Source organism: Lycium barbarum, unplaced genomic scaffold (assembly GCF_019175385.1).
Source record: "Lycium barbarum isolate Lr01 unplaced genomic scaffold, ASM1917538v2 unchr_scaffold_07, whole genome shotgun sequence".
Lineage (NCBI taxonomy): Eukaryota > Viridiplantae > Streptophyta > Magnoliopsida > Solanales > Solanaceae > Lycium > Lycium barbarum.
In genome coordinates, this window is record NW_026843404.1 from 253,401 (window position 1) to 397,579 (window position 144,179).

The window sequence follows — 144,179 nt, forward strand, 5'->3', positions numbered from 1 at the left end:
TTCACAAATTTATTTTCTCCGTGCACTTTTACTTGTTCACTTATGACTTTTCACGTTCTTTTTGAATATTTATTCTCTTCTCATGTTATGTAGTTCAATTTTAATTCTCCTACACAATTTTATTTTCTTCGTGCACTTTTACTTGTTCACTTTTGACTTTTCACGTTCTTTAAGAATTAATAAATCTCACGTGCATATATGTCATAGTACTGAATGTTTATTACACGTATGCACTTTAATTTTAATTCTCCGACACATATTTATTTCCTCCGTGCACTTTTACTTGTTCACTTTTGACTTTTCACATTTTTGCTGAATATTTATTCTCTTCTCATGTATACATGTATGCACTTCAATTTTAATTCTCCGAAACATATTTATTTCCTCCGTGCACTTTTACTTGTTCACTTTTGACTTTTCACGTTTTTACTGAATATTTATTCTCTTCTCATGTATACATGTATGCACTTCAATTTTAATTCTCCGATACATATTTATTTCCTCCGTGCACTTTTACTTGTTCACTTTTGACTTTTCACATTTTTTAAAAATTAATAAATGAAGTACTCCCCCCATCTCATATTACTTGGCCACATTACTTGACTTTTCACGTTCTTTAAGAAATAATAAATGAAGTACTCCCTTTATCCCATATTACTTAGTCACATTAAACATCCAAGGTGGATGAACACAACAACAATAAGTTGTACAAAAAGCAATTGAAATTGTACGCTAAGCAGAGACTAACATTTGTACATTTCAGAAGTTGAACATTAATTCTACCTCTTGTGTGTTTACTTTTTAAGTCCCCATGGGTCCGCAGTGTCTTAATTGTCCTTTCATTTTGTAACACCTCGTAGCTTCGGGCGAAAGTTTTGACTCATAAGATGATAATATAATGGAACTAATATGAGGGGTATAGGAAGTGTTTTGAAAACCAATTAAGTCATAAGAAATGTCTTTGGGCAAAGAAAAGTGGGAAGCCACTCTACATGGCATGTTTGCATGTGAGTTTATAGAAGGTCATACTTCCAACGACCATAACCCCTTTAGTAATTGATAATTTGGGAAAACTTCCTTGATGAAAGTTGTAGCCCTTTGAAATATCTTTCTAACGGAATATTATGGGTCTTGAACGGAGCTATGCACAAAAAGTTATGGCCATTTTACGACAAACTGTTCGGCAGAATATCACCCTCTGTCACACTTTGCGGCTCAAGATGCGGCCCGCAAACACGACATGCGGCCCCGCAGTTCCGCCGCAAAGTGTGCCAGAGAGATTTTGTCCAGAATTTTCTGGACTACTTTAAATAAGACCCAACTCGACCAAAATCATATTTTTCATCATTTTTGGTCAAGAAAACCTCTAAAATACTCTCTAACATTCATCCACAAGAAAATTCAAGGGAAATCCATAATCAATAGCACCAAATCCATGAACCCAAGTGTATGAAACCTAGCCAAAGTTCATCTAATTCAAGAAAACCCAAGGAAGTGAAGTACGATTTTGGTGCTAGAGGAGTAACTCCACTCAAGACTTGTTCAACCACTATCTAAGGTAAGTTTCATGACTTTGTCATGATGATTAAAGTGTTGATGAGTTCTTGGTAAAATAGTAAAAGGGTTTGATAAAGAGAATTATATGAACTATGCTAGGGTTTTTGGATTGTTGACTTGGGATTGTTGTATTCATATGGGTGATGAAGAATGATGTTAATTACATCTAATTAAGATTGTAGAATCACCTAGAAGTAATAGAATGAGAATTGGGTGAAGAAATCACCATTAATGGAGACTGTGGAGCTTTATGCCCACTAAGTGTTTGATAAAATGCTTAGATGACCAAAGCATGGATATTATTGCTAATATAGAATCCCTTTGACTTGTATTGATATAGATCAAAGTTGAAAGGGTTGACGAACACTGTATTACGCTCAAAGGCTGGAATTAAGGTATGTGAGGCTAACTATCTACGTTAGGGAATATTCATGATTCTCCCTACGCCTCATTCTTCATACTTGTCCGCAATTTGACTCAGAATACAGTTTAGCCCTAGTTTCATGATATGATATAGAACTGTTATTTTTCTAGGGTTGCAGTTACAGAATTCGTTCATGGTTGTCACTTTGAACATCATGAACTCAGCACGTAATCTTTATAGACTTATGCATTGTTATCACATGAGTCTCAGTCAGTGTATAACCAGTTATTTGCATAAGTCCTATAATCAGAAACAGTTATCATGCTATCAGCTATAGCCAGTCTCAGTCTTGTAAATTGTTAATGTTGAACACCTGTATCTGTATTTTTGGGCCCTAGGCCACAGTTTATGCATACGTATTGCTTGGGCCAGAGGCCACAGTTTTTGTGCACATTATTTAGGCCACAGTTATATTTACAGTTTTACAGGTGATTCTTCATCCGGAACAGGGAGTACTTCAGCTTCTTGCTTTCCTGTTTAGTTCAGTTTCAGTTTCAGTTCTAGTATTTTATTGCTTCAGTTGATTTACATACCAGTACAATTCAAATGTACTGATGTTATATCCCGCATTTTCGCATATTCGGAAAATCTGAAATAATTTTGACTTGTAAGAAATAAGGCCATAAATTGATTTCTATTTAATATGTGTGTGTTGACTGTGAAATGTTGATGTGGAAATATCGAGGAAGGCTAAGGGCAAAATTGAAATTTCAGAAATTAGTTTCGGGAATTACGAGATAAGCCCCTAAATGAAATGGGCTAGAAAGAAAGAAAAATGGGGCAAAGGCCCAAAAGTTATAGGGGTGGCCGACCAACTCAATTGGCCCAAGCCCTTATGGAAATTAGTCTAAGTAAATAAAAAAAAGGGGAAGGGCCAAGAAACTTCTACACAATTCACCATTCAAGAAATCAATTGAGAGAGACAAAAAGAAAAAGAAAAAAAAAAGGGCCATTTGGCCGTGAGAAAGAAAAAAAAATTGGAGCTTAAATCTTTAGCCCAAAAATTCACCCCTTGTTGAATTAATACTAAGCTCAAGGTCCTCTTCCATGTGATACCAATTTGGAAGCAAAAGAGTACTTTTTTTACAAAGTGAAGAATTTGGAAAGGGTAAGATTCTACTCTTTTTAGCTTGGGAGAATTTTATATATATGTTGTAGTATGTGGGAATGCATGTAGAGTATGAAAATCTTGTGTTATGGGTATGTGGGTGTGTGGCCGAAAATGGGTGGATGGAGAGAAATGATTAAAATTTATTTATTATGTTAATTGGGTTGTAATGGCTTTTTTTTTATGCAAATGGAAGAATTCTAGTTTAAGTTGGCATAAAAATTGTTGTTAAGTTGTTATGGGAAATTTTGCGATTTTATTGTAAATTTATGTAATTATGGAAATGGAGTGTAAGGTGTAAATTGTGGTTGTTGTTGATGAAATGGGAAGATGAAAAAAAACATGTGTTGTGAATGTTGTGTCAAAGGTTGGAGATTTCGGATGAATTCTATTCTTGGTGGATTTTTGTATACTTTGTAAAATGGTATGAAATGCGTTGGGAATGATTTTGAATGATCTTGAATTGGTAATGAATGTGTATGTGTCGATATTGGCTTGAAAAATTCGTAGTTGAATTGAATGTCGATGAATTATGTTGAAAGGAAGGTTACTAGTGTTGAAATGCATTTTAAATGGTTTTGATGTTATTGGTTTGGTTGTTGGTATTGTTGGTATGGTTGTTGATGAATTTGGCCGAGTTTAATTCTCGGGGATGTTGAATTTACAGGGGAGGTGCTGTCGAAATTTCGGTAGACAAATACTAATTAGAATTAAAAATTCTAAGTACTAGTAGCTAATTTTTGGAAATTGATAATATTATTGTAGATATTGGAGAGCCCGAGACTTGAGTCGGGATTTGTTTGGCAAGTGATCGAGATTTGGTAGTGAGCGATCGAGGTATGTAAAGCTTATCGTTCTCCCTTTTTGGCATGACCCTTATGAAAAAAATGAATGACATATATGTGTGCTCCAAAGAAATATTCTACTCTTAGAGCCACTAGGATGGCCTATGTTTTTTTGATTTCCACGAACTATTCCATATGACTTGTCACATACTTATGATGTTTGATATATTAGTCGGTACGTTTCCGGATATGGTTTGAAAAATATTTGATATGGCCTAAGTTTGAATATGTAAATTCTAGAGATGTGCATATGATTTTAAGGCTCCGTTCGATTCACTCCATAACGTTATTTGAAAGTTCCTTAATGTGAATAATACTAAATTTTCAGGAAATGACCTATGAAGTGTTTTTCGAAAGTTTTGTAAATTTACAGGCTCGCATCTTTTGTATACTAATTCTGATAGACTCGACACTTACTTTGAGCTTTCTGATATCAATATAAATATATGTATTTATTTGTCGAGTCTTGGAATTTAATTGTGTATATGCATATGGTTTCCGCACTACTCCGCTCGTCCCTACTACTATGATGTCGTTTGCCGGATCCCGGGCCGGTTTGTGATCGTGCGCACTATGTGATATTTGGCAGTATGATGTGTTACGGTTCCCGAGACCTCTCCATAGGGCCGGGTACCGCTTATATATGGCGTTATGATGTGATATGGCATACAGTGTGTTCGGATGATGATCTGTTCTGATGATATGATATGTTCAGAGATTTGTACGGGGATTTGAAACTTCCTGGAGTATGATGTGTTGTGGCGCCAGCGTCGGAGTGGCGACCACGTTCCTGAGCCTTATGCATGATTTTTATTTGCATAATATGTATATATACTTTCTGTACAGATTTTAATATAACCGTTCTGTATCCATACTCTGTATTCCCCACTCTGGTTATGATTCGGTTTTTTGTATTTCATGCTTTGCATACTCAGTACATATTTCGTACTGACTTTCTTCGGGGGCTGCGTTTCATGCCCGCGGGTGCAGACGTTCGTTTTGGTGATCCTCCAGTATAGGATATATACTCTGCCACTTGGATTACTCCTTTTGATTCGGAGCTCATACTTTTGGTACATATCTTCTGCTAATACATATTCTGTATTTATATGACTATTTGGGTACGGCGGGGCCCTGTCCCGTCATATGTTCTGTTATGTTTTGTAGAGGCCTGTAGTCATATATGTGGGTCATGGGTCATGTTTGTTCGTTTGTGATTATGAGTTGCGTCTTAGTGCGGCCCCGTTTACTATTATGGCCAAAACAACCCATTTGATATATATATATATATATATATATATATATATATATATATATATATATATATATATATGTGCATATTTTTGCGATGTCTATTCCGCCAGCCTACTGGATTGATATGATGTTTACGTACGGGCGACCGCTTAAGATGATAATTATTTTCAGTATCTGGTTACAGTAACGTGCGTTCAGTTTGAATGAAATTTTGATATGTTGATCTGGTACGTAAGTCCGTTTGGGTGTTCAAATAGGGCACCAGTCGCGGCCCACGGTGCTGGGTCGTGACAACTGATGTCCCTTTTTATTGCTTGGCGGCCTGCATCTCACGATGCAGGTAACGATACAGCTCTATCTCACGATGCTGACAACTGATGGCGGCCTGCATCTCACGCATCAGCTACTGGTGAGCCCCACATTTCTTCGGGGCGTTGTCAGCTATCCAGTTATTTCAGTTTATAAATAGCTCTATCATTCAGTTCTCTTAGAGGCTTCATAGACACAGTTCAGACAGTCAGATATTTATTATGTTAGCCTTGTTGGCAGTTGTTCAATCGTTTTGGTTTAGCCATGTTGGCTACTGTCAGATATATTTCAGATTGTCTAAGTATTTCCGCATTATGATTTCAGTCAGACCTTTAATATATCATCATGTGTTTAGTTGTTTCCACATTTAGTTACGTTTTGATATCTCATGTTGATTCAGTCAGCCAGTTGGTTCGCTCGGTCACATGAAGTCAGGCACCGAGTGCCGTGTTACGCCCAAGCCCAGGTTCGGGGCGTGACACATTTCCTTCATTTGGCATATACTCCCTCTGTCTCAATTTAAGCGTCTACGTTTGACTAGACATGTAGTTAAGAAATAAAGATAAATGTCACGTCCCGAACCATGGCCTGGACATAACACGACACTCGGTGCCTGACTGCATGTGACCGAGCGAACCACATGGCTTGGTGAATCATCATGATATATAACATAAACGGAATATAACGTGAATGCATGATGAGCCTTTATAAAACATAATAAGTCATAATACTTAATAAAATACTTGCTTAAACATGAGTGCGGAAATAACATGAATGAGCCAAAATGGCTATACGACTCCAAATGTCTGACATGACATAACTGACTTGTCTAGTCTATGAAACCTTGGTAAGAGGCGTTCCCTTTGTGGAAACAAAAGGCTTGAGGTCGTGGGTTCGATACCCATAGCTCTGCAGAGTGAAGATGGCATAGTTGTGCGATCCGTCTGCGACCCAAGTCATACAATGCCCAAGTATGTCAAGCATGGATGTCATGGAGGGGGGGCTGTCCAGGGTCATCCTGGGGTCTTCAACCCGGTCCTGGGTCATCCAGGCGGGGCTCTCACAAGTCTGACCGGAAAACATACTTACTGGGACAAGGCCCCCAGCATACCTTAGATGCATAACTAATCATAAAATAAAAGTTGACTAAACCTCGAATCAGATGGGGCTCACCAATAAGCTGATACGAATGCTGTCCTACTGAGCAGATGTGTCGTCCTGTATATCAGTACCTGCATCGTGAAATGCAGGCCCCCGGGCAATAAAAGGGGACGTCAGCACATTGAATGCACTGGTATGTAAAGCAACTGAATGAAATAACATGGGACATGAAATAACGTGATAAGAACTGAAACTGAAAACCTGGACATGAACATGAGCATGAGCATGAGCATGAGTATATAAACATGAAGTTGAAACTCAAACTGAATACTGAAACTGAACATAAACATGAGTACTGTAAGCATGAAATAATCTGTAATACCGACATGAACCACCACGGGGAGAAACGTGGAGTGTGATCTCTGCCCGACCAGCGAAGCCATCTCGTACCTTGCCGGGGCACGAGACATGAACATGACATGAATGGATCCAAAATCTCTCAATGGGGAAAATATGAAGGAATCGTCCTAACTGGGCGGAGCGATCCTTATCCTATGTTGGCATATGTAGTTTCAGGCTATCTGAGCCTTCTCGGTATTAATACAACTCCCGAACATGAAAATAACTGAAAACATGGTTTCTGAATCTTGACATGAACATGGGTACATGAAGACATGACAATAAATACATATATAAAAGCTTTTCATGAAAATAAGCATAATATCTCATATCTTGTGTTATAGAACCCATGGGATGCAAGTTATGGGTTTTTCATAGATTACGGACTGAGTCTCAAATACCAAAACAGTAAGTTAAGACTAATCAAACGGAATTGTAACTGACCATATAATATACATCATGGTTCAACTGTCTAGGGTTTAGCATGAATATACCTAGAATCCTAAAACTTGGGGTGTAATCATGAAATACTGAAATATGGGGAAGAACAAGGATGTTCCCACACGTGGATAGCGCCTACATACCTTGACTTCCTGCTTTTGAGCGTATCACAATGTCCTTCAATCCCTTCAACTTTAATCTATAGCAATACAGGTCATAGGGATTTTATATTAGCAACAATATCCATGCTTTGATCATCTAAGCATTTTATCAAACACTTGGTGGGCATGAAGCTCCACAACCTTCATTAATGGTGTTTTCATCTCCCAACCCCCACTCTATTACTTCTAGCTGATTCTACAATCTCAATTAGGTGTAATTAACATCATTCTTCATCACCCACATGAATACAACAATCCCAAGTCAACAATCCAAAAACTCTAGCATAGTTCATATAATTCTCTTATCAAACCCATTTACTATTCTTCTAAGAATTCATCAATTCACAACTATAAATGATTAGAGAGTAGAAACATTACCTTTTTGAAGTCCAACCCTCTTGAATTCGGGTTCTAGGATTTTTCACATCCAACTATAATGTTCCAATCACAACTCTATGGATTTTAAGGGTTTACTCAAGTTAGAAAAGGATTAGGGACTTGGATTCAACCTAGAATCATGATAAAAACTTACCTTGGAAGATCTTGAGGTTTGGGACTTGTTACCTATGAGTTTAGAGAGAATTTTCGTGAATGGGTGTTGGGAAAATAAACCCCAAACCCCAAACCCCAAATATAACAAAAAAATGCGTAAACCTGACTTTTGACCCGAAATTGACCTGTTTCGCGATGGTTCCGCGATGCGGGTGCATCGCGCAACATTCTGCAGCTAAAAACTCAGAGTTGCGCGATCGGTCCGAGAAGCGACGGGTAAAATAGGCGTAACTTCTTGTACACAACTCTGTTCAAGACCCATAATATACCGTTGGAAAGCTATTTCAAAGGTCTACAACTTTCATCAAGGAAGTTTTCCCAAATTTCAAATTAATAGAGGGGTTATGGTCATTGTAAGTAAGACCTTTTATAAACTCACTTGCAAACATGCCCCGTAGAGTGGCTTCCAACTTTTCTTTGCCCAAAGACATTTCTTATGACTTAATTGGTTTTCAAAACACTTCCTATAACCCTCATATTGGTTCGATTGTATTATTATCTTATGAGTCAAAATTTCGCCCGAAACTACGAGGTGTTACAATATCTCCCCCTTGGGATCATTCGTCCTCGAATAATGGGTCATGGTTAAGAATATGGCTGGACATGGCTTGACTACATCAATGTGAAAGAAACATGACATGAAACATGGAGACTGAACTAACATGACATGGTTACATGGAAACGTGAATACTGAGACATGAACATGGGCATTGGATAGCTGACATGAGCGTGGAACATGAGACATAACATGACATGGGGCATGGAAACTGACATGACATAGTTTCATGAAAACATCAGTGCCCAAACATGAGACATGAATAGCGAATACATGAACTTAAACGTGAAATGTGAGACATGAATACATAAGGGACATTATAACTCTTCTCCAAAATGTCATTAAGCCATCATTAATTCGATACTCGTAATTCTTGCCCGACACATAACATATACCTTGCTTTCCTTAACAACTTTCGTCTCCTACCTCAAATGTCTTTGAAATCTCATTTAGAATCATTAAATATTACTTCTTACTCGTCAACATGTCGTATACGTCATACCCTTCGTGGGTCTATTCGCGGTACGCTAACGGGGAAATTTCCAAGGTGTAACAATAAACTTTCAAATCTTGTAGTTCTAAATTAAAAATGTGTATAATATAATAAAAAAATCCTTTGAATCTTGTGATTATAAACTTGACATGTAGGATATTTGAATTGTCAATTTACTAAATATAAAAAGAAGCGGACATAATCAAAATAAGTTTTTTTTTTTTTTAATTTTTAACAACAAACACCGAAGTGGACGAACACAACAACAACAAGTTGTACGAAAAGCAACTGAAATTGTACTCTAAGCTGGGACTAACATTTGTACATTTCAGAACTTGAACATTAATTTTATCTCTTCTGTGTTTACTTTTTAAGTCCCTACATGCCCCAGTGTCTCAATTGTCCTTTCATTTCCTTCATTTGACATATACTCACTCTGTCTCAATTTAAGTGTCTACGTTTGACCAGACACGAAGTTTAAGAAATAAAGATATATTTTTGAATCTTGTGGTTCTAAATTACAAATGTATATAATATAATAAAATATCCTTTGAATCTTATGATTATAAACTTGACATGTAGGATATTTGAATTGTCAACTTACTAAATATAAAAAGAGGCGGACATAAGCAAAATAAAATAAATTTTAACAACAATTGAGAAATTAAGGGAAAAAATAAGAGGAAAAGAAAAAAAAATATGGAGACTCACTGAGGAGAATCGCAGTATACTTTGCAAAATATACAAACCATAAAGACTAACTAAATTGAGTAATTAAATTAATCATGTTGGATCCTGTGCATTGCACGGGCATAGTTTGCTAGTAAATTGATAAATATTTGACGGGACTAACTGCAGGTCAACGTAATGTAAAGGATTAAAATTGTTCAATGCATACTTAAGGGATTATTTTGAATCTCCCTCCAACAAAAGGGGTCATTTTTGGCAATTTAGATCTTAAATTACTTTACTACTATATAGAAACGTGAGTTTCTATAAAGTAGCAAAGCTTGGCCGTCAGTCCTCCACAAAATAGCAAAGCTTGGTCGTCAGTCCTCCACAAAAAAAAAAAAAAAAGGGCCCCAATCTTCTTTAATAGTAGAAAAATTATTAAAAAAATTAATAGTAGAAAAAATGTTTTTTAAAAAAAGGTGGGCCCCAAGCTTTTATAATAGTAGAGATTAAAAAATAAATTTAAGGTGGGGTCTACTATTCTATAATAGTAGAGACTAAAAAAAAAATTAAGGTAGTGTTCACGTGAAGAATTAGGAGACAATTGCAAAAATAAAAATAAAAAATTAAGGTGGGTCCATGTGAAGAAGTAGGAGATAATTTGCTAGGAAAAAATTAAGGTGGGATTCACGTGAAGAAGTTAAAGACAATTGCAACAGAAAAAAAAGATATTTAAATAATGATAATAAGTTCAGAAAATGGTAAAGATACGCTTAGAGAAATGTAAAGAAGAGAAGCTTGGGAAAAAAGAAAATAACGATTTAAATCGAATACAAAAATTGCTAAAGAAGTCATAAAACCAAAACATTTAAAACTTATACCTTTGGGTATAAGTTTAGATACATACGTCTCACACCAATAATGAGGAATAACATCAAGAAGACGAAATATAAACGATCTTAAAAATAATTAAGGTGGGACTCACTCTTCTATAATAATAGAATTTTTTTTAAAAAATAAATAAATTGGGGCCACTTTTCTATAATAGTACAATTAAAAAGAATAAATTTAAAGGTGGGCCCCCCTCTTTCATAATAGTAGAGATAAAAAGAAAAAGTGAAATCCATATGAAGAATCCACATGTGTGCTGTGGGTCCTACAAAAACTTTCTCCCTATTTTTTAGGCTCATTGTCACTTATGCCCTTATTTTGTGTTGCTGTTTAATTTTTGTCCCTAAAAAAAATTGTGGGGTATAAATTTATATTTCTGCATCATAGTATCTCACAAGTTATGTTTCGCACTATTAAAAACTTATGGCCCTTACGCATTAGATTTAGCAAAAATAACAGCCCATGTCTATTTGGAAAAAATATTTACCTGAAATGACTCATATTTTTAATATTACCCAAAACAACCCTTTTATACATTATTATACATTTTTATATAAGATCGACACATTATGTACAATAAGTGTATAATGTTGTATATCGTGTGTATAAACACTATTGTAAAAGAAGCTGGTTATACATATGTAAATTAAAAATATAACTACGTGGATATAATATTTTATGCTGGATTGTATATTATTGAAATTATTCCAAAAATTAATTGCTAAAGGCAAAAATTAAATACCAGCCCATTTGAAGCACAATTCGTGCAATTTCTTCCATTTTTTAGTTTTTAATTTGTAATAGACAAATTCCCTTTTTTAAAACTAAATTATATAAAAACATGAGTTGAAGAAGTGGATCATCAACCAAGGGCAGTCAAGGGCAATTTGGTCAAAGCACTTGCCATTTTCATTAGTTAAAAGTCGAACCTTACTGTAATTTAGTATTAAATATATTCGTATTTTTTCAATTTTGCTCCTATTCATAAAAATTGCATCACAACAGATGATGTCATCTCAAGTGGCAAATATTAATTATGTTTTTGGCCATGTGTCACTTTTACACTCCTTTTACTTTTCACTATTTTATCATGCTCACATAATTCCACTTAATAAACAAATAACATTTGTGTATACTTAAAATATTTATATTTTAAAATAACAGAGAATTTAATTACTTTTTCATTTTTATTCTTACTCTAATAAATGTAAAAAGAGATTAATATCGTAAAAGAAAAAATAATATTAAACGGAGATCAAATAATAAATAAGATAAATTAGTCAAATTATAATTCTAATTGACGTTTCCTTAAAAAACCGTGCAAAAGATAACATGACAAGCAAAATGAGCTAAACCAAGAATATTCACCAAAAATTAAAAAATAGTAGTTCTTCATTTAAATAGAAAATTAAATTTCTACTTTGTTTCGTTTTAAACATGTAAAATTAATTTAATAATTTGAATTACAATTATCCAAATTAAAATTTGATAAAAAATAATAAGTATTGTTTAGATCCAATCTACATACATTAACAATATAATATTTTACACCTTTAAAATAATCAAATTAAAATTCAAAGTATCAACTGATACTTAAATATTGCTATTGTTTTGTCTCAAAGAGAGAAAAATAGTTTCCTTTTCAACAAGTCCTCTTTTAAAAAATATTAATAAATTTTTGTAAACTTTGTATTCATAACAAACACTAATATAATAAAATTTTGTTTTTTTTATATAATATTATATAAATCGTAGTTTGAACATAATATATATATATATATAGTGCAAATTTATATATTTTTATTAGCAATATAAAATATACATATATTATTACTATCCAAACACAACTGCATACATATATATATATATATATATATATATATATATATATATATAACTATAATTTACCTGTGCCCAGCGCGGGCATTAGCCGTCAAGTAAGAAGAGGAAAACACACAGGTGCAAAGTTGGTTCACCAATATGAAAATCAAAAATATCATCTTCCTTTTGTTCAATTTGCGTCTCACTTTTGGCTGACTGAGCCTGAATTTCCAGGTTTTCTTCATTAACCTTCCAATTTTACTTTATGTAGATTTGTTTTTTTTTTTTTAATCAGATTGCTATATGCTCTGAAGTGATTAATGACTCCGTCATTGTGTGAGGATATTACTATGCAATGGAGACTCTATTTACAGTATCTTTTTGGAGTAAGATTTTGTGCCCTATGAATAATTCAATTTTTGGAGTAAACAATGCTTAAAAGCTTCCTTGTCATAAAATCTTACTTTAGGGGCTAACTTACAAAAGAAAAGACTGAAGACTTATAGTATCATGTCAAGGAATTAATACAATCTGGTTAATTTCAAATTTAGAGTTGGGTTATGGATGATGTACTCTTGAGTTCAGGTCTTGGGATCTTGTTAGTGATTTAAAGCTGTCAGAAAACGACGAGATGGTACACAGGCAAGGAGAGTGTGGTCTGAGTTCCCAAAAGTAGGATCACCCCCTTTTACGCCAACAGCGCTACGTGTACTGCCTTCCTTACCATCACATGTTTTGAATTTAAGCATAACCGAAAATCCCTGTGATGGTTGTAGGTAATCATCGTATAGAATGGAACATGCCATACCTTCAAAAACAATACAAAAAGCAAATCCCCAGAAGTTGTCTGTGTACCAATTATTGGGAAGGGTCAGAGTAACATCGTGCCCCAACTTCTTATTTGTAAACCACTTGGGAATCTCCCATCCAGGGATACAAATACTGATATCATTACTTAGCACGTTTAATCCCTGCTACATAAAAGGAATGCAATGTTATTTTCCAGCCATTGAGCACATTCTTAAGGGAAATGTGAGTTCATGGGCATATATAAACCCTTAAGAGTCGTTTGGTTGCTGGTTAGGAAGGGAGTTATTCATATAATAACTAATACTATGTTTGGTAGCTTTTTAGTTGCTATGTATAGAATTCTGCACACCAAGTATGGTGTTTGGTTATCATTTAACAATCCCGCATAAATAAAACGTGTATAAGTTATGAATCAATTTTTATATAATTTATAAGGGATAGAAGATGGAGTAACTAATATATGTATTAGTAATACATGAATAACTAAACCCTGCATAATTGATTCCTGGATAACTAATCCCTACATTACTAATACCTGCATAACTCTAACCAGCAAACAAACGACCCCTTAATTCTTTGTATATTTACAAACACATAATAATTAAGGGGCCATGGTTGCTGGTTAGGAAGTTAATTATTCATGTATTAAAATCAGCATAATTAGTAACATGTTTGGTAGCACTTTAGTTGTTATGTATAAAATTCAACGCACCAACTACCGTGTTCGGTTATCATCTTACAATCCCGCATAACTAAACACCTTTAAGTTATGAGTCAATTTATATATAACTTTGTGCAGGGTAGAAGAGGAGTAACTAATACATGAATATCTAAATCCTTCATAACTAAACCCAGCATAACAAATCCTGCATAACTAATCTTTACATTATTAATACTTGTATAACTCTAACTAAACCAGCAACCAAACGACCCCCAAGTATTTCCTTACTAATACTTGCATAACTTTAACTAAACCAGCAACCAAACGACCCTAAGTATTTCCTCCGTTCTAGTTTATGGGCGGGGAAGAAAAAAAAAACTTTATGTGGCATCACTTCCTTTTTAGCTTGTTCCAAATGAAAAACAATGACAGTTTTAAATTTGGAAACAATTAAAAAACCCAATAAATAGGTACACACATACACATATATATATTCCTGTACTTGATAATTTTAGAGATGTATGTAGGAGGACATCGTAAAGAGTTACTATTATTTACCTTGAGCATGTTACTCCATAGAGCATCAACCAAGGAAGCATCATGAATTTGATGACATTCGCTAAGTGAAAGTCGGCGCAATGTTGGATATTTTGCTAATTGATTGATACTCTTCAAAGATGTACATTCATCCGCATGCACCTCTTCTATAGCTCGAGGAAGCTCTGGGAAGTGCTCAAGCCTACTACAACCAACCAATTGAAGGACCTTTAGTCGAGTGAGTCCACTGATGCTTGCAGCTGAGATATTGGTAAAAGTGTTACCACCAAGATTCAATTCCATCAAAGATGGTAAGAATCCAAGATTACATAGGATGCCTCCGTCTGAAATGCTGCAGCCACCTATATCCAGCATTGTCAATGAACAAAGACCCGATAAATTAGAGAAAGCTAGACCCATATCGTTCTGAAATGCCAAAGCATTACATCGACGTAGAGTTAAGTGCTTAAGGTTCTTTAGATGGGAAATGGTGGACGGCATCATGTCGATGGGTGTGTCATCACAATGGAGCCCCTCCAAACCTACTAAAAACCCCAAATCATCTGGTAAATTTTTGAGTTTTGAGCACTTGGACACGTTAAGTATTTTAAGACATTTCAACCTAACAATACTATTTGGAAGACTCTCAAGATGCTTGCATGAGCTTAGATTTATCACATTAACTCCTGATAGTTTCTCAACTGATGTGGGTACTTCACTCAACGCAGTCGCTTCCAAATATAGTTCCGATAAACAATTCATTTCCTCTTCTATTTCTGGGAATATTTTTAGCTTTGAGCAGCCTGATAGAATAAGAACCTCAAGATTTTCCAATCCAATACTCTTTGGTAGGGTCTTTAAATTGATGCAATTCTTCAAATTGAGCAACAATAGCTTTTTCAGATCTCCAACAGAAAAATTGATTTCTACCAAACTTGTGCACTCTTCAAGAATCAACCTTTCAAGATTAGGGGTACCCGAAAAATCTGGAGTCCTTATTAGCTTATGTGAATGGCTAAGGTTAATGTACTTCAATTTTCCCATAATCTGTCACACGAAACAAAAACCAAAAGACAAAAGAACCAAGAAAGCCTTAAATTAGTACTAATTTGAACAAATATAAACCAATCTATCAGAAAAACAAAGAGTAAGTTAATATAAACCTTGGAGCCTTTCCAAAGCTGTATGATGCGACTATTTTTCAACTTCAAACTAACGAGTCGTTCTCCCTGAAAGTCAATTGGCAGACTTTTTGAAGCATATCCGTGCCAAGAAAGCCAGTTCAACTCACTAGGAAGAATAACAGGACCCTGAGAAACATATGCATTCTTGATTTTGAGAAACCTCAGTCTGGTCATCTGCATGAAGGCCGTGACACTAACATTCACTTCTTTGGTGTTAGTGAAGTTCAATGACGTCCCTTCGATCTTATCTGTGCCCTAATTAGTAAGCATAAAGTTGGAGCAAAAAGGAGAAAACGTAAGGCAATTGATACATATAAAGCTACCGGCCATAATATTGCTTGCACTAATTAATTAGGTAGGAAATAATGCATATTTTTGCAAATACTTACCAAAATTCTTTCAAGTGCTTGAGAAATATCTGTGTACGTCTTAGTGGAGTTCAGAGATATGCCTTCAACCTTTTCTGTGCCCTAATTAGCAACAATGAAGGTGGATATATAAATGATATATATAAAGCTACAACATATATTAACATTAGGAAGTCATACTTTACATACCATATTTCTTGCAAGTACATGAGAAATATCTTCGGACATCCATAGCCTGCTATACTCTCTTGGGTAATCAAAAGCTTCTCGACGAACAATGTGCCAGCCCATTTCTTGTATCAATTGGTGCATAAAAATCCTACCTTCTGAAATAGTAATTAAAGATTTCTCCATGAGAACTTTCACACCAATAACTGGGATAAAATTAAAACTCTTAAGTATTCTAGTCACTGAATCTTTCTTTTTCCCCGTAAAGAAGCACGCAATGTCTAAGAATATCTTTTGCTCGTTACTGTTGAGTCCAGTGAAACTTGGTTCGAGTTTCCTCAAAATTTCATCTTCCGGGATTTGTTTCAATCGTTCCACTTCACTTGTCCATTCTGCCAAATCTCTTCCATACAAGAAACTGCCTAGGACTTTCAGAGCCAAGGGGAGTCCAGCAGCATACTTTATCACTTGAGCTGATAGATCCTCAAATTTCTTGGTAGGATGGTTCTGCTTGAAAGCATACTGTTTAAAGAGTTGTAAACTTTCATCTTCATGTAATGTTCTCATTTTGTACATCTTTTCTACATCATGCTTAACAAGCAAGTGTTTGTCTTTAGTTGTTATGATGATTCTACTTCCGGGACCAAACCATTCACGCTTTCCAGCTAAAACATCTAAATGATCTATGTGATTAACATCATCAAGAACGAGAAGAACCTTTTTGTACCGCAGCCTATGTTTTTGCATTTTAACTCCGTCAAATAAATTGTTGATCCTTAGGTCTTTTATGACAAGGATCTCAGAAAGAAGTATCTCTTGCAATCGCTCTAGGCCTTGTTTTGCTGAACGGTCTCTAACCTCATGAAGAAAACATGCACCCTCAAATTGACCTGAATTATTATCATAGATAAGTCTCGCTAGAGTTGTCTTTCCCACTCCGCTCATTCCCCATATTCCAACGAAGCGAACTCCACCAGACCCAACGCCAAGCATTTTATACACTTTCTGCATTTGTGACTCCATTCCAACAAGATTTTTAGCATTGCTTGCATGTCTCTGACCACCCAATTTAGCCATTATATCTTCCACAATTTGCTTTATGAATCTTGCTTCATGCCTGAACACCACAAAAAATGTCTTAAAGTTCTGTTTAGTGGCATGGTAAAATCTTCATATATCTAAAATATTGTTGTCTTTATGATATAGTTGTTTAAAAACAGTTCTCAAATATTACGAGAACTCCTTTTAATGAACTTCTGATTTACTGGAAGCTGTTAAGACGGTACTGATGCTAGTCCCTTATGTAGTATAATTTATTTCCTGTAATTTTTCCACCACCGGACAGAGCCATAGCCAAGATCATGGCAACATATAGAGGGATAACTGCTATCAAGACAACATAAAGATCATCCCAACTTATCATTTTTTTGACACAAATTTAACAGGAACAGTTTTGCTTTGGCTTTAGACAAATCAATAATGGTGATTTGTTGGGAAATAGGAAAGGGAAAAATGAGAAGAAGAAGAAGAAGAAAGCTGTTATTTTACTGTACTATACTGACTAAAGGGACATATGTGTAGTGCTGACTCTCTGTTCTGTTTCGGCTGCAAATCAGAGGGCTAAAAAGGACTGGGAAAGTGTGTTTTTGGTCATGAAAGAAGAATTAGAGAGTGAAGTTACATGAGAATGTAATGTAGACTTATATATAGGCAAGAGTGAGTGTGGAGAACCAACAAGGATTCTGGTATTCCCCTAGGGGAAAGGCCATCCTTTTCCACTATTTCATTGATTTGTTTGGAAACTTCATCTTGGTGATCCTCTCCTCTAGGACCAATGGCTTCAACTAAGCTTTCTGCTACTTCATCTTCCTCTTGGTTCATAGGTTGTTGGTTGTTATTACAAGGTTTTTCCACTAGCACATTCTATAGCTAAGGTCCCCTACTGAGTAAATGTAGTGATCCAAATTTTGACTCTTTTGATTCTCCACTTTGACTATTTTCTTCTTTTCATTCTTTTGTGTCTTTCAGTTTTGTTCCTAGAATCCTTGAGATCCTCTTTCTTCTTTTCCAACACCTTCTCAGTAGAATTCTCAGCACTGTTTTTATCTGCTTGACCAAAAATTGCCAACTGTTGTATTTTGATTTCCAGCTTCAGTATCTTTATTATCAGCGGAGTTCATCCTTTCCAGAATGTTCTAATTTTTGCAGGGTTTGCTATATTTTAGCTACTTCAAAATCTACCGTTTGAACAAATCCTTGTAAAGGAGAGTTTTCATCTTCTAGGCCACAATCCATACAGTCTCGGGGATGGGTTTAAGTAAATGGATACCTTGACATACTTGATGAGTCCTATTCTTTGTTGCTGAATCAAGCTCCAACGGAGTGCCAACTGTGCTTAGAATTTACCTTAGATAGTACTCCCTCCGTCCCATTTTTATGTGAAGGTGTTACTGTTTGGGATTTGTACTACAGTTTTCTCAAACTTTTTTTAATTATTTTCAATCATTAGCTATGTAGATTTGGACTATTTTTTATTTAATTTTCAAACATGTAAATTTTATTTTAATTTTTTTGAACAGTAATTTTATTTTAAAATATTTAAAAAATGTATATGTAAATCCATAGTCAAAATTAAGTGTTGTACTCCGAACCTCTTCACATAAATTGAACGGGAGAGTATCTCATGTATGTAGATGAAAAGGTAGTTTTGGAAGGAGAAACCGAACTGGAGCTACAGGAACATCCTCCTCCGACGACCATTTCTGAAATCACATTTAATTTGTAAACCTTTGATCTAGTCACCCTTATGAACCACTGTGTGTAGTTCTTCTTGCTGTCACAACTTGCTGTTCATGGCGATTGGGAATCGTAGTTGAACTCTGTGGAGCAGCTAATGTGTTAGCATATGTCGATTGTGGGAATTTTGATAGTGGTCTGACAGTTCCATCAGGTAGAGCGTCATCAATATGCACAGAAGACAGAAGAGAGGGATATATTTGCGTTACAGAGAAACGGACCACGAATTTAATGGTACTTATAACGGATTATAAAACCAAATGTCCCTAGTGCAGTGGCCCTTGTGATGCAAAATTGAAACAAACCAAGAATTTAGAGAGTAATTGAAGAATTATGACAATGAGATTAGTTTCATGATTCTTACGCATTGGCGGTATTTGGCAAATCCCAGCCAGGTATACTAGCTGCTTCCTCCAGTGCGGCCCTCCACTTTTGCACCTTGCTATCCTTTAAACGGCCTTCATGATTGCTAAATGCTTCTCCATAGCTGGTTTTTTGTTTCCTCACTGTTAATGCATCTACATCATAGAAGACTGGAAGCACAATTTGTCCTTTCACATTCTTGCATTCCATGATCTTCACTACTTCATCTAAACACCATGTTGAATTAGCATAGTTTTTGGAGAATACGATCAAAGCTATGCGTGACTCTTCGATTGCTCTGATAAGATCTGGTCCAATGGACTTGCCTTTCTCTAATTTCTCATCATCTTTGAAGGTATAAATACCCTTTTGTTGCAGAGCAACATAGAGATGGTCAACAAATGTTTTGCGTACATCTTCACCTCTAAAACTCAAGAAAACATCGTAACTACACCGAAAAGTACGATCAGGGGAAGTAGAGGAAGAAGAAGAGCTCCTCTGCATCATTTATGTTGGCTATAGATGGCTGTTCTTGCTTCAAACAAGAAGCTGGAGAAGAGGAAAGCTACTTTAGGCTAGCTAGCTCTCATCACATTGATGCTACCTATGACTGTACTCAGCACTCTGATTAATAATTCCTGTTTATGTGTCTTTTACTACTATATAATTTAGTATTATATATGCACGACAAAAGCTGTGGTGTGTCATAATGCTCAATATACTAATTGAAATTATTTTAGATAAGTCATCTTCCAGGAAATTTTAGTGTGTTGAGGAAAAAAACATCTGAGTAAGTCCGTCAAGGCAACCAGAAAGAAATGTTTTTTTAAAAGCAAGTAGCATGAACTAGAACATGACGACAACTGTTTGAGTGCATTAATTTTTTCTGACTGCTTTATTGGGCATAGACAAGGCAACCAATGAAAGCCTTTTTTTTTCATAAAATATTCTTTCACAGTACTTAATTTTGTAGTAATAATTTGAGCCCCCAATTTTCGTTTGGATTATTACCACAATTTTTCTGAGTTTTCAAATTTGGTTTTGTGTTCTCTGTTTTGTCAAGCAATTAAGTCAGTTTAACTTTTAAAATGTTATGTTTGGATATCAATTAGCCCCGGTTGCAACCGTATAAATATTGTAAAACATTTTGCCATTGACTAACTAGTGATTTATTGGTGTCTATGATTGAAAATGTGTTGACCATTTATTAATTATCTACAAATTAGCACGATTTGAGATCGAAATAACAGAGGAATAGCGAATGTCTGTAAACTATAATAAAATTGGGTTTCCTTATTTGTGTTTACGATTCGTTTGGGTAAAATTTTGCTAGAGCATATCTTTACCTCTAAAACTCAAGAAAACATTATAAATCCAACGAAAATTATGGGAAGAATAATCATGTTAGAAAAAGTTGAAAAAAATTAGTGAAACTTTTAGAATTTTCTCTTATATACTAATCACTAGTTGCACGAGGCCCGTGCTAAGCCCGGGCCCAAACTCATGATCTAAAAATAACAAAATTTAATTATAAAAATATAAATTATTTGTATCACATTTTTCTATTGTATAATTAATTTAATTTAACAGCACATTAATCGTGTCTTATTGGTAATTATTAAAGTTTCTTAGTCATAATTGAATAATTTTAAAGAACAAATTATTTATGAGGAAGTTTTGAAGGAGAATTAGCAAATACAAAATGACACAATATTCAATATTCACTAAAGAAGCAAAATTTTGGAGGTTTAAAACAAATAAAGTGTGTGTTTGGTATGGAGAAGAATATTTATCAAATTTTTTATTTTTATTTTTTCATATTGGGTTGGTCAAAATTATTTAAAAACATTTTCTCTAGGAGAAGCAGATTCCACAAATGAAATTCCACATTCATTGTGTCTTCCCCGCCCCTCCAATACACCTCATTTTTAGTACCGCCACCCCCGTAGCCCCCATCCCCACCATCCACCGAACCCCAAGCCCCAATCCCACATCCCATAGTACTTGTTTAGATTATATATAAATGATTTTAAAATAATATTTTTTGCTTACGTACCAATACAAGAAAATAAGTAAGAATACACTTATTTTTGATGAAAAATAGTTTTAACATAATATTTTCCTTCATAAACACATCCAAAGAAAAGAATTGGGGTACTAAGTAGTAAGATCTAATAAATGCTCTAATTGAAATGAAACAGTGACTCCAAAGTTGCAAAATTTTTAGGAAAATATGTAATAACAAATAATGTAAAAGATATTCCCTTGATTGTTTTTTACTTGTCTCTCGTTGACTCCTTGATTGTTTTTTACTTGTCTCTCGTTGACTCAACACTTCTCTTAAGAAATTATTTATTAGGAGTAAAATATAATAATTACCCTTATTAATTATGCTTTGAAAATTTAAGTTTGATTATTAATACTCTATATAGTTACTTAATGATAAGGGTAATATAGGAAGAATTAATAAAACTTTCATGATTTGTTAAAATAAACAAGTAAAAAATACTCCTCTGTTTCAGTTTATATGAACCTTTTACTATTTGGAGAGTCTACGAGATACTTTTTTGATCACGTTTTTCTTACATTTTTTCTAAATTATTTGAATTATAAAGTATCATGACTTATAATATTTTTTATATAGTTTCTAAATATATAAAGTATATTTTTACCAACTTAAAAAATCTATGTCAAAATTTACGATCAAAGTTATAAAATTTGATCTCCCGTATTCCGAAAAAGTTCACATAAATTGAAACGAAAAGAGTATATTCTTAGACATCCACGAAAGAAAAAAAAAAGACATGTGATCCAATTAGAGAGACCCAAGTGTGCATGGCTATGAAAGAAAGCAAAAGTAAGCAGCCACATGGTGCAGCATCACAGGCCAAAGCATAATGTGAGGACTACAAAAAGTCCCACATTTGCTCTTACATATAATACTAGTTATCGCAGGCCCGGGATTAAACTCAAAATGTAAAAGCCTCTATTTTTATCGCACTTTTTTTAGTAGACCTTTCTGGGCCATCTAATTTCTCCACATACCACATTAAAATTGTCAGAAGCAACTATTTTTGCGAAGCACAATCTAATTCAAGCCTAAAAGTAGATTATATTTACATTGCATTTTGCAACAAGCAGTTTAGATTATAGTTACAGGACTCCCAAGTTGTGCTACTTGACAAAAACACATTTTCACAGTGGACAAAACTAAGGCTAAAAGCTATAAGCATGGATAGTCCTCTATATTTTAACTGTTGATCCCTGACCATCTGGGTCATTAAAAGTTTGGTATGTACAAGCCACCAAAAGACCTATGTACAAACTCGCCACAGTCATAGTGAACTGTAAATAGAAATAAGGGATATGTGATTAGTATCAAACGTAGATAGGTAAAATAGAACAAACATGTTAGAGCTTTCAATAGAAATAAAAAGGTTATAGAACAACAACTTTTAGCGTATTTAAAGGTGTATTTAGCTAGTCACATAAGAATTTACCTCTCTTGTTTCATGGAGCAAAAAATCTAAAATGTAAGGTAAATAACATGTTGCAAGTTGCAACAGAGAAATTTATATTAATAATGTAAAATTCTCTCCGAGAACAAAGTATCTGAGTTAAATCCATGTGATATTTTTATTCAATATAGAAAATATTGTTTTTACCAATATAAGCAATCCCAATAGCCTGTACAGTGGATACCAAGCTGCCTTTATAAATACGTACTATCCAGAACCACAGGTTATAAATTTGATTCTATGCAATGTTAACGTTACAGTTACATTGTTTCTCTGTTGCTGTAGTTGAAATCTAAGCTAGTGTAGAAACAAGGTTAAGGTACATGGACTAAAGCACAGGTGTGACTGAACTCACTATCTTTGGCATGGACATGTAATACACAGACACACTGCTATGATGTAATATCCTAGATCAGCATTTGATAAGGTGAATATTAATCTACAATACTTCGTCCGTCTTAGTTTATGTGGTATGTTTGGAATTTCCCACAAACAAAACCATTTGTCTCAAAACCATATATACAACAAAGTTAGAATTCCCAATGTTTACTTTGACTCTTTTGGTTTTTTTTTTTTTGGGAAAGTGTGAGCAAAAAGATGGATTCTTTATTTTCACCACACATAGCCATCCTGTTATACCCCGCATTTTCAGAGCATGAGAGTGACACGCGCTTCCTCAAAATTGACAATCATGTTGTTGCCACATAATTTAAACTCACGTTGATAATGTTGTATTCCGTACTTTTGTACGTCGGATTATTCATAAGCTGAGGTGGGGCCCACACGTCGAGATTTTTTTTAGGACACATGACAAGTTATATGAAGCACATATGTGAAGTTGAACACAACTCAAGAAGGACCCTTGAGCCGAATCAAAGTGGAAGTCCTCCAAACAAATATTTTTAAGTAACGTTTTCGGGTGATCTGAATTCGAGGGGCAAAAACGGTATCATAAGTTTGGAATTTGGAAGAATACCAAGAAATAGAAGTTGTATATAATTGAATTAGCTTTCCAACCATAGGTCATTGGTCCACAGGTGACGTCGGAATAAGGAGATATGGATGTTTTAAGGAAGAAAGGTCAGTGGGCTAGGCCCATTACCCATGTCTTTATAAGTGCAAATTTCGGCCTTCCTCCTCATTTTAAGACAAGGAACGTCCAGAAAATTCTGGGGAGAGAGAGAGAAAGAGTTTTGGAGAATAAAAACCAATTTTGATCGAAATCTGAGCCCCGAATCCCGAAGCCCATGAAGGGAAAAGTGTTGTACGCTGCGTTGTCTTCAATTTGAGCTAAAAATCAACCAAGGAGAAGAGTGATAACGTGGTGGCTGCATGCTTAAGGTATGAAAAAGGTTCCTTTTCATTGTTAACGAGTTTATTTAGAGTTTCGACGGATTAGCACGGAGAGAATAGCCCGATAAATTCGTTTGTTGGTGTTGTGAATTATGGAATGAAACTTGAAGAAAATTTTGGATGATAATAAATGTATTTAACTTGTAAAATGTGGAGGATGTTGTTATTAATGTTATTGGTATTAATTTCAGCTTCTTTACGGAAATAAAATTATTAAATAGTTATACCACAAATTGGTTGGTGGAGGAATTTAGGAAACAGTGTGCGGGCTGTTTTATGACATACATTGGTATTGGAAATGATGTTAATACTATTGGTATTGTTGTTGATGTTGTTGGTTGCTGAATTGGAATTCGGGCTAGGCAGATAAACAGGGGAGATGCTGCCCATTTTTGGCAGAATATAAAATAGTATAATTTGAAATATGGTACAAATGTGCGATGACAGAGTCTAACGTCAGTATGAATCCTTTTAAATGTAGACTTACAAGCTTGGACGAATAAGCGTAGCTTATAGGCGGTCGAACAGGTATGTAAGGCTTACCCTTTCTTTCTTTTGACATGATCTTTGTGAAACGAACAGACGATATGTATATGATTCCAAAGGAACTCCCATTCTTAGAGCCACTAGGATGGCCAACGTTCTTGATTTCCATAAGCTGTCCCATATGATTTTGATGCGTACTTATGATGTCCGAAGTTCAGTTGATATGTTTCCGAATGGCATTCGAGAGATAATTGATGTGATCAATATTTTGGTTTTCAAATGATAGCACGTTTGGTTATTCCATCGAGTCTTCGATACATTTTAATACGTACATATGGTTCTAAAGGCTCTGTCAGATGTGATCCATAACAATATTCGAAGGGTACCTAACATGATTATGGCTTTGGTTTTCCAAAAATGGCTTCTGAAACGCTTGTAGAAGGTTTTGTACTTCAAACGCTCATAACTTTTTTATACTAAGTCGGATTGACCCGAAACTTGTTTCTGAGCCTTCAGGGGTCGGTGAGTATACTTGTCCATCGAGTCTTAGAATTGATTTATATACATATGGTTCTCACTACTCCGCTCGTGCGTGCTACTATTATATCGTTCGCCGAGCCTCGGGCCGGTTATACCATTGTGTGCACTATGTTATACTCGCCACTAACATGTTATGTTATATATGGATCGGAGCCGACGCCTCGGCAATATTATATGGGGTTAAAGGGATCGAAGCCGACGCCTCGGCAACATGATATGTTCTATTTTCTGTACATATATGAACAAGAAATGTTTTTCAAATGAAGTATTACTATGGATATATGTATATAATATATGTATGGATCGGGCTGCACGTTCCGCAACAGTATAATATATATATGGATCGGGCTGCACGTTCTGCAGCAGTATAATATATGTATGGATCGGGCTGCACGTTCCGCAGCAGTATAATATATGTATGGATCGGGCTGCACGTTCTGCAGCAGTATAATATATATATGGATCGGGCTGCACGTTCCGCAGCAGTATAATATATATATGGATCGGGCAGCACGTTCCGCAGCAGTATAATATATATTTATGGATCGGGCCGAACGTTCCTCAGCACTAATATGTTATATATATGGATCGGGCCGAACGTTCCTCGGCATTAATATGTTATATATATATATATATATATATGGATCGGGCCGTACGTTCCTCGGCACTAATATGTTATGTATGGATCAGGCCGTACGTTCCTCGGCACTATCATATTACGTATGGATCGGTTATATGTATAGGTATATGGTGACATATGATGTCGGCACGTATGATCTGTGTTTGGAAAGTAAGTAATTTGGTACGCTGGATGTTTTACTCATTTTCGGTACTTTTTCTGACATATGACATCGGTAAGTATGATTTACGTTCGGAAAATAAGCACCTTGGTATTCTGGTTAATGTACTTACTTCTTGTACCGTTGTTCCGAATATGGTTCTGTTTTCTGTATTCCATGCCTTACATGCTTAGTACATATTCCGTACTGACCCCTTTTCAAAAGAGAATCAGATAGATCAAAAATCAAATATCTACATATAAGTGTGATGCAAATCTTGCTTAAATCTACATCTACATGATTACATATTTTGTTTGAATTGAGAATAACGATGAAAAGAATATTTTTGAAAGCTGTATTATGTATTTCATCTTTATTTGATTTAAAAGTCTAAGAAGACTATGTGTGCACTAAGGGTCTGGGGGTTCGCTTGGCCCTAAGTAAGGGTCGGGTGCCCATCACACCCTAGGGAGATTAGGGTGTGACACATCCATACATGTAAAATGTAAGAATAAGATGATAAACTATTCGTCTCAAAACCATATACACAACAAAGTTAGAACCCCTATCTTTACTTCGACCTTTTTGATCTTTTTTGTAAAGTGTGAGCAAAAAGATGGATTCTTTATTTTCACCACATATAGTCACCCATACATGTAAAATGTAAGAATCCAAAAAGGGGATAGAAGGGACAAAATGGGAGAGAAATAATGGAAATGCAGATACCACTACAAGAAAAAAGATAGTAGACTAACAAGACACAATTCAGTAAAAATTTATCAGCATTTTACTTTAATAGATCACTATTAAAACTAGCTATTGATTATAACATAGTCATATTTGTGCTTGACATTTTCCTATTGGTGAGAAGTATTTCTACTACATCATTCATCTAAAGTGAGGAATAGAGCACAGAAGCATATATGTGTACCTCATTGGTCTGCACAAGAATCCAACAAGGAGGTAAAAGGGGAAATATTTCTCACAAACAAATGGTGGTAGGGTAACAGGCCAATAAACAGATATTTTGCAATTGTTAGTGCCTATCGAGCCACCATTTTCTACACTTAAATACCTATAAAAATTCTGATCTGGAACCTCTTATTTATGCCCATGATGTACTAAGAAACTCCAGTAACTTGATATCTGATTTGATCAGCAGTTTTGACTGAGTAATGTTTAAGTTGTAGCGGTTAGCTATCAGATAGCCTTCTAAAACCAACCTTAATTAGTTTAACTGTTCGCAGAAGATGACTTCAACTATCATGTTATTGTATCTTTCACGTCGTTTGATGTTTCTATTTGTAACTGAGGCAAAGTGCTTATTTTGTTTTTCACGTTCCATAAAAACCAAACTCTATTGTTCCAACAGATGTTGTTCAAACTACTTTTCTTTCAGAAAAGAAAATTTTCAAACTATCCTCAAATCTTTAAGCGATATAGTGAATTTTGTTCCGTAAGCATAAAGAGCACACAAGTATAAATGTAAGTGGCATGATAGAAAGAAGAATAGTAGATACATCATAATATATGCACATACATGATATATAAATCTGTCATCAACGTGAACATTTACTCGGCGTAAAGAAGAGAAAATCATTGTTAAATTAAAAGCTTACATGTACAATGCTGACTCTTTATCTGGAACGCCTTTTTTTTTGTGCATCCAACAGCGAGAAACGATTATAGTCCTTGAAAAATAAAATGAAGTTAATTTAGTAGTCATTTAGGCAAATCTACAAACATAAACCATAGGATGATTTTTTGTCTATTTTTCAAGTACAAAGGCAAATATACTTCTATCTTAATAGAAATTCCCAAAAATAATCTAATTTTATTTTTTAAACCTGTCTAGAATATACTTGGATCACTGAATTCATACTAAAAAATAAAGCCATAATTATAACCTCATGTATCATATCAATGAATAATTCGAGATATTTAAATTAAAAATCCCAGTTAAATTTAATTATCGGGATTATATTGAAGGAACCAAACGGAGTTGGTAATTACCAAGGATTATTCATGGTTTTCCCTCAACCAAACGGGGTTGATAATTACCTAGGATTATTCATGATTTTTCCCTGAACCAAATGGGGTCGCTGATTAAACTTGACATAACCATCAAATGAATGCTTCACCTGAATAATAGGCAAAAGCTACAGCTAGTACACTTAAACCAATGTGAGTGCAAACATTAAATAAACCTGAAAAAATCAATAATGTACAAATCAAGTGAATGTTTCAGCATGCAATTTCAATTAGCATACCACCAACTCCAAAAAAAGTTGGCTTCACTGATAACAATGAGACTATAGATACTCCTGAGTTTGCTGCTACATCAACAGATCATATGCAAACAAAATTTTATTCTCAGCCTATGCCAAGAGCTATTACTACTACTACTGCTGCATCTTTAGCTGCAGCTACTGCAAACGGCAAACTTCCTAGGCAGCCCAGGATTAGCAAGCTCTACTGCAAACGGCAAACTTCCTAGGCAGCCTAGTTTCAAAATATTTTTTGGTAGAGGCTTGAGAGGCAATTCTCGAATTTGCGTGGGAATAAACATTACGAAATAGAAGAAGAGTCCATCTCTCAACCCAATACTGAACGGGAAGCTAATACTCCTATTAATATTCCTGTGGACCGATATTTTGATGCCTTGGAAGGGCCAGAACTTGACAAGCTTAGGGTATGTTTTTTCTGCTTTTATTTACTAATTTTGATTCACTGTGTTGAATTAAAAGATTATCTTTTTGATCTGTTACCATCTGATCATCAAAGTATTTAAAAAGTTCAGAGTACTTTCAGTCATTTCAAACACAGAGAAAAAAGATTTAAAAAAAAAAAAAATTGGTGACGTGATACCTATTTGATCTCTTAAGCTGATGTAAAGGTTCTTCCGCTGTGCTCCAATTGATTCTCCACTCTATAGTTATGGAATCAATTTACTTGGTTAACAATCTAGCCGATATCCAGGACCCGAACCTAATATTGGACATGTATTTAAGTAATTTTGTAGCTAAATAATGCTAATGTATTATACAAGGCAATGCAGAAAACAAAGATCCAGTCAAAGCTGATTATATTTCGCCATAGCCTGACTACTGCATAGGGAAAGGACAAATCAGCAAAGAGATGAAAGGAAGTCAACACTGCATTAAGAGTAGGAAATACTCCTATGCAAGAAAATATTATTTTCCTTATGAGCTATGTGCTCTCATAGCCAAATCCACATCCTCAAGATTTTGACTATGTTAAGCCTACAACAGATTTGTTCCCTTCCATCTCACGCCTGATTACCATCTGACCACATGCCAATTGATTTTCTTATTTGTGACTACTTTTTTTGGTATGTTTGTTTATCTAAAATAAGAACAAATATGTTTATCTAAAATAAGAACAAGTAATTAAAGAGTAAGCCTCAGGGGTGTTAATACAAAGAAGTTATGTGCCTAAATTGGAATTGATTTCACATTGTAAACTTTATTTCTTGTTGCAACTTTTCATTTCTATAGTGAATCAAGATAGTGAGTTGATATTGCATTTTTCCTCTACAGACCTCTGAGGAAAGTGTTCTTCCAGAGAACAAGACATGGCCATTTCTACTCCGTTACCATATTTCTTCGTTTGGTATTATTCTTGGCGTTAGCAGCCAAGCTATAATGTGGAAAGCCTTGGCCACTTATGCCTCGACCAAATTCGGCAACATAGGCATGGACGTAAACGTCGTGCTGTGCCTCATCTCTGCTGCACTGATGGTAACTTATACACTGAAGATCATTTTCTACTTTGAAACAGTTCGTAGAGAGTACTACCACCCGTATGTGAACCCAAAACAACACTTTTCCCTTCAATGACAGCAAGTATACTCAGTAATACCCATTTCACCTAATGCCTCCATAACCTCTTCACTCAAACCCAATTATCCATAATCAAACAACAAATGTGCGTAAAGCCTCTATAACCTCTTCACTCGAACCCAGACTTCATGGAACCCATATGTGAACCCGAAACCACACTTTTCCCTTCAATAACAGTAGGTATCCTAATACAATGAATCTCACTTGGTTCAGAAATACCCATTTCACCTAAAGCCTTCATAACCTCTTCACTCAAACTCAATTCTTCAAAACTCTTGATTTTCCCTTAAAGTTGTAATCTTTACTAAATGAGACACCAAACAATGCTGGTTTTTATGCCCCAAGAGACAAAATACGAAGCGGTAAAAACATCACTAAAAGAAAGATTATTAATAAGGACTATACTTATATGAAACGTAATTATGACTAACATAAATTATATTTCTTAATGTCCATGCTCAGTTAAACTTCTTTAAAAATAAAAAACAAATAAGATGAAACAATTTTTAACAATTCAAGGGTAAGGAGAGATGTATATAACAAATAACCAAACCGATTGCTACCGAACAAACCTCATCTTCCAAAAAATTTTAGTTTCCATAATAATTATCTAGTTCTTGCTTAAACACTGCATATACCCATCAGATATCAAGAAACACTCTAATTCGCAAGCGAAAGAAACACCAAATCTAACATTAAAACGTATTGGAAAACACAAACATATAACAGATGGCCAAGAAAACAAAATACAAACAGTAATTAGAGTTCATAGATCGTAAGTAAAATTGTAGAAACAAATTAAAATCATACCAGAGGTACAAGGAAACACCTCTGTTTCAGATTATGATGGGGGTTTATCTACTCTCTAAGGTTAATTTCGATCCTATTATCTGGAAACATTAATTATATTCCCCATATATGGAGAATCTCAACAGAAAGGACCAAAAATAAAATAGAATCAGAAGCTAAAACCCTTTAATTGATTAGAAGACATTAAAAAGGCGGAAGAGAAAGATTTTACCTGGCTTGAAACTGTGGAAGATGCTGGTAGGAAACAAATGGAAATCCATGGAGGGTTTAAGAAGGTTGAGACCGACATTATTTTTGGTGAATCATCAGCAAAGGGCACCAGCTGCAACACATCCATTGAAGGAAATAAGAAGTGAAATTACAAATGTAACCATAATTTATTTTTTCATTCACTCTTATATTAAGTAGTAATAATAGTAATGTTACTTCAAATTGAGCTTGTGGGCTCCTAAATTTTGGTGGCATTCACTGAATAAGACAAGGTGGTATAATAATTTACTAAACGACTGGCTAACATGAATGACCTATAATAAAAAAAAAAAAAAACATTAAATAATAACATTAAATTAGTGTTCCTGAGTAGATTCGCGTTTAGATTTATTGAACCGAATTATTAGTCCATCCTTTTTGACTCTTCTCGTCTCACGTCTTTTCTAATGATTTATTAATTAAAGGATTGTCATTACTTGAATTAATTAAAGTATGGTCTCTTAGTGTGGTACGGGAAAGTATGGTCTCTTAAGTTATTGAGAAAACAATTTCTTACGATTAGTCCCAATCCAAAAGAAAGAAAATGACTCTACAAAGATCTTCTATATTTTGTTTATCGATCTCATGAGTAGTATTTTACACATCTTTTATGAAAATGACCTTCAACTAAAAGGACTTCCGGAATTGATCGTGAAATCGATCTTCACGTTTATAACATCATTCGCATTCATTTTTAAAATCAATGAATACATATCTTCCCACATTCATATAAGCTTAAATGGTCGAGTCACTTGGCCATTCATATAGAAGACAGAACCCAACAGAGAAATATGCACTTCCAGTTAGTTGTTGCGAACTGCCACAAAAGAAAGAAAGTATGCGTGGCGACTTAGGTATAGTCGCCACTATATCGTTACTATTGGCGGGGACCTCACGGGTCGCAATAAAAGCTCAATCTTTTTGCACATGCGGCCACTACAAGGGTCGCCATGAAAGATTGCCGCAAAAAATCACTTTTAGTTGTGACTATAGCTGTACTTGTTCATATTCCCCTTTTTTCTCTCTTGATTATACTAAAACTACCCATTTAAGATGGTCCTCCTTCATTCTTTATGAACATGATCGATGCTGCCATTGTTGATTCATTGTGGAATCACATGCTCAAGGTAAATAACTCTTTAATTATATTCTGCACCAAAAGTAAAACAATAACGAAAGAAAATAGAAGGAATTCTTGTATATATGTAAATGTTTACGCAAGAATCATGGAAGTGATTAATGACTGACAAACAACTACATTCTTTTCATGGCACAGGGAGTATCCATGGTGGATGACGAGTTTAGCATATGCATCCCTGGATCTGAGATTCCTGAGTGGTTTACTTACAAGAGCATGAGTCCTTCAATGTCAGTGGTGTTACCTAAGAATTGGTACTCAAACAAATTCATGGGCATTGCTCTTTGTGTTGGGGGATGCATCTTCTGTACGAGAACGATATTAATGAAACGTTGGTGATGCAAAATAACACCTCTCAATCTCACTACTACAAACAGAGGTTTTTCGCACCGCATTCAGTGGGAAATTTGTACTATAAAACATGATTGTCCCACCTCATTCCCACCAAACAATCTCACTGGGAAAATGCATGGTGGGAAATAGGTTCCCATTGAAATGCTGGGAAACTTCCTAATTTTTCCGTGTGAAAAGACTACTATTTAAGTTTTTCCCAGCGACATTCGGTGGGAAATAGCCCCTGAACATTTTTTAGTGGGAAAATAGTTATTTTTTAGTAGAGTCTTCGATGACGCCAAGTATATGAAAAGGAGAAGACACGGGCATACAATGATTTCTAGGTTGACACCAGATAAACTAGGATATTCGGGCAAGGGTCTCATCATTTGGAGAAGGAAGTAAAGAAGATTTTAATGAAAGACTATTTTTTTTTATTTTTGCAAGAACAGATTGGGGCATTCCGAGAATCCTTTCACAAATAATCTTTCATCAGATTTTGATGTAAGATTATGTGGGAAAGGGTTCACTCGGAATGTAAAAGCTCGTCAATCTGTTAATATAATTCAGCATTTGTAGCAGGATCACGAAAGTTACTCTGATCAGCATCCTGCTCCTTGTTTAAGGGGTCGTTTCGCTGCTGGCTAGAGTTATACAAATATTAGTAACGCGGAGATTAGTTATGCACGAATTACTTTGCTCAGCATCTTGACTGACTGAGCTCTGTTTTAACGCCAATGAAGTCTGATGTAGGCTATGAGTCCACCAAACAGTATATGAGGGAAAATTCCTTGCTCAAGGAATTAAGACCTGCTACTTTATTCAATGATCAATAAACATACAAAATTGAAAAAATAATTAATAAAAATTAAAAATGTACTCGAAGAGGAAAGTAACAGAAAAGAGGAGGAAAACATAAAGTAGACGGGAGAAGATTTCTTGTGATACCAAAACTTATCAATTTGTAAGTAGAATGATAAAAGTTTTTTTTAATGATAATAGATACATGGTAAAGTAACAGAAAAGGAGAAGAAAATAAAAGGACAAACTTACAGAGATGGATTTCTTGGAGTATCAATCTGCCATAGCTGAGTGTCCAAAGCTCTGGTGGGAGAAGTGAAGATCAGAAAAGGATTTTCTAGAACAACGTAATACATATATATGAAATAGGTCAAGGGGCAAGATGGTTATTTAGAAAAGTTATCCCAAGATATATTAATACCGGTATTAGTTATACCAACTAAGAAAGGGAATAATATTATCCCAATTTATGGTATAACTAGTGTAGTAGCCCGCGCTTCGTGCGGTACAACCACAACATTAATATATAAGGGATATAATTGATATCATTATAAATTTACTCGAGATAGAATAGATTAAATTTTTTATGTATATGCATACAATAATTAATATTATATCAAATAAAAGTTATGATATCTTTTATTAGAAGTAGACTTAGGTGAACTGGGTTTTCATCGGCAGATCTTTTAAGAATAGATAAATGAAAAAGTATTTCGTATAAGTAAATTTTATAAACATTTGCTTACTTAAAAACTATTTTAGACTTCAGATCTAGATGGATCAACTTTAACATTTTGGTGTAATTTATTTCTGACACTTACTTTTATATTTTTCTCTATTTTTCATTCTAAACTAATAACAACAATAAAAGAAGAATGAAAGGGAAAAATAAAATCAAAACCGAATAAATATAATCCAAATTCACTAAATTAAATCGTAAGAATCTCTTCTATATTTATTACTATCCTTTTCCTTCTTCTTTTTTTTATATGTTTTTCATTTTTCCTTCTTAATTCTCCACATGCTCGTTTTTCAGAAAAATGTCAAATTCTTTTATGTGAAAGTGCTACCGTTATAAATGTACTCGAGATAAAATAGAATAAATTTCTTACGCATATGCATACAATAGAATAACTTATTTCAGCAAAATATATATACTATCAAATTAAAAGGCCTAAGTGTAAATAAAATGATTTTAGTTGTTCAAAGAGTGATAGTTTTTCGAAAAAAGAATTAATGTAAATTAAGGGGTAGAAATAAGCTGAGTTTACCGCCTTTCATTTCTACAACTCCACATTTTGTCTTCCTTCCTGCTATTTTCTTTGTTGACTCCTATCTTTGCATATTTAGAAAATAATTAAGAAAAGCAAAGATAGGAAATCGGATATCTTAAAGATAAAATTCTTCTTCAGCTTTTGTACATAAATTACTGCAAAAGAATACAACATATTAGGAATTTCCTTTGTAACTTTTTTGTGATTACAACATTACATCAAGAGCCTCAAGAACTGCCTTGTCTCTTCCGCCTTTCAACAATTTTTTACTCCTGCAGTTGATTTTTCGCAAGATAACGAAGCTCCTTGAGGTCTTCATCCTAAAAACGGACAAAAAAAAGAAAAAAAGAATTGGTACATGATATTAATTTCGATAAAGGGTAGAAGAAATCGAAACATATTTAATTTCATAGACTTTTGCTGGAGTAGTGAAACGAAAAAAATACAAACAATGTAAAATCGGCAAAAGCACAAAAATTTAACTGACAGATCAATAATAAAACAAATCAAACTAATATAAAACAAAACAACAATGTAAAAAAATCTAACAAAGAAAATAAATACTTAATAGTACTCCCTCAAATCGTTGGAAGAACAAAAGAATATAATACTACTCCATCATGCAATAATTTAATAGGATGAACAAACTGGAACCGGAAGATTGCTGCAATCTTCTTCTATCCAACTTAAATAGTAGACAGATTCTTATGCTCTATTCATTAAAAATTAAAAAAAACGTTACAAATGATCACTTTATTAGAGAAAGCAAAAGAAAATAAACGGCTGATATGACTTAATTAGGGGAAAATGGTAGATTGGACCTTATTAATGCAATTAAAATATGTGGACATTAAATACAGTAAATGTATGAAAACAATAAAAAAGGAAAAAAACCAGAGAAAACAGAATTTGGGGGACGTGGAGGTGTAATTAAGAGATTGTGGGATGTGATTTTTGGGAAGAAATTAAATGAGACTAACTGAGAAGAGAATCACTCTCTAATAGGAAGAAAAAAACAGCTGTGTATAGAAGGAAGGAAGAACTTAAGGAAAAGTAATTAATTGTAGTAATAATGAGGGGAGAGATGAATAAGGTATTTTTCATAGTTTTAGACCAAAAGAAGGGAAAAAATCTCAAAAAACTAAGAAAAAAGATAAATACTAATCCTGGCCTAAGAAAGGTGCACGTCACTCTCTTATTGCCCAGCTTTATTATATATATAGATTTTATACCAGTACTAATTAATAACTCAAACCAAACATGGTACTAATTTAACCCAAAAATTTAATACCAGCATATCCTACCTTATACCCTCTATCAAACGACCCCTAATATTACCGAAGCCCGTCCTTTCAATGAATTTCTGACTTCCTGGAAACTGTTGAGCCACTGATGTTGATTCTTTTTATTGCACTTTATTTCCAGTAACTTTTTGGAATGTGATGAGGCATACAGAGAGAAATCAAGGCTCAATTAATATTGCATTTTCTAATCCTGATTGATAGCATGAACTTTTATAAGGAGTATAGCCGCTGGTTATACTCATTTGTTCATATTTCCTTATTTTGAGAGTTTAAATGTGAACCAATTGTAAATAGAGGGAGTCCCTCTATGGATTCCTTTTTGTGAGCTTATATGATATTGGACGTTGGGTATATCCACTCCCTGTAAATGGTTTATGATTGATATTAATACAAGCCGTCTGTTGGATTTTAAGAAAATAAGAATGGAGATCTACTTTTAACTAGGAGAGATAATTCTAGTTAAAGTTAATGGGAAAAAGGTCGCACCAAGGGTGTGACCTAGTGGTCAATGAAGTGGGCTGAGAACCATAAGGTCTCAGGTTCAAATCCCAGACAAAAATCACTAGACGATTTCTTCCTATATGTCCTAGTCTTGGTGGACAGAGTTACATGGTATTTATTGCTAGTGGGAGGTGGCAGGTAGTTATCAATCAAAAAAAAAAAAAAAGGGAAAAGGGTCAAATTTTCCCTAGGAGGGGGAGCGAGAAGTGGTGGTGGAGTAGTAGTCCTCAAGTTCTATTTTTGAGAATGGATAGATTGTGATGGTGGTGATAGATTTAGAGGAATGAGAGATGGTGACTTGAAAATTGTTGATCGGATCTGGACTATTTCGCAAAGTCAAGGAGCAGATCTGAACCTTTTTCCTTACAAAAGATTAAATTATATCCACGCTTGAAAGGAATATGAAATCCAACATGGAGGGATATAACCAAATTTTTTGATTCCGAAGTCCAACCCAAATTAGCCCTGACCTCATGATCATCAAAGTCTAACGATACAAATATTTTGGTTAGAAAAAGTAGTAGTACATAATTACATTAAAGTTTGAATTCCATGATTTGTAGCATGGATCTAGTTCTAGCGGCCTCTGTGATGCAAAATAGAAACAAACCAAGTATATAGAGTAACTTACTGATATATCATGATACTTACACATTGGCAGTATTTGGCAAATACCAGCCAGATAAATTAGCTGCTTCCTCCAGTGCTGCCCCCCATTTCTGCACCTTGTCATCCTTGAAACAGCCTTCATGATTGCTAAATGCTTCTCTATAGCTGGTTTTTTGTTTCCTCACTGTTGATGGATCTACATTGTAGAAGACTGGCAGTATTTGGCAAATACCAGCCTTCATGCTGAATTAGCATAGTTTTTGGAGAATAAAATCAAAGCTAGGCGAGACTCTTCAACTGCTCTCACAAGGACTAGTGAAACGGACTTGCCTCTCTCTAATTTCTCATCATCTTTGAAGGTATGAATACCCTTTTGTTGCAGAGCAGTGTACAGATGGTCAACAATTTGTTGCAGAGCAGTGTACAGATGGTCAACAAAAGTTCTGCGTACATCTTCGCCTCTAAAACTCAAGAAAACGTCGTAACTCCATCGATTATTTTCTGGGGATGGCAGCAATGAGCTTTCCTGATTCATTTTTGTGGCTGAAAAACTAAATGATCAAACAAAAACTTGGCTATAATTGTGTTAATTCACCTGCAAGACAATGCTAGAGGACTCTGAATAATATGTAGACCTAGCAGCAACTTGTAATTTTTTATACAGACTGAAGACTTAGCATATGATAACGAATACTAGTGATAAAGAAGGTGACGCCATTATTATCATTATACACAGACAAATGCGTAATACAAAACTCAACATCTGAATTGAAAGGGCTAAAATTGACTTTAGAGCAACTGTTCTTCCAAGTGTTTGGTGAAAGTTGAGAAAGTCTGTGATGACCCAATAAAAAAAGTATATGTCATCGTCAAAACCATCAACAAATGAATCTGATAAGCAACTTCGCATGAATATATATTTTAAGCTTCCATTGATGGATACCTACTCTCTAATATTTTAAGCATCTATTGATAAGGATTTGCAGTACTATTTAATTTTGATATCACTAAGTCTGTAGTTGATAGATACCTTCTCTGTGACATGATTTTCTTAACAAAATGAAATTAGCGGACTAATAAAATGGTGTCATCAACAATATAGATAAATGAATAAATATCTCATCTATAGAATAGGACATGGTGGAAACGATTAAAAAGAGCACAATTTTCAGTTAAGACTATCAGCCTTGCATCTTGCTCGTCTTCTCCAGGTGGAGAAACTACACAGCTATGTGAGAAAGACAGCAGAGCTTGCAACCCAATTTTTTATATAATCCTGCCAGCAGATATAGACCATATAAGTACTGTATTTTTGGGGTTGCTATTCTTCTATTTGTCTCCGGATGCACTGCTTGAGTAGCACAAAATGACTTAAATTTTTTAACCTGTTTGTTTTTCATAAAGTGAATGGCACTTCAACTTGATTTTGGAAACACATAAGCTCAGAAATAACACTTTCAGAAAACTAAAATCACGTATTTATTCCTCATTTGTGTTAGCTATTTTCAGAATTATCTAGTTAATATTTTTCTTTAAGATGAGGTAAAAAAATTATTGACAATTGTGGAAATTTCGTGTATAAGCCGTATACCAAAAGAAGAGAACCTACACCAAAATATGGTTCTCAACAAAAGAGATCCAATCCTCTATACAAAGGGGGACCTCAAACGTATACCAAAACAAAACTAGAGACAAAAAACTACTTTGCATTTTTACAAAATCTAGTTCCACCCCTTCAAAAGCCTTTAAAATCAGCGACTTGGTGGGCTTTCACAGCCTAAGAAAGCTTTTGCTATTGATTCTTTTCCTCATGATATACTATTCTGGATCATTGATATCATTCTCGTACACAAGACGCACCCCCAAACCTTTGATCACTGTATTCTCATTAGAGGCACCAAATTCAAACTGAATCCAGTTATTAGGACTGTAAACTATATGCTCGAACGCCCACCAAAACGAATCAAACGACACATAGCCTAGAAAAGTGTGGCCTAAATCCAGATGATTTTCACTTCCCATTAAGCCGAAAGAACTGCTAATGTCGCTCAACGAACCATCATGGCTTGTGAACCTACACCGCATCACAGGTCCGTGGAGCGTTTTTAGGTAATTAGCACTACTTAAAATAAAAGGAGTTATCATATCAAAACCAGCACAAATAGCAAACCCCATGAATTTGTTTGTGTACCAATGTTTGGGCAGGGCCACTGAGATTGAAGTCCCCAAGTTCTTGTACGTAAACCACTCTGGGATCTCCACACCAGGGGTGTAAATACTAAATCTGCCACCCATCATGGATAGTTCCTGCACCATGCAAGGAATGTTATTTGCAGCTATTCACAGTGGCAAGATTCATATATGTGAACTTTGAGTGTACATGCATATATCATATATGTATGTTTATAAATTTATAGCCCCTCTAGTTACATAAAAGAATTCATTTTTGAGTTCCCACATCGGTTGTGAGATGGTATTTGGTCTTCTTATATAGTCTTGAGCTTGCATTTTGATACAACCTTAGGAGAATCACACCCCAAAAGCTAGCTATTGAGGTGGCAGAGCCCAAGGGTATATAAGGCCCACATCAGCTCCCCATTTAGCTCCCCATTTAACTGATGTGGGACTCAAGTCCCATTCCTTGCCATAATATCATAACAAACCACCATGTTCCGCATCCGTCGTCCTCCACGGTTGTGCGCTAGACATTACTAGCCCCGGGCTAACACTACCATACCGGCATCATCATTGGCACAACTGGCACGAAGGGCGGTGGGTGGCACTGATACCATTGATACAATCTTAGGAGAACCACACCCCAAAAGCTAGCTATTGAGGCGGGAGAGCCTAAGGCTATATAAGCCCCACATCAGCTCCCCATTTAACCGATGTGGGACTCAAGTCCCATTCCTTGCAATATTACCATACCACTTTTGGAGTTGAGTGGCCCAAGGTCCATTTCTTCATCATCTCGATTTTTTTCATGTCGGTAGAGTTGTGGCTTGGGAAAGTGTTTTCTTTTTTTAAATTAAAGCCATCCACCCATGCTTTCTCCTCCTGTGGTGCTGGGGTTTTGGCCTTGACCCCAACCTTGTTTATTAATAACCAAAAAAGTTAGTACAATAGCGAATCAAGTATTGGAATAGTTACAACTTACCTTGAGCATGTGCTTCCACAGCGAATCAAGTATGGAGGCATGACGTTTATCTTTTAGAAGTTGATGACATTTTCTGAGTGAAACCGTATGCAGCATTGGATATTTGATTAATTGATCAATGCTCTTCAAAGATGTGCATTCATCAGCATATAGCTTTTCTATACTTGGAGGAAGTTCTGGAAAACTCTCAAGCCTCCTACAACCAGCCAACGCAAGGACTTTAAGTCGCGTGAGACGACTGATACTTGTAGCTGGAATACTGGGAAAATTGTTGCCACCGAGATTCAATTCCACCAAAGATGGTAAAAACCCAAGATTACATAAAATGCCTCCGTTTGAAATGTTGCAGTCACTAAGATCCAGCTTGGTCAATGAACACAGACCCGATAAATTATGAAAATTTACACCCATAAACTTCTCGTGATGGCACTTTTCTTGAAGCCAAGGGAAGCTTGAACTAGTTACTTGTAAACCCAAAGCATTACATCCACGGAGAGATAAGTGCTTAAGGTTCTTTAGCAGAGAAACAGAGGAAGGAATTGTTCGGATGGCTGTGTCAGTGCAGTGGAGCTCCTCTAAACCAACTAAAAGTCCCAATTCATCTGGTAATTTTTTAAGTTTTGAGCATCCGGACACATCAAGTGTTTTTAGACATTTCAACCTAATAATACTTCTTGGGAGACTCTCAAGACGCTTGCAGTAGCTAAGATTTATCACACCAACTTCTGACAGGTTCTCAATTGATGCGGGCAGTTCACTCAAAGCGGCCGCACCCAAATACAGCTCTGCTAAACGATTCATTTTCCCTTCTATTTCTGGGAACGATTTGAGTTTAATGCAGCCTGATAGGATAAAAACCTCAAGCTTTTCCAATCGAATGCTCTCTGGTAGGGTCTTTAAATTTCTGCAGTTCTTCAGATTCAGCAAGACTAGCCTTCCAAGATCTCCAACAGAAAAATTGATTTCGACCAAACTTGTGCACTCTTCAAGAACCAGCCTCTCAAGATTAGGGGTACCTGAAAAATCTGGGGTCCTTAGTAGCTTCTGTGAATGGCTAAGGTTAATGTACTTCAATTTTCCTAGAACCTTGTAGGTATTCCAAAGTTGTATGATGCGGCTATTTTTCAGTTTCAAAGCAAGAAGCTGTTCTCCCTGAAAGCTAATTGGCAGGCTTTTTGAAGGATATCCATGCCAATCAAGCCACCTCAACTCATCAGGAAGAAAATCAGGACCCTGGCAAACATATGCATTCTTAAATTTGAGAAACCTTAGTCTGGTCATATGCATGAAAGCTGTGTGACTAACATTCACTTGTTCTTCACTAGTCAAGTTCAACGATATGCCTTCGATCTTTTCAGTGCCCTAATATGCAAGAATATTAAAGGTGTACGAGAGAATAAAAGCAAAAGAATATATCAAATCACATGCGTGCAAATACTTACCAAATTTCTTTCAAGTACTCGAGAAATATCTTCGCGCTTCCACAACCTACTAGATATTCTTGGATCATCGGAAGCTTCTCGACGAACAATGTGCCAGCCCATTTCTTGTATCAATTGGTGCATTAAGATTCGACCTTCCGAGATAGTAATCAGAGATTTCTCCATGAGAACTTTTATGCCAATGCCTGACCTAAAATTAAAACTCTCGAGTATTCTCATCACTGCTTTTTTCTTCTTCCCTGTGAAGAAACACGCAATATCTAAGAATATTTTTTTCTCCATATTGTTGAGCCTAGTGAAACTTCGTTCGAGTTTCTTCAAAATTTCATTTTCCGGGATCTGTCTCAACCATTCCACTTCACTTGTCCATTCAGCCAAATCTCTTCCATACAAGAAACTACCCAGGACTTTCAGAGCCAAGGGGAGTCCAGCAGTACGCTTTATCACTAGAGCTGAAAGATCTTCAAATTCCTTAGCAGGGTGGCTCTTCTTGAAAGCATACTGTTTAAAGAGCTGTAAACTTTCATGTTCACTTAATGTTCTCATTCTGTATATCTTTTCCACCTCATGCTTAACAAGCAAGTGTTTATCTCTGGTTGTTATGATGATTCTACTTCCGAGACCAAACCATTCACGCTTCCCAGCTAAAGCATCTAACTGATCTATGTGATAAACATCATCAAGAACAAGAAGAACCTTTTTACATTGTAGTCTCTGTTTTTGCAAATTATCTCCTTCATATAAATTGTTGATTCTTAGATCTTTTACGACAAGGATCTCCGAAAGAAGTATCTCTTGCAAGCGCTCTAGGCCCTGTTTTGAAGAACGGTCTCCAACTTCATGAAGAAAACATGAACCTTCAAATTGACTCCGAATATTATCATAAATGACTCTTGCTAGAGTTGTCTTCCCCACACCGCCCATTCCCAATATCCCGAGGAAGCGAACTTCATCAGAACCAACCTGAAGCATTTTATACACTTTTTGCATGTGTGACTCCATTCCAACAAGATCTTCAGCATTTCTTGCATGTGTCTGTACACCCAATTTAGTCATTATATCTTCCACAATTTGCTTTATGACTCTAGCTTCGTGCCTGCATATCACAAAGGATGCCTTCATTTATTAAAAAAATGCTTTTCTTTCGTCCTACAAGCATAAGTACTCTCTCAGACAAATATTTGCTTAAATTTCAGTTAAGTTGGATTTCCTCTCTCTCAACTTGATCTAAATGAAGTATAATTCCAAGCCGAACAAAATGTACAACATAGTGGTTTAAAACGAGTTCTTTAATATTACTGAAACTCGTCCTCTCCATGAAGCTGTTGAGACACTAATGTTAATTCTTTATATAGCACTTTATTTCCAGTATTCCGGTAAGCCATACAGAAAGAAATCATTTAAGTAACTATTGAATTAAGAACGGAAATCAACTTTTAACGAGGGGAGATAATTCTAGTTAAAGAAAAAGGGAAAAGGGTCGAATTTTGCTCTTGAACTTTGTGAAATGGTCCAGATTTTGCTTATGTTAAAAGTTGTGGTTAGATGTACCCTTGTCACTACCAAAATAGGCTATATTTGCTCTTACTGACTAAAGGCGGAAGCTTTCCAACACGTGTGCCTTTTTACTGATCTCCAATAAAAGAATGTCATTTAACTAAACTAACATTTTTAATAGATTGCAAAGCCAAGTCTCCCTAGTGTAGTGGCCCCAGGTGATGCATAATAGATACGAACCAAGAATTATGGCGATGAGATTGGTTCGATGATACTTACGCATTGGCAGTATTTGGCAAATCCCAGCCGGATAAATTAGCAGCTTCCTCCAGTGCTGCTCTCCATTTTTTCACCTTGTCCTCCTGGAAAAAAGCTTCATGATTTCTAAATGCTTCTCCATAGCTGGACTTTTGTTTCCTCACTGTTGATGCCTCTACATCGTAGAACACCGGAAGCACAATCTTCTGTTTGCTCACTGTTGATGCCTCTACATCGTAGAACGCCGGAAGCACAATTTGTCCTTTTTCTTGTTTGTTGTATTCCATGATCTTCAGCAATTCATCTAGACACCATGTTGAATGAGCATAGTTTTTGGAGAATACAATCAAAGCTATTCTTGACTCTTCGATTGCTCTAACAAGGTCAGGTGAAATGGACTTGCCTCTCTCTAGTTTCTCATCATCTTTGAAGGTATGAATACCCTTTTGTTGCAATGCAACGTAGAGATGGTCAACAAATGTTTTGCGTACATCTTCACCTCTAAAACTCAAGAAAACATCATAACTCCACCGAAATGTATGAGCAGAGGAACAATAAGAGGTCATTTTTTTTGTGAGCTCAGAAAGTAAGCTAAAAAACTATTCTTTCTTTAAACAAGAAGCTGAAGAAGAGGAAAGGAAGTGGGCTAGCTAGGGGCTGTATTTCACTATTATAAGTATATATGCACGATAGCCATAAAGCTGAATATATTAATTGAAAGTGCATACGAGTTATTGTAGAAAGCCATCTTCCAGGAAATTAACTACAAAACTGAGAAAGTCAAGTCAATTACAAATGGTTATTAAAAGCAAGCTGCACGAATTTTCACATGACAACAACCCTTTGAGTATATCAATTTTCTAACGAATTTTCACATGACAACAAGCTCATTTCACACATCAACATCCAATTTTTACCGGCCAAAAATGCTAAAAATTAGCGGCGGGGGGGAGGGAAACCTTAACTGAAAGGCGGATTGACCCATCTAGTGTTCCCAGTTAGTGGACATTTAGGGATGTTAGCTCTGTCTGTTCTTGGTGCTTCTATAATCTTGATTCACTCAAAAAGGCTTTTCAGACAAACTGACAAAAACACTAGTCTTTTTATCTTTGACTGACTGTAAGTTCAAAATAGTCCCTTAATAAGTATGCATTAAACAGTTTTACTCCTTTAAGTTTGTCGAAAATTAAGAATTTTAATCTCCATCAAATATAATGTTCTTTTTTTTTATTTGGCACCTCAACTAAGTATTATTCCTGTTGAAACCCTGAATTCGTCCTCGAGTGTGTCTATCAAAGCCCTTAAATCTGATTAATGAAGGTGGAGTAATATTTTAGACATAGGGAAAGCTATTTTTTAGGTCATGGATGTGTCGATTTCTGCTAGTTCTGCTCTTCTACTGCCAGCTTAATTAAGAGCTACTCTTTTCTCCCTCTCAATTGCTGCTAATCTAGCCAAAAGATGACATAATTAAATTAGAATATATATTAGCATATTGCTACATTAAAGATAAAATACTATGTAAGTCGAATTGTGTTTGATAGACACACCTGAGCACGACTTCAAGAACTCAATAGGAACAACACCTAGTTGAGATGCAAAAAAGAAAAAGGCAAGTTTAGGGGGCGGATATGCATTAAGCCAATATCTAATAAATATTATCGGTTAGATTGATGGCAACTATGGAAAAAGGAAGAAAATTAGCGACAACTCGTAATTAGAGGTACAATTTTTGTAATTTATGTTATTTCTGGTTAATTTCTAGAGGCTCAACTTTTTTAACGAGTAATTTCTGCTAGTATTTTTTTTATATTTTTTAGTCTTAGTGCAGTTTTTTATGTTGCATATTTTAGGATTTTGATGAGACTGTCTTCTGTTTATGGTTAAATCTTTTTCTTTCTACTAGTTCTATCAAATTTAACTAACATTATATTTAAGTAAATAATTGACGGAGACTAAAAGTCTTAACTTTGAACAAACTTAAAGTACCAAAACAATTCAATCCATACTAAGGGGGCTATTTTAAATCTATCCTAAAAATTAAGGGATCATTTTATCACTTTCTCTATTTAGAACCTTAAAAAAGAAGCAAAACAAAGCTGAAAATTTCAGCAAAGAAAAAAGACCCACTTTTGGCTTCCAAACACAGGTGCAATATGAAAATCAAAAACGTCATCTTGGTCTTCTTGGCTAACTGAGTGTGGCTCTCCAGGTTATCTTCATCACTCTTAAATTTTAATTTTGTTACATATTTTTAAGGATAATTCTATGCAGTGCAGACTCTATTTATAGTATCTTTTTGGAGTAAGGATTTTGTGACCTATCAATAATTCAATTGTACTGCAATACTTAAAATCTTCCTTGTGATAGAATCTTACTTTAGGGGTTGAAATTTCTAACTTACGAAAGAAAAGACTGAAGATTTTAGTATCATGTCAAGGAATTAATACAATCTAGTTAATTTGGGTTTTCAAAAGATGCACAATTTAGAGTTTGGTTATGAACGATGTACTCTGAGTTCAGGTCTTGGGATCTTGATAGTGATTTTTTCCAATGATTTGCTTAAAAGAATGACACGGACGAATAAGGAAATCGTGTCACATAAAATGGAACAAAGAAACCCGCAAGGGTGGCTCAGTTGGTTGAGCATGGAGGTTTCATAATGGAGGTCTCAGGTTCGAAACCCCTGCCTACGATAGCAGGGATTTGTCTTCTGGGTCGAGCTCGTCGCACAGGGCTTGCTTAGTGCGGGTTATCTCTCTTGTGTGGTTTGCGAGCTATTGCACAGGAGCTAGACCTGTGTGCACCCGAAGGGTAGCAGCTGCGGGTTCTCATGTCATCAAAAAACAAAAAACAAAAAATGGAACAAAGAAATGGGTTCTTCAAGACTCCTATATAACCATTATATTGGGTCATTGTGAGAGCCTGTTATACATGGATCATTCCGTATTGGCTTTTCTGAGGAATTTGGTGGATTTTTTTGTTACTATGGTTAATAATGCAATTTTACTAACAATAAAGACAGTTTACACATAAACCTCCCTTTTACAGGAACTTACTCATAAAATACACGGAAGTGGACTAATGCCTGACAAGGTCCCTAAAGTATGTTACTTCCTCCAAAAGGTTCTCTTGAAGTGAATCTCTCTACTCGCTCATGCTTAAACAATATCTTCCAAGTACACAAGACGCATCCCCCAAGCTTTGTTCTCGAATTTCCTTAGTCCCGTTGAATATGCCACAATTTCGATCCAGTCGTTGGGACGGTAATCCTCGTGATTGTAAGCTGTCAGAAAATGACGAGATGGTACACAGGCAAGGAGAGTGTGATCTGAATTCCGAATAGTAGTATCACCTCCTTTTATGCCAACAACGCTACGTGTACTGCCTTCCTTACCATCAAATGTTTTGAATTTAAGCATAACCGAAAATCCCTGTGATGGTTGTAGGTAACCATCATATAGAGCGCACCATTCCATACCTTCAAAAACAATACAAAAAGCAAATCCCCAGAAGCTCTCTGTGTACCAATTATTGGGAAGGGTCAGAGTAACATTGTCCCCCAACTTCTTATTTGTAAACCACTTGGGAATCTCCGATCCAGGGATACAAATACTGATATCATTACGTAGCACGTTTAGTCCCTGCTACATAAAAGGAGTACATTGTTATTTTCCAGCCATTGAACACATTCTTGAGGGAAATGTGAGTACATGGGTATATATAACCCCTTAAGAGTCGTTTGGTTGCTGGTTAGGAAAGGAGTTATTCATGTAATAAAACTAGCATAGCTAATACTATGTTAGGTAGCTTTTTAGTTGCTATATATAGAATTCAACACTCCAAGTATGGTTTTTGGTTATCATTTAACAATCCCACATAAATAAAACATGTGTAAGTTATGAGTCAATTTATGTATAATTTTATACAGGATAGAAGATGGAATAACTAATATATGTATTAGTAATGCATGAATAACTAAACCCTGCATAATTGATCCTGCATAACTAATCCCAACATAACTAATCTCTACATTACTAATACCTGCAAAACTCTAACCAACAAACAAACGACCCCTTAATTCTTTGGATGTATACAAATACATGATAATTAAAGGGCCATGGTTGTTGGTTAGGAAGTTAATTATTCATGTATTTAAATTAGCATAATTAGTACCATGTTTGGTTGCATTTTAGTTGTTATGTATAAAATTCAACGCACCAACTACGGTGTCTGGTTACCAATTTACAACCCGCATAACTAAACATCTTTAAGTTATGAGTCAATTTATATATAATTTTGTGCAGGGCAGAAGATGGAATAACCAATACATGAATATCTAAATCCTTCATAACTAAACTCAGCATAACAAATCCTGCATAACTAATCTCTACATTACTAATACTTGCATAACTTTAACTAAACCAGCAACCAAACGGCCTCTAAGTATTTCCTCCGTTCTATTTAATGTGGCATCACTTCCTTTTTAGCTCGTGCCAAATGAAAAAGAATGACATTTTTTAATTTGGAAACTATTAAAAACCCAATATATAGGTATACACACACACACACACACACACACACACACACACATATATATATATATATTCCTGTACTTCATAATTTTAGAGATGCATGTACGAGGACATCGTAAAGAGTTACTATTATTTACCTTCAGCATGTTACTCCATAGTGCATCAACCAAGGAAGCATCATGAAATTGATGACATTCGCTAAGTGAAAGTCGGCGCAGTGTTGGGTATTTTGCTAATTGATTGATACTCTTCAAAGATGTACATTCATCCGCATGCACCTCTTCTATAGCTCGAGGAAGCTCTGGGAAATGCTCAAGCTTACTACAACCAACCAACTGAAGGACCTTTAGTCGAGTGAGTCCACTGATGCTTGCGGCTGAGATATTGGTAAAAGTGTTACCACCAAGATTCAATTCCATCAAAGATGGTAAGAATCCAAGATTACATAGGATGCCTCCGTCTGAAATGATGCAGCCACCTATATCCAGCATTGTCAATGAACAAAGACCCGATAAATTAGAGAAAGCTAGACCCATATCGTTCTGAAATGCCAAAGCATTACATCGACGTAGAGTTAAGTGCTTAAGGTTCTTTAGATGGGAAATGGTGGACGGCATCATTTCGATGGGTGTGTCATCACAATGGAGCCCCTCCAAACCTACTAAAAACCCCAAATTATCTGGTAAATTTTTGAGTTTTGAGCACTTGGACACATTAAGTGTTTTAAGACATTTCAACCTAACAATACTCTTTGGAAGACTCTCAAGATGCTTGCATGAGCTTAGATTTATCACATTAACTCTTGATAGTTTCTCAACTGATGCGGGTACTTCACTCAACGCAGTCGCTTCCAAATATAGTTCCGATAAACGATTCATTTCCTCTTCTATTTCTGGGAATACTTTTAGCTTTGAGCAGCCTGATAGAATAAGAACCTCAAGATTTTCCAATACAATACTCTTTGGTAGGATCTTTAAATTGATGCAATTCTTCAAATTGAGCAACAATAGCTTTTTCAGATCTCCAACAGAAAAATTGATTTCTACCAAACTTGTGCACTCTTCAAGAATCAACCTTTCAAGATTAGGGGTACCCGAAAAATCTGGAGTCCTTATTAGCTTATGTGAATGGCTAAGGTTAATGTACTTCAGCTCTCCCATAACCTGTCATACGGAAAAAAAAAAAGAATCAAGAAAGCCTTAAATTAGTACTAATTTGAACAAATATAAACCAATCTATCAGAAAAGCAAAGAGTAAGTTAATATAAACCTTGGAGCCTTTCCAAAGTTGTATGATGCGGCTATTTTTCAACTTCAAACTAACAAGTCGTTCTCCCTGAAAGTTAATTGGCAGACTTTTTGAAGCATATCCGTGCCAAGAAAGCCAGTTCAACTCACCAGGAAGAATATCAGGACCCTGAGAAACATATGCATTCTTGATTTTGAGAAACCTCAGTCTGGTCATCTGCATGAAGGCCGTGACACTAACATTCACTTCTTTGACGTTAGTGAATTTCAATGACATCCCTTTGATCTTATCTGTGCCCTAATTAGCAAGCATAAAGTTGGAGCAAAAAGGAGAAAAAGTAAGGCAATTGATACGTATAAAGCTGCAGGCCATAATATTGCTTGCACTAATTAATTAGGTAGGAAACAATGCATATTTTTGCAAATACTTACCAAATTTCTTTCAAGTGCTTGAGAAATATCTGTGTACATCTTAGTCAAGTTCAGAGATATGCCTTCAATCTTTTCCGTGCCCTAATTAGCAGCAATGAAGGTGGACATATAAATGATATATATAAAGCTACAACATATATTAACAATAGGAAGTCATAGTTTACATACCATATTTCTTGCAAGTACGTGAGAAATATCTTCGGACATCCATAACCTGCTATATTCTCTTGGATAATCAAAAGCTTCTCGACGAACAATGTGCCAGCCCATTTCTTGTATCAATTGGTGCATAAAAATCCTACCTTCTGAAATAGTAATTAAAGATTTCTCCATGAGAACTTTCACACCAATAACTGGGATAAAATTAAAACTCTTAAGTATTCTAGTCACTGAATCTTTCTTTTTCCCCGTAAAGAAGCACGCAATGTCTAAGAATATCTTTTGCTCGTTACTGTTGAGTCCAGTGAAACTTGGTTCGAGTTTCCTCAAAATTTCATCTTCCGGGATTTGTTTCAATCGTTCCACTTCACTTGTCCATTCTGCCAAATCTCTTCCATACAAGAAACTGCCTAGGACTTTCAGAGCCAAGGGGAGTCCAGCAGTATACTTTATCACTTGAGCTGATAGATCCTCAAATTTCTTGGTAGGATGGTTCTTCTTGAAAGCATACTGTTTAAAGAGTTGTAAACTTTCATCTTCATGTAATGTTCTCATTTTGTACATCTTTTCTACATCATGCTTAACAAGCAAGTGTTTGTCTTTAGTTGTTATGATGATTCTACTTCCGGGACCAAACCATTCACGCTTTCCAGCTAAAACATCTAAATGATCTATGTGGTTAACATCATCAAGAACAAGAAGAACCTTTTTGTACCGCAGCCTATGTTTTTGCATGTTAACTCCGTCAAATAAATTGTTGATCCTTAGGTCTTTTATGACAAGGATCTCAGAAAGAAGTATCTCTTGCAATCGCTCTAGGCCTTGTTTTGCTGAACGGTCTCTAACCTCATGAAGAAAACATGCACCCTCAAATTGACCTGAATTATTATCATAGATAAGTCTCGCTAGAGTTGTCTTTCCCACTCCGCTCATTCCCCATATTCCAACGAAGCGAACTCCACCAGACCCAACGCCAAGCATTTTATACACTTTCTGCATTTGTGACTCCATTCCAACAAGATTTTTAGCATTGCTTGCATGTCTCTGACCACCCAATTCAGCCATGATATCTTCCACAATTTGTTCTATGAATCTTGCTTCATGCCTGAACACCACAAAGAATGTCTTAAAATTCTGTTTAGTGGCATAGTAAAATCTTCATTTATCTAAAATATTTTTGTCTTTAATATAGTTGTTTAAAAACAGTTCTCAAATATTACGAGAACTCATCCTTTTAATGAACTTCTGATTTCCTGGAAGCTGTTAAGACGGTACTGATGCTAGTTCTTTATGTAGTATGATTTATTTTCTGTAATTTTTCCACCACCGGACAGAGCCATAGCCAAGATCATGGCAACATATAGAGGGATAACTGCTATCAAGACAACATAAAGATCATGCCAACTTATCATTCTTTTGACACAAATTTAACAGAACAGTTTTGTTTTGGCTTTAGACAAATCAATAATGATGATTTGGGGGGAAATAGGAAAGGGAAAAATGAGAAGAAGAAGAAGAAGGCTGTTATTTTACTGTACTATACTGACTAAAGGGACATATGTGTAGTGCTGACTCTCTGTTCTGTTTCTGCTGCAAATCAGAGGGCTAAAAAGGGCTGGGACAGTGTGTTTTTGGTCATGAAAGAAGAATTAGAGCTGACTCTCTGTTCTGTTTCTGCTGCAAATCAGAGGGCTAAAAAGGGCTGGGACAGTGTGTTTTTGGTCATGAAAGAAGAATTAGATAAATGGAGAGAGTGAAGTTACATGAGACTTATATATAGGCAAGAGTGAGTGTGGAGAACCAACAAGAGTTCGGGTATTCCCCTAGGGGAAAGGCCATCCTTTTCCACTACTTCATTGATTTGTTTGGAAACTTCATCTTAGTGATTCTCTCCTCTAGGACCAATTGCTTCAACTAAGCTTTCTGCTACTTTATCTTCCTCTTGGTTCATAGGTTGTTAGTTGTTATTACAAGGTTTTTCCAGTAGCACATTCCACAGCTAATGTCCCCAACAGGGGCGGAGCCAGGATTTTCAGCAAGGGTGTTCATATTTTAGGACGGGGGATGTGTGAGGGAAAAAAAAAACAACGCATGAAAAACACAATGCCTCTAATGCAGAAATAAAAAAATTGTGCCACAGCTGGGATTCGAACTCGCGTCCTGAGCAAGAGTTTGCACACCCTTAGCCGCTGGACTATCCTTTGTTGCTATATCAAGGTTGTTCATTACTAGTATATATCCACAAAGTTCTATATTTGACATAGGCATCCGACAATTTTTTCCGACGAAGGGTGTTCATATGAACACCCTTGAGTAGCTGTGGCTCCGCCACTGGTCCCCAACTGAGTAAATGTGTTGATCCAAATTTTGGCTCTTTTGATCTTTGACTATTTTCTTCTTTTCATGCTTTTTTGTCTATCAGTTTGTTTCCTAGAATCCTTGAGATCCTCTTTCTTCTTTTCCAACACCTCCTCCTTGTCAAATTCATGCTTGTCACTGTCATATCTCCTTCTCAGTAGAATTCTCAGCACTGTTTTTATCTGCTTGATCAAAGTTGCCAACTGTTGTATTTTGATTTCTAGTTTCAGTATCTTTATTATCAGCGGAATTCATCCTTTCCAGAATGTTCTAATTTTTGCAGGGTTTGCTATATTTTAGGTACTTCAAAATTCACCTTTTGAACAAATCCTTGTAAAGGAGAGTTTTCATCTTCTAGGCCACAATCCATAGTCTCGGGGATGGGTTTAAGTAAATGGATATACCTTGACATACTTGATGAGTCCTATTCTTTGTTGCTGAATCAAGCTCCAACGATTGCCAACTGTGCTTAGGATTTGCCTTAGATAGTACTCCCTCCGTCCCATTTTTATGTGGAGGTGTTACTGTTTACTACAGTTTTCTCAAACTTTTTTTAATTATTTTAAATCATTAGCTATGTAGACTTGTACTATTTTTTATTTAGTTTTCAAACATGTAAATGTTATTTTAAAATATTTAAAAAATGTATTTGTAAATCCATAGTCAAAATTAAGTGTGTTGACCCTTGTACTCCGAACCCCGTCACATAAATTGGACGGAGGGAGTATCTCATGTATGTAGATGAAAAGGTAGTTTCGGAAGGAGAAACTGAACCGGAGCTACAGGAACATCCTCCTCCTCCAACCATTTCTGAAATCACATTTAATTTGTAATCCTTTGATCTAGTCACCCTTATGAACATCTGTGTGTAGTTCTCCTTGCCGTCACAACTTGCTGTTCATGGCCAATTTGCAGTTGAACTCTGTGGAACAGCTAATGTGTTAGCATATGTCGATTGTGGGAATTTCGACAGTGGTCTGACAGCTTCATCAGGTAGAGTGTGATCAATATGCGCAGAAGATAGAAGAGAGGGATATATTTCCATTACGGAGAAACGGACCAAGAATTTAGTGGTTATTATAATGGATTATAAAACCAAATCTCCCTAGTGCAGTGGCCCTTGTGATGCAAAATAGAAACAAACCAAGAATGTAGAGAGTAATTGAAGAATTATGACGATGAGATTGGTTTCATGATACTTACGCATTGGCGGTAGTTGGCAAATCCCAGCCCGGTATACTAGCTGCTTCCTCCAGTGCTTTGCTCCACTTTTGCACCTTGTTATCCTTGAAACGGCCTTCATGATTGCTAAATGCTTCTCCATAGCTGGTTTTTTGTTTCATCACTGTTAATGCATCTACATCATAGAAGACCGGAAGCACAATTTGCCCTTTCACATTCTTGCATTCCATGATCTTCACTACTTCATCTAAACACCATGTTGAATTAGCATAGTTTTTGGAGAATATGATCAAAGCTATGCGTGACTCTTCGATTGCTCTGATAAGATCTGGTCCAATGGACTTGCCTTTCTCTAATTTCTCATCGTCTTTGAAGGTGTAAATACCCTTTTGTTGCAGAGCAACATAGAGATGGTCAACAAATGTTTTGCGTACATCTTCACCTCTAAAACTCAAGAAAACATCGTAACTACACCGAAAAGTATGATCAGGGGAGGCAGAGGAAGGATAAGATCTCTTCTGCATCATTTATGTTGGCTATATATGGCTGTTGCTTCAAACAAGAAGCTGGAGAAGAGGAAAGCTACTTAATGCGAGCTACTCTATTACATTAATGCTAATTTATGACTACACTTAGTTGCAGAAGTGTCTTCGCAATTACTATAATTATATATATGCACGACAAAAGGGGTGTCATAATACTCAATATAGTAATTGAAATTATTGTACATAGTCATCTTCCATCAAAAAAAAAAAAAAAAAGCAGCTGAGGAAGTCCGTCAACGCAACCAGACAGAAATGCTTTTTTCTAAAGCAAGTAGCATGAATTAGAACATGACGACAACTCTTTGAGTGCATTAATTTTTTCTGACTACTTTATTCGGCAGACGACAGGGCAACCCATGAAAGTCTTTTTTTTTTTTTCATAAAATATTCTCTTATACTTAATCATATATATATATATAAAAAGCAGGCCAAAGGCCCGCTGTGACATGCCTCGTTGTTGAAATCTATTTATCCTTTTTGTCAATTTTTTGCCTTTTTAAGTTTTAAAAATGATTTAAAAAAAGTGTTATAAAGAAAATTGGAACAGTCATGCCCTTTCGGAAAGTCACGCCCTTGCAACCTGAATTTTTATTAGGTAATTAAATTAACCTACAGTGATAGAAAATGAAAACATTCCAATTCCCAAAAAAAAAAAAAAAAACTACAACGACAATCTCCGTACTGCGTGGCTTCGCTGCCCTGATATCTTGGAGGCTGTTTGTTTTGTTGCTAACGCCGACATCTCTCCGCGCAAACGCTTCGCTCGCGGTCTTGATTGGTAGACCACCATTTCTGCATATAGAGACTAGATGAGGCGATAGTTACAATAGACAAGGCGTCGTCGAAATCTAAAGCCTATGATTTTGTAACTTTCAAGCATGTTTATTCTATGAATCTTTCTTCCGAATGGAACCACTAGATTTGTAGATGCTGGGGTTTCTTGAGCATGAAGCAGAGCAAGGATAGGAGGCATCAACAACTACAACAGTTGCCATGATTTTGGTACTTCTACAATTTTCACTTAATCGTGGTTAGAATACTTAATTCCTTCTCTTTCTCCCAAATTTCTGTACTTCCAATAATACTTTGGAATACAATTTTTCGTCATTCTGACGGTCAATTGACCTGAAAAGTGTGTTGTTTTACTTTTTTTTTTTTACTCCTGCAGAGTTATTTTACTTTTTTTTAATATCATCTGATAGCTAATTTTAAAAGAGAGTGTCATCTCTGCAGGAGTAAGCATTATGGGAGATAACTTACAAATTTTTTAAAAGATTTTTTTAAGTCCGGGGAAACCCGCATCCGTTACCTTTCGGGTACGCATAAAAAGATTTTATTCGGCAAATATTTTGTACGGGTACGTATAAAAAGATTTTATTTGGCAAATATTGTCGTACAATTCTTTAGTTTTAATTATTATCATAGATTGGAGTTTACTTTTTGCCGTTCTTATCTTTGAATGTAAATGTAGGAATATGTATAAAATAGTAGAAAAGAACAATAACTCACTAATAACAAACTAATCCACAGAGAGAGAAGAGTTTTTAAGGAAAGAGATAACATACAACTAAAATTGTGTTATTACATAAATATCTGGAACCTAACATAGGGAAGGAATTAATTTTTATCATGCTTAGAACTTTATCTTAGTTAATTAAATGTCAGTAAATAATTTTAAACTATGACATGTCTCGCTTGGTAAGAGGCGATTCCCTCTGGGGAATGTAAAGGAGCCAGAGGTTCCGCGTTCGACCCCCCGTAGCGCTGCAGCGTGATGAGGGTTGGGGCGAAGGCCTTGGGCGGACGGGCTGTACCCTGGCAGAGACAATACCTGAGTATGTAGGACCCAGAGGGGATTCCTCACAAAAAAAGATGTTATATCCCGTATTTTTTTTTCGTCAGATTATTTGTAAGCTGAGGTGGGGCCCACACATCGAGATTTTTTTTGGACATCTGAAAAGTCATATGAATCACATATGTGAAGTTAAACACAACTCAAGAAGGACCCTTGGGCCAAATCAAAGTGGAAGTCCTCCAAACGAATATTTTTAAGAAAACGTTTTCGGGTGATTTGACTTCTAGGGGCAAAAACGGTATTATAAGTTTGGAATTTGGAAAATACCAAGAAATAGAAGTTGTAGATAATTGAATTAGCTTTCCAACCATAGGTCGTGGGTTCCCAGGTGACATCGGTACAAGGAGATATGGACGTTTTAAGGTCGAAAGGTCAGTGGGCTAGGCCCAACTCGGGATTAACCGAGTTGGCCCAAAAAAAATGAAGAGAAAAATCAGGCCCAATAGGGGACATCCGGCCATGGTCCATAAAAAGGACCCAAGCCCAAGTGAATTATCCATGTGATAATTAAATAAAAGGGACCATTTAATTGTCTTGAAACATATAGAAGTTTCAAGACAAATTGAGAAAGAGTGAACAAAAGAAACAAGAGCAAAAGAACTAAAGGCCATACGGCCATGGAGAAAAAAATTGACCCTTTGAAATTTTATCCCAAAAATTATTTTCTTGTGGTATTTCTACTAATTCAAGGGTCCTTTACAACTTGGTGTAATTATTTTGGAAGAAAGAACACTTGTTTCTTCAAGTTGACAACTTGGTCAAGTGAAAAAGATTGTAGAAAAAGGTAAGAATTAATCTCTTTTTATTATGTTATGAAGGTTGGTTTATGTTGTAGTATGTAGAAATGAGTAGAATTTATGGAAATATGGAAGTTTACAAAGTGGGTGTGCATATATGTAAGTGGACATATATGTATATTGTTGTATAAATAATATGAGTTGAATTTTATGTTGTATTCTAGTTGTGGTTATGGTGAAATTTATATTGGAAATGGAAGAAAATGGTTCAAGTTGGCATGGAAAATTATTGGGAATAGTTATAGGAAATTATATGATTTTAATGAAGTTTTTATGTAATTATAGAAGTGGAGCTTTAAATGTGAATTATTATGTTAGTTGGTGAATTTGAAAGGATAATAGTCCATATTGGCATGAAAGATTGGTTGTTAAGTGGTTATGAGAAGTTTTGTGATTTTATGGTAGATTTATGTAATTATGAAAATGAAATTATTAAGGTGCAAATTATGATTATGGTTGATGAAATTGGAAGATGGAAATATGTTATGAATATGTAGATTGAAGATTAGAAGTTTTGGATGGATTATGGTTTTGGTGGAAAGTTTGTATATTTTGTATATCTTGTGAATATTTGGTAGAAATGATACGAAATGCTTCCGAATTATATTGTAATGATCGTGATTAGTAATGAATGTAAAAACATTGAGATTGGTTTTGGAAATGTGAAGTTGGAATGAAAGCTATTGCATTATGTTGGAAAGAAGACTAGTTGTGTTATATTGTGTTTTGTAGTCATGGTTGTTGTCATTGTGTTGATAGTTTGGCCGGGTTGAATTCCCGGATTGTTGTTGATAAAAAAATTGGCTAAGTTGAATTTTGGGGATGGTGTATTTATAGGGGAGATGCTGCCCAAATTTTTGTAGACAAGTATTGGTTAAGATTGAAATCTTAAAGCCTTACAATTAACATTTGGTAATTGTGACCAAATTGTAGATTTTGGCGAACTTGAAACTTGATTTTGGAGACGTGTATGAATCGGAAAAGGTATGTAAGGCTTCACCCTTCCTTCTATGGCATGTCTTAAACATAATAAGTTGGATACGAGCCTCGGGGACAACTCTATTCTCCGAAATCCGCACCCAAAGTTTCCCCTTTTTCATTCAGTAGAATTGAATTAAATATTGTATGAAATGTTGAAAAATTGCCTAAACATCTAGAACTTGCACAAATAGGACCCGACTACCTTAAAACCCACACAAGTGACGTCATGAAATATAATGTACGTAAATTTGGTACGCCGCCTCATTTGACCCGAGGTAGGCCCATTGTTCCCGGATTTTCCCTATTGCTCCGTTTGACTTATTTTGGAGTAGAATCCAAAGGAAACTTTTGATCCTCGTTCCGATTATCAAACGATAAGTACTGTACCATTCTAATGGAAATATGTATATGTATATAAAATATGTATATGTATATAAGATATGTAAAAGTATATAAGACATGTATATGTATATAAGATATATATATATATATGTTTATAAAATATGTACATGATATACGTATATGTATACGATGAAAGATCCAGAGCGCTATAGACGCTGATATATGTACGTGATACACGTATATGTATATGATAAAAGATCCAGAGCGCTATAGTCGCTGATATACGTACATGATACCAGTATATGTATATGATAAAAGATTCAGAGCGCTATAGACGCTGATATATGTACATAATGTATGCATATGTATACGGGGAAGATGGGAATAAGGGCAGAGCGTTATACACGCATATCCACCTGATCAGTTGGCATTACATGACATGATATCGTCCCGGACGCGGGATGCCCGGACGCGGGATGTGTATTTATGGCTAAATGGATCGGCTGCCGACGCCTCGGCAATATGACATGTTCTATTTTTATATATATATGAACAAGAAAAGATTTTCAACGGAAAGCTAAGCTATGATATGATATGCTATGATACGCTATGCCATGATATGATACGCTACGACAAGCTATGCTATGATATGATAAGTTATGCTATGATATGACAAGTTACGCTATGGCATGATACACTATGACACACTATACTATGACATTGACATGATATAACACGACACGACATGACATGCTGTAGTAAGACATGACATGCTGTAGTAAGACATGACATTACACGATATAATATGCCATGATAAGACACGATAGGATACGACCTGATATGCCACGATAGGATACGATAGGGCACGATAGGACACGATACGACAAGATACGACATAATATAAGTTCTATTTTCTACGTTCATGGAGGGGAAACGTTTTTAAAAGGGAAAGACAAGTCATGCATGATAGCCGCCCAAGAAGGGGCCTTCCTATGTACAGGTTACTTTCTTGCCTCGTTATATGTCCTGTGACTCCATGATATTATTAATCGCACTCTATGTTACTTCTTGCATTGTCTTCCATGCCTTACATACTCGGTACACTATTCGTACTGACGTCCCTTCTTGTGGACGCTGCGTTTCATGCCGCGCAGGTCAGCAGACAGGTGGACTTAATCCTTAGGAGCTCTACCAGCGGTACTCTACAGTGCTCCAGTTGTTCCGGAGCCTCACTTCCGCGGTACTATTTTGTGTATGTATATTCGGGCACGGCAGTACCCGGCCCTTTCTATGTATAAGTGTACTATGTCTAGAGGCTCGTAGACAGATACGTACAGTCAGTCAGGTACAGATATATGTATAGTGTTTTGGCATGTTAATATTGTTGTACAAGGTAATAACGGAGTTTATTAGTTTATGTTCAAGGAAAAAAAAAATGGCTCGGTTTACACGGCTTGCTAAGAGGTACAGGTAATACGATAGATAAGGGGTGCTCGGTACAAGTATCGGGTACTTATCACGGCCCCTAGTCGGGTCGTGACAGTCTTGGGTTCGCACTTCTGTCTCCTTTCATTTGCTACAGTTGGTAGTTACTAAATTAAGGCATATGGTGAGATCGAGATGTCTAGTTTAAGATGCTATGTTTGGATTTGCTCTAGTAGCATGTGTTTAGAAGATACCAATTAGGATCGGTTGCTACTGTGTAAATAAATTTACATAAACAGCTACCTTTTAATAGCTTCTAACAATTTATAACTACTTTTTCTATATTTACAAATCGTAGCTAGTTTTTGTTGTATTCCGTTGTATTTCGCGTTTTTGAAATACAGGGAAATACACGGAAATACAGAGTTCGCATTTTTGAAATACACTGAAATACAAAATCTGGCAGAGTCAAAATAGACTGTATTTATGGAACAAATGTTATTCTTTCATTTTAAATAGTAAGTCAAATTAAATCAACCATGTATCACGCATAACTGTTAAAGTTCCATAACAACTCACGTTTCTCTCTCCAAAATTACTCCATTTCAAACTTTTAGAAATACTTCCAAATACAGAAAAATATACACTGGAATACAATGAAATATGGTTGATTGTTTAAGAAATATAAAATTGTAGTATGCGTATATGCAATGAAATACAATGAAATATATCAGAAATTGTTTCATAAATTAAAAATATATTGAAATATACTGAAACAGTACACTGAAATATACTGAAACGTTTTATCAAACACTTGATGAGCATGAAAATCCACAACTCTCATCGGAGGTGGAGTATGCGTTTAACCACCGGTGAACCACCGCTGCCGCTGCGGAGAAGAAGTGGCAGTGTTAGAAAAATGTCAATTTTCTTGGCCATTTGAACCCAACAAGCCATTTTCATTTTTCTCAGCAGATGATAGAGAAATATGTTCAATAAGAATTTTGAGTTTTGCTTCCTTCTCTAAGCTCCAACCATGTGGCCTGAGGGCCCCGGATGACTTATTGACAGGTAGTCATAACTGACTCATAATAAGATAAGAAAAATCAAAACTATTGTTTAGGACTGGGACAACAAGAAATAGCAAAGTTGTTTAAAGCCGATTAACCGAAGATGAATAATCACCAGACCTGTGGGCATTAAAATCCAATTATAGATCCAGAAACTTTTAGAAACTTCGCAATACCAATGGAAGAAAAATTGATAAAGCAATTGGAATTGGCTGTGCCGCAGCTGAAGGCGTCAATGGAAGTAGATCTCACAGATCGAGGGCAGCATTCGGAGGGTTCAGGCAAGGGAAGTAGATCCCACAGATCTGGGGGCAGGAGAGGGAACGGAGAGAGAGAAAGAGAAGGATAAGGGAGAAATAGATTTGAGAGGTGAGAGAAAACCAATTTAAAAGAGAAACTTGTGAAATACAGGACACTAGTTATGATGTGTAATTTAAGAAAATATTTTAGTTATGAACAATAAATAAAATAAAAGGTAGTTACTATTCATAAATAAGTCTTAGAAGTAGCTATCACAAGTAAATTTCCTAAATAAAACCTTTTGCCATTTACTAGTGATTTATAGATGCTTTTTCACTGAAAATGTGTTGACCATTTATTAATTATCTACAAATTAGCACAATTTGAGATCGAAATCACATAGGAATAGTAAGTGTTCACTATAATGGAATTAGATTTCACTATAATGGAATTAGATTCTATTTTTATAAAGATTATTCTGGCTCTCACCTCTAAAACTCAAAAGAAAAAATATCACAAAACCAACGAAAACTGTGGGAGGAATAATCATTTTTTTAGTGAAACTCATAGAACTTTCTTTTGTATATTATTATTCATGTTATTTTCAAATTGAGCTTGTGGGCTCCTAGACTTTGGTGGCATTCATTGACTGAGACAAGAACAGCTTTGGATGCTTATATCTATTAATATTTATACTTATTAAACGACTGATTACATGAATGACCGGTAATAAAAGACGACTAAAGTTAGTGTTTCTGAGTAGATTCGCAGTTAGATTTATTGAACCTGAATTATTGGTCCATCCTTTTTGGCTCTTGTCTTCTCAAGATTGTTTTCTAATGATAAATTAATTAAGGATTGGCATTACTTGAAGTTTTTCTTGTTATCACTTTCAGTCGCTGCTCTAAAATTTAAAACCCATAAAGTCAAAATTGGGACTTCGACTCCTATTATTAGTTGAATCATGTGTTATGAAAATTATCTCATAAACTTTTGCAGGTACATGTTTTTAGGCAATTCGATCTTGATCATTTTTGTGTTAATTAAATTATTGTCTCTTAAGTTACCGAGAGAATAATTTCCTATTACTAGTTACAATTTGAATGAAAAAAAAAAAAATAACTCTACAAAGATCTCCTATGATAATTGGTCATAAAACCGATATCATTCACATCCATTCTTTAAAATTATGAATAGTTTGTCTTCGCATATTATTCATATAAGCTTAATTGGTCTAGTCAGTTGACTATTCATATAAGAGAGAGACCAACAAAGAAACATGCAACAACTGTAGTTAGAGCCTGTTTGGATGGACTTATGTCTATAAGCTGCACTGTTTGCAGCTTATAAGCTAAAAAAAAATAAAAATTGGGGTAGTCTAACTTATGTTTTTGGCTTATAAGCTGTTTTCAGCTTATAAGCTGCTTTAGATAAGCTAAGTCAAATGAGCTCAATTATTTTTTTAAGCTTATTTTAAGTACAAAATGACTTTAAGCTGGTCAGCCAAACACTCAAAAAAATTGAAAACAGCTTATAAGCAACTTATAAGCCCATCCAAACGGGCACTTAATCTATTCCCCTTTTTCTCTCTTACTAAAACTATACATTAAAAAGACACTTCGCAATAAATATTGAAAATTTTTGGTCATTTAAGATGGTCCCCTTTCATTCTTAAAACTCCTTTCTGTTATAAAATAAAAACTATGAAGTAAATACACAGAAGAAATATGTAGAGAGAATATGTAGAGAGATATCAGATTATATTACTTCTGCTCTTTCAACATTGCATCTGTGCATCCTATTTATAGAAACAACAAGACATGGGATATTTTGAGATATTTTGGGATATTTTGAGATATTTCTAACTTAATGGATATCCACTAATTTGGGATATTTATAACACTCCCCCTTGGATGTCCATTAATAGATGATGTACCTCGTTAAAATCTTATTAAAAAAAAAACCCTGTGGGAAAAAGTCCTAATGAAGGAAAAAGAGTACACATATCTAGAAATACGCTTTGAGAGCTGCCTCATTAAAAACCTTACCAAGAAAACCCAATAGGACAAAACTTGGTTAAGGAAAAAAGAGTACAACGCGTATTTCACTCCCCCTGACGAAAACCAAGATTCAGATGTCGGAGTCTTTGCATTCCAATCTTGAATATCATCTTCTCAAGAGTTGAAGTTGGCAAAGATTTAGTGAACAAATCTGCAGGATTGTCACTTGAACGGATTTGTTGCACATCAATATCACCATTCTTCTGGAGATCATGTGTGAAAAATAACTTTGGTGAAATGTGTTTTGTTCTATCTCCTTTTATGAAACCTCCTTTTAATTGAGCTATGCATGCAGCATTATCTTCATATAATATTGTGGGTATTTTTGTATCACACTTCAAGCCACATCTTTCTCTGATGAAATGTATCACTGATCTCAACCACACACATTCTCTACTTGCTTCATGAATAGCGATTATCTCAGCATGATTTGAAGAAGTAGCAACAATGGACTGCTTGGTCGATCGCCATGATATAGCAGTACCTCCGCATGTAAACAGATAGCCCGTTTGAGATCGAGCTTTATGTGGATCAGATAAATAACCTACATCTGCATAACCAACAAGATCTGTACTACCTTTGTTAGTATAAAACAGACCCATATCGCTAGTTCCCTTCAGATATCGCAATATATGCTTAATCCTGTTCCAATGCCTCCGTGTAGGAGAAGAGTTATATCTTGCTAGCAAATTAACAGAAAATACTATGTCAGGTCTTGTAGCATTAGCAAGATACATAAGTGCACCTATTGCACTAAGATATGGTACTTCAGTACCAAGTAGCTCTTCGTTTTCTTCCTGAGGTCGGAACGGATCTTTGCTCACTTCAAGTGAGCGAACAACCATAGGAGTACTTAAAGGATGCGCATTGTCCATGTAAAACCGATTTAAAACTTTCTCAGTATAGGCAGATTGATGTATAAAGATCCCTTTTTCGAAATGTTCAATTTGCAGACCAAGACAGAGTTTTGTCTTTCCGAGATCTTTCATCTCAAATTCTTTCTTCAAATATTCAATCGCCTTTTGGAGCTCTTCTGGAGTTCCAACGAGGTTTATGTCATCAACATAAACAGCAAGTATAATGAACCTTGATTTTGTTTTCTTAATAAAAACACATGGACAAATGGCATCATTTATATATCCTTCATTTATCAAGTACTCACTTAGGCGATTATACCACATACGCCCTGATTGTTTTAAACCATATAATGATCTGTGTAATCTGATTGAATACATTTCCCGAGACTTTAAACCAAATGCTTCAGGCATTTTATATCCTTCAGGAATTTTCATATAAATTTCATCAAGTAAGCCACATAGGCCGTGACAGCATCCATCAGTATAAATAATGTGACATCTTCTGTTGTTTGGACTGCTGGCCCAATAAACATTACGTTTACCAAGATGCATCATTTTACTTGGTAATTATTCTACGTCAACATGCTTTAAGAGACATAGAAATCAAATCCTCACGACCTTATACAATATTGCGCGCTATATTGTATATTGTCGACAAGATATCATGTTGTATCGGTTCGCAATTCGACATAACTTACTGAGATCTCATCACTTCATTATTTTCAGGTACCTGAACCTCCCATAAGGTTTATGAAGTGTTATGTCGTAGCTCTTCAAGAGCACATTGCCTCCTTATTATGATCATTCGCTCCTCCCTTTTTCAAGGATTATTATATTTGGAACCGATTGGTCTACCATGCTCCATGCACGCTATAGACTTTGTCCTTCAGGGACATTAAGAGCATTTTGCAGATAAAATATGAAATAGTTGGGTCAGCAAATGCTTCCAGCATTTGATTTGAATTATCTGAGGATCATACTGATGATAATTCACAACATATTTCTTAGCTGCTTATTATCTCCCCCTAATTTTAGTGACATATGTCCCCATTTTCTTTGGAAAAATCCATCTGTGTGCATCATGATATATCCATTAATCATGTACCGCACATCAAATGCTAAAAGATGGAAATATCTAGTTCCTGACCCTGAACCAAATATGAGGGGAGAATTTATCAAAATTTAATGATCTGAAGCATACAAGTGCTGTTGTATGCAATATATCATACTCAGACCAACATCTGAAACTCTGTTCTCATAAGCAATTGTTTAGCTGTATTATGGAGGCATCCAATGCCAAACCAACTTAGATATAAACCAGCATTATCAAGATGATTGTCTTGATTACATATTCTGAAAATTGTGCTTCCAACTCAATTATTTTGAGCAAGCAACTTTGTAAATGTCAAACTACCAGTTGACAATAAACATACATGTGAATGTCTTAAATAGATGCATCTATTTAAGACATCACATTGCAGGTGAAGGGGCCCACATTCACCTTTTATATTTTTCAGAATTTTGGGGATTCAGTCCCAACATTAGCTGGTGTAATCAACTTACATGAGAACAAGCAACACAAACAAATTCTTGAAGAATCTTCTAGTTCTTCAATATGTTTTTAATACTCAATTAGCACATCAGATTTAAATCAGGACGATCAAAATGGTCTTGTCAACTGATAAAATTATCTGTACCCGTAAACTTCAAGTTTACTATGACGAGTGCTATTTCTTTTAATAAACTTCTGGTTTACTATTGCATGAAATTTTATGTCAAAACTTCTGGTTTATTGTGACATGCGATCTCATCATGCTCGGGTAACGCTTTACACACGTGACCCTACCCGTAATAAGTTGGAGATATTCAATCTTCCAATCATCTGTAGTCTCAATATGATGACCATTTTTCTCGCTAGTAAACTTCAGGTTTACTATAATTTATTTTCCGATCGAAATAATTATGATCTCTGATAAATGGTGCTATCACATATAGCCTCTTCGAGAGACTTCAATTTATCTATCATAATCAGATATTATTTGGACACTACTAGTGTCCTGATACTTGTAAATAAATAATTAGCTCTTCTGGAGCCTTTGATCATTAATTTCTATTACCAAATATTTCTTAAATACTTTTGGTACCATGAAAATAAATTTCGACACTACTGGTGTCACGAAATAAACATTGAATTCTAAACTTCAATATTTCAAACATCTCCTTCAGGGAGATTCATCATTAACATCTGAGCATTTTGTATCAAAGAGGCAACCACATAGTTATTAATTCCTTCAGGGGAAAATACATTAATTGGTATTTCCTTCGAGGAAATCAATAACAACTAACCATAATGTATTAATGTGGTTATAGCAGAACCATTCTACTCTGCTCCCTTTTCCTTAGAATGATACTTTAATATGTTTCGACGTACGACAGGTACGTATAGCAATGTCTGAATTTCATACCACAAAAATATAACATCTACATTCCTTGTATTTTATCCCTCCAGGAGATAAGTTGTGGTATTTGTTCATTCACTTCGGGGAATGAAACCTGATTATTTAAATGTGCTTGAAATACGATGCTCATCAATAGCTCGTTATTTTGCTCAAACACAAGAAGACATTGCTTCAGAATATTTCTCAGATATTTTGGTAATTATTTCTGCTTCAGGAGTAAAGTTTCAGAGTTTTACTGCTTCGGGAGTAAAGTTTCAAGTTTTACCACTTCGGAAGTAAAGTTTAAAGGTTGACTAATTCAGGAGTAAATTTCTGAATTCTACTACTTCGGGAGTAGCTTTCAAAGTTGTACTATTTCAGGAGTAGAATTAAAAGCCTTACTACTTCAGGAGTAAAATACATAGGCTTACTACTTCTGGAGTAGAATTCAAAGTTTGCTACTCGTGGAGCAAAATTATGAGTTTAGTACTTCGAGAGAAAAGCAAAATTATTCAGAATATTTCTTCTCAATTATTCTAGCTCTTCTGGAGATGAATCATGATATTTTCACAATCAAATGCACGTTTATATTTATAGGTGTTACGACATACTATCACATTCATTTCAGAGAATGGATCTGTACTTGCAACATTTATCAAAAGTTTTAATTCTTCAGGAATAAAACATAATTATCTGAACGTGCCTTAAGCATATCCAATCGTGATAGCTTACAGCCTCTTTTAAGATATTGCTACTTCAGGAGCAAATCGAGGCATACATATAATGTGGAGAATTTTTCTCTAACACATCTTCAACCATAAACACAATAAGCCCGTAAAATATTACCACTTCTGGTGTTCACGGATATAAACTCATTTAATCAATTCATATTTGCGAACTAACCTTCCAGTAGAATATTGGCATAAGGCCTTCAGCAACTTCGAGGCTTTCAAAGTATTTGCTCAAGATGGTTGAGACTCGTGCTGATAACGTGTTATAAAATAAAAACTATGAAGTAAATACACAGAAGAAATATGTAGAGAGAATATGTAGAGAGATATCAGATTATATTACTTCTGCTCTTTCAACATTGCATCTGTGCATCCTATTTATAGAAGCAACAGGACATGGGATATTTTGAGATATTTTGGGATATTTTGAGATATTTCTAACTTAATGGATATCCACTAATTTGAGATATTTATAACACTTTCCCCTTTCTCTTTATTTCGTTATACAAGATTTAACGAAAAAATCCACCCAATTTCTCTCACCGTTTTTTCCCTCCTTTCACCGTAACTCTTTTCAATGTGAATCTTTGAAACATATATTCATCGAAAGTTAATGACAGGACTGAGAAGCACACAATATCTAGGAAAAACTTTTGCCCAATACTTCAACTTCGTTCCCATTTCTTAAAATTTCTTCTTGTTGGATTTGTTTCAACCGTTCCACTTCACTCATCCATTCAGTCAAATCTCTTCCGTACAGGAAACTGCCCACGACTTTCAGAGCCAAGGGGAGTCCACCAGTATGCTTTATCACTTGAGCTGAGAGATCTTCAAATTTCGTGCTTGGATGTTTGTTCTTGAAGGCGTACTGTTTAAAGAGTTGTAAACTTTCATCTTCACTTAATGTTCTCATTCTGTATATCTTTTCCACATCATGCTTAGGAGCAAGTGTTTGTCTTTAGTTGTTATGATGATTCTACTTCCGGGACCAAACCATTCACGCTTCCCAGCTAAAGCATCTAACCGATCCATGTGATCAACATCATCAAGAACTAGAAGAACATTTTTGTACCGTAGTCTCTGTTTTAGCATATTAGCTCCTTCAAATATATTGTTGATCCTTAGGTCTTTTATGACAAGGATCTCCGAAAGAAGTATCTCTTGCAATCGCTCTAGGCCATGTTTTGATGAACGGTCTCCAACGTCATGAAGAAAACATGAACCTTCAAACTTACTCCGAATATTATCATAAATGACTCTCACTAGAGTTGTCTTCCCCACTCCGCCTATTCCCAATATCCCAAGGAAGCAAACTTCAGCAGACCCGACCTGAAGCATTTTATACACTTCTTGCATGTGTGACTCCATTCCAACTAGATCTTCAGTGTTACTTGCATGTATCTGTCCACCCAATTTAGCGATTATATCTTCCACAATTTGCTTTATGACTCCAGCTTCATGCCTGAATACCACAAATGTCTTAAAAATTCTGTTTGTCGCGTGGTAAAAACTTCATTTATAGAAAATACTTTTGTCTGTACAACATTGTGGTTTAAAAACAATTCTCTCCTTTTCATGATATGTAGCATGGATCTAGTCTTAGTGTGGAAATGAACATATATGCCAGCCTACTTACAATTTGAATAGGGAATTTCATGTGTTACTTTTACAGATTATTTTCTACCGATCTCCTATAGAAAATAAGTCATAGCTAAAGTAACATTTATAATGGATTACAAAACTAAATCTACCTAGTCTAATGGCCCTTGTGATGCCAAATAGAAATGATCCAAGAATTTAGTGAGTAATGAACAATTATCAGGATGAGATTGGTTTCATGATACTTGCGCATTGGCAGTATTTGGCAAATCCCAGCCGGATAAATTAGCAGCTTCCTCCAATGCTGACCTCCATTTTTGCACCTTCTTATCCTTTAAGCAGCCACTGGCTTCGTGATTGCTAAATGCTTCTCCAAAGCTAGACTTTTGTTTCCTCACTGTTGATGGATCTACATCATATAGAACACCGGAAGGACAATTTGTCCTTTTTGTTTGTTGCATTCCATGATCTTTGTTAATTCATCTAAACACCATGTTGAACTAGCATAGTTTTTGGAAAAAATGATCAAGACTATCCTTGACTCTTCGATCGCTCTCATAAGATCTGGTGAAATGGACTTGCCTCTCTCTTAACTTCTCATCATCTTTGAAGGTATGAATACCCTTCTGTTGCAGAGCAACATACAGATGGTCAACAAATGTTTTGCGTACATCTTCGCCTCTAAAACTTAAGAAAACATCGTAATCCACCGAAAAGTATGATTAGGGGAAGTAGAGGAAGAAGAAGAGCTCTTCTCCGTCATTCTTGTGGTCTGAAAAAGTAAATGAACAACAATCTTGCTTCAAAAAATAAGCTGGAGAAGAGGAAAGGAACTGGGCTAGCTAGCTCTATGATAAGTAATTAACAATTATACTTAGGACTCTGATTAATATCTAACTAGCACCAACTCTTATTTTGGCAGAGGTGCTTCACTATTACAATAATTATATACGCAGGACAAAAGGTGGCAATATACTAATTGAAACTGCATCCAAATTATTGTATATTAGTCATCTTCCAGGAAACCAAGTGTATTGAAGAAAATATTGAGGAAGTCAGTCAACAAATGAATATTTAAAGCAAGCACTAGGCAGCATGAATTTAGCACATGGAGACAACTAACCATTTTGCAGTATTGTTTAATATGACTTCATTGAAGTCGGCAGCTTTCAGTTTGACTATCTTTTTTTATTCACAATAAGACCTCGTTAAGATTTTCCCTTACAAAATGAAATTAGCGGACTGGTAAGAGGGCGTTATTGATGACGTAGGTAAATCAAAACAACATAATTCTTCTATGCAGTAAAAATCTCTATCTATCAAGAGAAAACAACAACGGCAGAAAAAAGAACACAAATTTCAGTTACACTATCAGCCTTACTTTTTGCTCGTCTCCTATCAAAACGGTTTCAACCAAGCAATTGAGCTGTCTGCTGAGATCTTCACCAATGTGAAGTTTATTCAAGAGAAGAAATTGACAGGCAAGTAGTTTAAGGAGATTAGTCAAGTCACTGGGAAGTGTGTACTTTTATGCAGTGCGCTTCTTGGAGGATCAAACATATCAGACTGACTCGGGAATGGTCACTGAAAAATATTTCCCCAAGTTTTTATACGTAAACCACTTGGGAATCTCTGATCCGGAGCCGCAAATATTGAATTCACAAATATATCTTGGGTCTGCTCTGAAGGGAAGTCTTGGCGTAACTGGTAAAGTTGCTGCCATGTGACCAGGAGGTCACGGGTTCGAGCTGTGGAAAAAGACTCTTGCAAAAAAGCAAGGTAAGGCTGCGTACACTAGAAACTTGTGGTCCGACCCTTCCCCGGACCCCGCGTATAGCGGGAGCTTAGTGCACCGGACTGCCCATTTTTTATCTTGGGTCTGCTCTATTAAAGGAATTAACTTGTCTTTAAGTTCCTTTGTATTGGATCTTATCATAGGCCTTCTAGAAGCTCCCAAGGCTTGGTTATTGATCTTTAATAGGTTTCCATGGATGCTATCATCAGCACCACGAAGAGAACATTGTCCAACGTAAACTCGGCGCAACATTGGATATTTGACTAATTTATCTCTGCTCTCCAAAGATGTACATTCATCGGCATGCACCTCTTCTATACATTGAGGAAGCTCTGGAAAACTCACAAGCTTCCTACAGCCAACTAATTCAAGGCGTATGAGTCTGGTAAGACCACTGATGCTTGGAGCTGGAATATTGGTAAAATTGTTACCACTAAGATTCAATTCCACCAAAGATGATAAGCACCCAAGATTACATAGGGCGCCTCCATCTGAGATATTGCAGTAACTAATATCCAACGTTGTCAATGAACAAAGACTCGATAAATGAGAAATAATTAGACCCATGGAGTTTTGGCCTTTTCCTGGAAGCCAAGAGGAGAAGATTGAGCTGCCTACTTGTAAACCCAAAGCATTAAATCCACTAAAAGATAAGTGCTTAAGGTTCTTTAGCAGAGAAATAGAGGAGGGAATTGTTCGGATGGCTGTGCCATCACAGTGGAGCTCCTCTAAAACCACTAAAAGTCCCACGTCATCTGATAGTCTTTCGAGTCTTGAGCACCCCGATAGAGCAAGTCTTCTTAGACACTTCAATCTAAAAATACTGCTTGGAAGATTCTCAAGATGCTTGCAGTAACTTAGATTTATCAAACTAACTCCTGAAAGGTTCTCAATTGATGCGGGTAGTTCTCTTAAAGCAGTTCCTTCCAAGTACAGTTCTGATAAACAATTCATTTTTTCTTTTATCTCTGGGAATGTTTTGAGTTTTAAGCAGCCTGATAGGATCAAAACCTCAAGACTTTCCAGTTGAATACTCTTCGGTAAGGTCTTTAAATTTCTGCAGTTCTTCAGATTCAGCAGCACTAGCTTTCCAAGATCTTTAACAGAAAATTTGATTTCTACCAAACTTGTACACTCCTCAAGAACCAACCTTTCAAGATTAGGGGTACCTGAGAAATCTGGGGTCCTTATTAGCTTCTGTGAATGGCTAAGGTTGATGTACTTCAAATTCCATAGAACCTGTCACAACGAAACAAAAAACAATAGAGGAAAAGAAAAGCCTAAAGTTGGTATTTGAACAAATATCAGTCATTTTCATCGATCCAACCAACCTATAGGAAAATTAATGGGTAAGTTAATATCAACCTTAGAGACTTTCCATAGTTGTATGATGCGGCTATTTTTCAATTTCAAACCAACAAGCAGCTCTCCCTGAAAGCTAATTGGCATATTTTTTGAAGGATATCTGTGCCAATCAAGCCACCTCAACTCACCAGGAAGAAAATCAGGACCCTGACAAACAGATGCATTCTTGAGTTTTAGAAACCTTAGTCTGGTCATCTGCATGAAGGCTGTGCGAATAACATTAATTTCTTCTGTATTGGTCAAGTTCAGTGATATGCCTTCAATGTTTTCTGTGCCCTGATTAGCAAGAATAAAGGTGGATAAAAAAGGAGAAGAAAAACAAGAAAAATAAGGGAATTGATGTATATAACGCTACCGCGCCATATTATTGCTTGCACAGATTATGTAAGAATTCATATTTTTGCAAAAAACTTACCATATTTCTTGTAAGTACATGAGAAATATCTTTGGACATCCACAACCTACTATATCTTCTTGGATTATCGGAAGCTTCTCGACAAACAATGTGCCAGCCCATTTCTTGAATCAATTGGTGCACTAAAATTCGACCTTTTGAGATAGTAATCAAAGATTTCTCCATGAGAACTTTTATGCCGATAACAGGGCTGAAATTATAACTCTCAAGTATTCTCGTCACTGCAGTTTTCTTCTTCCCTGTGAAGAAACACACAATGTCTAAGAATATCTTTTGTTCAATGTTGTTGAGTCCATTGAAACTTAGTTCGAGTTGCTTCAGTATTTCATCTTCAGGTAGTTGGTTCAATCGTTCCACTTCACTTCTCCACTCAGCCAAATCTCTTCCATACAAGAAGCTGCCCAAGACCTTCAAAGCCAAGGGGAGTCCAGCAGTATACCTTATCACTTGAGCTGAGAGATCCATGAATTCCTTTTTATGATAATTTTTCTTGAAAGCATACAGTTTAAAAAGCTGCAAACTTTCATCTTCATTTAACGCTCTCGTTCTATATATCTTTTCCACCTCATGCTTAACAAGCAAGTGTTTGTCCTTAGTTGTTATGATGACTCTACTTCCGGGACCAAACCATTCCCGCTCACCAGCTAAAGCGTATAACTGATCTATGTGATCAACATCATCAAGAACAAGAAGAACCTTTTTGCATTGTAGTCTTTGTTTTTGCATATTAGCTCCTTCATATAAATTGTTGATCCTTAGATCTTTTAGGAAAAGGATCTCAGAAAGAAGTATCTCCTGCAAGCACTTCAGGCCCTGTTTTGTTGAACGGTCTCTAACTTCATGAAGAAAACATGCACCTTCAAATTGACCCCGAATATTATCATAAATAACTCTCGCTAGAGTTGTCTTCCCCACTCCGCTCATACCCCATATTCCAACGAAACGAACTCCACCATACCCGACCTGAAGCATTTTATACACTTTTTGCAGGTGTGACTCCATCCCAACAAGATTTTCAGCATTGCTTGCATGTGTCTGTCCACCCAATTTAGCCATTATATCTTCCACAATTTGCTTTACGACTCTAGCTTCATGCCTGCATACCACAAAGGATATCTTAAAAATCTGTTTTATGGCATAGTAAAAACTTCACTTATCAAAAAAGCTTTTCTTTTGTTCTACAAGGATAAGTAATCTCTCAGACAATAACTTGCCTAAATCTCAATTAAGCTGGATTTTCTCTTTCCCAACTTGATCTAAATGAAGTTTTCACAGATTTAGATGCTCATTTCCTACTTAAGATTCCCAAACAATTCAGTTGAGACATCTATCAAACAATTGTAGACATATTTTAACATTGGCAGTGATACTTACGCATTGTCAGTATTTGGCAAATCCCAGCCAGATAAATTAGCTGCTTCCTCCAATGCTGCTCTCCATTTTTGCACCTTGAAACAGTCTTCATGGTTTCTAAATGCTTCTCCAAAGCTTTTTTTTTGTTTCCTCACTGTTGATGGATCTACATCATAAAACACTGGAAGGACAATTTGTCCTTTTACATTCTTGCACTCCATGATCTTTGTTAATTCATCTAAACACCATGTTGAATTAGCATAGCTTTCGGAGAATATAATCAAAGCTATCCTTGACTCTTCAATTGCTTTCACAAGGTCAGGTGAAATGGACTTGCCTTTCTCTAATTTCTCATCATCTTTGAAGGTATGAATTCCCTTTTGTTGCAGAGCAACGTACAGATGATCAACAAAAGTTTTGCGTACATCTTCACCTCTAAAGCTCAAGAAAACATCATAACTCCATGGAATAAGAGGAGAAACCTGCAAAGAGCTTTTCTGTTGATTCATTCTTGCGGCTGAAAAAGTAAATGATCAAACAAAACTTGGCACTAATATTTTGTTACTTAATTCGTCTCAAGGCAAATTTGTGATCTAATTGAGGACAATAAAACAAGAAGCTAGTAGAGGAAAGGAAGTAACCAACTATATTACTAAAAGTTTTATGGCGGGTGAGGCACAAATATGACTTGGCATGTGAGGAGATTATTTTTTGAAAAAGTAGTGTGTGGGCCTCATTTCTGTTACCCATCAGGTTGTTTCTCTTTTGCCTCTATCCTGAAACCAGGGCACCCTTTGCTTTTGACAAGTGTTTTGTGGGTACCCTTGTCAGCACTCTCTCTCTCTCTTTTTGCTTCATTTCCTCAAATTCTCCAATCCTCTTTTGTATTTTGTCTCCACTTCTCTTTTCATAGTCTTGCTTTTCTTTTATCAAAATCAAATAGACGTAAATGGATTAATATTAATCCAGATTTTTTTCTGTGTTCCCTAAAAAATTTTAAAAGATGGATAAATTTTTATAAAGTTATATAATTATAACTTTTTTGATGGATTATCTATCACCTATCGAAAGGTTAAAAAATTGGGTCAAGTCGGTCCTCTGTTAATTGGATTCGTACTTGTTAGATTAAAAATAAAATAAAAAGTTAAAATGTAGAGTGAAAATTTATCACTAATTGAAAGGTTGGGTTTTCGAGCAATTTTGACTTTCTTTTAGTAAGGTGAAATTTTTTGTGATTTTCTTGTTTGGAAAATATAGTTATGTGACTTTAATTTGGTGAAGACTATCTTAGTTACTATTTGGACAGTCAAAGATATTTTCTCTGATGATAATTTTTTCAAATACTTTCTAAATATTTTCGATAGTTTTTTTAAATGCTTTCTAAATATTTTGAATTGTTAACTATTGTGACTTATAATACTTTTTATGTAGTTTCTAAATATGTAATTTTATTTCAAAAAAAATAAAATTTTTACGTCTGAATTTACAACGATTATTAGTTAGTTTGACCCTCAAAATTCGAATCAAGACAATCTTTTAGAGACGGAGGGAATAGTTTTATTGTCGCATTGGTGTCTACCGGTGAATATCGCAAATATAAATTTTGTGTGAGTTTCTTATTCAAAATTTATCTTTTTGAGGTCCTTTGGGGTTTGATTTAATTGTTTGAAATGTGAAATGAAAACTTTCACATATTTAAATTTTTGTTCTGGAGTACAAGGATTTCTTTTTCCTTGTTGTTTTGGTTGAGGAGTACATGGATTAATGGCAAAAGAAAGAGCCAACCATATGAATTTGTGAAAGGACAGAAGAGTATATGAATAAAGAAAGGTAGATGAATAAATAATAATGATATCGATCCATTTGTTTGATAGGACTATAAGAAAGAGCGTGAAAATTTAAGAAAAGAGAGAAATAATTGATAATTTCTCCGAATAAAAAAAAGTGTTCACTTAGTCTTTATTTCTTGGGTAAAAAAAAGTGTCCACTTATTAAATCAAGAAATAATTTACCTTATCTTTCCAGATTTACCCCTATTAAGTGTTATGTGATCAAGTCCCAATGTCCATTTAATTAGAGATAATTTAGTCAATTTACATATTTTTTTTTTGGAGTGAATAATTTTTTAAGGAATGTGTAAATGACTAAATGAATTCTTTTTTTATCCGGAAGGAGTATAAAATAGCGAAGAGCCGTTGCACAAAAGAAAGGAAAAAACCAAATAGTGAACTGCAAAGAGAAGAATGGAATGTGAGTCTTTGATTGCTTGGAAAGTGGGATCTACATCAGTCCATTTGTCAATCAAGCAAATGCCTCACACAAGTATGATTTGGCATTCCTCGTAAAAAATTTTCTATATCACAATATTAACGCATGCCAGTGGTTATAAGAGGACTCTGAATAATATATATGTATTCATAAATATGCAGAGTGAAGGCTTAATAAAACGCACTATTCAAGTCTGAAGGTGTCTACGTTATTATCATTATACGCGGCAAAATTAAATGTGTGGTAGATTGAGTTGAATGTTCTAAAATTGAAATTAGAGGAAGTCAAGTTAAGTTGACAAAGTTGGTGGTGATGACCCAATTATAATTAAAACTAGATGTTGTCTTCTTCAAAACCATCTAGATGATTGATTGACTAAACCTACAAATTAATGAATCTGCTAACAAACTTGTCATAAATAGGTCGAATGACTCTAAATTCAAAGAAAGATTTTATTTTTGGTCAAAGTATAAATAGGGATTAAAAGAAAAGAATCTTTCTATTTAGAAATTAGAATCTTTTGTTTGACAATTTTTTTGGAGCCACAACACGGGGTCTCAACTCTCAATATTAAGTATGAATCATAGTTTAAATATTTATTAATTTATTTTGTGTTCCAAATATTAGAAAAATATATGACAAAGTAAAACTATCTCTGACAAGATAACAAACTCATTTTCTATAATCATTTACTATAAGAAGTCACACACTCACACTCAGGAAATGCAAGAAATAAGTGCATGAACGATCTTTCAACTACAATTAACCATTTGTGGGAATGGTTGAATATATTAACTTTCTTATGGATTTAATTAACTTATACATTGACATTGTAAATTCTTTTATATTAATAGTATATTTTATCTTTTGTGTTTTGGTGTTTGTCTAAAAGGAAGTTTTTATATTGATTCGGAACACACGAATTATTTTGTTAGTTATGTAAAACAATAACAGATACTCTATAATATTTGCTACACTTTCAGTGCATAGAACTCAAACCACTATGTTCGGTCTTTAGCGAATCCAAAAATGTTTAATTTTCCAAATTTTTTTATATATATTTTTCATTTAATGAAACGGCCAGCTTTTTGCTCCCCAGGCTTCTGTTATGATCATATATGTCACGACCCAGCCCCGTGGGCCGCGACTGGTGCCCTACTTGGACACCCAGACAGACAAACATATCAAATCGTAACACACTTATCCAAATCAAATCACAAACAGATAGCATATACGGCCATAATTACTATATGCCGTCTCAAACTATATCAAATTGTTCAAACACATCTCAACGCAACCGTATGCAGATATATATGTACGCCGACAAGGCTTTATTTCAGATTTAGGTAATTTCCAGAAACATTTCGGCAGAGTTTCCTTTGTTTTACGGACTATCCAATATACCCTGCACGCAGAAAATACCAACAAAAGCCACACAGGGCTAACCAAGCAATATATAAACATATGCGGACCGGCCGCCTCGGCGTATAGGATCGCCCAAACGACATGTACATACATCCATACAGAAAGACCCTAACCCACAAACATGTCCACAGACCTCTAAACAGACCGACAGAATCATATGACGGGACAGGGCCCCGCCGTACCCCTGAACAAATACATATATACATAGCGAACAAATGTATACCAAAATGTGTGCTCTGAAATGAGAAGAGCACTCCAAACAGCAGAAGAGGATGTCCTAAATGGGTAGATCACCAAACTGTGCGTCTGTACCTGCGGGCATGAAACGCAGCCCCCCGAAGAAAGGGGGTCAGTACGAAATATGTACTGAGTATGCAAAGCAGAATATACAGAAAACAAACCTGAGACATAAACGAAGCAGAAGTGCCGAACATAAGTACAAATCCAATCATATCAAAATGTTTAGTTTCAAACATGTAAGTCATGCATAGGGTACAGAAGAATATGGTCGCCCTCCCGTCGATGGCGCCATAACACAGCATAACACCAGAAAGTTTCAAATCTCCGTATCCCCGTCACATATCACATCACAACATAACGCCATACACAGCATAACACCAAATATATGTGGAACCCGACCCTCATTAGCGAATAGCTCGGAGAACCATAACACAACATAACTTCGGAGTATATCAAAGTGCGCACGATAACAGAACCGGCCCGGGAACCGGCGAAAGATATAACAGAACGCACGAGTAGAGTCGTGAGTAGTCATATGCATAAAATCATTATCATAAATTCAAACATAAGTAAAAATGATCATATTTGAAAATCGAAATAATAGTCTTAACAAATTCTTTCCAAAGTTTCCAAATTTCATAAAGGAAAGTCGCGGGACCCACGGGTGGGTATTTACCCGAGTCGGGCCCGCCTATAGAAAACATACATATCTTATGTCATATAGACTTCTACAAAAATATTTGAGTAATCCGAGCATATTTGTGAAAGGTATGGCATTCCAAAAATTACGAACTTCTTTAAAGTGAACCCTTTTTATGCAAAATTCGGAAAACGATTATTTCAAAGACATAAGGGTTCATATTTCATCAAATCATACATAAGAGTGCCAAAGAACATATACGAATCAAAACATGCTCGGATTTCGGATTTGGAATTTCCTTAAGGCTCTAATTTAGCCTATGTAAAACTAAGACATGCCAAAAAGAAAGGAGGTTACTTTACATACCTCGTACGCACTCCAAGCTAGCCGATCTAAAGTTAATCCCAATCTACGCCTCGGGCTCCTCAAGGTCTACAAATATGCCAACGAATATCCAATATTAACCATAGGCACTTAAGCAATTATTCATTCCAAACTAACTCTAAATCCTATGGAAAATTCGGCAGCATTTCCCCTGTAAATAGGCCATCCCGAGAATTTAACTCGCTCAAAATCAACAACAACAACCACAATAACCAACCTAGCAACTCCAATAACCAATCCGAAAGACAATATTACATTAATACTCTCTTTTTCATCATTCGACAACTTTCCAAATATTCCATTAATGGCTTACCTTCAAGCCAACATCAACGCCTATACATTCAAATACTAACCCAAACCCATACTAACAACATTCAAGAACATTCTAAACAATTCACATAATATTTCCAACGATCCAACAATTTCTCCAAATTGGGCCGAAAACAGCCCCAAAACCGAGAGCAGCCCCTTTACCACATTCCTCATTTTCAAGTCAGGATTTGTATCAACAATCTACACTATAACGATATAATTCTCATAAATATAAAGATTGCATTAATTTCACAAAATTTTCCAAATCAGTCCGCAATATTCACCATATCAATTTGGGACATTAAACTCTCATTTCCAAACTAGAATTCATAACGACGACAACTAAAACACTAAGCGATATTGATTCATCCTTTGCCAAACATTGGGGCTATACACGGCCACACTACACACATATACATATATTAATGATTTGTATTCTCTTCTCCACTCTACAACAATCAAACATGCTACAAATTTTTTTTTTATTCATTAACCCAATCACACCCCCATTTACACGGCTAACTCCCCAAGCACACAACCCACTTCCAACATACGATATTTCACCAATTTCATCCATATTAACATACCACAATATGCATAAAACATTTATATCCCATAAAACAATAGAAATTTTTACCTTTGTTCTTTACTCCACAAGAAAGTTAGGGTTTGCGATTTACAAAAAAGGATGGTTTGATCGCTCCAATAATGCTTCCACGCTACTTAGGGACCTCCAAATAGTGGGTTAACACCAAGGAATTATTTTTGGGAAGGCTAGAAATGAGGTTGGATTTTTCTCCTCTTGGCCGTGAATAGTGACGCCGTGAACAGTGTGTCGTGAACAGTTCCGCCGTCGTGAACAGTCCGGTGTGAACAGTAGCCGCCGTGAACAGTTCCGGCGTCGTGAACAGTGACCGAACTTCTCTCTCTCTCTCTCTAGTTTGAGAGCTTCTCTCACTAACTCTATTTTGATGGATGAATTTTGTGAATGAAATGGTGTATTATGAGTCATCTTATGACCATATATATGTAGCCCATAACATTGACACATGTCCCACTAATTTACTTGGTTAACTTTAATTAATCAATATGTGCCACTTAATAACTTAATCATAGTTAAATAAATCTCTAATCTCCACTAATATTTTCATACTAGTTGAAACTTATAAACACTCGTGCACTCATTAAAATTGAGAATTAAAAGTTCCTATTACATATCCCAAAATAATCCCGTCCTTAACTTATGTCGATTAACTTATGAATAATTTGACGTATAAAAATACGGGGTATAACATTCTTCCCCCCTTTAGAACATTCGTCCTCGAATGTTAAACTGGTCTTGAACTCCCAATACTTACTCAAGTGTTCTCTTATTTAATTATGCTCCTCACGTGCCTCTTTCATTGGTTGATTCGCTTTAATCCATTATAACGTACTCCAGGTCTTTACATAGTCATTCCTGTAATATTTCCTCTTTCTGTTGCTTCCCGAGGTAATAATTCCACGTCATTGCCTTCACTCTCCTCTTACTTTGCTGTCCGTTGTCAGTTGTATTGCGAGCTCTTCCGTTGAAATATTACTTTCTTCCTTGTGCGCTTAGTCTTAACTTGACTCCTTCTTCTTCCAATTAATCCTCCTCTTCCTGTGTTCGCTTTCACTTTTGTTACCACTTGACTTTTATCCTAAATTTTCCCTATAGAACTTTGTAAGTCTTTCTTATTTTATATTTGCTTTCCCGTTTCACACTAATCACATCATATCCTCTAGTTACTTCCTTGCTAGGCTTCACTCACTTCTATAACAATCCTTATGGTTTTCATATTACATCCTGCGGACTAGGCGTACCTAACCCTTCACCTTTTCTGATTGATCTTGCCCCATCGGTATAAACTTTCAAGGCACATTATGAACCTATATTTCATTCTCCTTTTTACTTATTCCCGGAAAAATTTGGGCAGAGGTTCCTCTGTATTTCTTACTATTCCAAAACCTGTACACAGAAAATACCAACCATGCCTCACAGGGCCAACACATATACGTATTTATATATCATATCATATCACATCGTAGCCACACAGGGCTAATAATTACAAATAAAAGTATACAGATGTCGAGACTTACCTCACATGCCCACCTCAAACGACACCGGTGACATTTCCCGGTTTATTTTCTTTTCAACCTTCAACTTTATATTTCCATCATACTTCAAGTAACTTCTCCATTACACCTCTTTCGCACCATTACTTACCTGCGCACTGTGTAGCTTCCCATATCATCAATCACTGTCTTCTGTCGATACCGTTCTTCGGCTGAAATCAAGGGTTAGTAACAAAAGGGAATTCATTTCCTACGGCTGGCTCTATCGCACGATCTAAGATCCAAAGAAAGGTAACATCCTAAATGTCCTGTAGCCTCCTGTTTATAGATGTGGTGCACAACACACCGATAAACAAGACTCTACTAGACACGGTCTGTAGACATTCCGAGGACAAACCGCTCTGATACCACTTCTGTCACGACCCAGCCCCGTGGGCCGCGACTGGTGCCCTACTTGGACACCCAGACAGACAAACATATCAAATCGTAACACACTTATCCAAATCAAATCACAAACAGATAGCATATACGGCCATAATTACTATATGCCGTCTCAAACTATATCAAATTGTTCAAACACATCTCAACGCAACCGTATGCAGATATATATGTACGCCGACAAGGCTTTATTTCAGATTTAGGTAATTTCCAGAAACATTTCGGCAGAGTTTCCTTTGTTTTACGGACTATCCAATATACCCTGCACGCAGAAAATACCAACAAAAGCCACACAGGGCTAACCAAGCAATATATAAACATATGCGGACCGGCCGCCTCGGCGTATAGGATCGCCCAAACGACATGTACATACATCCATACAGAAAGACCCTAACCCACAAACATGTCCACAGACCTCTAAACAGACCGATAGAATCATATGACGGGACAGGGCCCCGCCGTACCCCTGAACAAATACATATATACATAGCGAACAAATGTATACCAAAATGTGTGCTCTGAAATGAGAAGAGCACTCCAAACAGCAGAAGAGGATGTCCTAAATGGGTAGATCACCAAACTGTGCGTCTGTACCTGCGGGCATGAAACGCAGCCCCCCGAAGAAAGGGGGTCAGTACGAAATATGTACTGAGTATGCAAAGCAGAATATACAGAAAACAAACCTGAGACATAAACGAAGCAGAAGTGCCGAACATAAGTACAAATCCAATCATATCAAAATGTTTAGTTTCAAACATGTAAGTCATGCATAGGGTACAGAAGAATATGGTCGCCCTCCCGTCGATGGCGCCATAACACAGCATAACACCAGAAAGTTTCAAATCTCCGTATCCCCGTCACATATCACATCACAACATAACGCCATACACAGCATAACACCAAATATATGTGGAACCCGACCCTCATTAGCGAGTAGCTCGGAGAACCATAACACAACATAACTTCGGAGTATATCAAAGTGCGCACGATAACAGAACCGGCCCGGGAACCGGCGAAAGATATAACAGAACGCACGAGTAGAGTCGTGAGTAGTCATATGCATAAAATCATTATCATAAATTCAAACATAAGTAAAAATGATCATATTTGAAAATCGAAATAATAGTCTTAACAAATTCTTTCCAAAGTTTCCAAATTTCATAAAGGAAAGTCGCGGGACCCACGGGTGGGTATTTACCCGAGTCGGGCCCGCCTATAGAAAACATACATATCTTATGTCATATAGACTTCTACAAAAATATTTGAGTAATCCGAGCATATTTGTGAAAGGTATGGCATTCCAAAAATTACGAACTTCTTTAAAGTGAACCCTTTTTATGCAAAATTCGGAAAACGATTATTTCAAAGACATAAGGGTTCATATTTCATCAAATCATACATAAGAGTGCCAAAGAACATATACGAATCAAAACATGCTCGGATTTCGGATTTGGAATTTCCTTAAGGCTCTAATTTAGCCTATGTAAAACTAAGACATGCCAAAAAGAAAGGAGGTTACTTTACATACCTCGTACGCACTCCAAGCTAGCCGATCTAAAGTTAATCCCAATCTACGCCTCGGGCTCCTCAAGGTCTACAAATATGCCAACGAATATCCAATATTAACCATAGGCACTTAAGCAATTATTCATTCCAAACTAACTCTAAATCCTATGGAAAATTCGGCAGCATTTCCCCTGTAAATAGGCCATCCCGAGAATTTAACTCGCTCAAAATCAACAACAACAACCACAATAACCAACCTAGCAACTCCAATAACCAATCCGAAAGACAATATTACATTAATACTCTCTTTTTCATCATTCGACAACTTTCCAAATATTCCATTAATGGCTTACCTTCAAGCCAACATCAACGCCTATACATTCAAATACTAACCCAAACCCATACTAACAACATTCAAGAACATTCTAAACAATTCACATAATATTTCCAACGATCCAACAATTTCTCCAAATTGGGCCGAAAACAGCCCCAAAACCGAGAGCAGCCCCTTTACCACATTCCTCATTTTCAAGTCATGATTTGTATCAACAATCTACACTATAACGATATAATTCTCATAAATATAAAGATTGCATTAATTTCACAAAATTCTCCAAATCAGTCCGCAATATTCACCATATCAATTTGGGACATTAAACTCTCATTTCCAAACTAGAATTCATAACGACGACAACTAAAACACTAAGCGATATTGATTCATCCTTTGCCAAACATTGGGGCTATACACGGCCACACTACACACATATACATATATTAATGATTTGTATTCTCTTCTCCACTCTACAACAATCAAACATGCTACAAATTTTTTTTTTATTCATTAACCCAATCACACCCCCATTTACACGGCTAACTCCCCAAGCACACAACCCACTTCCAACATACGATATTTCACCAATTTCATCCATATTAACATACCACAATATGCATAAAACATTTATATCCCATAAAACAATAGAAATTTTTACCTTTGTTCTTTACTCCACAAGAAAGTTAGGGTTTGCGATTTACAAAAATGGATGGTTTGATCGCTCCAATAATGCTTCCACGCTACTTAGGGACCTCCAAATAGTGGGTTAACACCAAGGAATTATTTTTGGGAAGGCTAGAAATGAGGTTGGATTTTTCTCCTCTTGGCCGTGAATAGTGACGCCGTGAACAGTGTGTCGTGAACAGTTCCGCCGTCGTGAACAGTCCGGTGTGAACAGTAGCCGCCGTGAACAGTTCCGGCGTCGTGAACAGTGACCGAACTTCTCTCTCTCTCTCTCTAGTTTGAGAGCTTCTCTCACTAACTCTATTTTGATGGATGAATTTTGTGAATGAAATGGTGTATTATGAGTCATCTTATGACCATATATATGTAGCCCATAACATTGACACATGTCCCACTAATTTACTTGGTTAACTTTAATTAATCAATATGTGTCACTTAATAACTTAATCATAGTTAAATAAATCTCTAATCTCCACTAATATTTTCATACTAGTTGAAACTTATAAACACTCGTGCACTCATTAAAATTGAGAATTAAAAGTTCCTATTACATATCCCAAAATAATCCCGTCCTTAACTTATGTCGATTAACTTATGAATAATTTGACGTATAAAAATACGGGGTATAACATTCTTCCCCCCTTTAGAACATTCGTCCTCGAATGTTAAACTGGTCTTGAACTCCCAATACTTACTCAAGTGTTCTCTTATTTAATTATGCTCCTCACGTGCCTCTTTCATTGGTTGATTCGCTTTAATCCATTATAACGTACTCCAGGTCTTTACATAGTCATTCCTGTAATATTTCCTCTTTCTGTTGCTTCCCGAGGTAATAATTCCACGTCATTGCCTTCACTCTCCTCTTACTTTGCTGTCCGTTGTCAGTTGTATTGCGAGCTCTTCCGTTGAAATATTACTTTCTTCCTTGTGCGCTTAGTCTTAACTTGACTCCTTCTTCTTCCAATTAATCCTCCTCTTCCTGTGTTCGCTTTCACTTTTGTTACCACTTGACTTTTATCCTAAATTTTCCCTATAGAACTTTGTAAGTCTTTCTTATTTTATATTTGCTTTCCCGTTTCACACTAATCACATCATATCCTCTAGTTACTTCCTTGCTAGGCTTCACTCACTTCTATAACAATCCTTATGGTTTTCATATTACATCCTGCGGACTAGGCGTACCTAACCCTTCACCTTTTCTGATTGATCTTGCCCCATCGGTATAAACTTTCAAGGCACATTATGAACCTATATTTCATTCTCCTTTTTACTTATTCCCGGAAAAATTTGGGCAGAGGTTCCTCTGTATTTCTTACTATTCCAAAACCTGTACACAGAAAATACCAACCATGCCTCACAGGGCCAACACATATACGTATTTATATATCATATCATATCACATCGTAGCCACACAGGGCTAATAATTACAAATAAAAGTATACAGATGTCGAGACTTACCTCACATGCCCACCTCAAACGACACCGGTGACATTTCCCGGTTTATTTTCTTTTCAACCTTCAACTTTATATTTCCATCATACTTCAAGTAACTTCTCCATTACACCTCTTTCGCACCATTACTTACCTGCGCACTGTGTAGCTTCCCATATCATCAATCACTGTCTTCTGTCGATACCGTTCTTCGGCTGAAATCAAGGGTTAGTAACAAAAGGGAATTCATTTCCTACGGCTGGCTCTATCGCACGATCTAAGATCCAAAGAAAGGTAACATCCTAAATGTCCTGTAGCCTCCTGTTTATAGATGTGGTGCACAACACACCGATAAACAAGACTCTACTAGACACGGTCTGTAGACATTCCGAGGACAAACCGCTCTGATACCACTTCTGTCACGACCCAGCCCCGTGGGCCGCGACTGGTGCCCTACTTGGACACCCAGACAGACAAACATATCAAATCGTAACACACTTATCCAACTCAAATCACAAACAGATAGCATATACGGCCATAATTACTATATGCCGTCTCAAACTATATCAAATTGTTCAAACACATCTCAACGCAACCGTATGCAGATATATATGTACGCCGACAAGGCTTTATTTCAGATTTAGGTAATTTCCAGAAACATTTCGGCAGAGTTTCCTTTGTTTTACGGACTATCCAATATACCCTGCACGCAGAAAATACCAACAAAAGCCACACAGGGCTAACCAAGCAATATATAAACATATGCGGACCGGCCGCCTCGGCGTATAGGATCGCCCAAACGACATGTACATACATCCATACAGAAAGACCCTAACCCACAAACATGTCCACAGACCTCTAAACAGACCGACAGAATCATATGACGGGACAGGGCCCCGCCGTACCCCTGAACAAATACATATATACATAGCGAACAAATGTATACCAAAATGTGTGCTCTGAAATGAGAAGAGCACTCCAAACAGCAGAAGAGGATGTCCTAAATGGGTAGATCACCAAACTGTGCGTCTGTACCTGCGGGCATGAAACGCAGCCCCCCGAAGAAAGGGGGTCAGTACGAAATATGTACTGAGTATGCAAAGCAGAATATACAGAAAACAAACCTGAGACATAAACGAAGCAGAAGTGCCGAACATAAGTACAAATCCAATCATATCAAAATGTTTAGTTTCAAACATGTAAGTCATGCATAGGGTACAGAAGAATATGGTCGCCCTCCCGTCGATGGCGCCATAACACAGCATAACACCAGAAAGTTTCAAATCTCCGTATCCCCGTCACATATCACATCACAACATAACGCCATACACAGCATAACACCAAATATATGTGGAACCCGACCCTCATTAGCGAGTAGCTCGGAGAACCATAACACAGCATAACTTCGGAGTATATCAAAGTGCGCACGATAACAGAACCGGCCCGGGAACCGGCGAAAGATATAACAGAACGCACGAGTAGAGTCGTGAGTAGTCATATGCATAAAATCATTATCATAAATTCAAACATAAGTAAAAATGATCATATTTGAAAATCGAAATAATAGTCTTAACAAATTCTTTCCAAAGTTTCCAAATTTCATAAAGGAAAGTCGCGGGACCCACGGGTGGGTATTTACCCGAGTCGGGCCCGCCTATAGAAAACATACATATCTTATGTCATATAGACTTCTACAAAAATATTTGAGTAATCCGAGCATATTTGTGAAAGGTATGGCATTCCAAAAATTACGAACTTCTTTAAAGTGAACCCTTTTTATGCAAAATTCGGAAAACGATTATTTCAAAGACATAAGGGTTCATATTTCATCAAATCATACATAAGAGTGCCAAAGAACATATACGAATCAAAACATGCTCGGATTTCGGATTTGGAATTTCCTTAAGGCTCTAATTTAGCCTATGTAAAACTAAGACATGCCAAAAAGAAAGGAGGTTACTTTACATACCTCGTACGCACTCCAAGCTAGCCGATCTAAAGTTAATCCCAATCTACGCCTCGGGCTCCTCAAGGTCTACAAATATGCCAACGAATATCCAATATTAACCATAGGCACTTAAGCAATTATTCATTCCAAACTAACTCTAAATCCTATGGAAAATTCGGCAGCATTTCCCCTGTAAATAGGCCATCCCGAGAATTTAACTCGCTCAAAATCAACAACAACAACCACAATAACCAACCTAGCAACTCCAATAACCAATCCGAAAGACAATATTACATTAATACTCTCTTTTTCATCATTCGACAACTTTCCAAATATTCCATTAATGGCTTACCTTCAAGCCAACATCAACGCCTATACATTCAAATACTAACCCAAACCCATACTAACAACATTCAAGAACATTCTAAACAATTCACATAATATTTCCAACGATCCAACAATTTCTCCAAATTGGGCCGAAAACAGCCCCAAAACCGAGAGCAGCCCCTTTACCACATTCCTCATTTTCAAGTCATGATTTGTATCAACAATCTACACTATAACGATATAATTCTCATAAATATAAAGATTGCATTAATTTCACAAAATTCTCCAAATCAGTCCGCAATATTCACCATATCAATTTGGGACATTAAACTCTCATTTCCAAACTAGAATTCATAACGACGACAACTAAAACACTAAGCGATATTGATTCATCCTTTGCCAAACATTGGGGCTATACACGGCCACACTACACACATATACATATATTAATGATTTGTATTCTCTTCTCCACTCTACAACAATCAAACATGCTACAAATTTTTTTTTTATTCATTAACCCAATCACACCCCCATTTACACGACTAACTCCCCAAGCACACAACCCACTTCCAACATACGATATTTCACCAATTTCATCCATATTAACATACCACAATATGCATAAAACAATAGAAATTTTTACCTTTGTTCTTTACTCCACAAGAAAGTTAGGGTTTGCGATTTACAAAAATGGATGGTTTGATCGCTCCAATAATGCTTCCACGCTACTTAGGGACCTCCAAATAGTGGGTTAACACCAAGGAATTATTTTTGGGAAGGCTAGAAATGAGGTTGGATTTTTCTCCTCTTGGCCGTGAATAGTGACGCCGTGAACAGTGTGTCGTGAACAGTTCCGCCGTCGTGAACAGTCCGGTGTGAACAGTAGCCGCCGTGAACAGTTCCGGCGTCGTGAACAGTGACCGAACTTCTCTCTCTCTCTCTAGTTTGAGAGCTTCTCTCACTAACTCTATTTTGATGGATGAATTTTGTGAATGAAATGGTGTATTATGAGTCATCTTATGACCATATATATGTAGCCCATAACATTGACACATGTCCCACTAATTTACTTGGTTAACTTTAATTAATCAATATGTGCCACTTAATAACTTAATCATAGTTAAATAAATCTCTAATCTCCACTAATATTTTCATACTAGTTGAAACTTATAAACACTCGTGCACTCATTAAAATTGAGAATTAAAAGTTCCTATTACATATCCCAAAATAATCCCGTCCTTAACTTATGTCGATTAACTTATGAATAATTTGACGTATAAAAATACGGGGTATAACAATATATTATTTAAGTGATAATACGTGCATAATAAGAGCATGGTTTTCTCTTTCCCTCATCATTGTTAATTTAATTACCCACTCAATCACCGGACGGCGATCGGTTCCCGTGGTAATCATTTCCTCTTTTACTTGTATTAATCGTGTTCATAATTCATATATATATGTATATGTTCAGGTAATCATGCATGTATTCATAGATGAATATGTTTACATGATGACATTTATATCTATTTTCTTTATCCATCTGAAATCTTGGTGAATTACGCTAAAATCGTGATTCAGAATGCTTATCCCAGTTTTATTCTATTACAGTATTCCATTTTATTTCACGTGGGTAACGAATCATAGATATCTCTTTCACTTTTCCACCTTTACTTACCGTAATAACCTTAGTAGATCCATAATGGTGTTTCACTTAGCTTGCAAATCAACATGTCTGTCTGTTATAACATGATTGTTCCTTGTTCCATATTCTTTGTTTATTTTCACGTGCCTCAACGGCGGTGGGTGCAAGATTTAAGGTTTCTAAGCACTGATCATTCCATTTTTGAAATTATGGATTTCAGAATTTGACAATTGTTAAACTTTAGCGATTTTGTCACATATACCCACACACGCACATATTAACTTGTGTAAAAATACTGTCTTCTGGCTCCTGTGGATTAGCTCTTAATTACTCGATAAAAAAGAAAAACTGAGCCGAAATAACAAGGATAGAATAAATGTAAAAGAGGCACGAGTTTTGACTTGTCTGAACTTACCATACAGTAAGCTTATACTAATACTCCCTTTTCCGTGCCATAATAAGTGTCACCTTAGCCAAAAACACGTATATTAAAAAATCAATAATACAATGTAAAATTTACTAAATTACCCCTATATAATAAAAACAAAGTATTTTTTCCTCTTGATTAAAACATGCACAAGTAGTAATCCTTTGACATTGGGAATCCAATAATTCCAAGTTACTATGTGACTTTACCAATCATCATTTAGATGTTACTTTAACTTATTAGTTTTTGTCTAAGGGTAGAATTGGAAAAAAATTAGCTAATTCATGTCTTGGTTTCCTAAAGTGACACTTATTATGTGACAAATATTTTTGGCTAAGATGACACTTACTATGGGACGGAGGGAGTATATTGCAGGGGTGTCTTAGCGCAGGGGACTACATTGTTCCCCGGATGTAATTGCGTTTGTTAATGAATCACATTTTTGTTTTTAAAAATCTTGGTTTTGAGGTAATGAAAGTGTGAGCATTTGGCTTGAAATGTATCTTTTTTTTTGGTGCAGAGTCATATCATTAGTATGATTTCATTCTTAACACTAGTTTCCGATTATCATTCAGGAAACTAAATTCTTCATGGGATGCTAGGTTTTGTTAACTCGCGTATTTTTTCTTGGTTACTCACAGAAAATTGTCAGTGATTCGTTCTATAAATGTGACAGTTTATATATAGACGATTGTGAGAAGCTCACGGGACTGAAAGAATACAAAATGCATCATGTGAAACTTGTTGCATGTCTTTTTCCAGGTTCTGTTGGGTAATTCATTACAACATTAAGTTGTAGCGGGTTCTGATTACGGCATATGGCGAGAAAAGCTTTTGGCGCTTTAAAAGATTCCACAATGGTCGGCATGGCCAAGGTTAACAGCGAGTACAAGGTGAACTTTATCTTCGAATATTACCGTTTTTAGTCTTAATTTTGACCTAGAGAAACCACTAATTAAGATTTGTTTTTCCTTCAGAAACTAGATGTTGCTATACTCAAGGCCACAAACCATGTCGAAGTAATGCCAAAGGAGAAGCATGTACGAAGTAAGTTCAATTTTCAACTTGCACATAACAAACATTGAGTTTTGAGTTTTTCAACTCAGTGTTATATATGAGCCTTTTGAGTTTTGATTTGACATTATAAGTGCACTTATTCTTTCTGCAGCTCTTTTCAATGCGGTTTCAGGCAACAGACCTCGAGCAGATGTTTGCTATTGCTTACATACTCTCTCCAAGAGGCTCGCCAAAACGCGTACTTGGCAAGTATGATCCAAAGACACCATGCCAGCTAGCTATTTGTTTTATTTACTTTTACTTCAACTAATGCATTTAGTTCTTTTTGCCAATTGCTGTTTTCTTTTACTACTATTCTTTTATTTATTCTCTGTATGACCATCTTTTGTGCTCTTCTACAAACTATGTAAAAGAGACAAATGTTCACAGACCAATCGCACACTTTCATGGTTTTATCTATCGAAGCAGTGGATTAAGTTATAAATCAGACAGGACTACTTGTATGTTATTCTTTGTGGTTGAAGTTCATATGTTCTTTTCTACTGACGACTCCTGTATTTCATTTTTGCTTCAGGTTGCCCTAAAAACTTTAATTGTTATTCATCGTGCTATGAGGGAAGTTGATGTTTCATTTCTTCAAGAGCTTGTTAATTATAGTGCTCATAGAGGCCATTTGTTAAACCTAACACATTTCAAGGATGATACGAGCACCAATGGTACATGTCCCCTATATTTTTGTTTATCATAAAATTCATAAAATGACCATATGCATTAATTCTTCTGGTTTTGATTGTGAAGCATGGGACTATTCTACATGGATTCGTTCTTATGCTTTATATCTGGAAGAATACCTTGAATGCTACTGCTTAGTGAAATATGATTTTCAGAGAGAACGAAAGGTATGCTATTTTCCTTGAAAGAAACTAATATGTACTGAGTTCCATTTCTTGAATTATTTTGGAAACCTTCCGTCCCATTGACACTTCTTTAATTTTTTAGTCTGTACCCAAGAAAAATGACACCATATGTCTAGAAACTCTTAACTTTAAACTTCTCATTTTACCTTTAATAACATGTCTTACAGTACCAGAAATGTCATGGTAATGAACACATATTCTAGTCTATGGTACTTTTGATATGTTAATGATCATTCTTTCTTTCTTAAACTTCGTGTTCGTGTTCAGTCAAATTCCCTTATATAAAATGAAACATAGGGAGTAATTTATTTATTTGTCCATCTCAATATGATCATCGCTCTTGAAGTTTTATAGCCAAATTCAGTTTTTCCAATGAAATTATAGTTCTGTTTCAAACTGCAAGTCTTTTTATTTTGCTATGAAATTGTTGTTGATACTAAACAGAGAATGAAGGAGCTAACTACCCCAACCTTGATAGAGACAATACCTTGTTTACAACAACTGCTCTCTCGCCTTCTCGCTTGCCAGGTGATGATCAACCAAATTACAATTTGTTTCTTCTAATCTTTCAAATTTTCATTTAAGTAAAAGTTTCCTGTATAATGTTCTTGTACCGATACATTTGCTTTGCTTTAGAGGAATAATGACTACCATATTTTCAGCCAGTGGGAGCAGCTCAATATAATTTCTTGATTCAGCATTCCCTTTCAATTGTGAGTAATTACTGAATGTCCTTTCACAGTATAATTCAGTAATTTCATTTGGCTTCAATGCTTTTCAGTCAAAAATCAACTTATCATTTATATTCTGCTTAATACAGGTAGCAGCAGAAAGTGCGAGTCTCTATGTAGCGATTGCTGATGGGATGCTTAACTTAGTGGACAAGGTACGATATAATCCAAATATTTGGTTTAATGTCAAATCAAATTGCAAAAAAAGAAAATACATGAGTAATAACCTTCTGCAGTTTTTTGAGATGCAACGTCATGATGCGGTCAGAGCACTTGAAATCTATCGAAGGGCAGGAGATCAAGTACGTTCATTTTCTTGGTATACATGCATGCTTATATTAAGATCGCTCATTGACGCGTTGTGCATATTTTGTTTTAATACTTGGAACTATATGTGATATGCAGGCGGTAAAGCTATCTGAGTTCTTTGAGATATGTAGGAACCTTGATTTTGGACGAAGTCAGAAGTACGTTAAAATAGAAAAGGTAATCCATTTTGATATTGTATTTTATTCCTTTTGGTGCCAAATTTCTTATTTCAAGTTTCTCTTGATTTCATCCCTTGTTTATTCTCTCAATCTCAAACTACAAACAAGCACTATCAGATCTCTAAGTTTGTTTGATAATGTTATTTTTTCCTCAGACTTTGATATAGTAATTTTTACTTTTTATTGTTTGTGGCATGCTATTTATTCTCTAAACACAAAATACAGCCGCCTGAGTCGTTCATATTAGCAATGGAAGAGTACTTGACGGATGCACCAAAACCTCTAATGCTTACATGGAAGCCGGTATGTTGTAAAGTATTGAATGTGTATATGTGTGTGTATATTTATGTGTGTGTGTGTGTGTGTAATGAACTTTGTCTAAGGGGAAAAAAACTTGTTAGAAAAAAAAAATTATGGTCTTATAACTATCATAGGCGACTGCAAGATCAAGAGCAAGTTGATTAAGAATGGGTGTGATCTTGTATACATTGATGTATAGTTGAACCTACAGAACTCGCTCTGAATCCGTCTCTGCTTACTATTAAGGATAATTTTCCTTTTCCTTATGCCAAACAGGATGATGATGACAGAAATACCAAGGTCATTGCTGTTCCTGGATCCAAACAAGAGACTGATGAAGAGCAAGAAACTGAAGTACAAACGAAAGAAGACAGTAACACGGAAACTCCAGCCCCGCCCCTCATTCCTGACCTTTTAGTAAGGGCTTCTTAACCTAAGTTAATACTCCTTTCAAATGGAACTTGAGATTGCCTAATGATTCAGCATAGCTAATTATAAATATTTGCAGTCTTTTGATGAGCCAAGTGAAGATCAATCGGCTGCACTTGAAGATAACAACGCCCTAGCTTTAGTTATTAGTACACCTGGTATATTTTTCTTTCTTTTCTTCTTCTTCTTCTTTATATTAATCCTATTATTTGTCAAAAGTAGAAGAGTCTAAGCTTTCTACTAAATTTGTTCATTACATAAGTGCAGATGAACTGTCAAATTCTTTGAGCAGTTCAGACCAAAGTAGTCAACCTACAGGTTGGGAATTGGACCTCGTTACAGCATCAAGTTCTAACCAGGGGGCGTCCATGGATAATAAACTGGTTAGCCTTTTATTATACAAGCAGACTTACTCAAAGGAAGCTATTTTTGTCATTGGCATTATAATAATCTGTACTAATAATTATCTTCTTCTATGTGAAGTTACCTGTTCATCAATGTATCAGATTGCAGAAAAAGCATTTTAATTAGGACTAGTGTTTTTTATGAGTTGCTTCCATCCACTGAAGTGTAATTGAACGTTCACACTGTCAGCTTAATTGAAAGATATCTACTTGTAACTGCCTATAATAAGTGGAACCGTTAACCTGGAAAATAAGGCAGATAACATGCTATCATAAGCAACTTACACTAACAGCACAAGAAGTAGTTGTATTGTCCGTGTATATGAAGATAAGACAGATAGCATGCGATAATAAGCTGAATTACACTGATAGTGCAAACAATGATTTGCATTGTCTGTGTATATAATTTCAATCCATTCATCAATTATGTTGAAACATTTCTGTGTCCTATTTTCCAGATACAGGGAGGTGTACTCGATAGATCAAAGTTGGATAATCTATACGAAACAGCAATGGCAAGACAGAATATTGTAAATGACCCTTACAATAGGGAAGTTTTGTCGTCTAATCCCTTTGAGGTAGCTGATAATTCCCAGGATGCATTGTATAATCCAACCAACTCTGGAGCAAATGGTGCACAAATGGCTGCTATGGCTCATTACCATGACTATGGTGTTTTTATGCAACAACAGATTAATGCCAATATGTCTCAATCACAAGAACAATTCATCGGACAACACGAAGCCTTGATGATGCAGCAGCAAATGGCTATTGTGTCTCTGCAACAGCAAAATGCTGGAACGATTCAAGAACAGAAACCGCAAATAATTCAAGAAAACATAGCTGATGTGCCTCAACAACGACTAGAAGGACCGCCAGCATTGGTCAATAATGACTCAAATCCATTTGGGAATCCTTTCACTGACCAAGATCTTACAACTCATAATAATCCCTCTCAGGATCTGTCTAATGTATCTCAAAATCAAAACTCACCAGCTAGTTTAATCTAATTTCATTTGTCAATGCATGCAATCCACAGTACCTAGTAGCAGATGCGGTCCATGCTGATCCGGGATTTAAAGTTTATAGGTTCCTACAGTGATCTTAAGATTTCACAGCGGAATATTTATAAATAGTTTTGGCATTTCTGGATACAAATACAGGATTTGAACCCCTAACTTATAAGTCAACTCCGCCCCTGCCAAGTAGGAAGCCAAACTAGATTGTTGCAAGATGGGAACAAGAGGTGGATCTAGATTGAGTTATGTGGATTTAACTGAATCCAGTACTTAGGGGTCGAGCTATATATACATATAAAGAGTTCAAAGTAGATAGATATACATAGAATAAGTTCATACTTATTCTGATCCGACAATAGATCCCTTCTCAGTTAGATTCATTTGGCTGGTTCTTCTAGGCATATTGACAGTAAGTTTTTGCTATATTTCGTGGAAATTATTCATGCTGATTCCATGCACTTCATGTTTGTGTTAGCAGTAAATGTAAATGATAATCAAACAGAGTATTTAATCAGAAAACATATTTTTCCTCCTCTCTCCATGTGCACCTTTTTCTTTTCTTTTCTCTTTTTTTTTTTTTTTTTTTTTTTGGTTTCTTCTACATTGATTCTCTTGTTTTTGGAAGAGAAAAGGACCAAAATCATCCATAATGTATGGGTTTGGATCAAAATCATACATATTCTTTCACATGGAGCACTAATAGTACATTATGTTTGCATAAGTGGTGCACTTTTAGTCAAACTCCCAAATAAATTTAATGGAAAAGAACAAAAATGCCCCTGAACTTTTAGAAAAGGTATAAAAATACCCTTTATTCATCTATTTTGCTAAAACTACCCCTCAATTCAATTTTTTGGCTCATTTATTCCCCTTGACTAACGGACAACACTAAAAAAAATTTTTTTAAAAAAAAATTAAATTGCACATGACATTTTATTACTGAAAAATTGATTTATTCTTTTAAAAAGAAATCTGAAAAATCGTTATTTGTAGAATAAGGAAAAATAATTTTTCAACATCCATTTCTTTAAAAAACAAATGTAGTAAGCCTTTTATATATATATAAAAAAAAAAACAGAATTGGATTTTCATTAAAACATGTGAAATTTTTTTAAGTTTGGAAAACGTTTTTTAACGGGTGGAAACCTCATTTTTTTTTTTAGAAAATTCAATTTTTAAATCTGAAAAACTGATTGTTTTTTTAAGTAAAATGTGCAAAACTAATACTCCATAATTTTCTTCTAGATTTAAAAAAAGATAGTTTTCTGGTTTTTTTTTAAACACAGTTTTTCCATAAAAAATTTATTTTTTTCAGATTTTTATAAAAATCCAATTTTTCACATTTTGAAAAGAAAAAAAATTAGTGTTGTCCGTTAGTCAAGGTTTTACTCGTTAAAAAAAGTTTTCCAAATTTAAAAAAATTCCAAGGTTTCAGATTTCTTTTTAAAAGAATAAATCAATTTTTCAGTAATAAAATGTCATGTGCAATTTTTTTTTTTTTTTAAATTAGTGTTGTCCGTTAGTCAATGGGGAATAAATGAGCCAAAAAATTGAATTGAGGGGTAGTTTTAGCAAAATAGATGAATAAAGGGTATTTTTATATCTTTTCTAAAAGTTCAGGGGCATTTTTGTTCTTTTCCGTTAAATTTATTTGGGAGTTTGACTAAAAGTGCACCACTTATGCAAACATAATGTACTATTAGTGCTCCATATGAAAGAATATGTATGATTTTGATCCAAACCCAAACATTATGGATGATTTTGGTCCTTTTCTCTTTTTGGAACTTGATATGGTGAATATTATTTTCATTTCCCCTCTTGGTGCAATGTATTTGGAAAAAAGAAGGTGAAAATCAATAGAATACTGAATGATCTTTTTAAGTACTCCCACCAGTCAACTTTACCTTTAACTATAGTCCACAAGAACATCTCATTAGACGCAAATTAAGGACATAAAACCAAAAAAAAAAAACGATAAGCACATCGAATGGAAAAATTACTTCCTTAGTTCTTTTGTCCTAAGTTAATTTTGATAGTCAACTTCATCTAGTTAAACCATTAAAATAATTAGTACTGTTAAACTTCTCTATAACAAGTTAATAACTATAACGATCATTTCTTTTTCGGATAGGATTTTAATGTTTTATTATAATGTATGTTCTCTATAATAGCTAAAACATATTTAAACAACCGACGTGGTTAGAAATTTGACTGTATTAAACTTCATTTATCTATTCCCGTTCACTTTTACTTGTCCACTATAAATTTTGCACATCCCTTAAGAAATAATAAATGAAGTACATATTTTATCATGATACCTATATTAATTAGTGTACAATTGTATTGATTTTGAAAAATGATTTAGAATGAATAATTAATATTAAGAGCAAAATAGAAAAAATAAATTATATTTCTTTTAATATGCAAAAATGAACAAGTAAAACAACAATAACAACAATAACAATAATATACCCAGTTAAATTACGCTGACCTGACCTCTACTGACCATAGCAGAGACGGAAAATAAAAGTGAAGGGAGGGAATATCTTACTAAAAATGTTATGGTCCCTCCAATAGGAAAACAAAAACTCGAATTAAGCCAACAATTGAGAGTGTCGGCGGGGAAAATCCTAGACACATGCAATAGGAGCTTTACAGGTGAAGGGTTGCCTACAAGTTGCAGCACTTAAAAAAGATCTAATTTAATGGAATTACATCACTCACATGGGTGTTGGGCCCCCACCATTAAACACGTAGCCGTATTTCACGCTGTCCCCCCCACCCCCTCGATGGTCCTTAGCTGTCTCCTTCTCTCCTATCTTTGTTGTCATCAAGGATATTAATTAAATTCATCCAACTCTTTAGTTTTACTACTACATCTAATATCTCGCATCCGATGTTTGGAGTGGAAATACTCTCTATGTTATCACTTGTTTTCTTTGTAATGTAATCTATTTCAAAAAATGACATACTTCTATAGTTACAAAAGTATGCTCTCTCAATCACTTTTACTTGTCCACTTTTAATTGGTGCATATTTTTATTAGATTTAAAAAATAATTTGAAGTGAATATTTAATATTATGGATAAAATAAAAAAACTTATCTTCTTTTAAATATTAAAAATAATAAGTAAAAGTGAAAATATATTTTTAAAATACTTGACAAGTAAAAAGTAATATCATAATATGTTTAAGATGTGCTACATAAAGTAGAACGAAATGAATAACCTTTTCTTCATACAAAGTATTTTGTCATATGTTATGATTTTTCAAACGCAAATCAAGATTTATTGGACCAATGTCCTTTGTATACCTACTGTTTTATTAAGGAAAATATTTATTCTGTCCCAATTTATATGATATTATTTGGCAATTCATAAAATTTGAGGAAAAAAATAAAAAAATTAAAATTCGTTATCTAAACAAGTCTTAAATATTTATATAGTTATAAATCATCTTATGAAGTAAAATGAGAATTTAAAAGCTTCCAAAAATGTGGCATTCTTTTGCAACATACTAGAAAATATGTCACGAGACAAAGGAAATATGATATGGAGTAGTAATTTTTGCTCAAAATTCTTGCTAAAGATGAAACAGAAAACGTTGGAGGGAGTAACTAATTAATATTTACTTGAGCACACATATTGAAGTGTCAATGCAATTAAGTTCATAAAATGAGGGGGAAAGAATGACCAAATGAGAATAAAAACCACAACCTTATAATAGTACTTTGATTTTGATTCCAAAGGAAGACTAGTGGTCGTTTGGTTTGAGGTCAAAATAGTCCCGAGATTACAATCCCGGGACTAATTTATACCATCTGTTGGTATTATTTTATACCATCTTTCAGATGGTATAAAATAATACCAATATAAGTGGGTTAAGAAGGTATAAGTTGAGTTATTCCAGCACTAATTTTTATACCACGTTTGCTACAAGGTATAAAATAATCCCGAAATAAATCTATACCTTATACCAAACGTGGTATAAAAATTAATACCGGCATAACCCATGTTATACCTTAAACCAAACGACCACTAAAAGATAGACATGCTAGTTTTACTTGCATGCTATACCAAGTGCTTTATATGGTATTCAATTCAAAGAGTACAATTAAAAAGCGCAAATGCCGTTGACAGAATAAGCAACTTTTTTATCCTTTACAAGGAAAGCAAGTAATAATAACAACAATAATACTCTAACAAGGAATAAGGAGTTCTTCAATCTTCTTCACTCCTCCTTCCCCAAGAAAAGAATAATATTCTTTTTCTTTCTTTTTTCTCTTTTCTTTCACCTTTCTTGCGGTGATTTAAAAAAAAAAAGTAAAATCTAAAAATTCTAAGAATAACAATAAAAGAAAAAAGTAAACCCACAATTATTTTACAGACTTTTCTTGACTGTATCCATAATAAGAGAGATACCACCTAACAAATTTCCTCAACCCGGTTTGCAAATCGGTTGTCGGTTTATACCCGAGTTCTTTTCGGGCCAAACTGATATTCGCATGTGTAAACGGAACGTCACCGTTTCCAGGCATATCCAAAACATGTTTCTTAGCTTTAATCTTCAAATGCTTTTCCAACATAGCAACCATCATTGGAACAGTAACAGGTGACGTATTACCCAAATTAAAGATCCGATAAGGAGCGGGGCCCCGTTTCTTCCCACCCGACCCGGTACTCTTCCCAGCTGTATCAAGTGACCCCACACACCCTTTCACAATATCATCAATGTAAGTAAAATCACGGGCCAAATCGACCCGATTCTTGCCCCGATAAACCGTGATCGGTTTCCCTTGCAATATATTCCTCGTAAAACTAAAATACGCCATGTCAGGTCTACCCCACGGCCCGTAAACCGTGAAAAACCTCAACCCGGTTATCGACAAACCGTATATATGATTATACGTGTGAGTAATTTCCTCGCCCGCTTTCTTAGTAGCTGCATATAACGAAGCGGGTTGATCCGTCCGATCCGATTCAGAAAATGGTACTTTTTCATTTAACCCGTAAACTGAACTGGAGCTAGCCCATACAATAGCGGGTTGTGGGTTAGCATTTTTACAAGCTTCAAGAAGTGTAACAAGTCCAGCAATATTACTATGAACATAAGATTGTGGATTTTCCATTGCGTAACGCACACCAGCCTGCGCAGCTAAATGCATAACATGCGTAAACGCTACAATATCAAATAGCTTCACTAACATACGCATGTCGTTCACATCACCTTCAACAATAAAAATATTCTGAGAATTTAAAAGATTTTTTCTTGCTTTCTTCAACGTGGGGTCGTAATAATTGTTGAAATTATCAATCCCAACGACGCCGTCTCCACGTTTTTTTAAAGCAATTGAAACGTGGGAACCAACGAAACCGGCTGCACCGGTAACAAGTACGGACATACCATTGACACGGTGGATTTGAGCGGAATCACGGACTTGTTTTTCCCAATGAAGACTACCCCATGTAGAGGAAAGATACCGGGTACCGGAATCCATGAATGACTGGAAACTCAAATAGGAAGCCGTTAAAGCAATCAAGAATAATGCCCATAAGAACATTGTACTTGTTGAAGCGAAACATCTGTGGAATTGACGGTTAACGGAGTAATAAGTTTTGTCTTTGAATTTTCCTGGTGTTGATGGAATAAATTCCTCTTCCAATCCCCTCATGTTCTTGCAAAACCTAAAAAGCAAGAAATTGTTAGAAATGAAATGAAAAAGGAAACTTGTGGGGTTGTTTTGAATTGAATCTTTTTTTTGTAATTGGTAGATGCAGAGGAAAATGGTGAGATTGTTTTTCTTCTTTTTTGTGTCTGCACCTGAGGAAAGGAAGAAGAAAGAAGAGGAATATATATATAGAGAAGAAATAAAGCTTTGAATAAACGCGTGAACGCGTTAAAGAGTACTGACGGGAGATAAAGAAATTATTGATGAGAGAAAGAGAGAGTTTCGAGGAGACAGCTAATGCCAAGCAGTGTAAATTTAGGAAACTGGATTTTTGCCTTTTTAGAAAGTGAGAAAGGGATGGGTAAAAATAGAAACTGTAATTGGATAATGTTTTGCTTTTAGGTGGAAGTTTTAGCACACCTTATTTTAATTTTTTATTAATGTTTTGTAATTGTAACTACTTTTAAGTGCTTCAGCAAAACTTTTTCCATGTGATTGAATTATTTTGGTCACATTCTTTATTTAGATCAGAGAAAATACTCTCTAGCAATTAAGCCAATTGGAAACAAAGAAAACAATTTGTTAATTGAGGTGTTCTGCCTACAATTTAACTATAAGAAAATAATTCTGCAAAAGTTATTTTCGGGTTTCTTATAAAATATATAATTAAAACTAAATTTGTGAATATGTACAAAAACAATTGACCTGTGAGACACTAAGAGTAAGAGTGGAAATTACAATTATTGCTACACTCAATTCTTATTTCCTTAAAAAAATATTTGGGACCTTAAGTAAGTACATGCTTTAATTAAGCTATTTTTGTAAGCCGTACAAGGAGGCACACTTGGTGCAGCTTGCACGTCGTAATAAAATATTTATTGTAATTTTTCTTGATAACTATGCTTAGAGAAGGTTCTATGAAGGTCCTAACTATATAATATGTTAAAGATATCACTATTTTGTAACAAATTGGTATTATTAATAAAGCTTTCAAACATTTAAAAAGGTATTGTGAAAACATTTTACAATTACTCTATAATATGTTACTCAAACTATTGAAATAACCGCTCTAGGATGAAAACTAATTCACTTGATGAGTTTCCTATTTTAGTCACCGAGGTGAAGAATTCGAATTTTATTAGCAGCATAGCATCCTCCTTTTCGTCAGTAATTTACTGTCAAATCTTATAATCTAATGATACCAATATGACTTCCACATAATAAATATGGATCTGATTTTCCCGATCCCTTTTATCTTTTTATTCCCCTATCCCCTCTAAAAGCTAATTACCAAGGAAAGTATTTAAAATATAAGTCAAACTTTGAATTAAACATTAGTGATATATTTAACTCTCTGATAAGACTAACTTGTGCTATGACAAACTAAAAAAAAACAGACAGAGAGTATAAATTAATAAATGCATTAAACATGTATGGGGGTTACGGGCGGGGCACTACGCCATCCATTTGGATATTCTGGAGTGTTCCATGACCCTTCACTCTTGATTAATTAATTATTTCTTTATGTGTATAATCTCTTATATAACGAAGGATTAAGATTCCAATCATCGGTGGTTGAAGTGGGGTTAAAATAAAAGAAAGCTTAAAAATAAGGTTGAACGTGAAAAAAATTAGGTGTTCGCTGTTAAGCAAAGTGTGGTTTGTTAACCAATCCAGCACATTCCGTCTGTTATAAACGTGTAATAATGAAAAAACCCGAGAATAGAGCTTACAAATTAAATGATGCTGTTGGTCACTTGAATTTGTTTTACATTAGTCCCCTTTTATCTTTAATTTGGGCTATGTAAGTTTAATAATGTATATGGAACCTATTCTAGTCTAATTGTGATAGTTTTATTTATGGTAATTGTAATTATGGTAATATAACCTTATCTAATCTCTTATCTGAATCTCTTAACCTTATCTAACCTTATCTGACTTCTTTTTATGCTTTTATTGAGTCGGGGATCTTTCGGAAACAGCCGTCCTACCTTGGTAGGAGTCAGGTCTGCGTACACTCTACCCTCCCCAGACCCTACGATGTGGGATTTCACTGGGTTGTTGTTGTTGTTGTTGTTGTAATTATGGTAATATAGGATTTGTAGTCTTATTAGAATAGGATTACCTTATTAGACTAGGAGAAAGAAGGTCTTACTTCTATATAAGAAAGGTCATTATGATGAATACAAATCATAAAGAATTCTCCCAATTTTCTTATCGGCATAGGCGGTCTCAGATTTAAAGTTTACGGGTACTTTTAAATATTTATTGAGTTCATACACAAATATTTATATATATTTAGCAGAATTCTTAACACATTTACAGAATCTAACAAAAGTTATTGAATTCATGTGAACCTATATAATGCTCTAAATCCGCCCGTCTGTTGTGATTAGGCTACTATTGATGGATTCTACCATGGTATCATATAAAATCTTATAAAAGTCATTTATCAGTACGTTTGTTGAAAATTTCATATTAATGTCAATGTTTTAACAAAAGTATCCGTGGAAAATTCACAGATTTCTAGTAGTGTGAAGGACTTACTACCAGATATTTTCCAAAAAATTTAAAAAGATCGCTAGAATTGAAGAACTTAAAAATAGTAAGTTGAGATGTTACAAGGAGCTGTGACACAGTTTTTGTCTCTACAGTCAACAGACTTGACTTTAGTAAGATTCTGCTGCCATATATATGAGCTGTGGCCTGTGAATGTGATACAGTTAAGATAGTTCACACTTACAAATATAGTACTACTGTAGTAGCACACTGACGACTAATACCGCTAAAATCTGCCAAATCGATCTGTGTGAACAGGCAGAGATTTAGCTGGCTTTTCGATTGAGTTTGGTTAAAATTAAATAAATAATGGTAGTATATCTTTGAAGATTTTTTATTAATCTTTCTCGTGAAACATACTTTTGGATCGTTTTATCTTTCACATTTACTAGGAATATGGTTTTACTCTTGGCTTCGGAAAAGCTTTGTAGATTAAATGGGTACTCGATCAAAAATCAGACCAAGATCGACTATATTATTGGAATCGCGTTTCTTATGTGAGATACAGACTCAAGCTAGTAAACCAAGGTGATTTATTAAGGTAGTAATATTTTATACAGAACACATTTAACCCTAAAATTTAGATTGAAACATGAACATGGTCCTTATTACTGCATGTATTTCTTAAATTCAACCATCACAAAGTAATTAGCAAAATCTCAAAGATGTTAAATTGTGAGAAAGAGCATGTCGGGTGTGCAGTGTGTAAACAACTTTTAGCGAAGGAAAGAATGCGTAAACACAAGCCACACTTATATTCATTGATTTAAACTATAATACAAGAAACAACGATGTAAACTAGTACAACGTACAAATTACGTACTATATAGGACTTCATGCCTTCTATTATTTTTCATTTCAAAGTAGTAAGCTCTTATTTATTTTTTTCTAATAGAATATTTAGTTACCATCTCTTCCACAATAGCTGCATGATCCTTACGTATTCAGGACCATTAAATCCACATTAATTACCAGAACCGGCTCTCGATCCAGCGTATGAGCCTGCCTCTGAACCTGCACGACTTGATCCACCTCGACTACCAGAACCAGCTCTTGATCCAGCATATGAGCCTGCCTCTGAACCTGCATCACCATTGCCCGAGGAAGTTGAACCTGAGCTTGAACTTGAACTAGAACTTGATCTTGAGCCAGATCCAGAGCCAGAACCTGCTCCTGCTCCGGCCCCTGAACCACTTCCCCCTCCTAGGCCCAAGCCCACCCCAGCACCAACGCCCACTCCTATACCACCACCCAAGTCTAGGCCCAAATCCTTTCGTGCCACTCGACCCTCTGAGACCATCACAAGAGTTGACAAAACAAGCAAAGCAAGAAAGCCCAAACCCTGCACCCTAGCCATACTTAAAACAATAAAGAGTACCAAAACTAAAAAAGCCGATGTTCCTATGCAAGTTTTTCCCCTCTATTTAGCAAGTAATGCTTGATTTCTTGTTGTGGTGAAACCTGATAATTGTAACGCTATTTATAGTTTTAGAGATGCTAGGGCTTTGGTTGGTAAACATTCAAATTAGAGATAGTGGGGGACATTTTGCATTATTATGAGAGTATGGTGATGAAATTATATATCTATGAAATTAGAAATGGGCCGGACTAGAGTTTGTGGATGAGAAAGAAAGGCATGGAATTGAAGAAAGCTTTTTGGACTTCTCATGTGATAGCCATGCTGTGAAGAGAGCCGGCCGACCCACGTACCATTCCACTACCATAGTGGAGTAGCTATAAAATACATTATACATTCTCAAGGTGGACAATAACACAACACATAAAAAGAAGAGAAATGTGAATAAGGAATTGATAGGGAAGAGACATGTGTAACTTACATGAATTTTAAAATTCATCTTGATGGAATGCTGATAAACAAGATCAAGAAATTAAAGGAGAGATTCCATCACATGTTGCGGAGCGATAAGTACCCTTCATTCTTAGATTTTAGATTCACATTTTGAAAATAGAATTATTAGTGATAGAAAGCGTTTTATTTCCAAAGCAAGACTTTCCTACATAAATTCAAATTACTCAAGCTCAAAATATCAGAAAAGTGAGAAACCGAAAAAATAGGAGGAGAGCGAGAGAGTGGAATGATCTGGATTTTAGGACTTATTAGGTGTGAATAAGGGTTTGCTTGTTGTGGCTTCAATTATTAAACGTAGCTAGTGCTCAAGGCATAGTTATGCAGAAGTCAAATCATGGTATGATTATTTGCAATATCACCAGGATGATCATTTACGATTAATTAGATAAAGGTTGAACTGAAGGAGTTGACAAGAGACAACGATAGCTATATGGGAGCTTACGATAAAAAATCAAATTTGGGAAATATTCATTTTTTAGGAAACACCAAGATAAGAGTTTGTTGGGAAAATATAATTCCAATTCCCTTGAATTGAGGAATCACTATAATACCCGATAAAAATTCAGAGCAATACTAGACAGAGAAGCAAATACTTGTTTCTTATAATAGATAAAATTCGAACAAAGAAAGCAACCTGACTTCTGTTGACTGTTAACATATTAGCATAAGAAAAGATTGGTATTTCTTCTTGCTCCTGTTGTTAGGAGACAAGAAGTAATAAAATAAAATAAGTAGTTTTGCCTGCACGTTTTTGGTATAACATAAGGCTTTCGGTTTACCCAACCCATATGGATAAATAGCCAGTCCGCATTTTCTAAGCGATGTAAATGTTGGGAGAAAGTCATGAAATCTAGAACCATTATCCATAAGAACGATAGACAAGATTCTCAACGATGAGAATATAGTGAGAGATCAATATCGTCTAAAAATGTGCTCTTTTTAACGACTTACACTTTTAAATAATATTTGACACTATCAAATAAAGGCAGTAGGTGAAAACCTTATCCTTTTCTAAATGAGCTTCCATTTCACAAAATGTTATTTTGACCGCTTATGCTGCAATTCAAGGGTCGACACATGTTAACTAAGACAAACTCCGTTTCAGAAAGTAGACAGAGAGCTTCCTTTCGGCCTTAGCACTTAGTAGACAATTTTTAGTGCCTGCCCCATAACGTGTAATTGCTAAAGGATTTTCATGCTCTGATTATATCAATCAATTGGCTGCCAGGCGTCTCCCTTTATTTTTCTTCTTTGGAACCTTTTTCGTGCTCTGGTTCAATATAAGATGTTGAAAATCAAATTTTTCTGCCAAGATTATTTAAAGGTCTTTAAAGTTGTGTTTACACTAAAAATAAGTTGATTATTGCAAAAACAAAAATAATTTATGTTTCGGTTTACTTTAGCTTCAAAATTGATTAAAGAAGACTATCTTTAATAAAGGCCAACCTTTTTTGGTAACTCAATACTAGAATAGCCTTTTAATAGCAATACAATCTTGCCATATTACTTTTTCGAAAACCATTTATACGATATATTTCTGTAAACATCAAGGACTTGGAATGCTTGAGAATTGTGAGAAAAAGTCCTTCACCAGGCACTCAATAAGCTTAATGTATGCTGCTTCAGTTGGATGAACGCTATCAAAAAATACGTATTCTGAAGTATTTGAACACACGGGAGAGAACCTCGTACACAAGGGTCCAGCTTCAACTAGTCCACTTCCACAACATCCTCTGTTTGTTTCAACAAATCCTGTCCCAATAATTAATAAGTACATGAGCGATTTCAGAATTCAGATTAATAAGACAAAAGGAAAGAAATGAAATCTACAAATAGGGTGTGTTTGGTAATCTTCTAGTGTTTCCAAAGTAAGCTGAAAAAAATACGTACAGAAAATGGAGATGAATTTTGGAAAAAGTGAACGAATCACGTGATTTAACAGTTTTTTTTTTTACCATGCAGAAAAAATTTACATGGTTTAGTTTCTTTAAAAAATAAAATAAGAGCCTAGGTAGCTATCAAGTTCATATACATATTATTTACGTATCAAGGAAACTGTTCCTTCATGAAAAATTTATCCTTTTTTTATTCTTCCTATTTTCTTGGTCATGCAAAATTATCAATCAAAACATGAGTATTAGCCACGGAAAACAAGAAAATTAAGTGGTTTAGGCCCAAAAGAAAAACCAATATAACGACAATCTTAGTCATTTTATTTTTTATTTACTCCTGATTTGGTGTGATCAATCCAATCACATCAGACATTCAACTTTTGAAATGTAAATTCATGAAAAAAAAAAAGTGAACAGACTACAAGAATTTGATATATGATCAACAGACAACACATGCAAAATTCAATTATTTTTTCTTTTTTTCTCTGTTTTTCTCCTTACCAAGCACACCCATATATAAAATTAGTAGCATATGTGACCTAAAACTTAAATTGAAGAAAAAGTTTACCGTATTCTTGTGGATTGTTAATAAGGTCTAATAGAGGAGTGTAGCTGTCTGCATATAACATTTTGCTCCCAGCAAGTTGTGCTTGCAATTGAACTAATAATTTTTTAAGCTTTTGATTATAAATTTGAGAATCAGAATTCTCATTTTCTATGCAAGTTCCAAGAAGTGGAGATTTTGCTGTCATTTGAACTGGAAGACATCCAATTGGAGGCAGGCCATTCACTAACATCATACGGCATCCAAGATCATAAAGTTCCTGGAAAAAAACATATAGTAGTACACATTAGAATAAGAAATATGCTATGCTTTAGTTGTGGTGCATCTTGAAATTAAAACATCAAAATTGTTGAATGTGAGATTAGTCTATGACACACATTAATTAATGAAGAAACTTTCCTACAGTTCAAGTACAGGAAAAAAAATGAAAGAAGGAAAATTGATTAAAGAAAAATGTCTTCACCGTTATAAATTGTTTGGCTAAAAGAAAACAAGAGGAGAAGGGAAAACAGAAATTCCTTTTATTGCATGGATTGTTTTGTATATATTTACCAAGAAAAATATTCATTTGTTTCATTTTATATGGCGATGTTAATTTAAACAAGTTGTTTAAGAAAAAAAAGTCTTTTGGTACATATCAAATAGTACCCTTAAAACTTGTCAATAATTAAAGATAAAATGAAAAGTTTAAAATTAAAGAGTTTGCAAATATTAAAACGTGTCAATTTTTTTGGAACATACTACAAAAGAAAGATTGTCATATAAAACCGAACAAAAAAGTAATAAGTTCAAAATTTAAAAATAAGACAGATTTCAAGTGGGAATTCAACCACAAAGTTGAAATTATAGGACAACCTTAAGCTAGCCACTATCCTTCTGGAAATTTGACACAAACATAACAGCAGAAACAAAAGTCTTAATTTTTCAGAAATGCTGTGAAAATTCACAGAAATGCATCGTAAAGAGTGATAAAAGAACAAGGAACTCTAACCTTGACAAAAAATTGCAGCTTGTCCAGCAGAAAATCTTGGTACTCACTCATACTGAACTGAATCCTTCTTGTTGGCACATCATAGAAATTAAAAATAAAGTCATTAGTCCCACAACTAATAATAACCAAAGCACTTTTCAATATTCTTTCAGCTTCAATTTCTCCTACAACCCCTTTAATTTTCTCCAAATACTCCTTAAAATATCGTAACTGTTTAGTCATAGAAATTGTGCTAGTAATTATACTGGTCAGTTCATCATATCCTGATCCAGCTGATGCAAAGTTAATTCCCGTGAGCAATTCATTTGTTGATAAATTTGGCTGTAAATATGGAGGAACACCATCTTGTTTGAGATTTAGTAAGCAAGCTAATATGTCTGGCACTAATTTTCCATTTGAAAATCTCCCTGTGGAGACATGATTAGGATAATCTTTGCCATAAGGTGGGTGATTTGCTTTGACTAAAGTGAATATGTAGTTGTTATTTCCTGTATCCATTGTGGAATCACCAAAAATTAGAGTGGAAGTAATATTTGGCATTAGTGTTTGACCAGTAATGATATCACTCCACAAGAAAAAGGTAAAAAAGAAGAAAGCTTGAAGTGCCATTGGATAAAAGAATTAAGCCAAGAAACACTTAAATGTTGAAGCTTTTTTTCTTAAATTCCTACTATGGATTACAGGACTCGAACTCGATATTTCTTATGAAGAATGGAGGGATCTCATTCATCCTGGCATACCCTCTTATAATTACCAAGCTCTAGTTTATGTTTGTGAAAGTAGTTTGACTTCTAAATCAACCTTGGGAACCTAGCAACGGCAGCAGAGTGGATCCATGATCCCGTCATATATATTAAGTGAATTTCTTATTAAAAATATAGAATTTGGACCAAAACTATTGGATTCTGCAGAACTTGTAACTTCTATTGTGGCTCCTCATGGCGCCATGTATGTGTCAAACAGAATGCAGCAGTCATTAAAGGATTTTTGGTGAGACAACTTTCTTTAGACCTATTCTTCTCAATGTGAAAACTGACTTAGGTTCCATTGCTTTATAAGGCAAAATTTTGTTAATTAGTAACACTTCAAAGCTGCGAGTTACACACCTAGCTTCTTCCATCTCCAGCTATCGGAATGATCGTTTTGTCATTTTGTTGCTTAAAAGCAGTAGTGAGCTGTACCTTTTTGTTCCTATTGCGATATTGAGTGCAGTCAAACCTTTCTATAACAATATTTTATTATAATGGCTAAGCATTTCGCTATAGCAGTAAAAAAATATCCAGAGTTGTCTTACATTCTTTGCCATATGTAATTTCTGAAGTCATAATTTTTATCTTGCTTTTTTGCCTCAGTCCTGAGCCAGGACGTCTGAAAATATATATAAAGCTTATAATGTGGTCGTTTTACCTACGAAAAACATCCATTTCCTTTTTCAAACAATGTTGTCTTTGTCAGAGTAATCTCGGGTACGAAATCAAATGTGGATTTAATTTTTTTTTTTTTTTTTTTTTTTTTGGCCGAAGAGGTGCATGAAGATTGAAGGGGGATACTTAGAGCAACAAGAAAGTTACAAGGCGATCTCTATTACTTATTCTTTTGATGAAGAAATAGCTGAATAAAATAACTTAACACTAGAATTTTTCAAATTTAGGGAGGAGTTGCTTGAGTAAGTAATCAGTAGCCTTGTAGTATGTAGATTCAGTTGGATGAATGCTATCGAAGAATATGAATTGTGAGGGATCTGAACACACTGGTGACAGTCTTGTACACAATGGTCCTGCTTCAACTAATCCACTTCCACAACACCCTCGTTTTGTTTCCTCAAATCCTGTTCCAATTAATTAAGCACTTAAAACTATCCGATTAATAATAAAAAGAAAATGTAAAAGATAACGGTGCAAGACATTTCCCCATTGGATTAGCAAAGAATGTGATGCAATTACCATTTAGAGGGTCAAATGAGTTTTTCTTTTGTTATGTTTTTTCATGTCTTTTAAATATATTGCATTACTAATTGTTTCGACGTATGGTACTTCTTATATATTTTTAAAATATGTAAAATTTATTTAAAAAGACTTGATGATAGGAAAAATTAGATAATTTGACTCTCGTACTCCGAATTGTCTCACATAAAGTGGGATGGAAGGAGTATCATATGTGACAATGTTTTATATGGAGTTTAAGAAAGATTGTTTTTTGAAAGATGTGGTATAAAGTATATTGTAGATATTCGGTGGCTACAAATAATTTTCATTGAGAGTAACATGTGATGTTAAAATTATACTATTATTTTTGGGATAAACTAATTAAAGCAAGTATATCACATAAATGAGACGTACGCAAAGTAAAGTAAAATAGAATGTGAAACAAATTGGTCTTGACAAAATAACTTAATTGAAAGAACTTACCATATTCCTGTGCATTGTTGATAAGGTCCGACACAAAAGCATAGGAGTCTATATATAAGATTTTACTTCCAGGAAGATGCGCTTGCAATTGAAGTAACAAATGCTCAAGCTTTTGATTATAAATTTGAGCATCAAAATTCTCTTTATTTATGCAAGTTCTCAGAAGTGGAGATTTTGCTGTCATTTGAATGGGAAGACAACCAATTGGAGGCAGTCCATTTACAATAATATTACGGCATCCAAGATCATATAATTCCTGCAAAACAACATATATCACACGTTAGAATAATTAAATAATTAAGAATATTGGGATCACTAAAGTCCTTTTTAATCCATTTTGACACCTATGCAAAGGGACAAAAATGGACTTCAGTGACAGTGGAAACTAGAAAGGCTAAGAGCTCACGAATATGCATAGTAAAGAGTGATGGAAGATAGGGATGTATGTTTGAATATATAATTAACTAAATAAAAGTGTATAATAATTTAAGCTTCTAACTTAATTGAACACACAATTTAATAGGGTATCAAAACAAATAAAAGTTTTGTATATTGAATTAACACATATACTTCTCATGCAGTGTGAAATTATCTATTTTGGGTCAAACACGTATTGTTTACCTCAAACTCATTAACAATATCTCTACATCATGGAGCTTTCTTTTCTTTTCAACTATCACTATAAGACTTTATTCACGTATCTAACAATTTTTCCTTCGAACTAACAAAGCCCGTAGGTTTCTTTTTATGTATAAATCTCCACATCATCGAGCTTTTATAGCCAACAAAGCCCATAGATTCCTTTTAGTATGTATGCATCTCCAACTTACGAGTAAAAGTAAAAGTAAATTGGCCCGTAGACTGGCAAAGGCAGTAAATGTGTCCAACACTATCATTTTGCCAACTTTATACTCGTCTCGCTGAACTATTGGCTTTGATATTAGTTGTTGTCCTCAATCATCACAAGGATACTCTTTATATGGTGTATATTAATTGGATCAATACCCGCAAAATTTTCTCTAAAAGGCCTCACTTAATTAATTAAGAGTTCACACAACTACATATTATCCAAAAGAATTTCATATGCTTGATTCATTATAAAAATCAAAATCAAAAAAATAAAAAACATTGACTCGGATATGATGAAGCTTGTTAAAAATATAATTAAGTAAATAAATTGGTAATTATATTCACACAAGTGAGCAATAAAGTAACACTAACCTTGACAAAGCTTTGCACCTTGCCTAGCAAAAAATCTTGGTACTTACTCAAGCTGAACCGAAGCCTTCTTTTGGGTAAATCATAGAAATTAAAAATAAAGTCATTAGTCCCAGCACTAACAATAACCAAAGCACCATTCACTATTCTTTCAGCTTCAATTTCTCCTACAAGAACTCTAATTTTCCTCAAATATTCCTTGAAATAATCTAACTGCTTCCTCATTGGAATTGCTCCAGAAATAGTACTAGTTAATTCATCATATCCTGTCCCACCTGATGCAAAGCAAATTCCAGTGAGCAATTCATTTGTTGGTAAATCTGGCTGCATATATGGAGGAACACCATTTTTCTTGAGATTTAGTAAAATAGCCAATATGTCTGGCACTAATTTTCCATTGGAAAATCTGCCCGTGGGGATATGGTTAGGGTAATCTTGGCCATATGGTGGATGATTACCTTTGGCTATAGTGAGTATGTGGTTATTATTACCAGTATCCACTGTGGAATCACCAAATACTAGAATGGAAGTGAATTTTGGTATGGCTTGACTAGTGATTATACTAATATTGCAAAAGAAAATTGTGAAGAAGAAGAAAGCTATTAGTGCCATTTTAGGATAAAGTATAGGCCAAGAAGCTTAGATATTGAAGTTAACTCCCTTGAGGGTATGTACACAAATATATAGCTAGGAAAATGCATTTTTTATACTTACAAAAATTACACAATCAACAGTTTAAAATAAACACGTATCTCTCTTCTTCTTCTTCTTCTTCTTCTTTTTCTTCTTCCTTTTTTTTTTTTTTTTTTTTTTTTGGCTAAAGAAGATTAAATTTTATATATTGTTGCCTCACATATATTTTATGAGAATTCTTATGGCCGTTTAGTTTACACTATGTGCTAGCTTCTATAATTAGTTGTCACTTCTGAATAAATCTTGAAACTTGAAAAGGAACTTGTCTAGGATATTTTATTGGTATTACAATTTCTTCTAAAGAAATAATAATACCTACCATTTTCAGTGTGAAAACTGCAGTTGCTTTCCTAACTTTATGTGGCAAAATTTGGATCTTATATATATATATATATATATATATATATGTCATTTTGGAAGTAACTCAAATGGCATTTCTCTACAGATCTTTTATTTCTTTTTCCACCTCGATTGGAGCTCAATATCCCCATTTTCATTTGCTCTATCAAGTAAATTTGTAGACCTTGCATATTGTTATCTATGAGTTTTACTAATATTCATCGATGATGTAAATAATTTTTACTTATCACATTATATATATTAGTTTGTCTTACTTCTAAGATAACAATTCTTACATTTTATAGAGGATATATATATATATATATATATATATATATTAGTTTGTCTTACTTCTAAGATAACAACTCTTACATTTTATAGAGGATATATATTAATTGGATGATTTGATAATGTAAAAATATTTCACAATATCGTACACGTACATAAGTTGTTAAACGCTTTATTTATTCATAGAGTTCTCATAAAAAGATGATTAAGAGCCCGTTTGGATTGGCTTATAAGTTGCCTATAAGCTGTTTTCAGCTTTTTTGAGTGTTTGACTGACCAGCTTAAAGTCATTTTGTGCTTAAAATAAGCCCAAAAAATTAATTGGGTCCATTTGGCTTAGCTTATCTAAAGCAGTTTATAAGCTGAAAGCAGCTTATAAGCCAAAAAAAAAAAAAATTGGGCTACCCCAATTTTTTTTTATTTTTTTTTTAGCTTATAAGCTGCTTTTTCTAAGTCCATCCAAAGTTCCAAACAGGCTCTAACAATGAAATCTTATAAACTCACTTAGAGCCCGTTTGGATTGGCTTATAAGTTACTTATAAGCTGTTTTCAGCTTTTTTGAGTGTTTGGCTGGCCAACTTAAAGTCATTTTGTGCTTAAAATAAGCTCAAAAAAATAATTGGGCCCATTTAACTCAGCTTATCTAAAGCAGTTTATAAGCTGAAAACAGCTTATAAGCCAAAAAAAATAAGTTAGACTACCCCAACTTATTTTTTTTTAACTTATAAGCTGCAAACAGCTTATAGGCATAAGCCCATCCAAACAGGCTCTTACTTCTTATCCTATATATTTACATAGAAACACAGGTGAAGAAACATAAGCAACAAAGGCGTGGTAACAAGTAATGTTCCAAGTTCTGACCATTTTCCTTCTATTGCGCTAAAGTATCCGTCTTTAAAAGTATGACAAATTGTAGCATAACACTGTTTCTTCATCTTCCCACAAATCACAATCTTTATCGAAAGTTGCAGAATGAGCACTAATTGGTGAATTTGCTTTTCTCCAAAATGTTGCATTTACGAATTCCATTTGGCAAACTGAAGGCGGAATGCAACACCCAGACTTCAAGAAATTTATAAAAAAGAAAGTTGTTAGTAACTGCTACCAGACCAATCAGTGGTCGGTCGAGTCAGAAATTTTGATAAGAGAATTAAACGGGATTCAAAAATGTCACACCTGAAATATAAACCTGCATTTCTCTTATGTTAAAGAGGATTCGATATATATATATATATGCATGACAAAAAATTACTCTATTTATATATAGTATAATTATCCGGCGTAGAAAAAATCTCCTTATTTGCATGTGGCTCCGCCAATAAATGTTGTAGCATTTAGCATAGTTATAAGCTAAACTAGGTAATATGCCTGTGCTTCGCGCGGTAATAAACATCACCATAATGAACTAATGACAGAATGACTTTATATAATTCATATAAATATAGTCAACGTTAACACAATATGGGTAAATTTCTCCATACATGTATATAAAACTTAATTCTATAAAATGATAAAAATAAACAAAAGAAGCTGCATGACTACTTTCCCAAAGCCTTTTTAGAGCCCACATTTAAAGTAACGGTGAAGAAATTTTCACCCTCGTAATCGGCTCTATGATTTCATGCACAAGGTTTTATATACCCTCGCACAAGGTTTGAGATGCTTCTCTCTCTTGTTCCTTATCTGGTTCCTGCCAGTGGTTTGGAAAGCAAGCTACTCGCGCAATATAGAGGGAGAAGAGCAGCGCGATTGAAGATATATATAAAGACACACACATGTCATATTATTTATACTAAAAGTAGGAAACTCTTGCCTTTAAAGTTAATTTATCATTTTGCCCCTACACTAAATTAAAAACTAACTAAATACCTATTAAACCATTTCACCCATTCACTAAAAAAAACTTTAATTAAATAATTTCTAAATTACACAAGCTGAACGAGTGAATTAGAAGTTGAACGCCAGCACTTTAATGCTTCACACTAAATTCAATATGATTAGGACCGGTTGTATGAGCATTCATATTCACCTTTATAAAAATCCAAAAACGTTTCTAATCATAATTATTTTATTCACATACATAATTAATTGGTAAATGTCAAATGTCTGTAAGTCGTATTTCAATTTTTTCCCTTTCATATTCCGGGGTAGTAATGACTTTCCGTCCTCTTCATTACATTCGCTTCTTTATTTCACTTAATAATTTTTTGCACAGTCCGTTTATATTCCCTTCTTTATTTCATTCACTCCTACAAATTATACATTAAATTGTCTTAATGCATGATGTCAGTTATAAAATAAATTCATCATCATTCAGAACCATGTTTTATTTTCCCATTTTGGTTTTGTTTCTTCATCTTCCACAATAATAGTAAAGAATTTAGGAGTCTCTTTATCTTCTTCACTCTATAAAAATGCATGTCAATCTAATCATCATATCACATTTCTTTTAGTTCTATCAAAAAATCTCTTTTCCCCAAAATATTCATTGATTTTTGCCGTTTGCTTACTCTCCGACATATTACAGGTTTAACTTTTTTTGTTTTTCTTCTGTTCATTTACGTTAAACCACTCGATCGTGATTCTAGCCGTTTTCCCTTGTGTTCTTCAAGTGATACTATGTTTAATCTATTACCCCCAATGGTTCAACATGAAAGGATAAAAAAATCCACATGACGTAGCGAGTGATGTATCAAAAGAGTGTAGAAGAAGAATGGATGTCGGGATGTTCTTGCATGTGTTACAGAGATACGAGTGGTTTCTCTTGGCCCTCAGATGATGGCTCTATTAACAAAGTATTTATCACCATATTTTTTTCACAGTTGCTTCATTGATTATGTTTTTTTTTTGTGTGTGTGTAGTAGTCACTCAGTCTACATCTATCTATGACTTTATAAAGTTTTAGTTTTTCTGTGTTTTTTCTAATTTTGAGTTCCTCTTATAATCTTGAATATTAATTTAAGATATAGTTTTTACGCTGCTTTAACATTTATCTAAAGTTGATTACATTCATCACGGGTCATACAACTTTACTGAGGTTAGAATTTAGAAATTGCTAGCTTTTCCTTTTCAGTTGTTAACAACAAATGTACTGTATTTTATTGGAACCCACGTGCAACGCACGTGTCCAGAGATTAGTGTGGGTGTGTGTACACGAGTTCCGTGCTAAGCCTGGGTCCAAACTCTTAACATTTTAATTTTCATTGTTAATGAAATTATTTACTTCAATTCAGATACAGAGCCAAAATTTGGAGTTTATAGGTTCTGAATTCTAATTTTAAAGTTATTCGGTACTAAATTAATAATCTATAGACAAATACAAAGTTTGTTAACCAAAGCTACGGATTCGTTCAAAACCATCACCGACAAAATAGCTCAGCCCTGCTTCAAACTCATTATTGCGCTTATCTTGAACTCATTTAAGATTTTAATAATAATGTTTTTTATTTTACCTGTATTAACAAAACTCTTGATTTCATCTTCTAGAATCATCTAACGCGAGGAAAAAGAGTTTCAATAACTTCAAATCTATACTACAATATTTAACTTAGTTAAGAATCTCTACACACATTTAACATATTGATATTGTAGTAAATAATAATTAAAGTACATTAATAAATTAAGTAAAAAGATTTTAAAACTATATTTGAAAATAATTTAGGACATATATTTATAAGCAAATATGAGCTTACTAAAGAAACAAACGATTAAGATTTAAAGACCAAAAAATATTATAATACCTAATAAATTCTTTGGTTGTAAAAGAAAATTTGACTCCAAATTTGCCAAAATTTTACCAGAACTTATAAGGACAAATTATATTTTCTCTCCATCCCAAAATATATGGCAATTTGACTAATTTCGAAGCTAAATTGGGTTAGATTAATTAAATACTTTAAAATAAAATTTAAATATTCAAAAACTATACAGAAAATACTATAAATTGCAATATCTTATCAATATGTTGAAAAAGTTGTTAAAATATTTGTTAAAGTTTATGTAATTTGACCCTTGAAAAGTGAAACGTGACAAATATTTTGAGATAATGGAGTAAAAAATAATTTAATAAGGAGCAAGAAGAAATTAACAAAAAGTTACTATAATATTGACCAATTACAAAGGCCCGAGTGGAATGTCATGAGAAAAGAATGATAGTAAAAGTAAGGATATGTGAATGGTCTCAAATAATGAATGAGGCAAAAACAACTTTTTGTGCGGAATGCCTTTCATAGAGGCTGTCTTTAATTTTTGCCCTTGCTTCTCATTTAGTGATTTGTGGGCCAAAGTATCGTTATTCGCTAGTAAGAGATTTTGGGTTCAATCCCCAACAGAGTCGAGAATTTTTTTTTTTTTGGCAAGGTAAAGTTTCATAACCGGCATAAGTTATGTAGAAATGAAGTTATCCGGGATAAGTTGTGTATTAACTAATTCGATCGGCATAAGTTTATAGAAACTTTGCCCGAAAAGACGAACTTTCCTTGCGAAATTAGGTCATAGATAAGGGTGGGCTGAATTTCTTTTTATTTTTTATTTATTCAATGCCAGAGATATTTTCAGTCGCATTTTTGTCATTTTTTTTGCGTTGATTGCCCTTCTTTTGGGGTGGTTTTTAATTTTTTCCCCTCAAATTGTTGGTCTTTAACTTTTTTTGCCCTTCGCTTAAAAAGACCGCCGAAAATACTTCGAGGTTCTGGTTTCGAACCCCTGGCAGTTAAAAAACAAAATCGCAAGACAAGGCTTTGCAAAAAGTCCGCCTTATGCGGCAGACTTTGCCTAAGGCATAACTAAAAGTCTATTGGAGACGACAGACTTTATCTTATAAAGCAGACTTTTAGCCTTAAGGCAAAGTCTGTCGCATAAGGCCGACTTTTTGCAAAGTCTTGCCTTACAAATTTCATTTTATTCTTATTACTAAGGCGGGGTTCGAACCTAGAACCTCGAGGTATTTTAGGCGAAGGGCAAAAATTAAAGACCAGGACAAAAATTAAAGACCACTCCCAACAAAGGGTAATCATGTAAATTGCCCCCTTTTTGTCATTTAAAGTGCCGAAGGGCAAAAATTAAAGACCAGCGATTTGAGGGCCAGAAATTAAAGACCACCCCAAGATATGGGTATTCGTGCTAATTGCCCAGGCAAAAATGAGAATAATAAGGAAAGAAACAAAAGCCACATGCATGTGAGGACGACAAAACTCTTTGGTTCTCTCATATTATATTACTATATATATATATATGAGTATATGATGCCATTGAGAATTTTGTCCCACAGAATTTTCTTAGGGCTCTTTTTGACAAAAAAAAATTAATTAACTCAATTTTTTTAAAGTCAAATAAATGGATTTATATAAAAAGGATGCTATAAATATTCTGAAAAGAACTGCATCCAAAAATATTTCATTCTAATCCATCGAATTATTCTACTTTTGATGCAAAAGATTTATAAATGGAGCTAACCATATACACTCTCTCCATATATAATCTTTAGAGGTCTTTATCATAATATAACCAAATAAATGTCTTTAAACTAGTGTAAAACTCAAATATAGTGAATATATTAACTCAATAGAAGACAATTTGCTATTGCTGAAATCATAAGACTTCAAGCCACAATAGTTTATTACATATATACCATTGCACTATTATTTCTTAGTTTCAAGGTACGATAAATCAAAATCCTATCATCTTTCTTTTTTGGAATTTTCACTCAATATTCAATATAAGTTATTTTGGAGTTCAGATAATTCGGATTCGCACGATCCCAGTTCGGGGGTAAATGCTCCCTACTAAAGCTGACCCCGTTGTCACGGCACTAACCCGAAACTTCTGGTTAAAAGTTGCACAACAACATTTAGGGCTCGTTTGGTACGAGGGATAAGGGATAAATAATCACAGGATTAAATTCGAGATGAGTTTATCCCATATTTGGTTGGGATAAAATTACGGTATAATTAATCGTAGGATTATAGTGTTATTTTATCCCTATGAGAGGGTGGAATAACTAATTCTGAAATAATTAATCCTGATCGAGGTAACTTGCTTCCCAACCAAACGACCCCTTAGTAGTCAATCCTATAGTCTTCCAAGGTCGTTAAACAAATATCATTGAACGATTATAAAGCCAAATTATAGTGAATATTACCTCAACTGAAGACAACTTGGTAGTTGTGTAATCATAAGACTTCAACAAATATGTCCTCGAGATTAAATCCTTGCAAGTTTTGGTGGAGTATATGCAAGACTTGATATTGTTCCAAGTCTCTTCATTATGCACTGTCCTCATGAGCCATGCTGGGGAACCAGGAACCACTTGGGTCACCATTTCATACGATCCAACAAGGCCCAAGCCCACAATGAACATTATGATCGGTGGCACCATAGCTATAAGAAGCCCAATAGCTTGAAAACGAAACCTCAAATACACTACAAGATTGCTAATCCTATAAACAAGAGTGATCAAGCCAAATTGCAATTCCTATTTGTAACTTTGGCAAGTTCATTAACTCTTATTCATATTGTCCTACAGAAAATATCAATATGACTTCAGAAAGAACTGGAAGTGACAAAAGGAAAGAGAATATAAGTAATGAAAGCACAGTAATACGATTTATTTGGATTATTCTCTTAGGTTTCTTCACTTTAGGCCCATCAAATTCTAGTTTCGCTTCATTTTTGACTTCAGGAACAGCCACTACCACGTTTTCTATTTGATTGGATTTTCAGCCATGCTAATTCTTGACGTAGGAAAAAGGTTATAACACAATGAAAGTTATTGGCAACGGAGTGAATTAACATATAAATATTTTTTTCACAGTTGCTATAAATTCTCAAATTATAGAGTTACTTGAGGTAGGTGGTTAAGGAATTAGCCTTATAGATATTCTCTCGTGTTTAGCATTTTTATTTGACTACGAAAACTTAGGGATTTTCATTTGCTTACTAGTTAAAATTTAGGGATATCTGAAAAGGATGTACTTATATATATTAGAAATTTGGAACTTTATTTTTTATGATTAATAGAGATGAGTGCACTCTTGACTTACATTCTCTTTTGGTCATTTCAATTTGATTAGAAATGTTACGGAAACTAATAATTTCAAAAACCCTATCCATCACTTATTACTCTCCTTGTTTAGCTTAATGTACCACTTGTATTGTATTCTCTTTATTTTTTATTGGTAGAAAGTACAACAATTCTTAGAGTATACATATTGTTTTTGGTTAAGATTGAAAAGTTTATGTAATGTGGAGAGTGCTGAGGCTTGAGCATTGCTATCCTCGCTTATAAAGCCTGGAACAGATCGAATACATTTTGTGATTGTCATATTCTTTAACGTTCATCTCTTATTCTTTGAATGGTCAAATAGATGTTTGTTTGGTTTTTATCTTTTGTTTTTTCCGTGGGGAATTGGTCTTAGCTCTTCCATTCAGGAAGACAAATTATTAGTAAAACCAAACAGGCTTTACAGTGATAACTCTGTTTTCAAGAAAATCCTGGAGGGAAGGTCTGGTCTAGTGCTTTTGGCACTACATAAGGAAACCACTATTGCCCATGAATGCTTCTGCAAACATCTTTTTGTATTCACTTCGTACTCCCTGTATCTCATATTAGTTCCCTCTATCTCATATTAGTTGTCTTGTTTCACTTTTTAAGAGTCAAATTGACTAATTTTTGCAGTTAAATTGGACTAGATCAATTCAATACTTAAAATTTATATTTTAGATATTAAAAAAAAACACGAAAATTACTGTAAGTTGTAATTTTTCTCATATTAATATGGTAAAAAAATATATCTCAAAATGTTGGTCAAAGTTTATATAGTTTGACTTACAAAAAAAAATGGACAAGTAATATGGAATGGAGGGAGTACTATTTATACATATAAAATAAGGGATGAACATTTATATATCTACTAAATAATCAATAAGATTATTGTAATTTAAATTTTACTAACGCTAGATTCTGAATTCACTTTGGAAAGTTGAGGTCGAGAGGTTACCTTTATGTCTTATTCATTGACCTATGGTAAGCTAGGGAAATGAATCTATTGATAATCTTGTTTTATCCATGAAATGTTAGGAGTAGCAAACGAAACATTGATGTGCCCAACTCTTCAGTTCACTTCATTATATGTTCCAGTAGGAAAACAAACCACGTATGATACAATGAGCTTTCTCATCCAAAACTGTCTAATCGAATCATATGAAAGGGTAGTTCCTTTCCTACCTTATGTGTAAACAAGAATATAGTTGCCTCTTTGGCTTGGTGAACAAATAGTTTGTTCTAGTCAAATAGTTTAGATGCTCGCACACTGATATATAAATAAAAGTTAAAAGTTCCAATAGTTGTCTAGTTTTGTTGGATCTCCTCCTCTCGTATTAACACACTGTACATATAAGTAAAAGACTCCCGATTTCTTCTACCAAAAAAATATAATAATAATTGCCGGCCAATTCACATCTTGTACAAAAGGTTTTTGCAAAGTATTGTTGTTAAGTGCAACAGAAAGAAAGAGTTCCATTTCATCATTTAAACATATTCAATGTGCAATGAATCTTGTTGGGAAATAAAGTATTGTTTAATAATAATCAAATTAACTTTCCTTAGTTAAACCTAGAGATATCCAATTTTATTAGCTAAAATGCATGATCGGAACCACCTTTTTTTGGACCGATACATTGAGTTGCAAAGCGGAAAATACAAAATAATACTTGCACATTAAGTTACGGTTGATATTGAAGTTTTCCTATTATTTGGTCAAAATGGCTACTTGACTACTTCCACCATCCTTTTTGTTCATTAAAAAAAAAAAAAAAAATCCTCTATCCCAGCTTTACTTTATTTAAAATATATGTCTTCTATTTTTTTATTATACGTTTTCCATAACTTAAAAATATAGTAGTAGTTAATTTATTTTAAAACGTAAGTAAATTATGATCTTCAATCCACTTCATAAAATTGTTGAGCTTTGGATTTGGTATAGAGAGACTATGCTACTATATGCACAAAATAAAGTGTTATATCAAGATACATTGACAAGAAAACTGAGTTCACATTGAATTTGTCAAGAACAAGAAAGACTTTCATACATGAGGGCAATAAAAGGACTTGAAATTAGAAACTATATGAGACTTCTCGGAAAGCTACCACGATTAGTTTTGTTCTGAAAAAAGATTTAACATAGAAAATGTTAACCAAATATAGCAGGTGTCTTGTTAAATTAGTTGATATGCGTGCAAATTGACCCGGACACTATATAAGATATTACAATGATTTTAGAGAAAGTCTAAGGAGTCCCTTTAAAGGAAACTTTCTTAAAGAAAAAGTCTCACAAAAATGGCCAATTCTATGTTAATTAACTCTCTTGGAAGGAGAAAAGGGAAAATTGAAGACGAACCTCCCTCTCCTAATCACCCTCTCCTATTCAAACACAACTACCCTTTGGACAGATTCAATGTGCAATATCCTTTAATTTTAGAATACGAAATGCTTGGTAATCGTCTATTTGTCTTTCCTTTTCCATATCTATCGTTTTAATACACTCATAAATTGTCCTTTTTCCAACTTAATACAGAAAGCGAAATATAAGAAATAAATTTTTCCAATCTATAGCCAAAATTAATGTATTAGTATATCAAATAATTTCACATAAATGAGACAGAAGACTTTTCATTATTCATTATAATGGTCATAACTAAATTTTTGTTTAGGAGTATAAAAAATGACTTGTGCCTACCTTCTTCAGATTTCTTTGTTTTGTTGCTAAAGTCTTAGTAAGGCTTTTATAATAATGTAATACTATGAATTTATTTTTTCCTTGCAGTCTTGGTCAAACCTAACGGGATAAAGAAATAGCACCAGAATATGCATTATTTCAGCAATATTTGAACCAAGTCCTTGTATTAACTATATATATAAGTGAGGATACTTAAAATTTGTCGTCCTCACAACCTCGAACTTTTCACTTAGATGACACCTGGAATGCGAGCTGTAAAGGTAAAAAAAACAGATCAATCAAGAGATAGTGGTTCGGTTTTCTCCTAAACAAGGACGGACGACTGAGGATTGGCCGGGGAGACTCGATGAGTCGACATCGAGGTGCCAAACGACTCCGTTGATAAGAGCTCTTGGGAGTCATCAGCCTGTTATCCTCGACGTACCTTTGATCCATTGAGCGAGAGCCCTTCACAACCTCAGAAATCTGATATGGTGCTTGCATGTGGCTGCTCACCAATTGACTTTTCATGCCATGTTTTCATTTTTGCTATTATTCATTTAAATGAAGGCCACTCATGGACTTCTATCATTGATCGGTTGTGCAACTTTTTCAAGAACCTTTTTTTTTGGGTTTTTTATTTTGGTGTACCGTATTCGTATTGGATTCCGATTAAATTCGGATCATGCACTGCTGCGTCAATTTCTAGGGGTGACGCTCCCAATAATTTTTTTCATTCTCAGGAGTTCGAACTCATGACTTCTGGTTAAGAGTAGAGGGATCCCAATCAACCCATCACAACCCATGCTGACAACATTTTAACAATCCATTCTGACAATTTTTAACAATCTCTTCTTACTGCTTATTAGGTTATTCCTCCGACCGTATTATATGGTTGTTTTAACGTCTATATTTAGTTTTAAATATATTTTTATTTTATATATTATTTATTTTAAAATTTATGCTTATTTAGATAAGTGAATTTATATATAACCAAGAAATCATATTAAATTTGTGGTATTTAATTAAGGATAAATTTAGTAAAACGATTTCTTACTTTCTATTGGTGAGTGATTTCATAAAGGGTGTGTCCAAACTAAAAATCATATAATATGGATCGGAGGAAGTTCTTTTTTTATGATGTCCTTAAACATTTTGGTAAAATTTAGGTAATTTTATAGCCAAAATTTCCTTTTCAGCTGAAACTTTTGTTGTGTCTTATTTTACCTTTAAACATTTCTCACGTCATATGTTTCTCCATATGTTTGTCTCTATTTATTTTAAACCCCCAATACCTTACCTCTTTAGTGAGATCATATTTGCTAACAGATACAAAAAGTAAAAAATTACCGAACAATGTTGTATAATGTTGAAAATGAAAGTAGCGTTATCAGTAAAGACCATATTCATCAAATCTTGTCTGATTAACTAAGAATTGATTTTTTTAATCATAAAGTATATATAAAGAACTAACTCGAGATTTATTTTATGAATTTAGATTATTTATTGAGTTTCGTTTAAACTAAAGTTAAAACCCACATTTAAGTAGCATAAAGCCTTGAACACAAAATAATAAGTGAATAAAAAGAAATCTATTTCTATCTATAAATAAAAACCACATACTCACAAATTCATAAAAAGACAAAATTATTTTTCAATTTATAATTTTCACCGAGTTGCAATTATCATATCTTAGCATGCTGGTGTATAGAATATCTAATCACCTGGTATTTTCTTATTTTCCTACCAAATTTACTTCCTCATTTAGAAATTATCCAATTATATGACGAATAAGCGTTAATAATTATTAGAACTTATCAACAAGATATGATTAACCTCAATTACATTAAATTAATTATGTAGTAGAAATATGTAAAAAAATTATGATTAATTGATAACAGTTGCAAACTGTTTTTATATTTCGAGTTTGGGCCCGGGCTTAACACGGCCTCGTGCAACTAGTGTATATATATATATATATATTAGCGTATTTATCTAGGCAGTTCCAATCTATCTCCATTAAGATATATGATAAAATAATTAATCTCTTGGTTTACAATTTTTAGGGGAAACAAAAATGAAAAGTCAAAAGTAGATAGTAGGCAAAAGTTGACGAGTTATACGTTAATTATACAGGACATGAATAAACCCCGAAAACTAATTTTCATGATAATATAATTCTGATGAATCTAGCCTTTACAAACAATTCAAATTAAGGAAACAAATTGATGAAAAGTAATACTTCAGAGGAAAAAAATTACGTTTTGCAGTACCAGACTACTACATATTTTTCTCATTACACATATGTCAATCATTAAAACTGACATGTAAATGATTAAATGTAGTAAATTCCAAGCAGATTCATCATATGCTAAAGTTACAACATAGTACAAATTTACACGTTACGCTGACTTATACACATTGGGTCAATGTCATGCAGATATAATATAAATCCATTTGCTGCGTATATGGTCAGATATTGGCAGGTGGATCTATTTACTGTTCATAATTTTGCCAAAACAAAACATTATTACCGTCTACTTGATGTTGATAGATACTTACGAGCCATTTTGATGTGGTTTGAAATCATGATATGAAATTATGATGATTTATGTTGAAATTTTATTTGAACTTGCAATTTAGATTTTTAAAGTTATATTTTCCTCACACACATAAAAATCTCACAAGTTGTGAAAATTATCATAACTTAATTATTTCAATTTTTATACAATCTGACCAAAGGAGAAGACCTTTCTAAAATGAACAACATCAAGTGATCGAACTTTAGTTCAATAAAAAGAAAAGTATATCACAAAAATTGAGACAGAGAGAATTAGGTAATATGCGTTATTTTCATGATGTTTTGATATTAAAAACTCGAAAAAGATATATTTTTTTGTCTTAAATATCGCATTTCAACCAACGCACCTATTCTCAAGCAAACAACATTAAAAGATCGCAAAATGATTGTGGTATGATAAATAAGATGTGATCATTTTATTTAAAAATTTAATTATTTAAAAGAGCATATTTTTATTTTTTAAAATTATTTTCTTCATCGATCCCCACGTGAAGGTCTAATATCCAGAACTTCTATATGTTCTGTTACAGGATTGAAGCATGCGATCATCTCATCTAAAAGTTTTTATCTTTATGTAGGCGTTTCGGGTTCAATTTCTAAATACGAAAATGATCCTTATAGAATATCTTTCTTTTTTTAGTGATCTTACACAAAGTAAATCCGGATTATTCAGATATTCAATATGAATATCGGACATCGAAAGAGAACAACAATTCTTTTTCCTCTTTTTCCTTTTCATATTGGCAGGTTGAAAATCCAAAAAAAAAAAAAAAAAAAAAGATAGAGAGTGAAAAGGAGTTGGACTTGTTCTTTAAAAAAAAAAAAAAGTTAAAACAAATAAAAGTTGGACTTGTTCTTTTCCAATTAATAATTATCCTTTTTGTCTTCTCCGAAATGATTACGACTAAAAACTCCAAAAAGTCACCGTGACCCACATCACTTCTCAACTCTATTATATTAAGTACCTTTCAACCCCACTCTCACATTCCCGCACGGAACTATCACGCGCCACACACCCTTGTATCAAAAATTAAGACTTCACCGTTGTTTCCATTTAAACTCCCATATATACCTCTTCAACTTTCTCATAACGTCACCACAATCAATCACACCCCATTTTTCAGTTTCTTCAAAATGATGCGTGTGAGTAACAATTTAGTAGGAATTCTCAACATAATCACATTTCTGATTTCAATCCCAATCATAGGAGGAGGTATATGGCTATCAAGGCAAGCAGATACAGAGTGTGAGAGGTTTCTTGAAAAGCCTGTGATAGCACTTGGAGTTTTTGTCATGTTGGTTTCATTAGCGGGTCTAATTGGTTCATGTTGTAGAGTTTCATGGCTTCTATGGGTTTACCTTCTTGTTATGTTCTTGTTGATTGTCTTGATTTTTTGCTTCACTATTTTTGCTTTTGTGGTGACTAATAAGGGCGCTGGTCAAGCCCTATCTGGTAAAGGCTATAAAGAGTATAGGCTTGGTGATTATTCTAATTGGTTGACAAGAAGGGTTAATAATCATTGGGGTAGGATTCAGAGTTGCTTGCAGGATAGTAAGATCTGCAAAACTTTGATTGATGATGAGTCTAGCACAAAAGTTGAAGACTTTTACAAAAAACATCTCTCTGCTCTTCAGGTATAAATTTGATCCCATCATTTTTGTCTGAGTAATTTTTTTCCATGTTCTTGTTTATTTTTGGAGGTTGGCCATGTAAAGGGGCTTTGTTCACGCTTCTTCATTCTTTAAGGACCCGTTTGATCATTAGAATTATTCATTTTTTCCACTTTATCTCGAGATAAAAGATTCAGGCGCCTAATATCCTATATTTCCACTTTTTGCATTTTCAGTATATTTAAATAACCAAATATTATTTGCAAAATTATAACCAAACCCAACTTTAAAAATTTTCATTTGTTTCTATGGCCAAACGCCTACTAAGTTTTAGGTTGATTAGTTGACTATGAAAGGCCTGTGACTTTTTAGGACATGCTTTTTAGTAAGGCCCTTTTAGTAATTATGCACTGTATGAGGTTTTCTGGTTTACTTTAGTTGAAAGCTTTAAGATTTTGACTCTTTATATAAAAACAAGTTGAGGCTTTTTCTGTAAAGATATGCACCTTTTTCAGTTCCATTAATTGGTCATGGTTGTTGAGTATAGATATTGATAAGTAGTCTTGTTGGACCTCTAAGCAAAGCATCCTCCACGTCTACTCCTAAAACTTACAACTTTGAATTTGGGAATTGTTTACCTAATTATTAATTTATTTTACATACCTTCATTATTTAGCCTAAAGGCAGTCATGAAAGTTTGATGACCTATTGGATATTTTTTATTTTTGTATGTGTGAGTTGAATGGATCTTCTTTTGGTTCCATGTATGAACTTTATTGGATTTTTTTGGAGCAGTTGAAAGTTTACATAACTTGATTTTCTGAAATTCACTTCCAAGGTTGATACACTAGGATATTATGGTAAATCATTACCCACACGTGGTATTTACACCAAAATTAATATGAAAAAATACATACTTCACTTAACCATGGATAAGTAATATATTTGTGCGGGAAAGACACAACTTTATATTCATTGGCTATTTTGGCTTGGTGTAAACGCATCCTATAAATTGGAAACTTAGTTGATTACTTCTTGATTTGTACTTACTCTGTTACATCTATGCCTAGAGGCCCTACAGCTCCTTGATTCTTGATATCATATTATCTGAGTGTTTCTGTTTAATATAATCAATTTCTGATTATGTCTTTAGAGTTATAACTTTTACTATATCACTATTTCCTTGTTATGGTTTTCCCCTTTTTGTGGTTTGATGTCTCCATCAAACAATTGTGCACTTTCTCCTTGTTGATTTGTGATTGAATCTAATGACACCCGAAGTTCGTGTTGTTGCTCTCCCCATGGTCCGCTTTCCTTTCCTTTAAATTAGGGATGCCCCGTTGTGTGTGTGTGTTTTTTTATCTAATCTGTTACATGTTTAATTCTTGCAGTCTGGTTGCTGTAAGCCATCAAATGACTGCAACTTTACCTACGTGAGCCCGACTAATTGGACCAAGAATTCAACCTCATCCTTGACCAATCCAGACTGTAACTTGTGGAGCAACGATCCTAATGTCTTGTGTTATAGCTGCGAATCCTGCAAAGCCGGGCTGCTAGACAATATCAAGAGTGACTGGAAGAGGGTGGCTGTACTTAATATCATATTCCTCGTCTTCCTCATTGTTGTCTACTCTGTTGGATGCTGTGCTTTTAGAAACACTAGGCGTGACAATTCTTATAAGCGTTACCCTTAAGAGTGCTCCTAGTGTTTTCGTGATGCCCTTTTGATTACCTCTTCAGATTTTTGTCGCATATTATATGGAGTAGACCATTTAGTATGTTTTCATGCTCTTTCATGTACAGAGGAGTATTTTTCGACTTTTGTTGGACCAATTGATTACTTTGGATATATGTGAATTCCTATTAATACACGAGTTCGTTGTTTAGAATATGTCAATTTGCTGTAGATAAACGAGTTCTTTTTTCCTCAATGAAATCATGACTTCATCCTGTCTTACGTCTTTTTCAGTTCAACAAACGATCGTTTCGTTTGGTATGGTGGAGAATTTGGTATGTTCTTGATTTGAACTAATGAACAAATGGCTTAGAGTCAAGAAATAAAGATAGGAAAGAGTTAGTTAATGTGTTATGGCCATTTGTTGTGTTGGGGACAGATAGAGACATGCCCAACTGATTGTTCTACCTACCAGTTACAATTTGCTATTGCTCACCTTGATTTTTCTTTTCAGCATTTATAGTCTTAAGGAGAGTCTGTGCTATGATATTTCAATTTTCAATTTTAGGATGTTTTGCGGGGCTAGAATTGGACCAATCTATAGTTCCCAATATATCTGTATTTATAAACTTTACTAAATTTTTGTTATGAGTTGATACTTGTTCAACAATTCAATTTTGAGACACTCTCAACGATTCATATATGGAGCCAAAATGGACTTGGCCCGCAAGTGTAACCCAACCCAGGCCCTCTAATTGGGTGTGTTCGGATTAAGATTCTTCAACCCATTTTAAACATTTTTTTGCGCGGATTAACCTTTCTTTCATTTGGGGTGGTTTTAATTTTTGGCCTTCAAATTGGTGGTCTTTAATTTTTGTCCTTCGCCTAATACCTCGAGGTTGTGGGTTCGAACCCCAGCTTCGTAAAAAAAAAAAAAAAAAACTGCAAGGCAAAATTCTGCTCATGCAAATTCTATCCATGCAAAACTCCGCCTTACGAATCCAAACTCTACCTTGCGAATTTTTAAAAAAAAATTGATTGAGCGAGGGTTCGACCCCTAAACCAAGAGATTTTTAGCGAAGGACAAAAGTTAAAGACCACCATTTTAAGGGACAAAAATTAAAGACCACCCCCAGCAAAAGCCAATCTTGCAAATTGTCTCGTTTTAAACGGGGGAGAATAACAACTTATATATATATATGTAAGAACAAGGTATATTTACAAAATATGATGATACTTTTCAGTTTACAAAACATACCAATAGATTTCTTACAAAACATATATGAAAATTTTGTGTATGAAATGTGTATATCTCGCTCAAAGCTTAAAATTTTCGCTCAAAATTTTGTATATGAAATATGTATATCTCGCTCAATTTAAAAATTTCACTCAATTTTGTGTATGAAAATTATACTATGAAATATGTATATCTTGCTCAATGCTTAGAATTCTCACATTTTTTGCATATGAAAACTGTATAAAAATGGTATGAAATACGTATATAACTGTATAAATTTTGTATAAAGTCCATGTTAGGTTTTTGGAAATTTGATACAACTACAACAACATTTTATACAAATTTAAATCAATTTGGTATCTCGCTTCAAATTGGGATGAAATTTAATACAACATTGTATACAATTACTTTCATACAATATTAATACATTTCCAAATAGTCCAAAATCAGAATAGAAGTTTTTGTTTCTTCTGAATTTCTAGGGGCCAATTAACTCAACTGCCTTGTGTACCCAATAAATTTCTTTTTCTAAAATTCAAAACCTATAAATTCAAAATTGAGAATCCACTTCCGATAGCATATAACTTATCATAAGGTCTTCTCCTTATCTAACGGACAAATGAAAACGAGTAAGTCAAAACATAATGAAAACCTAATTTTCTGTAAACAAAGTGTTCATCAAAAAGCAGAATTTGGTGTTTTAATTAGGATAAGATTGTAATAAAGCATAAGTTGAAAGATGACAACTAGAGCGGTATACATGGAGAAAATCTCAAAAGTTATTTGACTTTGCAAAAATAAAATTTAGAGAAAATAGAAGGCTGAGGTGATGACGGGAAAATTAGCTATTCCCACGTAGTCCACTTCTTCTTTTTGGCTTGAAGCGGTTTTTTTTTTCTCTCCAGATCTGAGCAAATTGTGACAAAGAAGGGGAAGGGAAGGGTCGGTTGCTTTTTTTCCAGATCTGGGCAGATTAGAGAAGGGGAAGGGAAGGATGGACTTTTAATTTTTTTCATATCCGTTATGTTTTGTAATTAAGCTGGTATGTTTTGTAATCAAGGAAAAGTATTCTTATGTTTTGTAATATAGAATCGTAAGTAGTATTATTATATCATTTTTTCTTTAAACAGGCCATTAAACCCAGTCACAATTAGCTTGTTATCTCATAAGGTTGGACTGATTGGTCCGCTTAAAGCTGGGTAAGCTGATATTTTGAAGGGCTAATCTAGCCCTAGCCCATGAAAGCTAGGTTGGGCTGGGCCCAATTCATTTTAACGCCTCACCATGAAACATTTTTTTTGCATGAGCCTTCAAAGGCTTTGGTCTTTAATTTTTGTCCTTCGTTTAAAAAAGTGGCCGAAAAATCACGAGTTTTTGAGTTCGAATCCCCGCTCAGTCAATCAAAAAAAATAAAAAAAATCGCAAGTCAAGGCTTTCGCGAAACCTCTGCCTTAAGGCCTAACATTTATCCAAAATTTGGCCTATTCGAACAAAAGTTAGGCCTTAAGGTATAGATTTGCCTTAAGGCCTAATTTTGGGCAAAAGTTTGCCTTAAGGCCTAAATTTTGCCTGAATAGGCATAATTTTGCTACGAAACTCTGCCTTGCGAAACTTTTTTTTTTATTGAGCCGGATTCGAACTCAGAACCTCAGGGTATTAAAGTGAAGGCACAAATTAAAGACCAATAATTTGAGGGGCAGAAATTAAAGACCATCCCCGAATAAGGACCATCGTGCAAATTGCCCACCATGAAACAACATATCTTGTGTCTTGAACTCCTACTCTGTCACTGAACTAATGCTGATAAGCTATAAAAGTCGTTACTTGATGGAGTATCTTACAAATACAGTCAGACCTCTCTCTAACGGCACCCGCATATAACAGCACCTCTCTAGAACAGCTAAGATTTTTTTGAACCAATTTTTTATGTTATATTTTACTTCTCTATAACAACATTTCACCTATAACAACAACAACCGACTTTATTGCAGTACGTTCTTTGTAAAATTACCACCCAAATAACAACTATCTTCTTTTTTCGGTAATATAATAATTAACCATCTTTATAAAAACATAATCTATGATTACCAATAATAAGAGTAGAAATTTTGACCAAATATTTGATCATTTAATACACTATTTATGACAAAAAAAATATCATATGAATATATATATATTTTCATCATTAAATGATTTCCTCCGTTATACAAAGTGTGATTAAGCTTAGAATTTGACAATTAAAATGAAAATTTGATTTTATGCATCTTTTTTGCCTATAACAGCGAAGTATTATTTAAATGTCAATGCTGTTATAGGTGTATAACATTCATTCTCTATAACAGCTGAAAAATTTCGGACCCAACCATGCTGTTATAGAGAGGTTTGATTGTATTAGTTTCACATCTGTGAATTAGATAGTCGCTGATCATAGCATTAGCAATGATCAATTGGTTACCTAATATCTAGCATGCATAATGCATTATTTTAATCTTTAACAGTTGTGAGCAGAATAAATACTTCTTGGTGTAAGTCAAGTCATTATCTGAAATCTAACTTACATAAATTCACATCTTCTTTTCACATATTTAAATGCATTTAGGCAATTAACACTATCAAGCTATAACTTCTCTATTCACAAAATGGAAATATATGCAAACTATTGGTAGAAAGCAGCGATGTAAACAATTTCGGAGAAAGTCTTTTCTTATAAATGACATTATTCTACGAGATGAATATATATTTTATATATTAACTAGTCGTTACAAAATGTGATCCTTCTTCTTAATGTCTAATTTATTAACATAATAATCATAAATACATGAAGGCGGTGAAATAATACGTAGTAGGACAGTAGATTAATCAATGCTATTAATTACAATCATATATTTAGATAAAATATTGGCGATAGGATTGTGAAAAGTAGTGGATTAGATACACTAATACTTGTGATCGATGCAGCTTTACATTTGTTACATCATGATGAACTCATGTTGATCAATGGAGAGGAACAATGACTGAGTAGGAGAAATGGTGGAGGAGTTATTATTTCATCATACAAAACATGTGATCAAGTAGATCTTTATATGCAATCATACTAGTTCCACTCAAGTGTGTACAGCTGTGTACAGCTCATACTCGAACCTCTACTTCCTCTTTAGCTAACTAACTAACTTTCCCTCCATCTAACTAACTTTTAATTGAGCCTAACTACCACTTCTACTCTTATATTCCTGCCTTTCAATACTCCCCCTCAAGCTGGAGGGTGAGAAGACATCTAACACACCTAGCTTGGATAAGAGAAGGTAGTGTTGAGTAGTTCCAATCCCTTTTGTAAGTAAATCAACAAGTTGAACTTTGGTGTTGACATAGGTAGGCTGAATGAGACCACTCTTGATTTTTTCCCTGACAAAATGATAGTCTATGTCTTTATGCTTGGTCCTTTCATGAAATATGGGATTAGCAGCAATTTGAATTGTTGCTTTGCTATCACAGTGCAGTGTCACAGGTGTCACCACTACCTCATTCAATTCCCTCAGCACTCCTATGATCCAAATAACTTCTGAAACTGCCCCAGCCATGCTTCTATATTCAGCTTCTGCTGAACTTCTGCTGACTGTTTGCTGTTTCTTGGATTTTCAAGAGATTAATGAATCTTCTAGCTTGATCACATATCCTGTGACTGATCTTCTTGTGTTGGGACAGGATGCCCAATCTGAGTCACAGTAAGCTGTAAGTTATGTGGTTGAATTGCTTGACAATAGAATTCCCAGTCCTGGTGACCCTTTGATGTATCTGACCAGCCTCAAGGCAGCTTCCCAATGTGAAAACTTGGTTGTTGCATGAATTGGCTCAACACATGTACTGCAAAGCTAATGCCAGGCCTTGTAATGGTCAGATATAATAATCTCCCAATAAGCCTTTGATATGCAGTAGTGTTGACTGGTTTAGAACTACTTAGTCCAGCATCTGAAATTAGTTCAAGTGCATACTTCCTCTGATTTAGTAGGATCCCTTGGCTGGACTGGAGCACCTCAATTCCAAGAAAATACTTGAGGTCTCCAAGATCCTTCATTTTAAATTTTTGGTTCAATGATGCCTTTGCCTCCATTAGTAGTCTGCTGCTATTCCCAGTTATGAGTGAATCATCCATATACACTAGGATGATTGCAATCTCTGCCCCTTCCTTCTTGGTAAATAAGGAATGGTCATAAGCACTCTGAGAATAGCCAACATAAAGTAGTGCCTCTGTGAGTTTAAGGTTCCATTGCCTTGATGCTTGTTTCAAACCATAGAGGGACTTGGTCAGCTTGCATACATACTCCCCCTGCCTCTGGAAACCCTGAGGCAATTCCATATAAACCTCTTCTTCCAAATCACCTTGGAGAAAGGCATTATTGACATCCATCTGATACAAGGGCCAAGAATGAGAAGCAACCACAGCAATAACAGTCCTCACAGTGACCATCTTGGCCACTGGGGAAAAGGTATCATGGTAGTCAAGTCCTTCATGTTGATTGTATCCTTTGGCAACCAATCTTGCCTTATATCTCTCAACATCACCATTGGCCTTGTATTTAATCATATATACCTATTTGGAGCCTATTGTCTTCTTATCAGGTGGTAGAGGCACTACTCCCAAGTGTGATTCTGTTCTAAGACAGCTACTTCAGCCTTCATGGCATCAATCCAATGTTGATGTTAAGAAGCTTCCTTGAAACTTGTTGGTTCTATGGTTGAGGAAACAACACTCAAGTAAGCTTGGCAAGCATGGGACAGACCTGCATATGATAGACTATGTGCCATAGGGTATGAACACTTGTAGGTTGTGGGAGTTATATAGTCACTATGCCAGACTGGAGGTTTGATGACTCTGGATGTCTTTCTAGGATTTGACAAAGGCTTTTGAAAGATTGGTTGAGGTGGTTCAGTGGCAGCAGGTGGTGGTGGTTCTGGGATAGGAGGGATGTGATTGTCCTCAATCTCTGCTGGTATAGGAGTAGGCAGGTCAATCTCTTGATCTAAGGCATCTGAGGGAGAAGGAGTAGGAGATGAGTCTGCAACATTAGGTAAGTCAGCAACAGTAGAATGCTCAGGAGTAGAAGGATCAAGGTAGACATGTGCTGGTGAGGGATTGAGGACAGGAGTCACAGGTAGGATAGGAAGAAACATATCATCAGTGTCCATAAGATCAGTGTTGAAAGGAAACTCAGATTCTCAAAATGTAACATCTCTGTTGATAAAAAAGGACTTGGTGTGAAGGTCAGATAACCTATAACCCTTTTTTGTTTATGAATATCCCATTAAAATAGCTTGTTTGGCTCTTGGGGCAAATTTGTCTGATCTAGGCAACTTTGAGGCAAATACCAAGCACCCAAAAACTCTTAAATGATCTATCTTTGCTACCTTGTTATAGAGTATTTCATATAGTGATTTACCTTTCAATACAACAGTTGGTAGTTTGTTTATGAGATAAACAGCAATCCTGACACACTCTCCCCAAAATCTAATAGGTATGGATGCTTGAAACCTCAAGGCCCTAGCTACCTCTAGAATATGTCTATGTTTCCTTTCTACCACCCCATTCTGTTGGGGTGTGTATGCACAACTTCTCTGATGAATGATACCAAGAGAAGTAAACAATTCCTCGCATGGAGAGTTAAGGAATTCTGTTCCATTATCAGTTCTCATGGTTTGAACCTTGGCATCAAATTGTGTGTGAATCATAACAAGGAAATTTTTCAGCACAACCAATACTTCTGTTTTATATTGAATCAAACAGACCCAAGTGTACCTGCTATAGTCATCCACAATTGTAACAAAATATTATTTCTTATCATAAGTCTGTGTCCTATATGGACCCCAAACATCTAAATGAAGCAATTGGAAAGCATGATCTGATGTAGTTATGCTACTGGCGAACTGCAGTCTAGTCTGCTTAGCTAAAGGATATATTTGACAGTAATATGGAGTACCAAAATTTATATGATTCTTTAGAGAGTGAACATGATGTATTGCCCTCTCTGATGGATGACCAAGTCTTAGATGCCACAGATCAACAAAACCTACACCCTGCATGGCTGCACCAACAGTTGCTTGAACTGTATCCTTCAATAGGTATAGGCTATTGGCTGCTCTACCAATCCCCATCACCTTGCCATTGTAAAGACCCTACAGTACAAAGAAATCAGAGAAAAAAATTAATGCTGCACAATAGTTCCCTGGTTAGCTTGTATACTGATAGCAAGTTAAATTTGAAATCAGGTACATGAAGTACATTTGTCACTCTATGAGTTCCCATTAGCAAACAATTTCCTGTATTTGCTATATGTGTCCTTTTTCCAATTGGCAATTGTACTGTGTTGTTAATTTGATTCTTTAAACTTTTCAGGTCATGCAATAACTCCTTGCAAGAGGTTATATGATGTGTAGCTCCTGAGTCTACTATCCACTCATAATCTTCAGCTTTAGATAATAATGACATGCTACCTGCTAGGTTTGTTATGTACTCATTTCCTCCCTTTGAGTTGTGCAGCAGTTGCTTCACCTGAGCATGTTCCTCATCTGTAAGGTAGTTTCCTTGTCCATGACCACCTGCAGCTGCATTATTAGCATATCACCTGAAGCTGCTTCCTCCCCCTGAGTGATGGTTCTGATTATTGAAGTATGGTTTGAAACTGCTTCCTCCTCCTTGATTGTACATGTTTGATCATGTCTGGCTTGTGTTCCTTTTACTCTTGAAGTCAATTGGATATCCAATGAGCCTGTAGCAGTCTTTTGTCAGATGTCCCTTGCAACTACACTCCTCACAAGGTGGACTTGTTTGGTTAGGTTGTGCTCTTTTTCTTCCTTTAAATTTTTGTCCTTCTTTGTATTGTTGTCCTCTACTTGCCAATAAGGTCAATCCCTCACTGTTCAAATTAATTACTCCAATTTCCTTTGACTTTCCTCTTGGACTACTATATAGTATGCTTGATTCACAATTGGTGCACATGTTTTAAGTTAGATGTCACTTCTCACATGAGCAAAAGTCTCATTCAACCCCATTAAGAACATCAATAATCTCTGTTGTTGTAGGTGCTCAACACAGGCTTTAGATTCCTTACAGTCACATAGTGGTGAGGGCACTAAGACATCTAACGCATCCCATAGATCACACATCTTTGAGAAATAATCTGTCACTGAATCTGTTCCTTGTCTAAGAGTGGCCACTTCGGTCCACAATTGATATATCCTAGTAAGGTTAGACTTATCAAACCTCTCCTTGAAATTTTCCCAAACATGTTTGGCATTTGATGCATAGACAATGGTTGTTACCAATCGTGGATCAATAGTGCTGCTTATCCATGACAATACTACAACATTGCATCTCTCCCATTGGTCTGCTAATTCACCTTTGTAAGCACTTTTTACACATGTTCCATCTACAAAACCAAGTTTATTTTTCATCAACAAGGCTAGCTTCATTGACCTACTCCAGAGTGCATAATTCTCTGGTCCTGTGAGTTTAAATCCTATCAATGCCACACCTGGTGTATCTGAGGCTTGCATATATAGAGGATGATTGTGTTCGAGTTCTGCAACTAATTTTGGTGCTGTTTTTGTAATCACTTCTGGTGTATCTTCAACTGTTTGCGGTGCCATTACACAATTGAATTTACAGTTTACCTTGATCTACCTATTTTGAAAACTTTGGATTCTTCAATTTCACCTGTTAATGGTGATTTTCAGCTTCTTCGACTAGCATGATAATGGCAGAATCTTCAATGCTAATCGTCCCAATCTCGCTGCTCTGATACCATGAAAAGTAGTGGATTAGATACACTAATACTTGTGATCGATGCAGCTTTACATTTGTTACATCATGATGAACTCATGTTGATCAATGGAGAGGAACAATGACTGAGTAGGAGAAATGGTGGAGGAGTTATTATTTCATCATACAAAACATGTGATCAAGTAGATCTTTATATACAATCATACTAGTTTCACTCAAGTGTGTACAGCTGTGTACAGCTCATACCCGAACCTCTACTTCCTCTTTAGCTAACTAACTAACTTTCCTCCATCTAACTAACTTTTAATTGAGCCTAACTACCACTTCTACTCTTATGTTCCTGCCTTTCAATAGATTGGCTTCTCTGGAAATAAATTGCACGGGTGGCCACAAATATTTACCGGTATATACCATCATGATTTCTTCTCTACATCACAATTCAAAGCTAACAGAAGGTCTAAACAACCTTCACCAAGCAATTAATTCAGCAAAAGTGATAGCAGTACTAGTACTAGCAGAAGACAAGTCATTGATAGTCAGATTTACGTATTCATTTAAAGTTAATTTTAGGTACAAAATGAAGTTTTGGGTGTAAAGATGAGTTGCTACCCTTTCAAATTTCAGCTGTATGTAGAATAATACCTAATATCAATATCAGATACTCCCACCGTCGCAATTTATGTTTTTAAGAAAAATTGGATTTCTATATGGGTTATAAATTATTGTAAGTTATAATAAGACTTTTGAAGTTTGTGGTTATAAACATGTCATAATAGTTATGTGGCTACAATAAAATTTTTAAAATTTATGTTCTTAAACATTTCATAACATGTGTGTAGCTATAAAAGCTTCTCACTAAAAGTAAAATGAGAATTTTAAGTTACATTATTTTCAAATTTAGAAAGTCACTATTCTTTTGAAATTAAGACTAGAACAGTATTATAGAAATATTGTTACTTAAACTGAAACGAAGAGAGCACTACAAATATATGAGTTTTGAGGCTAAATAAAGTATCTATTTTGTTTACGGAAGCAAATGAGAATTAATTCACATAATATCTTAAATGATATAGAAGAAGAAGAAGTAATATATATATATATATATATATATATATATATATATATATATATATATATATATATATATATATATATATATATTGCATAATTGCTTGATTTTCTTTTTTCTTTTGTGACTAATCAATATAATTTTTTTTCTTTCAAATTGACAATAGTCGACAATAACAAAATCACTTAGGGAGAATTTTTCTGAAATCTTATTTGAAAAATTATTTTACCGATAGACCGTGAAGAACATTAATGGTAAGAAACACGGGATAGCCATTAATTCGAGTCAAGAGGCATGAACATAAATACTTGTAGACAGACTTCTTGTTGTTAATAGTTTGATAAGTCAAGAATATCCATGCTCACTCTTCACGAGAGTTTGTTCTCCGACTAATTTCTATGAATGGAATTTAATTGGCAACATTTTTTTTTTTCAAAATCTGATCCATATTTAAAATAAAAATAAAAACAGGTAATGACCCCCATCCATCCTCTAACATGCTCAATTAAGAGAGTCGGCCCCCATTTTTTTTTTTTTCCTTTCAAATTATCTGTGACCATAATAGTAGTTGGATGTTGTAAATTTAGGTTAAGGATGGTGAACGATATTCAAGGGTATCACAACTAATTTCTACCCATAAAGCATGAAACGAGAAAATAAAAGAAAAATTATTTATTTTTAGATCTGAGAGTCCGTTGGCTTTAATTTACTTGACGTTTTCTAGTGCTATCCATAACTATTATGCGACATCGCCTTTCGAAAAATTTAATAGCTTATGTGTTATAAGAATAGTGCCTACGAAAATACCACAAATTCACAATGCACCAAGAAATTGACGGAATATTCTGTTCCTGTTTATGTGATCTTATACATTTTTGAGTTTATTCCAGAAAGAACTGACTCATTTCTAAGTTTGAAAATGATTTAGCTTGTATTATGACATATTTAAATTATAAATTTAAAAATTACTTGTAACTTTTTCTCTCTCTTGAATTTCCTGCTCAATTAATTAGAATCACATAAAATGAAACCAGACGAGTGGATACTAGAATGATGGATCGCTGGTAAGACTTTTAACTTGTATGCTTCTAGGTGTGGAGAACCCTTAACCAGCAAGTTGGATATTGTGAATGAATCACTTGCAAAACTAAAAGGTTGATTTTAACCTTAAAAGTACTCCATAAAGTATAGATTTCATTTCCTTTGGGAGGTGGTGCTGGTAAGAAAGGTCAAGGCTCACGAGGGAAGTTTCCAAATTTAGGCTGGACTTGTTGAACTAATAGTTAACAATAGTTCTCTCCTAATCTAGAGTCTAGACTTTCCAAATCAAGATTATTAGGCCACAAACATTAGTACCATAATTTTCGATAAAAATGAACAAACATATCGTAATTGTCTTTTAGATTCCGTTCAATTCTTTTAGTCATTTCGTGATCCCTTAAATTTAGGACATCAGGACCGGACGTGAAAAAACCTTTTATATCCAACTCTAATTGTGATACAAATTCATCTATTAGAAAATAGTAGTCCCAATTTATGTGACATTTTTCGCTTCCCGAGATTCAAAGTGTATGAACTTTGACCATCATTTTAAGATGTATTTTTTCATAAATTGATATGAGTTGTAATTTATAGTACTTTTCATGTAGTTTTCAAATACATAAAATTTAATTGTTAAAATATCGAGTTAATCTAATACAATTTATCTTCAAATTTAGTCAAATTGACTCTCGAAAAGCGAAAAGTGTCACATAAATTAGGACGGATGGAGTAACAGTTTTCCTTGCACTTGATAGTCCGAAAACTCTTTAATTGTGACGTTCTTATTGCATACGGCTTAGTATCATTTGCCATCGATCTTGTCCTTGACATGTTACTATGTGCCGACCTTACACTTGACAGCTCAAAAAATCTCTAATTGTGACATTGTTGTTGCATGCAGCCTAGTGTCGTCGTTGGGCATGAGCCTTAGTACCCTTGACATGTCACGAGCATTAGCATTGCACTTAACAACCTAAAATACCTCTAATTGTGACATTGTCTTTGGCAATCAGTCTTGCCCTTGACATATCACTAGGCATCAGCTTGCATTCGATACCAGAAAAATCTCTAGTTGCGGTATCTTAATATCTAACGAAATACCTTCATGTAAAATAAAACGGATGAGAACAAAATTTAAGGCACCCTTATAATGAACCACATCTCAAAGATGTGTGAAGGACAACCCAAAATATAGTTGTCCATGCTTGCCAGTTGCCCCAGTCCGACCCTCCAAGTATATACACATCAGTTAATTGGTGCATCATATTAGCGAGTCAACGACAGTCAATCTGTTGGAAAATAAATAAAGATGGACAGATCCATGTTACAGCTTCTGAGTGTACATGTGTGTCAATTGAGACTGAGAGAGCGCTCAACTGTACGCTAAAATTAAATTGTGTCAATTAATAACTTGTACTCCACTAGAATTCGGTAAGATTCTTCTCCCTTAGCTTTCCTTTTCATTTCTTTTCATGATCATCTATATATATTCAACACTAGTCCATGTTCTTCCGAAAATATAGGTACAAAATAGTTGAGAAGTTTTGCAACATTTCTAGAAAATCAATACTAGCATAGAACAACAAGGAAATTGTAGCTTTCAAATAAACAAAATCTTCTCCTAGTTTCTCTGTGGAGAAGAAAACAGAATTGAGTTTCTTATTTTTTCATAATTATGGAAGCTCCTTTGTCAACTTGGCCATGGGAGAAGTTGGGAAGTTTCAAGGTACATTGAGCTAAAACCCTTTTTTCTATTATAGCTAAATGATCTACTCAAAATATTAGTAATTATTTTCTCTATCCCCCCTCCTTTTTATCCGCCTCTTTTGGTTTTTTAATTTCCGGATGAATTTTTTGACAAATTTAATTAGTGTATATCTATATATTCAGCCTTTAGCGTCTGAATTTTTCCTTGGGGCGGGTTTGAGTGAATGATCTTTATGTTTTGTTTGTTCTTGGAACAGTATTTACTGTACGGACCATTTGTTGCAAAAGTGATGTACTCAAGATATCAAGAAGACAGCATCAAGGCAACATGGTGCCTACATGTTCTCATATTATGTGCACTTAGATGTCTTATTTATCAACTATGGTCCTCTTTCAGTAACATGTTGTTCTTAACCCGAAACCGAAGGATCATAAAAGAAGGGGTTGATTTTAAGCAAATTGACAAAGAATGGAACTGGTACGTACTTGAATCTTGAACATCATATCTTATAATAAAAAAAATTAAAAAAACAAGAATATTAGCTACTAAGTTCATCGTTAAATAGTTTGTAACTAACATTATTTTTTATAATCTGTCGCAAATTATCATTAAATAGGACTAGTGATAGATTTATGATATTTAGCAACTAAATTATCCACTGCTAATTCCTATTTTCTTGGTAGTATATACTTCTTTTAATTTCCAAATTAATTTTTGACTTAATCTTTATTTCGTTTGTAAAATTTTCAGGGATAATTTTATACTCCTTCAAGCTCTAATGGCTAGTTTAGCCTATTACATGTTGCCGAATCTTGTTAATCTTCCTATATGGGATTTAAATGGCTTCATGGTGATCACAATCCTCCATATAGTATTTTCAGAACCCCTTTACTACTACTTACATAAGTGCTTCCATGGAAGCTATCTCTTCAAACATTATCACTCACTTCATCATTCATCAGCTATACCTCAACCTTTTACAGGTAAAGAAAATTATATATATGTACAAATACCAAATTTTCCTTATTTAATTTTTCTCGTGACTGAAAGTTATAGTAGTTAATTAGTTACACCTACTGCAATTCTGATTATTATTTTTCTTGGATATTCAGCTGGTCATGCTACATTTTTGGAGCAAATTTTATTAAGTGCAGTGATTGGAATTCCAATTCTAGGGTCCTGTCTAATGGGATATGGATCAATGGCTACAATCTATGGCTATGTATTGGTCTTTGATTTCTTAAGATGTTTGGGCCATTGCAATTTTGAGATTATTCCTCATCAACTATTTCTTGCCTTTCCATTCATGAAGTACCTTCTTTACACTCCAACGTAAGTGAGAGTTTTTTCGAATTTCATATTAGTATGTAAATGTACTCACGAAATTTATTTTTACGTGTATAATAATATATAAATTATATTGTTTGTATCACAAATTAACGTGGTTTTATTCGATGTCTTCTGCTAAAATTTTATAAATCAAAATTAAATATTTTTCTATGTTGACAGATACCACACCCTACATCACACAAAGATGGGGACAAATTATTGCCTATTTATGCCACTATTTGATGTGCTAGGCGACACCCTTAACCCAAAATCATGGGACATGAACACAAAAGCAAGTATTGAATCAGGTACAGATGTGTGGCCAATTTAGAATTTAGAATTTAGAATTTATAATCCTTAATGTAGAAATAAATTAATCTGATTTTTCTATCTATATAAATATAGATTAAAAATTACTTTTATATAAATTAAAGTTTAAATATCTTTAACGAAATTTTTTATTTGCCATTAGATCCCCTTAATCTTTTAGCGGTACATGTCTCTTTATATCAACTCTAAAGCTCCTATTGTCCTATTTTAGAAAAGATGGCTAACTTTATCCGTGTATATTAATATAGTCGCTAGTGAAAAGTTGTTACATACATTAATTTTGTGACGTATATACATACATGTTTTGCCAAGTGGCTCTAAGTACAAAGGTCCATACTTGTGGGACAGAGTTGTTGGAAAGTAATTATTGCTGATTGTTGAATCATGTTTCGAATTATTAAATGTAAGCTGATCTATCTTTCGAAAAATGTAACAAGAAGGTAGATGGTAGTTGCCGTAGCCCCACAAAATTTTTAAGTACATGTACTTAGGGACTACTATTAAATTTAGAACTGAAAAATCTTGTACTTGATGAGTCTTGTGACAGACTCACAGTACATTTAATTACATGGATAGACTTTGATTTAGTGACTAAACACGTTTACCACCAAATATATAAGTTGAAGGTTCGAGTCACGTGAAGAATAAATAAGCATACCTTTAATCGTAATTCACGTATATTTGATGTTAAAACTTAAAATATGGATGTCTTTTTTTCAGGTAAAAATGGGAGGGTGCCAGATTTTGTGTTCTTGGCTCATGTAATAGACTTGACATCGGCGTTGCACGTACCGTATATTTTCAGATCATTTAGTTCAACTCCATTCAGTACAAAGCTCTATATAATTCCTTTATTACCTATCTCATTCCTGGCCATGCTCGTCATGTGGCTCTACTCCAAGCCCTTTTTGAACACTTTTTACAACCTAAGAGGCTACTTGCACCAAACTTGGGTCGTCCCTCGCTTTGGTTTTCAGGTAATATTTACCTTATCAATAGCTTTCCTTATTAGTTTTGAAAATTATAGTAGTTTCTTTTATAAGAAAG

At 34.8% G+C, this 144,179-nt stretch overlaps 13 protein-coding genes, 1 long non-coding RNA gene and 1 pseudogene across 37 annotated transcripts in view; 4 read left to right on the forward strand and 11 right to left on the reverse strand.

Annotated features, from left to right (window-relative positions):
- Positions 1 to 12,957: 12,957 nt before the first annotated feature.
- On the reverse strand, positions 12,958 to 33,662 carry LOC132625572 (TMV resistance protein N-like). 15 transcript variants are annotated; one of them, XM_060340173.1, is made up of 9 exons: positions 33,594 to 33,662; positions 31,032 to 31,142; positions 28,209 to 28,288; positions 27,767 to 27,838; positions 16,334 to 17,429; positions 16,166 to 16,246; positions 15,756 to 16,031; positions 14,614 to 15,639; positions 12,959 to 13,555 (listed from the first exon to the last, which is right to left on the reverse strand). In XM_060340173.1, exons 2-9 carry the CDS (start codon positions 31,107 to 31,109, stop codon positions 13,184 to 13,186), a joined length of 3,081 nt encoding a protein of 1,026 aa, XP_060196156.1. In that variant the 5' UTR covers positions 31,110 to 31,142; positions 33,594 to 33,662; the 3' UTR covers positions 12,959 to 13,183. The 15 variants fall into 15 exon arrangements, with proteins under 15 accessions (XP_060196169.1, XP_060196156.1, XP_060196157.1 ...); XM_060340174.1 differs by lacking the exon at positions 28,209 to 28,288 and adding an exon at positions 29,016 to 29,076; XM_060340178.1 differs by lacking the exon at positions 33,594 to 33,662 and adding an exon at positions 29,016 to 29,135 and having other exon boundaries at positions 28,209 to 28,354.
- A 957-nt stretch (positions 33,663 to 34,619) lies between these two features.
- LOC132625571 (TMV resistance protein N-like) lies at positions 34,620 to 44,464 on the reverse strand. Of its 4 annotated transcripts, none has more exons than XM_060340170.1 (6): positions 43,405 to 44,464; positions 41,629 to 42,724; positions 40,187 to 41,548; positions 39,221 to 39,336; positions 37,072 to 39,103; positions 34,620 to 34,935 (listed from the first exon to the last, which is right to left on the reverse strand). In XM_060340170.1, exons 1-5 carry the CDS (start codon positions 43,947 to 43,949, stop codon positions 38,848 to 38,850), a joined length of 3,375 nt encoding a protein of 1,124 aa, XP_060196153.1. In that variant the 5' UTR covers positions 43,950 to 44,464; the 3' UTR covers positions 34,620 to 34,935; positions 37,072 to 38,847. The 4 variants fall into 4 exon arrangements, with proteins under 4 accessions (XP_060196153.1, XP_060196152.1, XP_060196150.1 ...); XM_060340169.1 differs by having other exon boundaries at positions 34,622 to 34,935; positions 37,072 to 37,399; positions 37,433 to 39,336; positions 43,405 to 44,463; XM_060340167.1 differs by having other exon boundaries at positions 34,622 to 34,935; positions 37,072 to 39,336; positions 43,405 to 44,463.
- Positions 44,465 to 45,483: 1,019 nt separating this feature from the next.
- On the forward strand, positions 45,484 to 59,368 carry LOC132625566 (uncharacterized). Of its 3 annotated transcripts, XR_009576905.1 has the most exons (4): positions 45,484 to 45,595; positions 53,672 to 54,871; positions 57,427 to 57,477; positions 58,971 to 59,368. It is a non-coding gene; the product is annotated as an uncharacterized LOC132625566 (long non-coding RNA). The 3 variants fall into 3 exon arrangements; XR_009576904.1 differs by lacking the exon at positions 57,427 to 57,477 and having other exon boundaries at positions 53,695 to 54,871; XR_009576903.1 differs by lacking the exon at positions 57,427 to 57,477 and having other exon boundaries at positions 45,485 to 45,595.
- LOC132625565 (disease resistance protein Roq1-like) lies at positions 46,270 to 53,823 on the reverse strand. 2 transcript variants are annotated; one of them, XM_060340159.1, is made up of 7 exons: positions 53,318 to 53,823; positions 49,766 to 50,861; positions 49,598 to 49,678; positions 49,188 to 49,463; positions 49,012 to 49,081; positions 48,056 to 48,396; positions 46,270 to 47,027 (listed from the first exon to the last, which is right to left on the reverse strand). In XM_060340159.1, exons 1-7 carry the CDS (start codon positions 53,821 to 53,823, stop codon positions 46,545 to 46,547), a joined length of 2,853 nt encoding a protein of 950 aa, XP_060196142.1. In that variant the 3' UTR covers positions 46,270 to 46,544. The 2 variants fall into 2 exon arrangements, with proteins under 2 accessions (XP_060196142.1, XP_060196140.1); XM_060340157.1 differs by having other exon boundaries at positions 48,056 to 49,081.
- Positions 59,369 to 66,773: 7,405 nt separating the features above from the next.
- On the reverse strand, positions 66,774 to 68,697 carry LOC132625594 (disease resistance protein Roq1-like; annotated as a pseudogene).
- Positions 68,237 to 73,950, reverse strand: LOC132625588 (TMV resistance protein N-like). 3 transcript variants are annotated; one of them, XR_009576918.1, is made up of 5 exons: positions 73,186 to 73,949; positions 71,812 to 72,907; positions 71,397 to 71,672; positions 69,618 to 71,270; positions 68,237 to 68,862 (listed from the first exon to the last, which is right to left on the reverse strand). XR_009576918.1 is itself a non-coding variant. In XM_060340200.1 (5 exons), the coding sequence occupies exons 1-5, from the start codon at positions 73,671 to 73,673 to the stop codon at positions 69,895 to 69,897; spliced, it is 3,159 nt and encodes a 1,052-aa protein (XP_060196183.1). In that variant the 5' UTR covers positions 73,674 to 73,950; the 3' UTR covers positions 68,237 to 69,894. The 3 variants fall into 3 exon arrangements, 1 of the variants encoding a protein (XP_060196183.1); XR_009576917.1 differs by having other exon boundaries at positions 68,237 to 69,008; XM_060340200.1 differs by having other exon boundaries at positions 68,237 to 69,952; positions 70,030 to 71,270; positions 73,186 to 73,950.
- A 14,185-nt stretch (positions 73,951 to 88,135) lies between these two features.
- LOC132625567 (putative clathrin assembly protein At5g35200) lies at positions 88,136 to 94,641 on the forward strand. 2 transcript variants are annotated; one of them, XM_060340160.1, is made up of 16 exons: positions 88,136 to 88,604; positions 90,031 to 90,161; positions 90,246 to 90,315; positions 90,437 to 90,534; positions 90,860 to 91,001; positions 91,084 to 91,184; positions 91,647 to 91,730; positions 91,865 to 91,915; positions 92,023 to 92,088; positions 92,170 to 92,235; positions 92,339 to 92,419; positions 92,647 to 92,724; positions 92,998 to 93,138; positions 93,230 to 93,308; positions 93,418 to 93,533; positions 94,013 to 94,641. In XM_060340160.1, exons 2-16 carry the CDS (start codon positions 90,087 to 90,089, stop codon positions 94,562 to 94,564), a joined length of 1,800 nt encoding a protein of 599 aa, XP_060196143.1. In that variant the 5' UTR covers positions 88,136 to 88,604; positions 90,031 to 90,086; the 3' UTR covers positions 94,565 to 94,641. The 2 variants fall into 2 exon arrangements, with proteins under 2 accessions (XP_060196143.1, XP_060196144.1); XM_060340161.1 differs by lacking the exon at positions 92,647 to 92,724.
- A 4,064-nt stretch (positions 94,642 to 98,705) lies between these two features.
- On the reverse strand, positions 98,706 to 100,413 carry LOC132625568 (UDP-glucuronate 4-epimerase 1). Its single transcript, XM_060340162.1, has one exon. The coding sequence runs from the start codon at positions 100,242 to 100,244 to the stop codon at positions 98,949 to 98,951; it is 1,296 nt and encodes a 431-aa protein (XP_060196145.1). The 5' UTR covers positions 100,245 to 100,413; the 3' UTR covers positions 98,706 to 98,948.
- A 3,123-nt stretch (positions 100,414 to 103,536) lies between these two features.
- On the reverse strand, positions 103,537 to 104,382 carry LOC132625581 (glycine-rich protein 5-like). Its single transcript, XM_060340193.1, has one exon. It carries the CDS (start codon positions 104,155 to 104,157, stop codon positions 103,765 to 103,767), a length of 393 nt encoding a protein of 130 aa, XP_060196176.1. The 5' UTR covers positions 104,158 to 104,382; the 3' UTR covers positions 103,537 to 103,764.
- Positions 104,383 to 106,216: 1,834 nt separating this feature from the next.
- On the reverse strand, positions 106,217 to 108,727 carry LOC132625595 (GDSL esterase/lipase At2g24560-like). Its single transcript, XM_060340206.1, has 3 exons — positions 108,119 to 108,727; positions 107,131 to 107,386; positions 106,217 to 106,422 (listed from the first exon to the last, which is right to left on the reverse strand). Exons 1-3 carry the CDS (start codon positions 108,725 to 108,727, stop codon positions 106,217 to 106,219), a joined length of 1,071 nt encoding a protein of 356 aa, XP_060196189.1.
- A 591-nt stretch (positions 108,728 to 109,318) lies between these two features.
- Positions 109,319 to 112,739, reverse strand: LOC132625585 (GDSL esterase/lipase At2g24560-like). Its single transcript, XM_060340197.1, has 3 exons — positions 111,748 to 112,739; positions 110,527 to 110,782; positions 109,319 to 109,946 (listed from the first exon to the last, which is right to left on the reverse strand). Exons 1-3 carry the CDS (start codon positions 112,354 to 112,356, stop codon positions 109,750 to 109,752), a joined length of 1,062 nt encoding a protein of 353 aa, XP_060196180.1. The 5' UTR covers positions 112,357 to 112,739; the 3' UTR covers positions 109,319 to 109,749.
- A 1,107-nt stretch (positions 112,740 to 113,846) lies between these two features.
- LOC132625596 (tetraspanin-15) lies at positions 113,847 to 120,174 on the reverse strand. Its single transcript, XM_060340207.1, is given in 5 exon segments — positions 113,847 to 113,972; positions 113,974 to 114,126; positions 119,204 to 119,524; positions 119,526 to 119,614; positions 120,105 to 120,174. Coding segments are annotated over 5 exon segments (759 nt in total).
- A 6,218-nt stretch (positions 120,175 to 126,392) lies between these two features.
- On the forward strand, positions 126,393 to 128,860 carry LOC132625586 (tetraspanin-8-like). The gene is made up of 2 exons (XM_060340198.1): positions 126,393 to 126,993; positions 128,361 to 128,860. Exons 1-2 carry the CDS (start codon positions 126,493 to 126,495, stop codon positions 128,661 to 128,663), a joined length of 804 nt encoding a protein of 267 aa, XP_060196181.1. The 5' UTR covers positions 126,393 to 126,492; the 3' UTR covers positions 128,664 to 128,860.
- Positions 128,861 to 134,579: 5,719 nt separating this feature from the next.
- Positions 134,580 to 135,065, reverse strand: LOC132625598 (leucine-rich repeat extensin-like protein 1). The gene has a single exon (XM_060340208.1). It carries the CDS (start codon positions 135,063 to 135,065, stop codon positions 134,580 to 134,582), a length of 486 nt encoding a protein of 161 aa, XP_060196191.1.
- Positions 135,066 to 141,276: 6,211 nt separating this feature from the next.
- The window catches only part of LOC132625599 (very-long-chain aldehyde decarbonylase CER3-like), a 4,904-nt gene continuing 2,001 nt past the window's right edge, over positions 141,277 to 144,179 (forward strand). The window contains exons 1-6 of the mRNA XM_060340209.1: positions 141,277 to 141,491; positions 141,730 to 141,950; positions 142,224 to 142,456; positions 142,586 to 142,805; positions 142,983 to 143,110; positions 143,853 to 144,109. Coding sequence (XP_060196192.1) covers positions 141,441 to 141,491; positions 141,730 to 141,950; positions 142,224 to 142,456; positions 142,586 to 142,805; positions 142,983 to 143,110; positions 143,853 to 144,109 — 1,110 coding nt within the window. The 5' untranslated portion in view covers positions 141,277 to 141,440. The remainder of the gene's footprint in view (positions 141,492 to 141,729; positions 141,951 to 142,223; positions 142,457 to 142,585; positions 142,806 to 142,982; positions 143,111 to 143,852; positions 144,110 to 144,179) is intronic.

Coding starts and splice junctions, on each gene's coding strand:
- LOC132625565 (XM_060340157.1), bottom strand. CDS start 53,823: ATGATGCAGAAGAGATCTTATCCTTCCTCTGCCTCCCCTGATCATACT. Junction 50,862..53,317: donor TTGCCAACTACCGCCAATGC/GTAAGTATCATG, acceptor TGTGGTGTTCAG/GCATGAAGCAAGATTCATAG. Junction 49,679..49,765: donor ACGTACTTGCAAGAAATATG/GTATGTAAACTA, acceptor GCTGCTAATTAG/GGCACGGAAAAGATTGAAGG.
- LOC132625585 (XM_060340197.1), bottom strand. CDS start 112,356: ATGGCACTAATAGCTTTCTTCTTCTTCACAATTTTCTTTTGCAATATT. Junction 110,783..111,747: donor AGGTGCAAAGCTTTGTCAAG/GTTAGTGTTACT, acceptor GTTGTTTTGCAG/GAATTATATGATCTTGGATG. Junction 109,947..110,526: donor CAACAATGCACAGGAATATG/GTAAGTTCTTTC, acceptor TAATTGGAACAG/GATTTGAGGAAACAAAACGA.
- LOC132625581 (XM_060340193.1), bottom strand. CDS start 104,157: ATGGCTAGGGTGCAGGGTTTGGGCTTTCTTGCTTTGCTTGTTTTGTCA.
- LOC132625572 (XM_060340171.1), bottom strand. CDS start 19,978: ATGATGCAGAGGAGCTCTTCTTCTTCCTCTACTTCCCCTGATCGTACT. Junction 16,247..16,333: donor ATGTACTTGCAAGAAATATG/GTATGTAAAGTA, acceptor GTTGCTAATTAG/GGCACAGAAAAGGTTGAAGG. Junction 15,640..15,755: donor AGCTTTGGAAAGGCTCCAAG/GTTTATATTAAC, acceptor TTCGTGTGACAG/ATTATGGGAAAATTGAAGTA.
- LOC132625571 (XM_060340169.1), bottom strand. CDS start 43,949: ATGACCTCTTATTGTTCCTCTGCTCATACATTTCGGTGGAGTTATGAT. Junction 42,725..43,404: donor TTGCCAAATACTGCCAATGC/GTAAGTATCATC, acceptor TGTGATATGCAG/GCACGAAGCTAGAGTCATAA. Junction 39,337..40,186: donor TGTGGAAGCACATGCTCAAG/GTAAGTTGTAAC, acceptor TGCATGGTGCAG/GAACTATCCATGATGGGTGG.
- LOC132625598 (XM_060340208.1), bottom strand. CDS start 135,065: ATGGACACTGATGATATGTTTCTTCCTATCCTACCTGTGACTCCTGTC.
- LOC132625568 (XM_060340162.1), bottom strand. CDS start 100,244: ATGAGGGGATTGGAAGAGGAATTTATTCCATCAACACCAGGAAAATTC.
- LOC132625588 (XM_060340200.1), bottom strand. CDS start 73,673: ATGAATCAACAGAAAAGCTCTTTGCAGGTTTCTCCTCTTATTCCATGG. Junction 71,271..71,396: donor AACTATGGAAAGTCTCTAAG/GTTGATATTAAC, acceptor TCGTTGTGACAG/GTTCTATGGAATTTGAAGTA. Junction 69,953..70,029: donor TCGGACCACAAGTTTCTAGT/GTACGCAGCCTT, acceptor GTCACATGGCAG/CAACTTTACCAGTTACGCCA.
- LOC132625595 (XM_060340206.1), bottom strand. CDS start 108,727: ATGGCACTTCAAGCTTTCTTCTTTTTTACCTTTTTCTTGTGGAGTGAT. Junction 107,387..108,118: donor AGCTGCAATTTTTTGTCAAG/GTTAGAGTTCCT, acceptor GTTTTTTTCCAG/GAACTTTATGATCTTGGATG. Junction 106,423..107,130: donor TAACAATCCACAAGAATACG/GTAAACTTTTTC, acceptor TTATTGGGACAG/GATTTGTTGAAACAAACAGA.
- LOC132625586 (XM_060340198.1), top strand. CDS start 126,493: ATGATGCGTGTGAGTAACAATTTAGTAGGAATTCTCAACATAATCACA. Junction 126,994..128,360: donor AACATCTCTCTGCTCTTCAG/GTATAAATTTGA, acceptor TAATTCTTGCAG/TCTGGTTGCTGTAAGCCATC.
- LOC132625567 (XM_060340160.1), top strand. CDS start 90,087: ATGGCGAGAAAAGCTTTTGGCGCTTTAAAAGATTCCACAATGGTCGGC. Junction 92,089..92,169: donor TGCTTAACTTAGTGGACAAG/GTACGATATAAT, acceptor AACCTTCTGCAG/TTTTTTGAGATGCAACGTCA. Junction 92,236..92,338: donor ATCGAAGGGCAGGAGATCAA/GTACGTTCATTT, acceptor TGTGATATGCAG/GCGGTAAAGCTATCTGAGTT.